We start from the raw sequence: 106,322 nt of genomic DNA, 5'->3' as shown, positions 1-106,322 counted from the left end.
GTTCCTGGAAAAAGTCCTTTCACAAACTCTAAATTATGGAATGTAAGTCAACTCCAACTGCTGAGTCCAAGAACCAAACAGGATGTTTCCAAAAGTAGTAGTCATCAAAATACTTTTATGTACACTGAAACCTGTTTAAAAAATGTGTTCAATTAAAATGACAAATAAAAGCTTGTTTATGCAGACTTTTTTTGTGAGGGCTCGTGAAATTTAAAAAGTTGACCATGGCACGATTGTACCAAATGACCTGTAGAAATTGCTTTGTTGTACTCTCCTTTTGCCTCCCCATAATCTGCTGTAAAATAGTCCATATCCTTACAGACCAGATCACTGGGTTATTGTTTCTAATTTGTATTCATTTTCATAGACACATTTGGTATGTAAGCCCAGGTTATGAATAATTGAGTTTTTCCAGTTATGTGCTCATGAGACACTGTTTCACAGTACTAAACAAACCATATTAATTTCAACCTTTCCATATGCCTTTTCCTAATTAGTTGTCCCTCACTGTTCATATCAAAGTTCTTTTCCTTTACAAAAATGGAAGGACTGTTTGGACTTGATGTTTTTTATTTAGTACTTTTGAGTGCTGCTCTGCATGTTGCTTATTTATATTTTTTATTTTGAATTTGTCTTCCATAGAACTGACTACTTGTTTGCTGAGGGGCATGGGTGGCTAAAATCTCTTGCTGGAGCAGACCTGTTGGATAGGCTAAGAAGTCCTAGTAAAGTAGCAGCAATGTTGGATTCCATAGTATCTAGCACGCTGCTGGTAACAGTCTCCCTTCATTCTTGACACCTTGTGCCGTAACCTACAGGGCTACGGACCAAGTGCTGGAAAGTGGGATTGATCTGGATTGCTCTCTTTTAGCCAGCACGGACACAGTGGGCCAAATGGCCTCCTTCTGTGCTGTAACTTTCTGCGATACTTAACTGCACCAAATAGCAGGGCAGCTTTGGCTTGGAATCAGATTAACTGTCCAGTGGCTCTTTTCCTACAGATGCACCATTTGAAGGCTGTTGCCATGGAAGCCTCACAATGTGAGTTATTGTACTCTAATCACTTCAAAATAAAAGCTCATCTTACCGGAACCTATCTTTCACCTAAAGTGTAGCATTATGGATACACCCATAGTTATATAGTAAGTGGATACTATGGTATGGGGGGGGAAGCTACAAAGTAAACACCAGGCACATTTAGTATACACTCAACTGTCAGTCAGTCACCATCTTTGCCTATGTCCTCTCTCCCTGTGCTGTAGGTATAAAAGCAGCAGTGGGTTCATGTAATGGGAAAGGGTGCAAATACAACAGGCAAAAGACAACTTATGGGAGCAAAGTTGACATGAAGTTTCTTGCCTTAAGGGATTCAATTGAAGTGAGTGCCAGTTTCCTACACATTACCCTATTCTTACTAGTCATTTTCTGGTGCAGGCAGTTTAAATTCTTTGTTCTCCAGCCATAATAACATTGCCTGTGAGGTATAGGTACTTCTGGATAACAATTTATACAATAGATGCAAACATTTGGATGATTCATATTGTAAACCAACTTCCCCCCCCCCCCCCCCCCCCCCAAACAAAGCAAATACAACTATGTTCTGCCAGCATCTGTGGGCTATACATGACCACAGTTTAGCTTGTAGTCTTAAGTGAGTTACCATGTTCAAATGCTGTAAGCAGACAATAGAGGGTAAGTGTCAGGTGTTGACCCTGGTTATTGGGCACATTAAAATCTCTCTGATCATTATTGACCACATGCCTACTTGGTGAATGGAAGACTTTAGAATTGACATAACCCATCCAATTAACTAAAGTGATGTAGGTTACCAAACTGTTGGAAGAAGTCAATAAGGGCATAAAATTATTACTGTCAGATGGGTTTATCCACACCCCTATGGAAATGGCTACGGCCCTTCCAAAAGCATGCATCAGTCACCTTTTCACTGCAAGTGGACATAAGACTTGGGTGGGGGGGGAAGAGAGCGGTAGATAAAGTTCCACAGGGGTTCGCCTACTTATCTGCCATAACTTGAAGAGCCTCAGAAAAATTGTTTACGCAGTTTTTCCAGGGTTTCTGTGGCTTTCATTGAAGTCACAGCAGTGAACCTGTAAAAATTCACCACCTTAATGTCTAAATTACATGATTGGAATGACCCTGCTGTAGGAAAATAAAGTTAAAGATACTTCTGACTTTCACAAGTATAGACAAAGGGGTTTTGTAGCAGAGAACCTAAATCATCTACCCTTGCATAAACTAAGAGTTGCTTGGTCACCATAATATGCATCCCACACAATCCTGAGTGACTTCTGGTGCTGCATGCATGCCACATTGTTAATATGTAGCTTGGCTATAATTAACTAATTCTACAATCAATTACTACATTAGCAGGAAATCATTGCCATTTTAACTTTTTTTAGAGGTAAAATGTTACCCTGCTTGTGACTTACACATTGTCAATTGACAATGTGTAAGTAGGCTGGTGTCCAAATTACTGAATGAAAAATACAGAAATTTTCCCCATATCTAATTTATTTTTCAAAACAAGATTTAATTGTACTTTGTCATGAATTGGAAGCTTTAAATAACTTTATAAAGAAAACATACTGCACCTTGAAAGATAAAAGTTTAATTGAACAAGGCAGGAAAAAGACTACACGTCAAAATCCTAAGTATGCATACTTAGTAAAGAAATTGCATTTATGTAGCAGCTTATCTCAGGTTGTCTCAAAGCACATACCCACTTAAACAGCACATTTTGTCAATTAAGATAATATTGCCTAGATTGTTCAAACATAACACCACTATTAACCTATTTAAAATTAAAGGATTAATGTTAGGCTTGGAGTACCTAAGCCAGTACATCTAAACTTTCAATTGTTTTGACACTAATTTTAACCATTACTTGAAGAAAACTCTCAGCCAAAATGCATTTAACGCCATTTTATTGCACATCTTGAGGATCAGTTTCCAGAGGTGTTCTCCTGATCGTCCGCTGTAACTTCGACAGAAGAGCTGTAGAAATGTCCCAAAAAATAGCATAAGCACTGTTTATGCTATTTTTCCAAAGTTTCTTCAGCTGAAGTTATGGCAGACGATCAGGAAAACCCCTGCAGAAATTCCACCCTTCCCTGTCCCCTTGAACTTTTATGTAGAGCAGACTGAAGCAGCAGATTATTAACCATTCCTACACTAGCACTGTTTGTGCAGTTTGGCACCAATTGGAGAAGCTTTAAGAATTAAAGTTAAATAAAAACTCAGGAGGCTTAAGTACTCTCCTCAGTTCTGATGGTAGAACAAAGTCACCAATTTGGTCAGCCATCTGTCATTACAAATATTGCTAGTTGGAGGCTAGTAAACATACTTAAAAATCCCTGTTCAACTTCACGTAGGAAGTTTTGGCTTCTTCCATTTAACAGCAAACTGAGCAGACAGTATAATTGCAGCTCTCCATTCACATCACTTATAATCAGGGTACAGCTTGGTGAGTTGTGACTGAAGAATAACAGCAATTCTACTTTGTGAAAAGAGAGAGCTACTAAATTTAAACCATTAATCATAGTAACTTCATAGTGAACTCACTGCAGTTTCAGTAAATCTAGCAGCATAGGATGGATTTTCGTCTTTACCGCCTGGGCTGTAATCTCTGGGCATGGATTGACCGACCGTTATAGAATGTGTCTGATTTTCATTCTATTCAAATCAGTGGAATGAAAATTGTGTGGGTGAGTGGCTCCAATAGGTGAAAATCACACTTATATTACTAGACAAAACAATGTATTTGGACCCTTCTGGAATAGAAACCCCTGTTTTTCTCCTCTCTTCAAAAACAAGGGTCCAAGTGCACTTTTACATTATTTTGGGTCCAGTACACCATCTGCAACCAACACAATGTCTTGACTCAGGTTGGAAGACTGGCAACAGGAATGAGATTGCTGTGTTAGGACAAGTGAGCTACACATTGTTCTAATTTTGGACACACTCAACAGTGCATCATACATAAAATGCTGATGAATCTGCACTTTACTTAAATATTCACCTGGAGAGGATAGTATTAATGAGTTTGAGAAATTACACTCATTTAGAGATGAATTTTGGAAGTTGTTCTTAGGAATAGATTGCCCAAAAAAACAGCAATTTTTAATTGAAATCTAGTTTTTGTTTCCTTTAAACAGTCTAGTAGGCTAGCATATTTATAACCTGTTTTGCACTTCAGGGGCAGGATACAGGATTGCAATCTATGTTGCTTGTCATGGACACTTTTGCAGTAGTGAGAAGGAAAGGTTGGTGGGTTAGTCACTTCAATAGCCAACTGCAAAGTGCTTGGGAGGAGGTAGTTCTTTATCAAAAACCCCATTGACAGAAGAAAATGGGATGCAAAAAATCATTGTAACAAGTTTAACACTGAAGCAATTCAAGGGAAAATCTTTGCAAAACAATCAATGATGCTTCCAAAAACCTAAAGGTTATCTACTAATTTGGGTTTAATGAATCTTAGTAATACATAAATAAGTTCTAATCATGGGTGAACTTTTAGCTTGACTATAACAGTAAGGCTAGTAAAAGAAACATGCAAGACTGATCTGTGCTGTATTATAGCTTTAAACAGTTTAGTGCAATGTCAAAATACTGAATGTAATAATTCACTCAAAAGCTGTGTGAACTCAGTATATGATACTGTCCACTTTTTAAAAAAATACAAACATTAAGGTAATTCCAACTTGGAGCCCACTTTTATAGTCCTGGAAGAATGTTAGACCTGTAATTTACATGTTGTGGTATTCATCTGAAAGTTACATGGATCTACATACAAGCAACAAAGTGGAACAGAAATAATTATGGAGGTAATGTGTATTGTAAGGGTGGTGACACTTCGAGCATATTAGAATTATAAGAGTTTAAAAAATAAGGCAAATGTGCTGCATAACAGTGGATGTTTGCTGCAGATAAATCTGTGCTCACAATTTTTTTTTATTTTCCTGCAGTACATTCAAAGTTGACATAGTCATTGTTTGGGTTCAGAGTTTGATTGAGGCAGAGGAATATTTGTGCCTGGTATAATGTGTTCTCCTTTCCCATCAATAAAAGGGTCCCACTGGTCAAAATCTTTCTCAAGACCTGGAAAGTAAAATTTGGTATTCAGATTAATCCTGAAACAATTGCAAATCAAGAATCAACCAAAATTACTTCAAGTAGCTCTGAAGCTTTCTTCCCATCTCAGTGGAGCAATGTTGGTCCTGCACCTATAACTACAGGTTCACTTCTGGAATGCTTTTTGCCATTTAGAGTGGGGAAACTGCCCTTTCCAAAAGGTGTTTCTCCTCTTAAGTTCTGAGATATAATATATTTATTACAATGTGTATAAAGTGTCATTGAACTTTATGGCACTGATTTAAAAGGTGTATTGTCATTAAGCTTTTCACATCTTTTAGCAAAACTATTGCTGATGTAAATACCAGTGTGTTTAATAATACTTTTTAAGGGTTTTAAAAGTGCAATTTCATACAAGATCGATCCATGATGACTACACTTGTGAAACTCCAATGCACTGCAAAAATCAGAAAACCCACATTTCCCTAGTGTTCTTGGATTGCATCAATCTGACCATTATAATTATGTTGCCTCCCCACTATCTCTCAATGATGGCCCAGCATTTCTGGTACCTGGAATTAGAAAATTGTTAACCATGATTCATATCAGTGGTTATATATTCCAATAATAAATGTATTTTATTTACTTACCCAAGTGTCTTTGCATGAATGCTAAAGAAGCTTTGTTGCTAATATCAATAGCTATCTGGGGATTTATCGTTCCTTTCAATCCAAATATCTTTCCAAGGAAAGAGCCAGTCAAAAATGTGAAATCAGGGAAGCTCTGATGTACCGTTCCCCTACAAAGAACCAAGTAAAAGAAAAAACCTTAAGGCAGTTCTATATTCAATTATTCTTTCTGGGGTCTGTATACAAACTAAGGTACCTTTGAGAAAATAGCTAAGTCTGCAAATGATTTTATTATGATTACCAGATTTATTATGGAGTTCAAAATATACAAATGCAAACAAGTTTAGCTAATGTTTATCAATGGCTGCCTTACACATTCAACTAATACCATCTCAAATCACATGTGCAACCATATTTGATTTTTAAATACTTAAACATTGGACAGTAGTGTACTGTGATGTAATGCTAAAATTGTGTCCACCTGCTGCGCAGCTTTCTAGCGTGAAACCCGGAAGCACAGATAAGTGCCTCCAATTAGCCTGCGATTGCGTGCGGAGCACACTGATTTCACCAGGCGCATTCCCCAAGCGCCCAGTTGACCCCCCCCCCCCCCCCCCCGCTGCGAACCCGCCGCCCTCCTAATATCGGCCCCATTCTTTGGGTTATTAAATATTAAAAATAAAACCATCTATCATAAGTTTGTGCAGAAAACAAATAAACCTGCCCTCCAGGTCGTTATACCATAGTCAGATTTTGTCATGGGCAAATTCTGCTCACAGGATAACACGCAAAATTGAGATGGAGGTAAATAAGGAGATGAGGGCTGAAAGGTTTGAGACAGTAAAACAATTGTTCTAATGTGCTTTACCAAGATTTTCAGTAGTTTTAATATGTATTCTTATACTATGAGGAATATTTACAATATATATGATGGATTTACCACTTGACCATTATTCATTACATGTAGCTATTGTGGGAAAAAACAATCAAAATTAATCCTAAAATGATCTACAGTAATTTTAAAATTTGTTCTTGGGGTGTGGGTGATGCTGGCAAGGCCAGTTATTGCCTATCTTTTTTTTATTCGTTCACGGGATGTGGGCGTTGCTGGCGAGGCCAACATTTATTGCCCTTGAGAAGATGGTGGTGAGCTGCCTTCTTGAACCGCTGCAGTGTGGTGAAGGTTCTCCCACAGTGCTGTTAGGAAGAGAGTTCCAGGATTTTGACCCAGCGACTATGAAGGAACGGCGATATATTTCCAAGTCGGGATGGTGTGTGATTTGGAGGGTAACGTGCAGGTGTTGTTCCCATGTACCTGCTGCTCTTGTCCTTCTAGGTGGAAGAAGTCGCGGGTTTGGGAGGTGCTGTCGAAGAAGCCTTGGCGAGTTGCTGCAGTGCATCCTGTGGATGGTACACACTGCAGCCACAGTGCACCGGTGGTGAAGGGAGTGAATGTTTAGGGTGGTGGATGGGGAGCCAATCAAGTGGGCTGCTTTGTCCTGGATAGTGTCGAGCTTCGAGTGTTGTTGGAGCTGCACTCATCCAAGCAAGTGGAGAGTAGTCCATCACACTCCTGACTTGTGCCTTGTAGATGGTGGAAAGGCTTTGGGGAGTCAGGAGGTGAGTCACTTACTGCAGACTACCCAACCTCTGACCTACTCTTGTAGCCACAGTATTTATATGGCTGCTCCAGTTAAGTTTCTGGTCAGTTGGTGACCCCCAGGATGTTGATTGTGCCATAAGGTGGTGGTGGTGGTGGGCCTTGTCCTTGAACCATTGTAGTCCTTATGGTGATGGAGTAATCCAAGATGTTAAACTCAAAATTTATTTAGAATTAAAATAAACTTAAAATGTATAAAATTAACAAACTTCAAGCAACATAGTTATGGGCAGGTGAATTGGACTTTTAGCCAAAGAAGTCAATGCTATGTTAATAAAGACTTTTTTTTAAAAAAAGAGCTAGGTGAACACCTAATTCAGAACAGGACTGACTAGTGTTAGGATTAGTAGACAGAATCAATTCTTGAGCAACTCAGACCATGGGAGATGTCACACCAAAGAATAGAAGAGGTCAAAGATGTCAGATTGATAAATAATCTGGAGTTCTGCTTGATTTAATGTTCAGGGGTGAAGGCCACATGATGATTCACTGCAAGACCTTTCTTCAGGACATTAAATGGATTGATTCCACGATGAAGCACATTTTACGTGGTCTATGGAGCAAATGGGCCTGAACTGCCCAATGATCCTTTCTCATTTCACATTTTATGTTTAACTAAAGCTATAGTTGTTTGACACTTCAGTGGTAGAACTGTTACATTAAAGCCACAGACATTTCACTCTAAGTTTGTTGAGTACATATTTGAATAAATAAAAATTATAAGGTAGAAATGTTTGCTTGTATTTTTATAAATAATATCAGCGATAGCATTGCCTGGATTCATCATATTCTATATGGGCCTCCAGGAAAAAAAAAGTAATACAAGTGTATAGAAACTTTATTGAACAAATGACTTGAGATATATTTGGTGAGGCAAAAACACAGGCTGAAAATTAATATGTGCTACCGTGCCCACAGCATCCAGCTGTTCAGATACCTAGAATGCTAGAGTCACTTGTCCATTGCTGTTTGCCTTGGAGTCTCTCCTCATAATTGAAGAACTGGTAATCGCTAGTGGCTAATTCATTCATTTTATATTTTTCTTTAATGTGTGTCTGTTACTGAGTAGTTTCTTATTGCACTGTCAGAACATTCTGTGCTTAACTAAAGTGAATCGGATTGTCATTAACACTTTTTTTCTTCTAAGAATTACAACAGTTTCCCTCTTCCTCAGAAGAAAATGTCCAAAATAAAACAATTCCACAGAAATTAGGATAGGATCTTCTAGCTTAAAATCTTATCCCGACTGTCAGAATAAGACCATATTTTAAGTTGCATGATCCTGTTAGACACCAAGTCCTGATTACCCATCACCCCTGTCCTCACTGATCTAAACTGGCTCAATGCCTCAAATTTAAAATTCTTATTCTTGTATTTAAATTCCTCAAAGGGCCTCACTCTCCCTATCTCTGTAACCCCCTACAATCTCCGTCCCTTTCTCCAGCTTCTTGTGCTCTTCGTTTGCCCCATCATTGGCGACCGTGCCTTCAGCCACTTTAGCCCCTTGCTCTCAAATTCACCCCCCACCCCCAAACGCCTCGGCTTCTCTTTTAAGACTCTTCTTAAAACCCACCTCTTTTGACCAAGGTTTTGGTCACCCCTCTAAACTCTCCTTCTTTGGCTCGGTGTCCATTTGTTCCTTACACAATAAAGCATTGCGAGACATTTTTCTATGGTAAAGGTGCTATATATATATGTACAAGTTATTGTATAATTTCCTATATCTGCTCCATTATTGAGTAAGACAAGTGTATCTGTGTGAGTGAGATGCAAGATCTTAACTATTAGTTTCATTGTGATATTGATCCAACCAGCTTCACAGTTAGAAGATCTTAATTTAAGGTTATTCAGAGTACCGGAGATGCACCATTACTCAATACATTTTCCACAGGTGCTTTTTAAATCTTCTGAATTAGAGTTCTGTTGTAAGTTCTTTCCTTAAAGAAAGAATTTGCATTTCTATAGTGCCTTTCAGCAGGACATCCCAAAGCGCTTCACAGCCAATTAATTGCTTTTGAAGTGTATTCACTATTGTTTTACAGGAAAATGTGTTAGCCAATTTACACACAGCAATGAGGTAAATGACCAGTTAGACAAGTTAACCTGATTTTAGAGGTGTTGGTTGAGGGTTAAATTTTGGTCAGGGCACTGGGAAAACTCCCCTGCTCTTCGAATAGCGCCGTGGGAACTTTTATGCCCATCTGTGTAGTTGGTTTAACATTTCATCGAAAAAGACAGCACACCTCTGGCAATGCAGCACTCCTTCAGTACTGCACTGAAGAGTCAGCTCTGATTATGTGTTCAAGTTCCTGGAGTGGGGCCTGAATCCATGACCTTCTGGCTCAGAAATAAGAGTGATACCACTGAGCCAGGCTGACACTTTTACTGTCACATCAGAATCGGTGGTTTGCGGTGGGGTGGGGGAATAAACATGGCTATGGAAACCAGGGAACTGGGAATTCTTTTTATCTGTTTGGGATTAACTTCATTTCTCTTGGCTCAATGTGATAATCAGAATGATCATTTGCATAACAAAGGTGCAGACAGCAGAAAAAGGCCCATTTACTTTGAGGTTTTAAAATTTTCACAATAATGAAGGGGGGTTAAATTAGAATGTCAGGGAGGAAATATCTGTATTAGCAAACTGCACCACAATTTAACCAAACCCACTCCCACCAATATTTTTACCAACATCTTCACAGATTTCTACTTGTTATAGATAGCAAAACTCGCTTATGAAAGCCAGAAAGGACATTTAGTGTTCAAAAAGTTAGAGAATTTTGCACTATTACTTTTACCAATCTAAACATTCTAAAAACAATTAAACATTGTTCTTGATTTAGCAGATGACAAACTACTGGATAGCATGATTCAAATTTGCTGGGTTTACCTTTACTTACACGTTCTACTCACATGATTGTAATAGTCTTTCTCTGTGTTATGTTTGAATCAAGTTTTTTCATTTTCAGGATATTTGTAACCCACTGGAATTTTTCTGAGTTGATGAACAGTATTGGCTTCTGTACCTTTGCATATATTTCATCCTCCAGTGGAAACATCCATGCATCCAATGCCACTCCACATCTATGAAGTGTAGGAATAAAATGTAGTGCAACTTAGTTAATGAACACTGCAACTAATGTCATGCACATATTCAGGCCCTTTCCTAGCATAATGCAAATGAATAGATCTCGGTTTGGCATTGGGTTTGGCAGCTATGAAGTTGCCTTTACAGATTAATTAAAAGCATTTTAATCTTTAAAAAATCAGGGATGTGTGGGAAAAGGCTAAAGCTCATCCTCTAATACAGTTATTACAACATCTAATTGTATTTTGAATGTTTTCACCTCTTATCTAGCTTGGTAGATTATTTCAGACATTTATCACCCTTTAAATAAAGACTTTTTCCCCCCCCCAATACCTGTGTAAAATTTATTTTTCATTAACTTCTATTTATGACCTTTGGTCCGCCTTCCTTTCTTTATAGTACTAATCTGGATTTAACCTGACCATTTTTCTGAACTGTAAAGTTTTTCTCTAATGTTTCCTCACAGCTTCTTGTCTTTACCGTGGAATCAGTCGTCACCCTTTTTGCTACCCTTTCTAATGCAAGTATAGCCGAGAAATGGCTGTCGGTGTAAAGTTTTATGCCAGTGACAATTGGGGCTGCTGTAGAGCACTCCATCACTGCCCGTTTTCCAACAATGATGAAATTGTTTAATTAAATTTGCAGTGTGAGCTAATCAATTCAATTTGTGCATTAGGGTGATTAAGACAGCACATTGGAGACCTAAGAGGCAAGTGCTCCATATTACAGCAGTAACACATTACTCTTTTTATCCATTCAACTTGCCCAAATGGAACAGATATTACCAGGGAGCTTGCAGTGAGAAAGTGGGAGTCTTCATTTAAAGGTAAGCCACTGCTAACTTTCCCCCCCTCCCCCCCACATTTCAGGTTTTTGTGCACTATGTGGATTGCATTCAGTGCTGTACTGATACTGCATTTGGCAGAGAAGGACCAGCAAAAGCAGAAAGAGGGCTGCCCACAAGGTCTGATAACAACATGTGGTATATCGTCAAGTATCAACTCTCCGTTACACAGCGGGTTTCCTGTACACTGCCTGATTATGATAGTGAAGAGGCTGAAGTATAGCAAGGAGGCATTGACAGCTGTACCACCTCCTTCAGAAAGACTTTCACCCAACATGTAACATCTAAATGGCACTGCCAGTGGCTGGCAAAGTCAACGTGATCCTCAATTTTTAACCTGTCAGGGACCTTTCAGGTTAATACTAAGGACGGATGTAGCATTACTTAATTTGTCAAGAATGGCAGCAATGCATTATTTAGTAGGGCCAATAATATCAACACTTTCTCCATTGATCAACGGCACCAAGTTGAAAGAACACAATACTACAGAACTGCTGGATTTCGCAGAGTCCAGAGGCTCACTCACTCTGGCCAAGTTGCATTCGGGCTGCTGTGTACAATACTGTGACCTGAAAGGAATTCTTAAAAAATTTAAATGTGGACATAGTGTTCGACAACCAGCATAGAAATATGCAAGTCAACATTTGCTTCCTCAGAAGCTCTCTCAATGCCTTCCCTTTAAGGCAGTCATCCTTAGTTGAAGGGAAATGAAGAGTGGAAGGACAGCAGCAGGGACAACCAAGGGTATTCTATGTAACCATGGCTCCTCCCACATATGCACTAACCACAGCAGTGCAGATGCAACAAAGCTTATGCTACAAATCAGATCATCAATCATAGCATTGGTATCTTGAATTAGCACTTCACATGTCTGGACTGATCGGAGGCAGCCTTACAGAACATTCTCCCCACTCCAGGGTTTACAGAATAATCACTATCTGCTGCATGACTTAACCCTTGAAAGAGGCTTGGCCTGCAGGTCAAGGTTAATGACCATAGAATCATAGAAAAGTTACAGTACGGAAGGAGGCCATTCGGCCCATCGAGTCCGCGTCGGTTCTATGCAAGAGCAATCCAGCTAGTCACACTCCCCCACCCTATCCCTGTAGCCCTGCAATTTTTTTACTTTCAAGTACTTACCCAGTTCCCTTTTGAAGGCCATGATTGAATCTGCCTCCACCACCCCCTCAGGCAGTGCATTCCAGAACCTAACCACTTGCTGTGTAAAAAAGTTTTTCCTCATGTCACCTTTGCTTCTTTTGCCAATCACCGTAAATCTATGCCCTCTGGTTCTTGACCCACCAATGGGAACAGTTTCTCTCTCTCTACTCTGTCTAGGCCCTTCATGATTTTGAACACCTCTTATCAAATTTCCTCTCAACCGTCTCTGTTCCCAGGAGAACAACCTCAGCTTCTCCAGTCAATCCACGTAACTAAAGTCCCTCATCCCTGGAATCATTCTAGTAAATCTCTTCTGCACCCTTTCTAAGGCCTTCACATCTTTCCTAAAGTGCAGTGCCCTTTGGACCAGAATGGCAAAGGCATGATAAAGTAAAAGGGTTCAACAGCAGTACCAGGGCCACAACATTTCTTAGAGGCAAACCACATATGTCAATTAACCTTGACCAGACCATCTTGTCCTACTCATTTATGCTCAATTCTTCAAACATCTATCGCCATGTTATGTTGAGCTCCTGCTATATTGTAACCAATGATAAATACTCAACACAATCTTGAAATCAAGTGCAGGACATTAATTTGCTTTATTATGTAGTGTGAATGAAAGAAGCCTGAGTGGGCACGGTGCTACTTCTTTGTGCTTTGTTCAGAGGTGTGACAGCTAACCTCTCTCTCACCCTTAAGTGATTCCCATTAAGTGATTCCCACATGGGAATCACTTAAGTGTGTTGGCTGGTGGCAGGGTTTTACTGATAGTCTTTTGGGATTCTGGTGGCCCTAGGTCTCTTTAGGCTGTGCCATGTGAGGGTCCTACAAGTCAGTCATATTTGAGACTATGATGGCTGTCTGATAATTTCCGTTTCTTTCCATTTCTTCCCGTGCTTTGTACACCAGGCACTTCTGTTTGAGGGGGGGGGGCATAATTTCAATGAGTTGTGAGCTTCCTCTCCCAGCCTCCTTGAAATAGGACTTGCAGCTCTAGGCCTGTAAAACTGGCTTTCTACACTCCATAACATCCAATTCTACGGCAATTTTGCACTCCCAGAGTTATTTGAAGTGCCTAACTTCCTCCTAATTGCAGTTCACAACTAACAAAGGATTAGTGTTTCTCCTTTTTTGTTGACTGGCCTGGTGTTCAGGAGTTATAACCACATTTTAGCCCACAGACTGAAAATAGCCAAATTGTGCTTCAACCAGTAAAATAACTTAAGAAATAGGAGCAGGAGTAGGCCATTCAGCCCCTCGAGTCTGCTTTGCCATTTGAAAAGATCATGGCTGATCTGATTGGGACCTCAACCCTACTTTCCCATCTACCTACTATAACCCTTGACTCCCTTGTTAATCAGGAATTTATCTAACTCAGCCTTAAAAATATTCAATGACCCTGCCTTCACTGCTCTCTGGGGAAGGGAGTTCCACAAACTCATGACCCTCAGAGAAAAACTTTCTCCTCATCTCTGGAGACCTCTTATTTTTAAACTGTGGCCCCTAGTTCTAGTCTCTCCCACAAGGGGAAACACCCTCTCAGCATCTACCCCTTCTAGTCCCCTCAGGATCTTAAACATTTCAATAAAATCACCTCTCATTCTTCTAAACTCCAGTGTATACAGGCCCAACTTGTCCAACCTTTCCTCATAAGATAACCCCCTCATCCCAGAAATCAGTCGAGTGAACCTTCTCGGAACTGCCTCCAAAGCAGTTATGTCCTTTCTTAAATAAAGAGAACAAAACTGTACACAGTATTCTAGATGTGGTCTTACCAATGCCCTGTACAACTGTAGCAAAACGTCTTTACTTTTATATTCCATTCCCCTTGCAATAAATGACAGCATTCCATTTGCCTTCCTAATCACTTGCTGAACCTGCATTCTAACTTTTGTGATTCATGGACTAGGACACCCAGATCCTTCTGTACCTCAGAGTTCTGCAATCTCTCTCCATTTAAATAATATACTGCTTTTCTATTCCTCCTGCCAAAGTGGACAAGTTCACATTTTCCCACATTATACTCCATCTGCCAAATTTTTGCCCATTCACTTAATGTATCTATATCCCTTTGCAGACTCCTTATGTCCTCTTCACAACTTACTTTCCTACCTACCTTTGTGTCATCAGCAAATTTAGCAACCATACATTCAGTCTCTTCATCCAAGTCATTGATATAGATTGTAAATAGTTGAGGCCCAAGCACTGATCCCTGTGGCACTCCACTCGTTACATCTTGCCAACCTGAAAATGACCCATTTATGCCTACTCTCTGTTTCCTGTTAGCTAACCAATCCTTTATCCATGCTAATATGTTACCCGCTACATCATGAGCTCTTATTTTGTGTAGTAGCCTTTGATGTGGCACCTTGTCAAAAGCCTTCTGGAAATCCAAGTACACCACATCCACAGGATCCCCTTTATCCACGTTGCTTGTTACTTCCTCAAAGAACTCTAATAAATTAGTCAAACACGATTTCCCTTTCACAAAGCCATGTTGACTCTGCCTGATTGCATTGAGATTTTCTAAGTGTCTTGCTATAACCTCCTTAATAATAGATTCTAGCATTTTCCCTATGACAGATGTTAAGTTAACTGGCCCTTAGCTTCCTGCTTTCTGTCTTCCTCCTTTCTTGAATAGAGGAGTTACATTTGCTATTTTCCAATCTGATGGGACCCTTCCAGAATCTAGGGAATTTTGGAAAATTAACACCAATGCATCTACTATCTCTGTAGCCACTTCTTTTAAGACCCTAGGCTGAAGTCCGTCAGGACCTGGGGACTTGTCAGCTTTTAGTTTTGATATTTTTTTCAGAACCCTTTCTCCGGTGATTGTAAATGTTTTAAGTTCCTCCCTCCCGTTCACCTCTTGATTCACAATTATTTCTGACATGGTATTTGTATCCTCTACAGTGAAGCCGGACGCAAAATATCCGTTCAATTCATCCGTCATTTCCTTATTCTCCATTATTAATTCCCAAGACTTACTCTCTAGAGGACCAACGCTCACTTTACTTACTCTTTTTTCCTTTGTAAATCCCTGTAGAAACTCTTATTATCTGTTTTTTATATTTCTAGCCAGCTTTCTCTCGTACTCTAATTTCTCCCTCCTTATTATTCTTTTAGTCATTCTTTGCTGTTTTTAATATTCTGTCCAATCTTCTGACCTGCCACTAATCTTCGCGGAATTGTATGCTTTTTCTTTCAATTTGATACTGGCTCATGGCTGATCTTCGACCTCAACTCCACTTTCCTGCCTGATCCCCATATCCCTTGATTCCCCTAGAGTCCAAAAATCTATCTATCTCAGCCTTGAATATACTCAATGACTGAGCATCTACAGCCCTCTGGGGTAGAGAATTCCAAAGAATCACAACCCTCTGAGTGAAGAAATTCCTCCTCATCTCAGTCTGAAAAGGCCAACCCCTTATCCTGAGATCATGCCTCCTAGTTCTAGAGTCTCCAGCCAGGGGAAACAACCTCTCAGCATCTACCCTGTCAAGCCCCCTCAAAATCTTATATGTTTCAATGAGATCGCCACTCATTCTTCTAAACTCCAGAGAGTATAGGCCCATTCTACTCAATCTCTCGTCCTAGGACAACCCTCTCATCCCAGGAATCAATCTAGTGAACCTTCGTTGCACCGCCTCTAAGGCAAGTATATCCTTCCTTAGATAAGGAGACCAAAACTGTACACAGTACTCCAGGTGAGGTCTCACCAAAGCCCTGTACAACTGTAGTAAGACTTCCTTACTCATGTACTCCAACCCCCTTGCAATAAAGGCCAACATGCCATTTGTCTTCCTAATTGCTTGCTGTACCTGCATGGTAACTTTTTGCGTTTCTTGTACAAAGACACACATATCTCCCTGAATACCAACATTTAATAGCTTCTCACCATTTAAAAAATATTCAGTTTTTCCATTCTTCCTACCAAAGTGAATAAACTCGCATTTCCCCACATTATACTCCATCTGTCACCTTCTCACCCGTTCACTTAACCCGTCTATATCTCTTTGCAGTCTGTGTCCTCCTCACAGCTTACTTGCCCACCTAGCTTTTTATTGTCAGCAAACTTTTATACACTACAGTCGGTCCCTTCATCCAAGTCATTAATATAGATTGTAAATAGCTGAGACCCAAGCAGTGATCCTTGCGGCACCCCACCAGTTACAGCCTGCCAACCTGAAAATGACCCGTTTATCCCTATTCTCTGTTTTCTGTCCGTTAACCAATCCTCTATCCGTGCTAATATATTACCCCCAATTCCATGAGCCCTTATCTTGCGTAACAACCTTTTATGTGGCACCTTATCAAATGCCTTTTGAAAATCTAAATATACTACATCCATTGGTTCCCCTTTATCTACCCTGCTTAATTACTCCCAAAAACTTTTACTGTTAACTCCTGAATAGCGGATCAACGGCAATTTCTGGTTAGGATCTTTTAAAAAAAATTGTATGGTGACTAAAACTGAACCAAGTTTCTAATTGTGGTCCGATTAATGCATTGTAATTATTTTACCATAACTTCCCTACATTTGTATTTCACCGTTCTGGCTATAGATCCTAGTATAATATTAGCTTTTTAAAAACTGGTTCACCCCATTACCTGGACATTGAAAGTGGCATGTCTGTTATAACTCACAGGTACCTTTCTAAGTCACTCTTTATTTATTCAATTTAATTCATTGTATATTTATGTCAGACATTTGTTCAACTAATGTATGACAATTTACATTCAAGAGTGCATAATTTATGTCCTGCTTAACTGCATAACTGACTAAATCTTCCTGTAAATTTTTTGTTGCATCCCATTTCTACTGCTTTCCTTATTTTATGCTGTCAGGAATATGACCAAATTACAGTTTGCTTTGCTATCCAGTTAATTTACGTGGATGACAAACAAGACCCCAAGCACCGACTCTTGTGGAGATTCACTGAACATTCTGACATTACTCGTCTCTCAAGTAGTCTGTTTCCTACAATCGTTCTGCATAATTGCAGATCAAGATGAGCAGATGGTAATAGCATGAAGAGCCTACCGAAAAAAAGGAAGTAGACGGCTCAGGAACAGAAGAATTTGTTAAAACTGGTTAGAAGTGCAGAGAGGACCCTGGAGCTGAGTATAATTCAAAAAATTTAAGCACAATACTAAAAAGTTCTTCTAATATCTATTAGATATTAAAAATGTTGACTAGATGGCAACATTTTGTTTCAAAGTGCATTGAAAACTCCATTTTAAAAGTGCCAACATTTTAATACCGTACCAGGTATGACTTTAGGTGGTGTAAGTAGCTGTTTTTGATTATAAATGTCACAGTGACGTTAGCTTGAACAGGTGTGCTGTGTTTAGTAATTTTACTGAATTATCCTGAATTTCCAGACACTTCCCACCAGATGTCTCTAACAGCAGAGTAACCTTCCCTATACCAACGTAAGTAAGCTCAGCTGAACATTCTGGCTTCCCTCCCCTATTCATGCAAGCTTGTCTTCCTTGGCAACCCGATTCTGTTAGGTCCATTTCCAAATTCCATCCGTTGAAACTTTCCTCTGGTTTTTAAAATCCTATTTTTTTGGTGCCCTCAAGGTATTCCTGTAGCAGCACCTTTGAACCTGGTGCTACTGAACATGTTGCCATTCTGTTTACAAAATCCGTTCCTCCCTTTCCCTCTTCGCCCTTCCATCTCTCCTTCCTTTGCTCCCCACCTGGATGCAATTAACTCTCCGCTCTAACCCTGCTTGACCTAAATACTACACTTGGTCTCGACTCCCCACGTAAAGCGTCAGGGGAGATCGGCTACCATATTAAAAAGAGAGAGCAGTTAGGAAGTTAGAATGTTGAAAGATAAAAGTGACAGTGGAGTTCAAGATAAAACAGTTAAAATATTAAATGAATATATTTTTTGAAAGTATTCACTAACTTACCAAATACTTCTGCTATATTGACTTAAATCCTCTAGGGTATACTTCATATATTGGATAGTAAGTTGATGTTATCCTCTCTCGTAATTAACTACCCATGACAAGGCTAAGTTAAGGTCCACGGCTTAGGAAGGGAAGGGGACTCAAGAATGATGTCCTACAGGTGGAGAATGTTCCCAAATTAGTTCAGTTTAGAAAGAGGGAGGACCTCTCCAACCAAACAGAATGGCTCTGCCAAATTACAGCTTGCTAGTTGCAATTACATTCAAACAGTGATGTTTAGTAAAAACTTCTTGTTGAGGCCAATTTATAGATAACTTGGAATAATCCCTTTGAAGATAACTCATGTGTCTGCAGTTCCCATTAGTGTCACCGGAGTGATCTCTTCTCTGACAGATGGTTGCAAGAATGGATACATTATACCACCTACTTGACCATCCTTTGTTGTACATTGTGAAACAATTGGGAAGATTATGACGAAAGGTTATCGACCTGAAATGTTGACTATACCTCCTTCTCGCCACAGATGCTACCTGACCGGCTGAGTGTTTCCAGCGTGTTCTGCTTTTATTTCAGATATCCAGCATCTGCAGTATTTTGCTTTTTAGAAGTTTTTTTTAGTTTAATCTACATAGTGCTCGAGAGGACTGCATATATCAAAAGTAGAACCTTGATTTTTTTTCTTAAATGGTGAAATGATCATTTCCCTGTGCTCAAAAGGTATATCACAAAAGTGTTCTGAATAGTTATTCTTTGGCCACAAAAACTTAAAAGCTACTCAATTTAATTTTTTTTAAGCATTTGGGTGGTAGAAATATATTATGCAAGTACTATGATAGAATAAACATTGCCACTTGTGAGAAATGAGATTGGGAAAGATTGTAATTTTTTTTTAAAGCATTCATGTGGTATGAATCGAATATGTCTCACACATGAGTTCATGAGCTAGTTGGTCAATCTTGCTTACAGATATTTATATCAGACAGCTGACCATGACATATTCTCCACTTGCTAAACTTCAACCAGTTTTACAAGTCTATAATAGAATTAATATTGCTTGGTTTAGCATTTGGCAATAATGTTATTTTATTTGAACTAGACATATAATGAAATATAGCTTAAAAAAACCCACAAATTAAAGACTAAATTGTCTACTAACATGCAGACGACCATGTCACCATGGGTTACTTAAGATCTTTTCTACCAATAAAATTTGCTGTATATTGTCCCAGATTTATTAAGACTTACCCAAACCGAAGCTCTTTGCTGAGTGAATCAATAACTGTAGCTCCACCAAATGAGTGGCCCATAATAGCTACTTTACACAGATCTAGACAGTCCTACAAAAAAGTGGTTAAATTAAAAACTTTTAAAGCATAAGAAATTTTAGGTTTTACTGTTTTGAAATGTGCAGTAACATTTTTATGAAGAATCTATTTTGAATCTGGTTGCTTAAAAATCTACAGTCAGTACATTTCATTTAAAGTAACTCCCCAGCTGTTTATAGGTGAAACAAATACTTAAGAGACCTGGGGGTAAATTTTAACACCACGAACAGGTGGGTTGGAGGTGGGTAGGAAAAATCGTAAAAAAGTAAAACCAGAACTCCAACCCGCCCACTTCTCATAGAGTCATAGAGTTATACAGCACGGATAGAGGCCCTTCGGCCCATCGTGTCCGCGCCGGCCATCAAGCCTGGTTTTAATGGATGCGGATCGACGGGCGGGCGACCAACCCGCCCTCAGGAGGCGGGTCAGTCATTGAAAGCTTTTAAGGAGGCTCCATTTTAATAGGTTTTTTATTTTTAACTCTTGTGGGGTCGGGATTCTTGGGCCTTCTGCTTCACGCCACGCAAGAGGAGAGAAGGCCCGGCTCAGCAGGTAAGTGCTTTTATTGCACTGCTTTTAGGCCAGGAGGGGCAGGAGTGTTTTCTCCAGGCCCAACAAGCTTACCTGCCACGATCCACACACGCGATCGGCCAGCCCAACCCCCCCCCCCCCCCCCCCGCAATGATCTCCGACCCCCCCCATCCAAACGATCTCCGACCCCCCCACGACTGAGCCCCGGATGACCCCCCCCCCCCATGACCGCCGACCCCGATGACTTTCCCCAATGACCGACCCTTCCTCTCCCCCGCAACCCCCTGATCTAAGTCTTAACTGCTGGCATCTGCTCCCTGGCTGCTCTCCAATCCGACTGACAGCCAGCCTGTCAATCTGGCAGGGAAACCTACAGAAAAAAAAATGAAAGACGCCCTTACGTCAAAATCGTACGGACGTCTGGGAAACTAGTACTTCCAGGTTGGGTTTCCCGTGAGGAATTCCGCCCCCCCCGGCTAAAATCTACCCACCGATGTTTTTACACAACACCCAACTGAAAGCTGGTTTCCCAGCCAGCCCAAACTCATGGCCCATATTGTTTTCAATGCAGCTGATCCTTGGAATCATTCTCCATCAGTGACATCACAGAGTGGCGTAGCAGAGAGGGCTTCTAGGACCTGACGGTTTTTTATGCTGCTCAGAGAATTCAAATCAAACAAACTTCTGGTGTCTTTTTTACCCTAATACAAGGGAGTACTTTGAACACAAAATACCTTCCCTAGACTTTGCTTCCCCTTTAACAGTTATTGTTCAACTAATCTCTGGACATGTAGTAGATGAATATAGTCTAGTACTATAACAATGTATATACAGCAATCTTACAAAGTATGTGAGATTTCTGATACTGGTTTATTGCCACTATGAATTGCAAAATAAAGCACTGCTACTCCTGAGGCATATGAAGACTGACATCATTCAGTAGTCTATTGATGATCATTGAAAGTTTTTCATAGAAGATAACCAACTTTTAATGCTCATATAATGCTGGTTCTTGAATGCTTCTTCTGTTTACAAAAGTGGTTTGTGAATGCAAAAAAGACAGTGAGCTTCTGGATTATTAATCCAGACCAAAATGTGTCCATACCTTCATTTTGGTGAAATCAAAGTCTAGTGGCAATACGTTGTGAACAGGTTTTCCCATGTTTATATCAGTAAGCAGATTTAAGGCCCTGATACACTCTTCTGATCTCTGATGTACCTGAAAATCACAAGCAACAAACTAGTTAATGAGAACTTCAGCAATTTTTAAACGGTTTTCAGAAAATTAAACAATATTATCAAGTGATACACTTCCTAATATAGAAAAACCTGACTAGACATTGTGCAACGATTAACCTATTTATTCAACAGTATTATTCACTGAGTGTAATTAATGACTTAAGAGGAATTGATTAATTCAAATTATTAATGCGATTCAGGTTTTGACTGTGCAAGGATTAAGCTCTCCAGGGCCCTATTAAAATTTCCAATCTTTCAGTATAATGATCTGATTGATACTTCACTAATGTTAATTTTTGACACTCTATGCACAATGGCTAATAAAAATACAAAAAATCAATTAGAATAATAAAAAGCACCTTGTTCCATTATCAATCCTGCTCAGTGTCCTAAAATGATGCATTCTGAGAACATTCTGAACACTAGTGTAAGACTTTGGGGCCCCCAGAAAATAGCAACCCAAGGTTTCTGAACACACTTTGGAATGTTCAAAACAGAGTTTACAGCTATTAAAACTGAATTTGTGGGGAAAGTCACTGGATCAAATTTTCAGAGAACTATTTATGGCAATGGATCTACTGATAATTTTTCCCCTTCAGTTCCATTAATCCCAGTGGAAATCCCCCACCTCAGCTTTCTGGAGAAAGATGTGGAAAGCCAGGGAAGGGATACCAGATAGATCATACTGCACCAGATGTGTTCTGTGCCCATATATCTACAACTACAGCAGAAATGCAAATACCTTGCTTTGGCAGAAGATTGGTGTATGCAGAAACTCCAATTCTTAAGATAGGATTGGACAACAGGTCCAGTGTCACAAATAGGATAGGGGTGATTACCTGACTAACTATACTGCTGGATAGTTCTGCGGAAACACTCCAATCACAGTATGTCATGCTTTGGTAATCTTGAATGAAAGAGGGTATACCAGGGTGATCAACAACCAGCGCAGCCTAATTAGTTGATGACATTTTGGCAGGCATGCCCATATCTGTAAGCATGGCTCACCTACCTGGCAAACATGGGGAACGGTCTTTACAGGTTCTAGGTGAACAAGAAAACCAGGTTCAGAACTGTGCAATCTGCTGCAAGGACACTTACAGCTAACATGCACCATAGGGCCTCCCTCCAGGCATGCTGTAATGCTGAGCTATAAGGACTATGCCACGGAATAGCAAATGGGGCCAGCCTCCTTGCAACCATCTTCAGCAGTTTACCTTTCACTTCATTTTTGTCTATTACTTCATAGCCTGCTTCCCCCTTCAGCATGTAAATGGGTTGAAATGACTTTTGAACCTCTAAAAGGTGTAAGGATTTTTTGTCCCCCCAATCCGGCACTTCCCTTTGATTGTCTGTATCCCTTTATATTTCACCTAAACCAATTTTTTTTCAATCTCACCAGTAGTGTGCTCCCGCACCATTATTACGATAATGAACTGACCTTGGAAAACAGCACACCACTTAAGGTGAGCTTTCTACCAACGTCTAACCATTCAGGAATAAACTGTACCTATATTGGAAACTTTACCCTCTTATATCCTGTAACGGCTAACAAATTGTGTGACTGGAGTTTTTGATCGTTTGAAATTTGATACCACAGCAAAAGTTATACAGCGCCTTTAATGTAGTAAAACATCCCAAGGCGCTTCACAGGAGCATTATCAAACAAAATTTGATACTGAACCACATAAGGAGATATTAGGACAGGTGACCAAAAGCTTGTTCAAAGAGGTAGGTTTTAAGGAGCGTCTTAAAGGAGGAGAGAGGCGGAGGGGCTTAGGGAGTGAATTTCAGAGCTTCGGGGCTAGGCAGCTGAAGGCATGCCCGTCAATGGTGGAGCGATTAAAATCGGGGATGCGCACGAGGCAAGAATTGGAGGAGCGCAAAGATCTCTGAGGGTTGTAGGGCTGGAGGAGATTATAGAGATAGGGAGGGGCGAGGCCATGGAGGGAGGGATTTGAAAATGGATGAGAATTTTAAAATTGAGGCATTCCCGGACCGGGAGCCAATGTAGGTGATGGGAGAACAGGACTTGGTGCGAGTTGGATACAGGCAGCAAAGTTTTGGATGAGCTCAAGTTTATGGAGGGTGGAAGATGGGAGGCCGGCCAGGAGAGCATTGGAATAGTCGAGTTTAGAGGTAACAAAGACATGGATTCAGTTTGATGTCAGACAGAAATGGGGTTTCTGATTGTTGTCACTTGTTAACATTGCCTGCTTCTTTGAGTGAAAGCCATTGGTGTTCGACTCTGAGACGACAACATTTCATCTCTGTATTTTGAGAATGCGAAGATTATCAATATGTCAATTTTTCTTGATTAAATAATTTTTCTCTTTAAAGGAGTTAAAAATCGACCTATTTATGGTTCTTTGGTTCTTGTTGGATTTCTGTTGGGTATTGAGACTAAAGAGATAAACGAACATTTGGCTTTCAAATTTCACATGAAACTCCACACCTGAAGGATATGACAAAATACTGTTTCATTCCAAGAGACTGTAAGAAGGAACTGGATAGCAGTGAGTGTGTGACTCTGATGTGTGCATTTTGAAATACTATTTTATAGTATATCCTTCTGTACATTATTTAAATGTAAATAAATCAAATTAGTTAGCCCTAAACTAGATTATCTCTCAAAGGGCAGAAAGCTAACAGAACAGATTTTAAGGGATGATCATCAGGCTGTTTGAATGAGAAAACAATGATTCAAAAGTCTGAATTTCAAACACCCATGAATTGTTAACCTGTATTTTCATTTTAAAATACTAAATTGTATTTATCTGGATCTGGACCATGTGTTTACTATCTCCACAACAAAAGTCATTAGGTTTAGTAAGCAACAACAAATTCCTGTTGCTTTACCTGGACATTCCGGAATGGGAATTCCTGTTCTCCCTGTTTATGTGGCTTGTAATAAAGCCATTTACGCTCCAACTGATCTAAATTAGGTGTTGAGTTGGTGGATGAGGTAGATTCCCGTACTTCACTGACTGTTTTAGTTTTCTCTTCAATGTAATAGGTTGCTGAAGCTGATCCATCCCTGAAAATGAACAGAGATGATAGTCTTTCAGCAATTTCATTAAAAGGTAGATTTTATGCATTCAAATTGACTTTTAGATATCCCAAGCCATCTTTATGTCCTACTAACTTTACTGGAAAGTTGAGATGTCGTTAAATTGAGTCACCCCTACTCCAAAGTAAAAATAAACAGTCGTGCACTCAGTCACAATCTCACAGCTTAGTCACATATGTACATACTGACTGAAATCCCTATTCATATAATGGGGCATTAAAAAAATTTGAATGCACAAACCCTATGTACTCTTCATTAATGTGCATTTTGCCAAGGTGCACCGTGCACATCTACTAATTTATTGAACACTGCATGGAGCAAAGGTTTATCACTTCAGTAACAATTTAAAGCATTGTAGAAGATACACAGAACACATTAGTTTCCATTCTGTTTTCAGCTCTTACATGGAGATTACATGGCTGCAGGGGTGGGAGGGAGGGGGAAGAAAGAAGTGTTCAGCCATGATGGTCCAGCCATCATGGTGTGGGGCAGGCTTGATGGACCAGCTGGTCTTTTCCTGCCCATCAATTTGGTATGTTCGTAATGACCTGGTGAATATCAAACTGACACTTCTCTCTTTGCTAATGACTGCTCCCTCAGGTGGGGAGTTACCATTACTGTAAAGGCAACAATCACCAAATCACTGCAAGTAGATATAAATAGATATCGGACACCGGTCCAGAAAATGGTGTGTCGGGTTGAGTAGACCAAATCAAATAAGACCATCAAGAAAAATTAAGGTGATATCGCCCACTCAACTCTGCTGTATAATATTTGCAGACTCTTCAGTTATAAACATTCAGCATTTTGGCTAGTTAATCATATAAAATTCACCATGGGGCAAACAAGTGAGAGTGTCTGCAGAAGTTGGGAGAAAGGTAGTTGAGCCCAGTTATTACTATCAGCAATACAAGTACTCAACAAAGCCTACATCCACCCAGTAATGGAATATTGTAGCTTCTTTTTGGCAGCACGTGGAAAAAAAAAAATCATCTTTTTCTCCTGGTCTCAGTATAGACAAATAGAGTTGACAAGAGCGGCCTACTCAACACTACAGAGATGTCAAATGATCTACAAGATTGTGGCCAAAGTAACAGACCAATTTATAATGCTTAAGTCAAACATCCAAGTTTATATAAGGAACACTGAGTTGCTGCAGCTGCACCTCAATGTTGTGCATCAATTCTAAAATACATACAATGTTAGGGGCAGAGTTTTACACACTGCTTATCCTGCCTTTAGATCCATCCCCTCACCTCCAACTGTTGTTGCCTGGAACTGTACAGAAGTCCAAATGCATCCTGCTGACGCAGGGTTGCTGAAAAATGCAGTAGCTTTTCAGAAATTGGTTATTATTGCTTGCTGTTGTTAGTGACACTTTTACACATACTTCTGTGCTTTTAGCAAACACCAGGATCAAATCTGAGATGTGTCCTCGTTACAATAGTAGTGTCTGGTTGCAACTTGTTGTTATCCCATCAGCAGGGGGTGCTGTAGGCTGTAACATCAAGGGGTCAGGTTACATTGTAAACTAGAAGGATTTTAAATGTGATATATGGTCAGTTTTCTTCAATCCTCAAAAGAGAGGTTTCAAACTGTAGAAAGAACTGGACATTTTTTCACTGTACTACCAAAGAAGTCACTATCTTGTACACATTATAATTATGTTAAAGAACATACAGACAGATAGCATAGTAATAAACTTTTAATTATGGGAAGCGTATGCCCATAATGGGATGTCAATCTCATGGTAAAATGACAGCATTTGCTGACACTTTCTATCTGAGATCAGGATTGAAGAGAGAGAAAAAAATTGTTGCACAATTGATAACATTAATATTTAGAATTGAAGGATCAACAGTTGAGATATTAAATAAACAGTAAAATATTGTTTTGTAAGAACAATTTGAAAAATTCAGTAAACAGAATTCAGCTCCGCCTGAAATTTCTGCAGGGGTTCGTTCTCCAGATCCACTGCTGTAATTTCGGCGGAATTCCTGAAGAGATGGAGCAAATGACAAAAACCACCACTTACGCTGTTTCTCCAGGGTTTCCGTTGATGTTATAGCAGTGGCTTGGGAGAAGTCTGTGGAAAATCCCCCTCCCTTTTGCGAAGCCATCGCAATGCTGAACAAGATAAATATGGAGTTTTTTTAATTCGTTCATGCAAGGCCAGCATTTATTGCCCATCCCTAATTGCCCTTGAGAAGGTGGTGGTGAGCCGCCTTCTTGAACTGCTGCAGTCCGTGTGGTGAAGGTTCTCCCACAGTGCTGTTAAGAAGGGAGTTCCAGGATTTTGACCCAGCAATGATGAAGGAACGGCAATATATTTCCAAGTTGGGATGGTGTGTGACTTGGAGGGGAACATGGAGGTGGTGTTGTTCCCATGTACCTGCTGCTCTCGTCCTTCTAGGTGGTAGAGGCCTTTATAGCACAGCTTGTGAGCCCGGAGAAGTAGGAACGCTTCCCCCAGGCCCAACAAGCCTACCTGCCGCGACCCCCCCTCACGATCTCCGACCCCGATCCCCCGGTGACTCCCCCCCCATCTAACACCTGATCACTTCCTCTCTTCCTATCCGACTGAGAGCCAGCCTGTCAATCAGTTGGGCGTGAAACCAGCAAAACAAAACGTCCTTCTGTCAAAACTGTAAGGACATCTGGGAAACCCGTACTTCCGGATTTTGCGTCAGAAATTCCACCCCCCGCCCCCTTCCCGGCTCTGGGCTAAAATCATGCCCTAGTTCTTGTTTAAGTGATACCTGAGTTCTGGCAAACAAAAGTAAATTCCACTCGGATCTGAAACTACTTTTATGTTGGTGCAGTGTTAATTTGTATTCTGGGAGGCTAGCATCTAGGAGCTGGTTTCTAGTGTTTATCTGCTAAATCTGGCCCTCTTATCCCGGTGGCAGACTTATAGGGGTCGATTTTAGGATGGCCGAGCGGGTGCGTTAGGGGCAGGGGGCTCCTAAAATCGGGGAATCCCGGAGCGGGTCCGGATCCCGGCTCCAACCCGCTGACTTCTGGGTTCCCCAGTGACGGGTTTGGGTGCGTGCGCAGCTCCCACATGCGGGACTCCCACCGGCAATTAAAGCCGGCGGGGTGATAATTTAAATACTTACTTACCTAGTTGAGGTACTTGACAGACCTCATTGACAGAAGATTTTGGCAGGGGTGCAATTTTCATGGATCCTCAGCGTATTTCCCGTGCTGTGGGAAACACTCCCTGTTTAAGCAGACGTGTTTCAGCCAGCAGCCAGTGGAAGATGCAAAGGATTATTTGACAGGTGGGGGGAATACCTCATTTATTGCAGCAGGGCACTCTGTCACTTCAGACAAAGTTTTGTCTGCAACACCTTTGTCTTTCCACTCAAAATTATTAATTTATACCCTAAACTCTGCTGTGCAAACACATTTACCTACTTTGCGGACCCCCTCAAATTCACACCGTCAGGATGGAGGGTGCCATAGCTGCATTCATCATTTCATCCGAGGACGAGCAATATCACCAGCCTCGCCAGGCACGCCGTCCACCTTCACCACATGGAGCTCCACATCACAGTGCTGCGCCACAGGCACCTGCACAAAATAATTGTGCAACTACACATACACCCACTGTAGGGTGACCCAATGGGTGGCATCAAGTGTGGGTGTTCATGGAGAACCTCACGAAAGGGACTTATTGCACAAGTCAGTCAAGAATGCCCAAGACGTGGCAACAGTGGTGATGATGATATAGTATTTAATGTGAGTCAAACCAAAATCAAATATAAATAAAAACATGACAAACCATCAAACACCCTTGTGCATCGTCTTTGTGCTCACAAAACCTTTGCCTTACGCTTCCTACTACTCATACGTGATGCATCCCCTGTGGCTGCAGCAGAGGTAGTGGCAGGTTGGGTGAGGGTGACCGTGAAAGAGATGCAGCAGAGGGTGAGTATGAGACAGAGTCATGAGATTGTATGAGGATTGGGTTGAGTGGTAGTGGTGGGATGAGTACTGGGGAGGTGAGTAAGTGCAGGTAAGTTGAGGATGAGATGTGAGTGGGTGTGAGGAGTGATGTGATAGAGCAGTGTTGGCAGTGCAGAAGGAGGTGTGGGGTTGGGGGCGGTGATGTGGAAGACGGAGAGTAGGGGAATGAGTAAGTGTACTCACTTTGGCTGACCTAGTTAGGTCATTGAAGCACTTCCTGCACTGTATCCAGGTGCAGGATATGTTGCTGATGCTGGTGACCTCCTCTGCCACCTCGGGCCAGGCCTTCTTGGTGGCAGAGGCAGGCCACTTCCTCCCGTCCACTGGGTAGGAAATCTCCCTCCTCCTCCTCACCCCATCCAGTAAGACCTGGAGTGAGGCATCATTAAACCTGGGAGCAGCCCTTTCCCTGGGCTGCTCCATGCTGTAATTTTGGCTGTTTGCTGCAGGAGCAGCTTTGGAGGTCTGCCCCTTTAAACAGGGCTGCTCCAGCTGACAGCCTGTGATACGGGTGCGCAGTCCACCCACTGCACAGGTTTCCAACGGGAAACCCGGAAGCCAGGGTAAGTGGCTTCAATTTACCCGCGATCGCATGGGGAACCCACCGATTTTACTGGGCGAGTTACCTACATGCCCAGTCGACCCCCCGCTGCCAACCCGCCTCCCTGGTAATATCAGGGCCATAGTCCCACAAAAACTGGTTCTAGAATTTGCCACTGGGATAAGAAAACTGGATTTAGCAGCCGAACTGCTGGAACATGTCTCGGCCAAAAACGGAGTTAAAACACCAATATAAAAGCAGCTAGAAAGCACCATGGTGAATCCTGAGAAAGCGAGTGGTAATTGAACTGCCGTGTGAATTGTTACAGCAAAGCAGTGTAAAAGTAAAACAACATCACTAGAAACAGCTTAAAAAAAGTAATTGGGCCCGATATTAGCACCCGCTATCGGGTGCATTCCTGGCGGGGGTGGCTCCGAAAATCGGGGAATCCCGGAGCGGGTCGGGAGCCCGGCTCCAACCCGCCCACTTCCGGGTTCCCCACAGACGCGCTGACGTGCGCGCGCAGCCCCCGCATGTGGGACTCCCGCAGGCAATTAAAGCCAGCGGGGTGCCACTTGACAATATTTATTGCGCTATTTCAGGTCGTTAACAGACCTGATTAAGGGAATATGTCAGGAGGGGTGGGATTTTAGAAACAACTGGGACTGTTTCCCGTACTAGGGGAAACACTCCCAGTTGAAATGGACGTGTTGCAGCTATCAGCCTGTGGCAGCTGCAAAGGTCCATTTGACAGGTGGGGGAGTGGGGGGAGACCCTCACTCATTGCAGGAGGCCACTCTGTCACTTTGGACAAAGTTTGGCCTCCACCACCCTCCTCCTAACGATAAAATTCACAAACTTGCACACTTACCCGGGGTCCAGACACATGTACCTACCTTGTGGACCCCCTCAGATGTACATCTTCCGGATGGGGGCCGCCGTAGCTGCAGTCATGACCGCCTCGGAGGGCGAACAGCATCACCAGCCTTGCCGGCCACGCCGGCCACCTCTGACACGTGGAGCTCCACAACAGTGCTGTGACACATCCACCTGCACAGCAGGAGGGAGGGCAACCGCAGAGAGAGATGCGTCGCAGAGGGCACTACCCTCGCCACAGGGTCCACAGACCGAGGCTCAGCTTCCTGGACCTCTCTGAGCAGCAGTGCTCACGGAGGCTCAGAGTCACTCGACATGTAGTCGTGGACATCTGCAGCCTCCTTCATGTCGAGCTGCTCCCGGCTGGCCCGGGCACCATCTTCTTACCTGTCGCTGTCAAAGTCACCACTGCCCTCAACAACTTCTCCTCCGCATCCTTCCAGGGTGCCACCGGGGACATCGCCGACGTCTCTCAGTCGTCTGCACAAAAGAGCCCTGCAAATACACCTACACCCACTCTGCAGTGACACAATGGGTGGCATCAGGTGTGGGTCTTCATAGTGATCCTCAGGAAAGGGCATTATTGCACAAACCAGACAAGATTCGCAAAGACGTGGCAGTAGTGGTGACAATATAATATATGATGAGTTGGTCAGAAATTAAATGCAAGTAAAAACCGTGACAAACCCTCAAACACCCTTGTGCATCCCCTTCATGCTCACGACACGTTTGCCTTATGCTTCCTACTGCACATATGTGATGCATGCCCTGTGGCTGCAGCACAGATAGTAGCAGGTTGAGTGAGGCTGACTGTGAAAGAGATACATGAGAGGGTGAGTATGAGATAGAGCCATGAGATTGTATGAGGATTGGGTTGAGTGGTAGTGGTGGGATGAGTACTGGCGAGGTGAGTAAGTGCAGGTAAGATGAGGATGAGGTTTGAGTGGGTGTGAGGGGTGATGTGACAGAGTAGTGTTGGCAGTGCAGAAGGAGATGTGGGGTGGGGGCAGTGATGTGGCAGACGGAGTGTAGGGGAATGAGTAAGTGTACTCACTTTGGCTGACCTACTTAGGTCATTGCAGCGCCTCCTGCACTGTATGCAGGTGGGCGATATGTTGGTGGTGCAGGTGACCTCCTCTGCCACCTCGAGCCAGGCCTTCCTGGTGGCAGAGGCAGGCCGCTTCCTCCCCTCCACCGGGGGGGAGATCTCTGTCCTCCCCCTCCTCTTCACCCCATCCAATGATACCTGGAGTGACGCATCATTAACCTGGGAGCAGCCTTCCCCCTGGGCTGCTCCATGCTGTAATTTTTCCTATTTCTTGCAGCATCAGTCAGTGGAGGACTGCCCCTTTAAATAGAGCTCCTCCAGCTGACAGATCTTACTGCGCACGCGCAGCCCGCCCGACGCGCAGCTCAGCAGCGGGGAACCCGGAAGACCAGGTAAGTGGATCCAATTAGGCTGCGATCGCGCGCGGGGCAGACTGATTTCACTGGGCACGTTACCCACGCGCCCAATAGCCCCCCCGCCGTGAACCCACCGCCCTCCTAATATCGAGCCCATTGTTTTCAGATTACATTATACTGCATTGTGAATGAACTCAAACTGGGGTGAGACAGCCTCCTGAGGGTGTTTCACATCTCATTGCTTAAGTGTGCTCAGTAGCCTCTCGAGTAATACTGCCATTCTTCCACTGATGCACAATTAAAACTGCTCTAAATCAGAGGCAACAGCGCTTTAAACTGAGCCAAACTAGCAAATGACTTGCATTCTGAGGATGCATTTCAACAGGTTTTAAATCTAATACAATCATTAAAAACAGAGTTTAGTCATAACAGAAGTTACACACTAGGAAAATCATTGTTTTTTGACTTTATTATTTAATTGTTTGACACATAAATGAGAAACAAAGTTCAGCACTTTGCTTATCAAAGGACTATCTTATCAAGGTTTCAGATCCTGAAATGAGGCATAAATTCATCAGCTGCATAAACCTCTATGACAAAAGTTTCATATTAATTTGTTTGAGGCATAATGAAAAATAACAATGCACTACAAATGTAAGCATCAACATGCACAATACAGAATTGTCAACTAATATTGCAAAATAGTGAATTTAAATGTTTCTTGTACAAAGTGATTTGAGTTTGTTATACTGTGAATGATGACCTTTTAGCAAAATAAATTACATATATGTGATAGACGCTAGCAACTCAAACAGTTTAGCTGATGTCAAATTGCAAGAGCAAACTCAAGCAATTTCTGAAAATTAGCAGAACTAAAAGATCAAATCGCTGCCTTGTAACTATTATCAGGCATTTGCATCTTTATACATTGGTACTTTTTTAAAAAAAAGAAAAATGAGACTCTGAATTTTATTTAAAGTGCATGCATAAGCAAGATAGGTATCATGATTCAAATTAAAAGATAATGGGGGCAGAAATTGCTTGGAGCAGTGAACCTATTGTGCTTGCCGCTCCACAGATTTATACTAACCCAGTAACTTAGCGCGGTCTTTACTGGGAGCAATTCCTCTAAGAGGGAGCAGAAAAGAGCCCAGTGTTAGCTCTAGTGAAGCTAGGACCCTGGGAGAAGTGAGAGGATCACTCTCTTCGACCAGATTGCAGCATTTTTGATACGCCGCAAATCGGTTTCTGCAAGCTGGAACATGAAATCCAGGAAGTGAAAGGTACAACATTAAAATTGTTGTAAAAACAGTTATAGACAGCAAAAGAAAGAGAGGGTAAGAAATAATCAATTTAAATTAAAAAGAGGCAGAATGGAAAAGTAAAAAAAAATTTTAAAATTTTTTTTTTCAAATGACCAAAACTATTAAAATAAGGAATAATGAGACTCTACATTTTTAAAAGTTAATTTTTAGTTGTTTGGCAGTTATTAAGACTTACTGCGCTGTTAAAATTTAGTTTAGGCCTGATATTTTTAAGCATCTGTTGTGGTGATATTAGTTACTTTCCAGCTGGGCAGATGAGCAAGTTGGCCCTGGTTCAATGATTTCACTCATTGCAGCGGGCAATATCCCTTTAATTCAAAGCTGTTATATCGCCAGCGAATCAGTCGGATAAAGTTCCGGATTTCCGCATTTCACTGCGCATGTGCGAATGCCGGAACTTGCTCCATGATTTCACCACTAACAACGGTGAGCGCTGTTAAGCTCACCATTATTTTCTGTGTGATTTCTGCCCCAATAAGATTTATTAGTATTGTGGAACCTGAAGGTAGTCTTATCAGCTTTATTATTTACTGTGGATCATCAGGAAACGTGGGCCCAGAAACTACTGAAAAATAATGGCGAATTAATGGCGCCTGCCATTATTATTGCAAAAAATCCAGCAATTTATGGTGAAGAGGAGATACGACACAAGTTCTGATTCTCCACAAATTGTCGAACAATTTGTACCGCTCTGCCATTAGCCTCGACAAAACCAACAAAAATTGCAACCTCACCATGAGCCACCCCATTAACATTAATTGAGTGTCATGAAATTGCTGGATTTACACCATAAATGCGAATTAATCTCGCTGCAGCCATTTAGGGCTGGTAATTCATGTCGTAAGGACCCTGTTAATGACATGATTTATGGTCCTGACATGAAACTCAACCGTGGAGGCTCAGAAGGGGAACAAATAAAGTGGTGGAGTCTCACTCCAGCAGGTAATGAATTGTTTCTAGAGGTTTTTAAAACTTTTTTAAAAATCTGTCTTGGCAATATTTTTGTGCCAGTCTTGTCATTCACACTCCTGTTAGTGTCAGAAAGCAATCATTTTCAGGATGCAAAGCTATTTTGACATTCAGAAATACAAATTAGATAGATTTCTTTCAGAAAATAATTTTAGGATACAGTATACGAGTAAGAATGTTTGCACATTTCGCACACCTACCCTGCCATTCACTCATTATTAACTTCTCACGACCAACAGGGTTAGATGAAGTAGGGAAGGAGGAGGCTCGTGTGGAACATAAACATCAGCATAGACCAGTTGGGCCAAATGGCCCGTTTCTGTGCTGTACATTCTATGTAATTCTATGCTTTACAACAATTCCCAAACACAACTGGATTACAATGTCCTCTTCTTCTGCTTGTAAGTAATTTTTTTTCTTACTTTTCCTATCTTTTTTCTCCCTCTCTTAATCCACTCTTTCTTTCGCTCTCTTTATTTCTCTTTCTATATCTAATTTGACTCTAATTCACCCTATTTCCATCTACAGCGTTCGCTCTATCTTTATCGATTTCCTTCATTGGTTAAGGAGATAGAACATTGGGCAGGATATTCATGAGGTCCCAGATGCGATGTTGACATCGCTGCACCATTATCAATTCGCATTTCCTGCAATTTGCAGCACAAATATAGTGCAATCTGAAGCTCAAATGTTTTTTTGTCCACAGAGTTACTGGAAGTACGAGTGTGGCGAGGACAACAGGGCATCTGGGACCTTGGTGAACAACAGGACCAACAGTCTATCTCCTTAACTAATAAGATTTAAAGGATTGAGAAATAGACTGAGGAAGGACTGAGAAAGAAAGCAAATTAGAGTGGGTGAATTCCATATCAAATCAGGTACAGAAAGAGAAATAAAGAGTGGGAAAGAAAGATTGGATTAAGAGAGAGAAAAAAAAAGACAGAAAGGAAAAGTAAGACAACGTAAAAATTTGAATTTGACATTTTTAAAATCTCCAACAACAATTCACTACCTGAAGGAATGAGACTCCACATTTTTAATTGTTCACTTTCTGGGCTAGAGAGGTTGATTGGCAGTCATTAACAATTATCACATCGTTAAAAGGGTACTTACCTTATTAATTACTAAACTTATCTTTCTGTGGTGAGTTTAATGGGCAATTAATGTGCAAATGCAGCAAGTTCATGAAACTCACGGGAGGTCGAGGGAGAGATGCCGTTTTTGCAAGGATAACGGCTGAGTGGCGCAAATCATCCAGCAACTTGTGGTGATTCACAATTCACAGGATATTGCTCCCTCGCCACAAGTTGCTGGCCAATTTGAATATTAATAATGGCGTGCATCATTGTCACGCTATTATTTTCTTAGCACATTCCGGCCCATTGCGTATATACAGTAATAAAATATGAAATACGCATGATCCATTTCGGAGAGGGAACCATTTATAAGGTCAGCTAACATGGAAGGGAAGTTTGAGACTCCAATTTGTGATTACCGTGGCTCCAACACACTTTCACACCCCTTTAACAGTTACTACAAACGCACATGTAACAAATATTTAGTATGGATGATGACGTTTATTATATGAAGAGTTAACTGTAGCCTTTATATTTTTCCAGTGAGGAGTACTTGGACAACCCACTTGTGAGTTTGGCACTTGGATTATGAGGTCAGCTTCACTAGCAAAATAGAATACATATTTTTTTAACTGGCATTTATTCTGTTTTAAGGAGGCAATTTATTAATGAACTATGAAACCCCTTGGAAGTGTCAGACTGAATTTACATGATCCCGAGAGAAAACAGGAGTTTACAACAGGATTTTTTTTTACAGTTGGAAGCACAAAATACTGCCTCTACGCTCCGTGGACTTCTATAATAATCTACTCCACACTTCTGCTTGGACCACTTAGGTGCAGTAAAAATCTTTAAACATTCAATAAAAATAATTTATATTTTTGCATACAAAATACAACCTTAATAAAGATGGATCAAAAATGTTAATCAGATCATTTTGTTTTCAAAAATAAAAAGTAACGAGTAACCACTGAAGAGCACACATTCACAGTGGTTTGCAACAGGAAACCATTCTATGCTGGTCTGCCAATTACCGTGCGACAGGTTTCTTTGTCACGGTATTCCACTGCACGCAACAATAGCTGAGGAGACCTAATGCGCCTGAGGAATATAATCCACTGTTACAGACTAGAAACAGATGGCACTCAGTAGGAGCTCTGGGACACAGCCTGCATTCCACTTGGCAGAAGTTTCAACAAGTCATGAGTGACACTGTTCATACCTCACTATTGACTTGCGTTCAAACAAGATGTTTTATGCAGTAATAGTTAAATGTTAACTATATTAGACAAGTAATGGAAGGTCGGGTTTCTTATCAAACAAGTCTGCCTGTCTGCATGTGTTGCAGGATAAAATATACATTGGTTTCTCTTCTTAATAATACAGATTTCTAAATTTTAAGATTTATCTTTAAACAGAAGGAAAGAATTGCGATAGTTTGACTCGAACAGCTAACATTAGTGAGTTTCCAATTTCCATAATAAAAAGATAATTTTGTTTCAGTTCACAACTCTAAGGACACCTCTAACCCCTGACCTTTCAGCAGTATTATCTTTTAAAATAAGAAAAAGTTTCACAATTTAATTTCCCAACAATATAAAACTTAACACCAAAATCTGAAGGCCCAGGTACTACTGGATCAAAACTAAGGTGTCAGCCTTAGCTCAGTGGTGGCACTTGTGCCTGAGTCAGAAGGTCATGGGTTCAAGTCCACATTCTAAAAATTTCAGCACATAATCTAGTACTGCCCTGTCAGAGGTGCCATCTTTTGGATGAGATGTTAAACCAAGGCCCTGTCTGCTCTCTCAAGTGGACATTAAAGATCCCACAGTATTATTCAAAGAAGAGCAGGGGAGTTTTCTCGGTGTCCTGGCCAACATTTATCTCTCAATCAACACCAAAATCAGATGATCTGGTCATTTATTTAATTGCTGTTGTAGGACCTTGCTGTGTGGAAATTGGCTGCCACGTTTCCTATCTTACAACAGTGACTACACTTCAAGAGTACTTCATTTGTTGTAAAGCACTTTGGTTGTGGTTGTGATAGGCGCAAAATAAATACAAGTTTTTTTTCTGAAGATGTGAGCTTCCCCCAATCAGTCAGCAGGTACACGTACTGCACAGTGTAGAGCTGAACCAAACAGGCCAGGACGCCTCAGTTCGATGCCTTGTCCATAAATGAGTTAGCAGGTCAGGGATAGAGGTGGGTACAACATTTGGCCACAATTTTACATTATGATTACATAGACTGTAAAAAAAAAATGAAATGACGATTAAAGTCAAGAATCATACAGATACATCCATTGTGTCAGGGCTTAGAAAATGTCCATGAACAACTCATAGAAGTCATGATGTGGAGATGCCGGTGATGGACTGGGGTTGACAATTGTAAACAATTTTACAACACCAAGTTATAGTCCAGCAATTTTATTTTAAATTCACAAGCTTTCGGAGATTTTCTCCTTCCTGAGGAAGGAGAAAATCTCCGAAAGCTTGTGAATTTAAAATAAAATTGCTGGACTATAACTTGGTGTTGTAAAATTGTTTACAACTCATAGAAGAGTAGCTCTTACTGCAAAGTGCTATACATTCCAGTCAGAAGATAGACACTGTTTTAACTATTGTGTTCCATTCCACCACTGCCTCAAATTGATGACCTTGCAATTCTACTATTGTCTATATCTACTTGCTATCCATTATTCCAGAACTGACAGCGTATACAAGACAACTAGCTGAAGCACTGTTGAGATTTAATGCCCTTTTCTAATTAGTTTATCAGTGACCCGTGAAATTTGGTCTGTTCCCTTAACAATAGCACACATCAACATCAGCAAAATATTCCTGCTGAGAGGCATGAACCACAGAATTAATTACTTTTTTCTAGTTTGTTTTTTGTAAAAAAAATCTTGAGCACACTTTGCAAATAACCTAGAGGTTAGTCAAACAGTTACATGTTGAGAATGCATCTCTCACAACACGGAGGTGTCCTGCCCAGACCTAGTCTATGAATATTAGAAATAAAGATAACTGACAGACTCGACTATATAATTGGAACTTTCATGGTTCTCTTCCCAGCAGATGACAGAATTTTTTTATATATTAAAAGAAAAGTGCTGACAGCAGCAGGTGCACCTATGGAAAGGGGCTTACTTTTAGTAAAAAAGCTTTTGGCAAACCTTTGTTGTGTAGGGAAGGAGGAAGAGACAGAGAGCGGGTATCATTTTGTCATGATTGCATTGTGTGCAAGTGATAGTTACATTTTAACACAAATTCCCTTCCACCAATTGAGGTGGTTCCTGCAAATCCTGGAGGATTAGTGCGATGATGGAAGGCACAAAAGGCAGGTGTCGTGGACATCTATTCCAGCAAGAGTCTCTGACATGCCACACAAATTTTGAAGCCAGGAGATGGCACTGCTCAGCGGCTGCAGAAACAGAATGCTGAAGTTAAATCAGTCTGTAGGGCCGAGTGGGCCTAAATCTTAATAACATTGCTCGATTGTTTCAGATGTCTACGTGAAAATGAATACAACTATCCCTCAAATACAAATGTCTACAACATTAACAGGAAGACTGCCGGGGCGAGAAGAAGATCTAGTAAATATTGAGCACCTTTTCTCAGGTGTGGAAGAACAAGACACACTTGTTGCTGGTGACAATGGGAAAAGAACAGAGTCCACTTCAAAATAAGCCTGCTTCAAAAAATTCACTAAAATATTGCTAAGTAATTTCTCCCCCCATGGGATGGAAGAAATTTTTGCCTGTATGTGAAGAATGAATGAATGAGGAAGAATGGTTATTCTTTTTGGGCTTTTGAGTGCAGTTGTCTCCTTTGGTAAATATTCATAATATACACTCCTGATTTCTCCCCTCACACAGCAGTCACGACCCCCTCTCTACATAAACACGTGCACACACGACACCCCCCCACCTCACTCGCAACATATTCAGGACACCAATATTATTTTGCAATATGCTCAGATATTTGCTGAAAAACACTCTTGATAGCCTTCTTTTCAAAACTATTTAACCCTTAAATCTGGTTTCCATCCTGCCACAGTACTGAGACTGCACTGGTCAAAGTCACAAATGACATCCTGTGAGACTGTGATTGTGGCTCACGGCTTTTCTTCATCTTTGACCCCTCCATTGATTTCAACACAGTCGATCAGTCCGTCCTCCTCCTCTATTGTCCATGGTACTTCTCTTATTTCCACTCATACCTGTTGCAGCACAGACATTACATCTTCTCAAATGGCTTCTATTCCTGAGCCTGATGATCACCACCTGCGTACCACAGGGCTCTATCCTTTGCTACAAGCTCCAACCAGATAGAAGTTCTGGTGAGGCAACATTTCCCTCAGCTAAATCTCAGAAAAACTGAAGCCATCCTCTTTGGCTATCACCAGCAGTTACATGCCTCTGGTGTTGACTATCAAACTCTCTGGCTCTCATCTTAGGCTAAGTATCACTCACCAATCTCCTTGCCGTTCGACATTGCCTTCTGGTTTCCCAACCCCTCCAATTTAAAATTCTCATCCTTGTGTTTAAATCTTTTCATGGTATCGCCCTCCCTATATCTCCTCCAGCCTTACAACCCCACAAACTTTCCGTTGCTCTGACTAGCTTCTTGTACATCCCCCCTCCATTGGTGGCCGTGCCTTTATATATCAAGGTCCTACAGTGTGGGATTCCTTCTCTAAACCCAGCTCGCTCTCCTCCTTTAAGACTCCCCTTAAAACATACCTCTTTGACCAAGCTTTTGGTCATCTTTCCTAATATCATCTTCTTTGGCTAAGCATCCATTCTTGTCTGATTACGCCTCTGTGAAACGCATTGGGACGTTTTGCTATGTTAAAATTGCTACATAAATGCAAGCTGTTGTACTAGGTTCACTCCTGTACATGTCCCAGTGAATTGATTTAAATATGTTCCTCCTCACATTCAAATCCCTCCATGCCCTCACCTCACATTAACCTGTGTGATCTTCTCTAAGCATATGCGCCCCATGATGCTTTAGCAGTGGCTTACTACTCACTCCTTGCCCCTCCACCATTGGCAACTACTCTTTCAGTTACTAAGAATCTGGCTTAGTTGGTAACACACTTACTTTTGACCCATAAGATTGTGACAAAATCAGGTGCAACAGGGAACAATAGCTGCAAAGTTTATAGAAGTATTAATCTGGGCCACTAGTATTTAAAGTGTGAAGGGAAGGAGCAGAGACTGTCATGTGCATTAGCTACCAGACTCCTATAGGAATGGGCAGGGAGAAACAGATGCTAAAGGGAGGGGGGAGAAGGCAAGGTGAGGGCAAAGATGGGAGCAGAATGCAAGGTAAGAGGCACAATGCATGGCGGGAGGGGGGAGGCGGAAATGGCTGGAGGGGGAGGGGAGGGAAGGGAAGGGAGAAAAGGGGAATGGAAGAGGGAGTGGATGGGATGTGGTGCCTTTGTGAACTGGGCCTGGGTGAAGTAGAACCCTTTTTGACTCAGCTGGTGGGAAGTTGGATGTGGAGAGAGATTGTTGAAAAGGATTAAAAATTTACTTGGTGGTCCTGTGCCACAATTAGAATCATAGAAAGTTACGGCACAGAAGAAGCTCATTCGGCCCATTGTGTCCGTGCTGGCTGTAAAAGAGCTAACCACCTTAATCCCACTTTCCAGCTCTTGGTCCGTAGCCCTGTAGGTTAGGGCACTTCAGGTACATATCCAAGTACCTTTTAAATGAGTTGAGGGTTTCTGCCTCTACCACCCTTTCAGGAAGTGAGTTCCAGACACCCACCATCCTCTGGCTGGAAAAAAATTCTCCTCAGCTCTCCTCTAATCATTTTACCAATTACTTTAAACCTATGCCCCCTGGTCACTGACCCCTCTGCTAATGGAAATAGATCCTTCCTATCCACTCTATCTAGGCCCCTCATAATTTTGTACACCTCAATTAAATCTCCCCTCAGCCTCCTCTGTTCTAAAGAAAACAACCCCAGCCTATCCAATCTTTCCTCATAGCTAAAATTCTCCAGTTCTGGTAACATTCTCTGTACCCTCTCTAGTGCAATCACATATTTAATTGGTTAATAATTAATTAATTGGTTAACTCTTACTTTTTTACCTCCTTAACTCAAAGTGCAAAGAGATGTTTTCCTGCACTTGATGACTATAGAATTACAAGTTGTTACATTTGTTACATCAATGCTTTTTGCATTAAAATGTTATTTTGTATCTGTTTCAATGGCCTTGATATTAACAGCTCCCACGAATGGCGGGAGAGGGCCGGGGGCGGGGACGGAGAGATTAAAAATGTAAAATCGACGAACGTGTCCCCAACCTGCCATGTACGTGCTCGTTGCCATTTTTACGGAAATGGGTTTTGTGGTGTCCCAGTGTCCCACTGTTGAGAAGCGAAATACTTCAGTAATGTACTTAAATCGGGCTCCCATAGTGCAATTGGGAGCCCGATTTAAACTTTACAGTCGCTGCACGGATTTCCCAGGGGTCGGGAAACCCGGCAGTGAATAGGAGGTGGAGGTTGCCGGATCCACAAGGTAAATGCCTTTTCCAGCACTCCCTGTGGGCCAGGAGCAGCAGGAATACTTCTCCCGGCCCCTCAAGGAAGCCTTCAGCCTCCCCTCTGCCGATCACCGCCTCTCTCTCCCCCCCTGCTGTGATCGGCAACCTCTTCCCCTCCAGCCCCAATGGCCTCTCGCTCTGTCCGGCCCGATCGTGGCCAACCCCTGATGTCACTCTCTACATGCCGCGATCACGGCCGACCTCCCCCCTCCTGATTGCCGGGGACCGTGCCCAAGGGTCCCCGGCTGTGGCCTCTTGCCGCTGGTTTTCCCACCTGGAAGCTGGTGAGGTTGTCAATTTGGCCGGCTGCCGGGCGGAAAATGGAAGAAAAAACACGATAATGAGGTCCTGCCGATATCAGTGTCCCGTTCCTCAGCCGTTTCTGGCCTTCCCCCACACCCCCCCTCACAATTATCGGGCCCAATGTGTAAGTATGGTGTAAGTAAGTCGACAGACCATTATTATTTCATTAAGCTATCACACCTACAGACATGTAGGTCTGCTGTATTACACTCACAGAGTATTACCTTATGCTGATGCAAAAATCAAGTCAATGGTGACTCATATACTATATACAAAAAAAAAATTCCAAGAGCACTAATCAGGAAGTTGTGGGCATGCGTTCCCTTCAACTTCCAACAATTTTGTAAAGATCAGCCCTGAAATCCTCCCTCTCATTAGGAAGCGAGGCCCGGAAGCTAAATACAGAAGCATCATCCTACGTCATTCTCAAACAATCTTTCTGTACAGCTCATTTTCACAGTCAACCTTTTTTTTGTATTTTGTGATGCCCCAGCTACAAAATCTGGCAAACTCCTTACATATGCTGACAAGCAAGATGTATCATTAATCACTGCTGGGACTTGAATACATTAACGCTGATTTGTCTCGATTAACTGAACAAAATCCCTCAGGCTGAACATCATGCATTCTTGTCTTGTGTTTTCTAGCAATATTTCTAGTCTAGTTAAGATGCATGACTCTGATATTGTTCAGACATCATTTATTAGTAAAGGGGTTTCACTTGACCGGAATTCAAGTTTTATTTCTTACCTGTGTTCCACGGCAGCAACTACAAATCCCTGTGAAGCCACTTCAATGCAGATAGCTGAATACAGAGTCCTAAAATAAGAGAAGAAACTTTGCTTAAATTCTTCGGTGTTGAAAGTTAAAGAATTTAACTAGATTATCCGTTCTCCTGACAGCTCCCATCTGTAATATATACAGACCCAGCAATCTCTGCCCTAGCCCTGGGACCAGCGCCGAGAGGGCAGACCAACTGGTAGATTAGCAGTTGGACTTCGGCAGAAGTAGCATTGGGGGCCTGCTTTGCACTGATATTTCACAGCAAATACTGGCACACGGACTAGACATCCATAATGCTGTAGAAAGCACCTTGTCATGCCTCTCAAGAAGCACCCGAAAATGCTTAAAATACAATGAATTACTTTGAATTCGAGTAAATCTAGTTAATTTTTTAAAAAAATCGTTCATGGGATGTGGGCATCGCTGGCAATGCCAGCATTTATTGCCCATCCCTAATTGCCCTTGAGAAGGTGGTGGTGAGCCGCCTTCTTGAACCGCTGCAATCCGTGTGGTGAAGGTTCTCCCACAGTGCTATTAGGAAGGGAGTTCCAGGATTTTGACCTAGCGATGATGAAGGAACGGCGATATATTTCCAAGTCGGGATGGTGTGTGACATGGAGGGGAATATGCAGGTGGTGTTGTTCCCATGTGTCTGCTGCCCTTGTCCTTCTAGGTGGTAGAGGTCGTGGGTTTGGGAAGTGCTGTCGAAGAAGCCTTGACGAGTTGCTGCAGTGCATCCTGTAGATGGTATACACTGCAGCCATGGTGTGCCGGTGGTGAAGGGAGTGAATGTTTAGGATGGTGGATGGGCTGCCAATCAAGCAGGCTGCTTTGTCCTGGATGTAAATCTGATCTCCACATTTCAAGTGGGGTGTACACTAATTGGAAACGATGTAGAGAAAAGCTTCTGGAGTGTTGTTGGAGCTGCACTCATCCAGGCAAGTGGAGAGTATTCCATCACACTCCTGACTTGTGCCTTGTAGATGGTGGAAAGGCTTTGGGGAGTCAGGAGATGAGTCACTTGCCACAGAACACCCAGCTGCTGACCTACTCTTGTAGCCACAGTATTTATGAAATCTCATCCCTCTAGTAGTTCAGCTCATTCAGCCAAATATTCAACTGATCTTGAATTCCCTTAATGCCAAATTTTTCTAAGTTGTCTTAAATTTACTTTTTGCAAATTTAAGTTTATTTCCTCTTGTTCTACCAGTCTAACTAACCTTAAAGTAATACTCTTGATTACCTTATCAATACTATTTAATACTTTATATACCTCACTAAGATCACCCTTTAACGACCTTCTCTCTAGACAAGAGTTTAAGCTCCTGGAGTTTAAGCTTCTATAATCGTATGCATAGCTCATCCCCATTACATTTGGGATCATGCGTGTTGCTTTTCTCTACATCCTTTCCAATTAATGTATGCCCCACTTGAAATGTGGAGATCAGATTTACATATAGTATGCCAAGAAAGGTCTGACTGGTTCTTTAAAAGCCTCAGCATAACTTCTGTTATGACCACATATCTCAATCTATTTGTTTTTTTAATTACTTCTCCATGTTGTCTTGACATTCAGAGTCACACTAATTTTATAGTTATGTTGCTCATTCTTTCTTCCAATATGTAATGCTTTGCAATTGTATCAAGTTTAATTTGCCATTTAGCTGCTCAATTGTATAACAAACCTAAAACCGTCTGCAAAATTTTAACTGCATCCTCCTTTCCTGCTGCACTTTCTATTTTAGTGTCAGCTTCAAATTTAACAAGTTTACAATAGATTTCTGCATCCAGGTCATTTATGAAGATGAGAAACAAGGGTCCAAAGCAGTGACACTGCGGTACTCCACTCAACACTTCCCCCTCCCCCCACCCACCCCCAAATCTGATACAATGCTGCTTACAAGTAATCGGTTTCCTATTTTTATTCAGTTTCTTATCCATGACACATTCTAATCTGGATTCCCATGAATTGTAATTTAATTAGTAATCTTTCATGTGGGACTTTGTCAAAGGTTTCTGGAAGTTCAAACAAACCACATTTTAGGATATTTTATTTATAACATCCTCAAAGAGGAGGTTTGCAAGCAGGACCAAGCCCTCTTAAATCTATGCTGACATTTACTTATTAAGCTATTAGTACACAGCTACTTCTTCAACCTATTCTATAGTATAGATTTCATTATTCATCCTATATTGGCGTTACTTTGTTCAAATACAGACACTATGTTTGCTTGCTAACAATCCCTTGGAACCTCTCCAGTAGCCAATGAATTGCTCACTCCATAACCCCTGCCCCACAAATTTTCTCATGGGATCTGCCCAGGCAATTTGTTAATCTTCATTACGTTTAAACCATCGTGCTAACTTCCTGGACATCCTTATTCTGTATACACTACTGCTCCTCCCCGTCCTCCCTTTCTATCTTTACTGAACAACATATCCCTGAATATTGAATTTATACACATCTCCTCTAGTGAACCACATTTCCACTACGATATCAAATTTTTCTTCTGCTGCAGTTACTTCCAATTCTACAGTTTTATTCCTAATGGTTCTAGCATTCAGGCAAAAGCATTTAATTGTGCACCTTACTTTTGTCTTAAGTTTTTTTAACCTCTTTCATTACGTTACTATTCCTAAATTTATTTCCTGATGCATCTTATCTTTCCTTCTCCCATAACCTCCCTCCAAATTCTGCTTATTCATAGTGACAGTCTGACCTCCTCCCCTTTTGACAAATGGCTATAGTTAATAACAACTGTTTTTCTCCAGTGGAAAAGCTTGCATCAAAATTTCTTCCTTATATGGTTCTAATAAATTAATAGTGAGTAACCTGTTAGCATTTCTAAAAAAAAATATTTAATTTTGTTATGATCAATTAACTATAAATACCCTGCTGTAGCACAAAATATCATACTGCTCAGCTCACTTGCTTGATCATTGTTTTCAGTGTGCACTGTGAAGTTCATGTTACAGTATGGCCATTCCCTCACTGGACTATACACAGATGGCATTATCACTGCTCCACCTTGTTGGTAGCAAGGGGGACGTGTGGTCCTGCAGATAGAACAAACTGCTGGAGATCAAAGTTGCATTTGCTGAACAACAAAATGCGAGTAAATTGCTACACACCCACATCAGTCCATTGCGGTGATGTGAACGTGCCTGGTTCAGCAGCAGGCAATGTGAATCTCTTCTCCTCTCCTCCCATTTCCTGCCATGATATGGGAAGAATTACAACATACCCAGGTTGTGGAACAATAAGTGCAATGGAATCTCAAGTGTGGGAGGTTATAATAAACAAAGATTTTACTTACAGCCAGATTTAGATTAGGCAAGCACTGACTAAATTTAGCAACAAGATGAATGCTTACATATTGTACATGCTGACTGGTTTGTCTTTGCCAGCTATTATTTCAGCTGAAGGGAGTATTATCTGGGGTGCTGGTGTGTGAGGAACGAGATTAGAAACACTGGCAATAAAAGATTTGTACAGCTGTCAATCACCAACAAACTTAGCTCCTTAAATATCACTGGGATGTCTAGATGATCCTATACATTCCTATGCAAAGAATATTGCTTTAATGAATGCTAAATTATTGCTAGTGGATCTTCTGTGACGTTATGCATGGTGAGTCAAGGGGCACACTATTCTATAATGACAGGAGCACTTTATAAATAAAGACAATTTATGCAGCCACTGCGGTACAGTCGTGTGTGCACAGTAAAGCACAAAGTTAAAGGCAAATTGTGTTTAACCAACCTGATAGAGTTTATTGATGAGGTAAGAGAGAGGATAGATGACGGCAATGCAGTTGATATGGTGTATATGGACTTCAAAAGATGTTTGATAAAGTGCCGCATGGTAGGCTTATCATCGAGATTGCGGCCAATGGAATAAAGGGGGCAGTAGCAACATGGATACAGAATTGGCTAAGGGACAGGAAACAGAGTAGTGGGGATCGGTTGTTTTTCGGACTGGAGGGATGTGTATAGTGGTGTTCCCCAGGGGTCGGTGCTGGGACCACTGCTTTTTTTGATATATATTAATGACTTGGACATGGGTGTACAGGGCACAATTTCAAAATCTGCAGATGACACAAAACTTGGAAGGGTAGTAAACAGTGAGGAGGATAGTGATAGACTTCAAGACGATATAGACAGGCTGGTGGCATGGGCGAACAAGTGGCAGATGAAATTTAACGCAGAAAAATGCGAAGTGATACATTTCAGTAGGAAGAACAAGGAGAGGCAATATAAACTAAACTAGAGGGCACAACTCTAAAAGGGGCACAAGAAGAGAGAGATCTGGGGGTCTATGTGCACAAATCGTTGAAGGTAGCAGGTCAGGTTGAGAAAGCGGTTAAAAAAGCATACGGGATCCTGGGCTTTATAAATAGAGGCATAGAGTACAAAAGTATGGAAGTCATGATGAACCTTTATAAAACACTGGTTCGACTACAACTGGAGTATTGTGTCCAGTTCTGGGCACCACATTTTAGAAAAGATGTGAAGGCCTTAGAGAGGTTGCAGAAGAGATTTACTAGAATGATTCTAGGGATGAGGGGCTTTAGTTACGTGGATAGACTGGAGAAGCTGGAGTTGTTGTCCTTGGAACAGAGACGGTTGCGAGGAGATTTGATAGAGGTATTCAAAATCATGAAGGGTCTAGACAGAGTAGATAGAGAGAAACTGTTCCCATTGGTGGAAGGGTCAAGAACCAGAGACATAGATTTAAGGCGATTTGCAAAAGAACCAAAGGTGACATGAGAGAAAGCTTTTTTACACAGCGAGTGGTTAGGATCTGGAATGCATTGTCCGAGGGTGTGATGGAGGCAGACTCCATTGTGGCCTTCAAAAGGGAACTGAATAAGTACTTGAAAGGAAAAAATTTGCAGGGCTATGGGGAAAGGGCGGGGGAGTATGACTAGTTGGATTGCTTTTGCATTGAGCCGGCACAGACTCGATGGGCTGAATGGCCTCCTTCTATGCTGTAACTTTTTTATGATTCTATGATACCAGTGCAGCTGTGTGACATGAAGAAAAAGATATGTGGTCACAGATGGAAGTTTTACGTTTTCACTTTTTTTTGCTCCCGGAAGTGGGTGGCAGAAGGAGGGTTCCAGATATAAAACAGTAAAAATATAAAAAAGTTATTTTATTACCCTACTTCTCTCATTTCCAGGATAACCGGGATCTTCTACAATTATCTCTACAGTCATTAGGAATAATGGGCTATGATGTAAACTGGTGTATGAAAAGTGTATAGCAATTAGAAACCAAATGCAGCATCACAAGTATTCACAATGTGTTGTAGCCAAATTTAGTAATGGCGCTCCCCTAAATTGTTTTGCATTATTTATAATTTTCTTTATAATACACAAAATCTCTTGCAAGTTTCAGCTCTGGCTCTCTATGTTTGAAGTTGGCTGCAGAATCAAGCTAGGCACAGCAGGGGAGCACTGGTTTGGCATTCATTCTTAGAATTCTGACAGTAGTTGGGCAACATCCTGATAAACAGCAGATATTAAAAGCAGAGCAAAAGTTGCTCAAGTTCAATGGGGAGCTGCGACTGCAGAATTTAGCTTGGCAGGGAATAATGATAGCAGTGTCGGGTGCAATGGGGAATAACAACTGCAAAGTTGAATTGGGTGGGTTTGGGTGTAGCAGCTCCAGAGTCAGGTTAGATTGAGCATGGAGAAGTGAGGACAGAATAAGGTGCAATTAGAACTGCACAACCTCTTTCTGCATACACTGCGGTGGAGGGCAAATCGCACAGTAGATCCTGAGCCTTATAGTTCACGCATTTGGCAAATTTCCTAGAGCCTCAGAACGGCTTCTTTGAAACATTCTATGGCAGTCTGTGTGGGTTTGAAACGGAGAAGTGTGGCTGGAATTAATATGAACCCAGTGGTTTTGCATGAGGAAGGTGCTGAAGTGAATAAGAGACATAATTATTTTTTTCCCCCACAATTATTCAAATTTTTCCTCATTTATTATGTTATAAATTTATTTTTTGTGGCATGTATTAGAGGGTCAGCAACCAGCATGGCTGCAAAACAAATTTGAAAAAAAATTCTGAATATAAATTTTTGACCCTTTTGATAAATGAAATTTGAGCTAATCAGGTTGCTTTGTGCCGGTTGCCTTGAAATGGAGTGAATTAGGAAAGTGCCCTATGAACAATTTTCCCACTCCCTACACTCAGTGAATACAAAATTATATATACACTAGTGGATGTTCTTCAGCACTGTACACAGTGAGTTAGGGAATATAGAGTAGTTCACTAAAAGCTATACATTGAAAAGGGTTCCAAGAGGCAAATGTGACAGATTTTTAGTGACTGGTGCTAAGTGTAAGACTTATATTAAAGCTATATAAGTGGACAGATGTAAAAATAATGGCAAAGCAAATAAAATTAGCACGGGTTAAAGTTCAAAAGTTACAGAAATTAATCATGAGCATTTTAAAATCACACAAAAGTATTTCAAAAGAGCTAAACAGAATAACATTTTTTTAATATTAGTAAAGGTGAACCACTGAATAAATATTTTGCCACTACTGTTACATGTAGTTTGGAATGGTGGTTAAGGGTCACTATTTGAAATTACATGTTGTAATTACTGGGCACAAGATTCTTTTGCTCCCTACTGAAGAATGGATAAAGCTCCCTAAAGAAGAAACGCTGCGATTGTTAATAATCTTAAAATGCAATAGTTTTACCTGAAAGCTCCAAGGCCATGGGAGAAAACAACTAGGGGATATTTTCCATCAGATTTAAATGGGGCATTCCACTCTGCAGGAACTCTGTACGACCCTGGCAAGAAAACAAATGTTTCAACTCTACTGCCAAGGTAAAGCTGGTGCTGGAATGTTCTGATAAGTTTCCTTGTTATGTTTAATGTAATTGAAAGCAAAATCATTCACTGAGAGGAATAACGTTGGTTTTAAAGCCCTGTGCTCTAACTTAGCATATTCAAAAGTTTTGTCGTCTTATTTTCCACATGAGCAAACTATAATAACGTGTTAAAAAAAAAACTTACCAAAAAGAACAAAATACAAGTAACCTGGTGATGGATGCATGTATAGTGAAACTATACATAGCCCACTTTTCAAATAATTTCAAAATTTCCAAACCATTTAAGAACATAAGTCTGAATCCAGGATCTGGCTAGCCAGAGGTTGGTGTATGGTTGCCCTTGTCTCAAGGTTGCTTTTTTCTTCATTCTACCCACAGTGATTGTACTGCCCTGTTGTGGTGGTGGTGGGCTGTCATAATAGGAGGGAGAGCGTGAGGTAAAAATCAGTTCAGCCATGATCTCATTAAATGGCGGAGCAGGCTCACCACCACCTTCTCAAGGGCAATTAGGGATGGGCAATAAATGCCGGCCTCGACAGTGACGCCCACATCCCATGAACGAATAAAAAAAAAGGCTCGAAGGGCCAAATGGCCTACTCCTGCTCTTACCTTTTATGGTCTTATGGGTCAATGGAATGTTTAGTGCTGTGTGCAGTGAGCAGCAAAAAGGAGAAAACTTCACAATGATCTCCAGGCTCTAGGTGCAGAAGCTCAGTCCTGACTGCAGAAATGTGGTGGCTGGGGAGCTCATTGATGAGCTGGGGAGTAGACTATTGGGGGTTGCCTATGACAGCCAAAAAAAAAAATCTGACTGGGGAGTTCAGCACAGAAGAAAATGATCAAAAGAAAAATCCATCCAAGATGTGTGGGTGACAGCAGATTGAAAAATAAACAGAATCATAATTTGGAGCCCTTCAAAAAAGCAGCTGCACATATGATAACATCTGCCCCAACACCAATATCACGGGATTTGCTAGAGGAGTGGATGTGTCAGCTTCATCAAGCGTTGAAAAAGTCCGTGCCAATGAGCAAGCTGGAGGTCCCCAGATGCGTACCAGCTTGCTTCTTATACAATTAGGCACAGTTGAAGGAGTAGGTTGATTCTCTACCTGAACTGCTCGCAGCACTGAAGTAACAAACGCATATGTCACTGATGAAACAGCTTTCTTTTATCACTATTAAAGTTACAAGTATTTTTCTAACAGTGAACAGAAGTACTGCAGCACTGCTAATATTTCATAGAAAAAGTACCAGTGAATGTTATGCAAGATTGTACTGAGAGTATCTGCAATGATGTGTGCATAGAATTTATAGGACAAATGAAAATTTATATTACCTGTAATATTTACCTGGCCCTTGAAGAAGAGGTTTACTTTTCTCACTTTTGTCTCCCCTGTCTTCATCATCTCCTTCCATTCCAGTTTTTCAATTCATTCAATTATTGGTGTTTTCAGTTCACTGGTGTTAAATATTTATAGTGGGCTAAATCTACATCAAATTATACAAACTGGCCTCACCACCAGTCTAAGCCCCTATTTTCTGAATGGCGATAGGTTAACTAAGAAATTACTAACATTCGGAATATTCCCCAGACGACCGCTCCTGGAGGCTTCAAGTCCAGATGTTGGTAAAAACCTCAAGCCTTGGTGAAATAGCTCATACTTGTGAACAATCATTTTTCAGGCACAGTTACTATACCAATGTAGTCATTTTCCTGACATGATTTGATGAGAAATTAAATGTTGTGAACATTCAACAAAAAGTGGTATCCCAAAAAAAAAGTTGTGAAGACAATGGTTGATTTTAGCCAATCCAGACCAAACACAGCTCAGCCCAAAACTATGCCCATAATTTATGTTCATTTCACATGAAATTGTTGGTAATCCCATCCACATGTAAAGTTTTATATGCAAGAACATTTTATCTTTTTTAAAAAATGGATGCTAAAACAAGAAGCAGTGGAGAAAATTTCTCACCATACAAATGGTTTAAAACACGATCAACAAGTTTTCTGTTGTATTTAAGAAAATCAGCAAGTCCATAGTAATATTCATGTCTGGGAATCCACAGTGGCTGCTGATGGTTCCCACCTCGTTCACAAGGGTAAAATAGGCGTAAAAAACTCCCCTGTTGGAAAAGATTGCGTATGTCAGAAAAATATATAGGCTGCGAAGTCTGAAAGTAAACTAAATAAATTAAGCATAATTTAAATATTTTCAGTAGCACTTTAAAAGTAACATCTCTATGTGACATATTAGCAAAAGAGAAAAAATATAAAGATGGCAGCCAAAAGACATTGGGCTCGAATTTAGCAGGCCTGCGGGTTCCCAGCGGGTGGTCCTCCTGGAGCGTCGAAAACGCGAACGGCGAAATTAGTGGGTTGCCCACGCGATCGTAGCAGGCAATCCACTAATAGGAGGACACAGATCTTCCCCCCGGCGGGCGGGAGGAAGCGGCCTGCCTCTGCCACCAAGAAGGCCTGGCTCGAGGTGGCAGAGGGGGTCACCTGCGCCACCAACATATCGCCCACCTGCATACAGTGCAGGAGGCGCTGCAATGACCGCAGTAGGTCAGCCGCAGTGAGAACACGAAGTCTTTCCCCTACACTCCGTCTGCCACAACACTGCCCCCTTCCCCAAATCTCCTTCGGCACCGCCAACACTATTCTGTCACATCACCCTTCATGCCCACTCACACCCCATCCTCATCTTACCTCCACCTACTCACCTCGCCAGTACTCATCCTGCCACTAACACGCGACCCAATCCTCATACAATCTCATGGCTCCATCCCATACTCACCCTCTCGTGCATCTCCCTCACGGCCAGCCTCACTCAACCTGCCACCACCTGTGCTGCAGCCACAGGGCATGCATCACATATGTGCAGTAGGCAGGGTAAGGCAAACGTCTCGTCAGCATGAAGGGGGTGCACAAGGGTGTCTGAGGGTTTGTCATGGGTGTTACCCATATTGAATTTCAGAGCCACAAACAGCACACATTATATTGACACCACCACTGCCATGTCTCCGCGAATCCTGTCCATTGTGTCCAATAATGCCCGCTCCTGGGTATCACTATGAGGACCCACCACTGATGCCACCCATCGTGTTACTGCAGAGTAGGTGCAGGTGTATTTGCAGGGCTCGTCCGCGCAGACAACTGAGAGACATCGGCGGTGTTGCCGGCTGCACCCTGGAAGGATGCGGAGGAGAAGGTGTGGAGGACAGTGGTGACTTTGCCAGCGACAGGTAAGCAGTTGGTGCTGGGGCCAGCCAGGAGCAGCTCGGCATGAAAGAGGCTGCAGATCTCCACGACTACATGTCGAGCGAATCTGCGCCTCCCTGTGCACTGCTGCTCGGAGAGGTCCGGGGAGCTGCGCCTCGGTCTGTGGACCCTGTGGCGAGGGTAGTGCCCTCTGCGATGCGTCTCTCTCTGCGGTAGCCCTCCCTCCTGCTGTGCAGGTGGGCGTGCAACCACACCGTGTTGGGGGGATCCACGTCTCTGCGGCGGACGGCGTGGACTGCGAGGCTGCTGGTGGTGGTCATGCTCTTCGTCCTCCGAGGGTGTCCACACACCACCCAACTGGCAGGTGTTGATCTGAGGGGTTGTGCAGGGTAGGTGTGTGGGTCCTCGGACTGGGGCTGCGGTTTCGTGTCGGTCTGTCCTCTGGCTTGGCCGGGGGGTGGTGGGGGGCAGGGGTTGCCCTATGTGACGCGGTGGCCTCCTGCGTGGGTGAGGGCGCTCCCCCGTGGAGTACACCTTGGCACCTGCCACAGGCTGCTGGCTGCAACACGCCTGGTTTGAAGGGTCCTGTTTCCCCCAGTGTGGGAAACTGACTGCTTTGAACGTAAAATCCCACACTTCCTCTTTTGACAGCTGCTTCAGCTCATTAACTGACCACAACGAGCAAGTTAAGTGCTCTCAAGTGGAACCCCGCTGGCTTTAATTGCCTGCGGGATTCCCACCAGTGGGGCTTGCGCGCGCAGCCCCGCACGTCAGCGCGGTACCCGGAAGTGGCCGGGATTTCGTCCGAATCCGGTCACGTGATCGGAGATCGGGATTTTCGGGGCCCCCCCGCTGGAAACCCGCAGGTAACCCGACCCTAAAATCGAGCCCATTATAACAGGCCCATAAATGCATTATGCAGTATCAAACTGACTTTTATTTAAGGGCAACACTTTTTAATTCTCATGCATCAATGTGGCCTTAGGCTGACCCCCCTCTACCAAACTGGCATTCAATTTTCTCTATTTCCCTTTGTGTATCCCTTAACCATTTAGTGCTTCCCTGAGCTTTAAGTGTAACATTGGGTAATCAGTAATGTGGGTGAAAATTAAAGGCTCCACTTGTAAATGACATCATGGTTATACAGATAGTATCGCCGTATCCCATTACTAGCAGTGACATTAAAAAAGGAATCGGTTATGTGTTACCCTTCTCAACTTTTATTATACGGTATTTCCAGTTGGATTGCATTCCATAAATCTTGACCTACGCACTTATCTCACCACTCTGTGACTTCGAAAAAAAATCATTCAGAACACACTGGCAAACACAAAAAAGAGTTTAGTGAAGTATGTGAAGACGTTTCTGCAGATGTGGACTATAAATTAGTTATCATAGATCTTCTGAACTGGTTTCAATCACCTGAGGGGGTCAGAATGGAATTTTCCAGTGCATTTTTTTCCCTTATTGGCCCTAGGTTTTTTCTCTTTTAAAAAAAAATCTCTTCCAGGAGATTACATGGCTGCTGGGGGAAGGGGCAGGGGAGGAAATGTTTAGTCATAATACTCCGCCCATTAGTGTGGGGCAGGCTTGATAGACCAGCTGGTCTTTTCCTGCCCGAGAATTTCTTGTGTTCATGTGATTATAAAATGCAAGGCTTCTTGAGCAATTGTAGATCTAAAAGTAGTTTCTCTTTGATCCAGGATTAAGGATAAAGCTAAATGATTGCTTAGCCTCCCCAAATGCAATACTTGATGTTGGACTGGGCCATGTAGAATGGAAATCTCTCAGGTTTGATCCCTGTCTTGTGCTGAGTTAACTAATCTCAGCCAGGATAACAGTAGAGGCATTAAAATTGGTTACTGTGCCCTGGTCTAGGGAAGTGGAGGGAAATAAATGACAGCCAGAGGTTCCCATTCCTGATTGCTATCCAGTGACTCGATTGTGGACATTGGATTAGGTCACATTTGGGCTCAGCTGTGATACCACTCATAGTTGAATAGCCTGCCAACACTCATCATTAAGGCTCACATACAATAATGACAATTTCAGTGGGGCACCGGAGAGTGTTCAGAAATTCACCTCATGAAATGCTTACAAATGCTTCAGCTAAGATCGGTAGCAAATGAATATTGCATTTTGAACTATTCGCCAACACAGCAGATGTAATGTACATAAACTCTAGGAAAGCCTTTGAAGAGGTACCACATGGGAGATTACTACAGAAGATTAAAGGGTATGGAATTGGGGGGGGAAGGATAAAAAAAACTGAATTAAAAATTGGTTAGAAGGGAGAAAACAGAGTATGAATTAAGAGCAGTTTTTCAGAGTGTTTGGAAGTGTGTAATGGCATTCCACAGGGTTCAGTCCTGGGGCCACTTCTGTTCTTTATGTACATCAATGGGCATAGGCCGAGAGGGGGTGGTTTTGCAATTTGCAGATGATACCAAAATAGGATGATACCAAAATAGTTGATTCAGTCTCGGGGGTTCCCTGCACTGTCCACATCTCCTTTTCCTACCCAAAAAGGATGGTCACACCCCACCCCCCAATTCCTCACGTGGTCACTGCTGATAGTTGAAGCATTGAGGAGTTTCCACATCATGCAGGTATTGCACATCACTGGCTTCAGCTGTTCTCCCCATACTAAACTAAATTATTTTTAACCTAGTGCTTTAACCCCTTAAGTATAATTTCAGGCTAACTGCACCAAAAGCCTCAACTCCACATTCTCCTGATCTCTCATACTCCATTGGTCTCTCATTGCTCAAGAGTAATCTCAAATTTATACTGTCTTAACTTGCACAATAATCTGTCATGGGGAAAAAAAACAGACAATCACACTACTTAGGCAACCAACCTATTACCAGCTCAAACGAAGCCACAGTTAAGGCACCAAATAAACAAATTAGCCCCGATTTTAACCTCACAGTTCGGGTCAGATGACTGATTTACACCTCACCCGATTTTACGCTCCATTGAACCCCCCCACACACACCCCCGAAACTGCCCCCTTTTCATCGGGTGCGTTCAGTTAAAATCGGGGCAGTTTAAAAAGTTTCAAATATTGAAAAGCCATAATTAAATAAATCAAATCAAACTACATTAAAGTCAAAATAAAATTTAAAATGTTTAATACTTCTTGATCTAAACTTGTTCACAATTATTATTAATTTTATGCACATTACAGATTTTGTCTTCAGCAATTGAGAAAGCTTGTATACTTTCGGCTTCGGTATATTATAAATATCACAATTGTTATCTGCTTATTTGGATTTTGCATGTTGCCTGCTATGCATACCACATAGGACCTTACCTGAATTGTGCGATCAGTCATCAAATCAATACATCCAACCAAATTTGGTCCCGTCCCAGCAGGGATCCCAAAAAAATGACTTCCACTGTTCCCCATATTCTACACGAGTTTTTATCTGTAAAAAAATATTGTTTTTAAATTGGATTTACTGGTTATGCCACAAATACTTTACTGCACTGCCAACATTGTGAAGCAATACTTCTTTTGTCTGATCTCTTTTGCACAACACTATGTTGGATTTAGTTTGTTGAGATTCACCAGTTTCATCATTACGCTGCGTAATCATTAAAGTGCAATTATCCCAAGAAAGTCTCTTATCTCCCATTCATAAGGCTAAATTGCTCTAATCAAGTATGACATTGTTGAAATTTAGTTTTTCTACATAGAGGCTAAACAGTTTAAATCAGTTGCTGTTGACCTGAGAAATTAATGTAAACAAAAAACTAAAAACTGCAGATGCTGGAAATTACATTGAATTTACAGCACAGAAACAGGCTATTCGGCTCAACTGGTCTATGCCAGTGTTTATGCTCTTCACAAGCCTCCTGCCACCCCTCTTCATCTAACCCTATCAACATATCCTTCTATTCCTTTCTCTCTCATGTGTTTATCTAGCTTCCCCTTAAATCCATCAATTCCATTCGCCTCAACTACTCCCTGTGGTAGCGAGTTCCACATTATAACCATAATCATTTATATAGTGCCTTTAACGTAGTAAAACATCCCAAGGCGCTTCACAGGAGTGATTATCAAATAAAATTTGACAACGAGCCACATAAAGAGATATTAGGACAGGTGATCAGGAGCTTCTTAAAGGAGGAGAGAGAGGTAGAGAGGCGGAGAGGTTTAGGGAGGGAATTCCAGTGCTTAGGGCCCAGGCAGCTGAAGCATGGCAGCCAATGGTGGAGTGATTAAAATCGGGGATGCGCAAGAAGCAAGAATTGGAGGAGCGCAGAGATCTCGGAGGGTTGTAGGGCTGGAGGAGGTTACAGAGATAGGAAGGGGTGAGCCATGAAGGGGTTTGAAAACAAGGGTGAGAATTTTAAAATCGAGGTGTTCCCAGACCAGGAGCCAATGTAGGTCAGCAAGCACAAGGGTAATGGGAGAAAGGGACTCCATGCGAGTTACGATACAGACAGCAAAGTTTTGGATGAGCTCAAGTTTATGGAGGGTGGAAGATGGGAGGCTGGCCAGGAGAGCATTGAAATAGTCAAGTCTAGAAGTAACAAAGTAATGGATGAGGGTTTCAGCAGCAGATGAGCTGAGGCAGTGGCAGAGACGGGCAATGTTATGGAGGTGGAAGTAGACGGTCTTGGTGATGGAGCAGATATGTGGTTGGAAGCTCATCTCAGGGTCAAATAGGACACCAAGGTTGCGAACGGTTTGGTTCAGTCTCAACAGTGGCCAGGGAGAGGGATAGAATCGGTGGCTAGGGAACGGAGATTTTGGCGGGGAAGGAAGACAATGGCTTCAGTCTTCCCAATATTTAGTTGAGGAAATTTTTGCTCATCCAGCACTGGATCATAGAATCATAGAAATTTACGGCACAGAAGGAGGCCATTCAGCCCACTGTGTCTGTGCCAGCTGAAAAAGAGCTATCCAGCTTAATCCCACTTTGCAGTTCTTGGTCCATAGCCTTGTAGATTACGGCAACTCAAGTGCATATCCAAGTACTTTTTAAATGCGATGAGTGTTTCTACCTCTACCACCCTTTCAGGCAGTGAGTTCCAGACCCCCACCACCCGCTGGGTGAAAAAAATTCTCAGCTCCCCTCTAACCGTTTTACCAATTACTTTAAAATCTGTGCCCCCTGGTTATTGACCTCCCTACTAAGGGAAATAGATTCTTCCTATCCACTCTAGCCAGGTCCCTCATAATTTTGTACACCTCAATTAAATCTCCCCTCAGCCTCCTCTGTTCCAAAGAAAACAACCCCAGCCTATCCAATCTTTCCTTATAGCTAAAATTTTCCAGTCCTGACAACATCCTCATAAATCTCCTCTGTACCCTCTCTCATGCAATCACATCTTTCCTGTAATGTGGTGATCAGAACTGTATGCAGTACTCAAGCTGTGGCCTAACTAGTTTTTTATATAGTTCCAGCATAACCTCCCTGCTCTTATATTCTATGCCTCGGCCAATAAAGGAAAGTATCTTGTATGCCTTCTTAACCACCTTATCTACCTGTCATGCTACCTTCAGGGATCTGTAGATGTTGGACAAGCAGTGTGACAAATCAGAGGCAGTGGAGGGGTTAAGATGATAATACCTACGAGGTGCCCCTCTAATGAAAATGCATATGTAGTAAGCTTTCAGTAGTTCAGTAAGATACCTCCATAGCAAAATGGCAGTGTGGTAAACCAGGGGTTAACTAGGTTTTGCTAGCTAGAATTAGAACAATGAGCTTTTCAATTAGCTTTTCTTTGATCATTCGTTTATGTTATTAATTTTCTTTATGAAAATGTATGCTTTATGATTAATCAAGTGAAGAGATATGATAGAGCTGAATTCTGGGGTAGGGAGGCATAGGGAGTGTTGTTTTGCAGCTGCCTAATGAATGGATCCTTATTCGGACAAGGTCGAAAAACATCCCAGGCCAGAGATAAGCAAGACTCCCTTTCCTTTGACCTACGCATGAACAGGTATCACCTGTGAGTGGTCAGTCATTATGTCAGTTAGTATGGCTTGCCTAGACTCAGCTTATGATTGGTTTTAACCCCTTGCTAATCATGTCCCTCCCCACTCTGAAAATGTATAACTGTGTGAACTCTGCCTATGTAATTTTGCCTGTTCTATGAGATTGACCAGACTCTGTCAAGAGTTGAAATCAATTCTTTAGATAAGGTCAGCTGCAGCTAATAAAATTGTGTTAAACTTTCAAGTGTATTCGCTTCAGTTTTTGCTGAACCAGACTAAGGTTAAAAGAAATCCGGTATCGTCAGTGAGGTAGAGCTGGGTGTCATCAGTGAAAATGTGGAACCTGACATTGTGTTTGTGGATGATATCACCGAGGGGCAGCATGTAGATGGGAAATAGGAGGGGGCCAAGGATAGATCCTTGGGGGACTCCAGAGGTTATGGTGAGGGAACGGGAAGAGAAGCCATTGCAGGTGATTCTCTGGCTATGACTGGATAGATAAGAATGGAACCAGGCGAGCGCAGTCCCACTCAGCTGGACAACAGAGGAGAGGCGTTGGAGGATGGTGTGGTCAACTGTGCCAAAGGCTACAGACAGGTTGAGAAAGGTGAGGAGGGGTAATTTACCACAGTCACAGTCACATAGGATGTCGTTTGTGACTTTGATAAGGCCGTTTCAGTACTGTGGCTGGGATAAAGAAGTTTCTCCTGAGTTCACTATTGAATTTATTAGTGACGGTCTTATATTTATGGCCCTAGTTTCAGTCTCCCCCACAAATCTGAAACAAAACCAAAAAATGCTGTAAACACTTAGCATAGAATAGTAATCACCATCTCGAAGAGAAAGCCCTATAATCTGCTCTTGACCTTTAGCAGCACTATTACTGCTGAGTACCCAACCATCACAGGAACATAGGAATTGCTCGACAAAAAAAGACCAAGGTCCATCTAGTTTGCCTTCTATTATCCTGGTAGTCACATGATACAATGATAATGGAGTTGTTAACTAATCATAACCTCTTTTAATTAGGCTATAACAGACCCAGACATGACAAGAAAAAACCCCAGTGGTGGAGAGCATTGGGAACCAAGGCCCAGAAATTCGGGCACGCCCATTCCATGCACCTGACATGTGAGGCCCAAGTCTCCCCTGATATTGGGCCTTAGGCCTCATTTCATGATAAGAGCACGCCGGCGAATTGGAATGCAAGATTGGGCCGCTGCTAGTGTCACAGCGGCCCTCAGGTAAGAGGGTCCGGGGATCGGAATATATTTCAAAGCCAGAAAACAACTTCTTTGTCACTAAGATTGAGACCATCTATTCAGCTGCCACATCCCTCCCTTCCCCTAGCCCACCAAGCAAAATTTCCCCTAAGGTTCCCCCCTGTCCTAGCCCCGAACCCGCGTCTTTCTCTAGTTTCTTTCTTATCACCCTTCATGCCCTCTCCGAGCTCATCTTGTCCACGAGACCCACCTTCTGCTCTCTCGACCTTATTCGCACTAAACTACTGACCACCCAACTTCCCTTCCTGGCCCCCATGATAGCTGATATTGTAAGCGGTTTCCTCTCCTTAGGTACTGTCCCTCCCTCCCCATTAAAATCTGCAGTCATCCTCCTTAAAAAAACACGCTTAACCCTCTGTCCTTGCAAATTACTGCCTTATCTCCAACCTCCTTGAACATGTTGTCACCTCCCAAATCCATGTCCATCTTTCCCACAACTCCATGTTGGAACCTCTCCAATCAGATTTCCCCCACCTGCCATAGCACTGAAACATAAATTACATCCTATGTGACTGTTACAGTTATTATTAAGAAGGATTAACAACCCTTGTTAGCATTAATACTAAGTACCTTTCCCATTTTAAGGTCTCCTGGTAGTGCCTTATATACTTCGGGGGTGACATATTTTATCCTTTCCTTGTTATCATATTCGTGTAAACCGGAGGTTTGCTCGATCATAGCCAGGCTGGTACCAGGATCCTCTTGGACCTTTATTATCAGGATGTCATGCACCATCTCTTAACTGCTGGCTATCGTATGGGATGGTCATTTCCCCTATGGGCTCCCCTGTCCCACTTAGCTTAAGTGCCTTTATCGGCATCATACTAGCCTTGGGACATCGGCCAGTTTCTCCCTCGTCCAGTGGCTCCCTCTCTCTTTCTTTCCCCTGCCTGTTCTCATACCGTGAAACCTCTCACTCATCTGACGAAGGAGGTAAGCTCCAAAAGCTTGTGATTTTCAAATAAAACTGTTGGACTATAACCTGGTGTTGTAAGATTCCTTACATTTGTTCTCATACCCATAGGCTGCTTCAGCCAAATCCTTATAGTGTATCTCCTCCCAGGGGGACCTATTCCCACTATTATCGGTACTAATTTGCATTTTGGTTACTGCAAACATTATACCCTTATGTTGTTTCAATTGCTCTTTTAATTCACTAATCTCTTTTTGACATTGCTCGTGATTGCCCTGTTGGTCAGCCTTACGCTGATCATCTTGATTCTGACTAAGCACCCCTCACAGTGCAGACCCTAATTCCTCCACTTTTACCTTGAGTTTCTCCGCTAGCTCCATTTTTCCCTCTAGGGCTGCCTGGTATTCTCCCAATTTTTCGTGCCTTATAGCTAATATCTGTCTGCAACCAGGATACGGACACCATGAGAGTTTCGCAACATGATGTTTTGTCGGCTAGTAATTTCTGACTTTTTTCCGCTTCTACTTCATGTTTTCTTGATTCTGATTTTAACTTGTTTATCTGTAGAGTTTGCCACAATAAGAGTACAGCTTTCCAACTACCTTTCTTAAGTTTCCTTTCCTTAGTGAGGGTTCGTACCAGGACCTCTAAGTCTTCTATACTATCAATATCTTTTACCAGGGTTCTACGTAACCCTAATTTACCGTCGACATATTTCTGAAGTGTTGACACCAAACCATTTTGCATCTTTGCCATGATTTCCGTAAAGACAGATATATACATCTCTCTACCGAGGAATCGGTCACCACTTTTTGGTTCCAACCATACAATCCTCCAGAAGAATTGGCTACAACCGTACACTCCTCTCAGTCGTCTTATAATAAATCTCACATACTACAATCACTTAAAACTCAGACCCACCCAGGGACGCCAGAAGTGTTGGAAATATGTTATTATTAATGCTACCAAGGGTTGTTAATCTTTCTTAATAATAACTTCCGCAATGATCGGGCCTGAGTGTGACCGAACATGTAAGCTTTATTATAAATACAAGGACAACGTTCTAATGCGGTTATACCAAACAACAAGTATTTATATAACGTTTTAATACAGTAACATCAAATAAACAAGGATGGTACAACCTGTCCCTAGGAAATTTCAAGCTGATCAGGCCTGGTTCGTAATGTGTGTGGACCTCCATCCGTCCCAGGAAGCTGCTTCTAACTTTAGTGGGACAGTGACCCAGTTTATTTATCTTTCTGAAGCATAGTTGCTTCTGGTAGCTTAATGACATTAGTCCCATGATGTCATCTGTCCCGGACATCTTCCCCCACTAGGGTGCCCATTGTTCCAGACATCTTTATCTATTCTATGGCGTTAACTGTTGTTCATTCTATCTAACTTATGGGGAGGGACATGCCCTTGTCTTTCTGCGTATTTTGATTGTTCAGATGCAGACATTTAAGATGTCTCATCCTGTATATGCCAATCACGAAGATTACCGAATTAACTGAATAAAGCTCCTGCAATTAACGCAACAGGATTAGTCTGTGTCCAGGTCCTGAGTCTTTGATAATGCCTTGGGACGTTTTGTTATCCGTTTCTGACAATTGGTCTTCAATGTGTCCGTTTCACACTTCTATCGTCTCTGCAATATTCCCAATCACTTTGCCTGATGGCCCAATGTCAGGCATATTACTTCCTGTGGAATGCTGGCTCCTTTTGTATTCTCACAGACGCAAGGCCTGTGCTTCACATTTTAGCCAAATGTCTGAAGCTTTGCAGGATGGGATACATAATTACGATGTGGTCTAGAAATCGTATTTCTTACAGTGACTATGGTAAACAATCCCTCCTCATCCTTCTCAAAGAGAAGTCTGCAGACTTTGACATGGTTAACCACACCATCCTTCTCTAACGCTTCTCCTCCGTTGTCCAGCTGAGTGGGATGGGCCTCGTCTGGTTCCATTCTTATCTATCCAGTCATAGCCAGAGAATCACCTGCAATGGCTCCTCTTCCCACTCCCACACCGTTACCTCTGGAGTCCCCCAAGGATCTATCGTCGGTCCCCTCCTTTTTCTCATCTACATGCTGCCCCTCTGTGAAATCATCTGTAAACATGTCAGGTTCCACAGGTAGGCTGACAACACCCTGCTTTACGTCACCTTCAACTCTTTTGACCCTACCACTGCCTCTGTGTTGTCAGACTGCTTGTCCAAGAGTCCTGGATGAAGTGAAATTTCCTCAATTAAATATTGGAAAGCCCCAGCCACAAACTCCGTTCCCTAGACAACGATTCCATCCCCCTCCCTGGCCAACGTCCGAGCTGTCCTCTGTGACCCTGAGCTGAGCTTCCGACCACATCACCAAGACCGCTTACTTTCGCCTCCGTAACATCACCTGTCTCCACCCCTGCCTCAGCTCATCTGCTGCTGAAACCCTCATCCATACCTTTGTTACTTCTAGACTCGACTTTCCTAATGCTCTCCTGGCCGGCCTCCCACCTTGCATCCTCCATAAACTAGAGCTCATCCAAAATTCTGCTCCCTGAATTCTAACTCGCACCGAGCCCCGTTCACCCATCACCCCTGTGCTCGCTGACCTACTCATGGTCCCCAAATGCCTCGATTTTAAAATTCTCATCCTCATATTCCAATCCCTCCAATCCCATCTCTGTAACCTCCTCTAGCCCTATAACCCTCTGAGAACTCTGTTCCTCCAACTCTGGCCTCTTATCCATCCTCCACCCCACCATTAGCCACCGTGCCTTCAGATGTCTAGGCCCTAACCTCTGGAATTCCCTCCCTAAACATCTCTACCCCTCCATCTCACCTCTCTCTCATCCTTTTTAACCCTCCTTAAAACCTACCCCTTTGACCGAGCTTTTGGTCACCTGTCCTAATGTCGTCTTCTTTGGCTCGGTGTTAATTTTTGTCTGAAAACGTTCCTGTGAAGTGCCTTGGGACTATTTACTACGTTAAAGGCACTATATAAATGCAAGTTGTTGTCGTTAAATCACTGTGCTTTGGCTTTCTCCAGTTCACATCTGGAATTGTTTTAGTTTTATAATACCAGGATGCACTGTCCTGTTTATTTTATGAAGTAGCTGGAAGGAAACATTAAAAACAAATTAAATAAACCCTTCCTGTATCACTATTGTTTCTTTCTTGCTAAACTATGCACAAAAATAATAGAACACTAAATTCTCAGGAGATTTGAAACTCTCACCCTCTTCTACACAAATTCTTCGGCAGAATTGAGATACAGGGCCCCGATATTAGCGTGGAGGCAGGATGGCAGTGGGGGGGGGGGGGGGGGGGGGAGGGGGCAGGTGATTGGGCAGGTTACCCACCCGCCCAATGAAAATCGTCCGTTTCCCATGCGATCACGCGTCAATTGGTGCCACTTAACGTGGCTTCCAGGTTTGGCGTCCGAAAGCTGCGCAGTGGCCGGGCTGCGCACCCGCATTACAGGCTGTCAGGTGGAGGAGCTCTATTTAAAGGGGCAGTCCTCCAATGGCTTTTCCTGGAGCAAACACCCATACACCACAATGGAGCAGCACAGGGGAAAGGCTGCTCCTAGATTCAACGATGCCTCACTCCAGGTCCTACTGGATGGGGTGAGGAGGAGGAAATGGCTTGCCTCAGCCATCAAGAAGACCTGGCTCGAGGTGGCAGAGGAGGTCACCAGCAGCAGCAACATATCCGGCACCTGGATCCAGTGCAGGAAGCGCTTCAATGACCCAACTAGGTCAGCCAAAGTGAGTACACTTACTGATTCTCCTACACTCCGTCTTCCACATCACCGCCCCCACCCCCCAACTCATTCTGCACTGCCAAGACTTCTCTATCACACCACTCCCCACATCCACTTGAGGCTCATCCTCAACTTACCTGCACTTCATCTCCCCATTATTCATCCCACCACTACCACTCAACCCAATCCTCATACAATGTGATGGTTCTGTCTCATACTCACCCTCTGTTGCATCTCTTTCGCGGTCAGCCGCACACAAACCAATGCATTCATCGGTTGGACACTTCATCATCACTCACGTGTCTGTACTTTCTCCCCTTATAGAAGAGAGCTCAGAATGCACGCGAGAGGGTGAGGATCGGAGGGGGGCCGCAACAAATCGTCGTCCTCACAGACGCCGAGCAGGAGGCGCTGGAGCTCAGCCGAACCCTTGAGTGCCTGTCCGTCGGGGACGCTGAGACTGGCACCCGACAAACGTTTGGTGACACAACTTTAACGTTCAGCACACACAATATGAATTGATGTTAACATGTCTTGCCATCTTCAGCACCTCAGTATGCTCATCACAACATGACACATCTGTGATCATGCTTGCTATTGCCTTCTGTTCTCTTACAGGGCCTTCAGCGACTGCTGTGATGGCAGAGGGTGATTCCTCAGAGGACCTGCCGGCCTCTGAGGGTGCACCGTCACATCTTAGCGAGCCGTCCACCAGCGCAGATGCTCACACCTCGGTGGGTCCTAGTCCTCAATTAGTTGGGTTGGCACCTGGTGAGTTACCACAGACTTGAGCACAAGCAGACACTGGTGGCAGGGGCAGCTGCGGAGAGTCCACGTCGGCGGGAGCACTCCTCTCCAGCCTCTGCTCAGCTGGATGCAGATGCTGAACCCTGTGGGCCATCCTTTAAAAAGAGAATGACCGAGGGACAGCAGCACATTAGCGAGGTGCTGGAACAGGTGCCACGCGCACTCTCCACAATAGCGCAGAGGATGGAGGAGTCCAACTCCTGCATGAGTGGGATGGTGGCACAGGTATGGGAAGGAGTCTCTGAGATTGTGTCATAAGGACGTGAGCAACTCTCCAGACAGTGCGGGAATGTCTGCGATGCAGAGAAGGTTAGCCTCCATTGAGCTTCAAGCACGGCTCACAAATGAGTCCATTCAGGCCCTGACAACGGCCGTTCGGACTCAGTGTACAATATTCTGCTGCCTTAAACAGGCAGGCAGATATACTAGCACTGGCCTTACTATGCTTCACACATGTCCTCCAAATCATTGTCCAGCAGAGTGGTAGAAGTGATGTGGGCCTGGCCCAGGGGAGGGATGATGGCAAAAGTGGACATGGAAGAGAGGACACCACTCAAAGCGCACCCACCTCACAACCAGTACACGCAATGCTGCCTCCTCTCCAGGTGGCCGAATCTTCCCCTGCACAGGTGCAGGTGGAGCAGTCTTTGGAGGGGCCCCCACGGGCTCCAAAACCCAGAGGGCGTAGGCCCAAAGCATCTAATCGGTCAGGGCATGAACAAAAGCAACCTGCCACTACATCTGCTCCAGCCGCAGGGGATGCACTACGTAGAAGTAGTCGGAGCGAAAGGTGAAGGTTTTGTAAGCACTAAGGGAATGCACAAAAGTGTTTGACGGTTGATCATGTTTATTTATATTAGCTTTTTGTTAAACTCATTAAATATTGTCACCACTACTGCCACGTTTTGGCCATTCTTGACTGGCTTCTGTAATAGGGCCCTTTCATGAGGTGCACCATGAACAGAGACACTTGATGCCACCCACTGGGTCACTTTACAGTTGCATATTTTGTGCAGGGAGGGGTGGGGGGGCTGGTGTGGGTGCTGCTCTATCCAGGTGGTGCGAGGACTGGACTCTTCACACTGTCTGATGTTAGGAGAACCGTTCACATATCAGTGATTCCCTGGCCTCACGAACTGCCAGGTGAGCCGCTGCTCTGCCCGTGGGTTGCTCCTGCTCCTCCTCCTCCTCAATGTGGGTGGCAGATGTGGATGGGGCCTCCTCAAGTGGCATCCCTCTCTGTTATGCCATGTTGTGCAGGGCATAACGCACGACTATAACGCGTCCCACTCTGTCTGGTGCGTATTGATGCGCTCCCCCAGAACAATCAATGCACCTAAATCGCATCTTGAGCAGCCCTATAGAATGCTCAATTGTAGACCTGATGGCGATGTGGCTATCGTTATATCGATGCTGTTGCTCGGTGATGGGGTTCCTCAGAGGTGTCATGAGCCATGTGTGCAGGGGGTATCCCTTGTCCCCAAAGAGCCAGCCCTTAAGGGTGTTCGGTGCATGGAAGAGGAGCGGGATGTTGGATTCCCGGAGGATGAAGGAATCGTCGCAGCTGCCCGGGAATCTAGCGCACACGTGAAGGAATCTTTTGCGGTGGTCACAAATGAGCTGAATGTTGATGGAGTGATACCCCTTCCTGTTGTTGAACAGTCTTGGCTTGTGTGGAGGTGCTCGTATTGCTATATGGGTGCAATCAATTGCACCCTGCACCCGTGGGAAGCCAGCCACAGCGTGGAATCCCACTGCTCTTTCCATCTGGCTGAGATCGTCCATGGGGAAGTTGACGTACTGCGAGGCCCTGCGTAACAAGCAGTCGATGACCTGCCTTACGCACTTGTGCGCAGATGACCGAGTGTCCCCGGTGGCACCCTGGAATGATCCGGAGGCAAAGAAGTTGAGGCCAGTGGTGACTTTGACAGCGACAGGTAAGGAGGTGCTGCTCGGTGTGAAGGAGGCTGCAGATGTCTGCGATTACCTGGCTACTGACTCTGAGCCTCCGTATGCACTGCTCCTCAGAGAGGTCCAGGAAGCTGAGCCTTGGTCTGTAGACCCTGTGGCAAGGGTGGCGCCTCCTCTGACGTCGCTCTCTGTTGTTGCCCTCTGTGCTCTTGTGCAGGTGCCTGTGGTGCAGCACTGTGTTGTGGAGCTCCATGTAGAGGAGGTGGACGGTGTGCCTGGCGAGGCTGGTGATTTTGCTCGTCCTCGGATGAAGTGGTGAATGCAGCCATGGTGCCACTCATCCTGATGGTGTGAGTTTGAGGGGTCCGCAAAAGTAGTTAAATATGTTTGAACAGTTGAATTTTGAATGGAAAGTAAGAATTTTCAGTGAAAACACAAAGATCTCGCAGCCAAAACTTTGTCTGAAAGAACTGAGTGCCCTCCTGCAATAAGTGACCTTTTCTCCCCATCTGTCAAATAAAGCATTTGAATGCGCAACTGGCTGCTGGCTGAAACATGTCTGTTGCAACATGGAGCGTTTCCCACAGCACGGGAAACACGCTGAGGATGCTTCAAAATCGCACCTCTGCCAAAACGTGGAGAAAATTAAGTAGTTCAACTACTTAAACTATCTCAACAACTGTGTAAATGATCATCCCGCCGGCTTTAATTGCCGGTGGGACTTCCGCATTCGGGAGGCACGTGCACACCCAGACGCGTCAGTGGGGAACCCGGAAGTCTGCGGATTGGAGCCGGACTCTGAACCGGAACGGGATTTCCCCAATTTTTGGAGTCCCCCCCCACCCCCAACGGACCCGTCAGTTCCTGGGAAAATCACGCTCATGGTGTACACGTCTCAGGCCTCAGACAAAGAGCAACAAATCTCCTGCTGTTTTCTGTAGGGCTTTGTTTTAAACAGACGTTTCCCCACATCCTCTGCGACATCCCAACTACACAGCAAATCTCAATTTTTCATTAAATGCTGGGTAGTTCAAAAACAATGGCATTCTTTCCAACAGATGTATTTAGTCAGTGAGAAAAAAACAACTAATGGTAAAGTTTAAATATTTCCTTGAAACAAATATGCCCATAGACATATAATAAAGCTTTCTATTCGGATCCAAATGATTTAAATCAGGCTCAGAGCCGGAACCACATCTCTATTTGATCTCTAGTGCATGTTGGCAAAGAGAGTAGATTCCAGTGAATGCTGTCAAACTGGCTTTATGTTTGTGATAGTAACGATTCAACCCATTCATTCTGTCTACTCCACTTTTTAAAAAAAATTCATTCACGGAATGTGGGCGTAACTGGCAAGGCCAGCATTTATTGCCCATCCCTAATTGCCCTTGAGAAGGTGGTGGTGAGCCGCCTTCTTGAACCGCTGCAGTCCGTGAGGTGAAGGTTCTCCCACAGTGCTAATAGGTAGGGAGTTCCAGGATTTTGACCCAGCGACGATGAAGGAATGGCGATATATTTCCAAGTCGGGAGGGTATGTGACTTGGAGGGGAAAGTGCAGGCGGTTATTCCCATGTGCCTGCTGCCCTTGTCCTTCTAGGTGGTAGAAGTCGCGGGTTTGGGAGATGCTGTCGAAGAAGCCTTGGCGAGTTGCTGGAGTGCATCTTGTAGATGGTACACATTGCAGCCATGGTGCGCCGGTGATACAGGGAGTAAATGTTTACGGTGGTTGATGGGGTGCCTATCGAGCGGGCTGCTTTGTTCTGGATGGTGTCGAGTTTCTTGAGTGTTGCTGGAGCTACACACATCCAGGCAAGTGAAGAGTATTCCATCATACTCCTGACTTGTGCTTTGTGGATAGTGGAAAGGCTTTGGGGAGTCAAGAGATGAGTCACTCGCCACAGAATACCCAGCCTCTGACCTGCTCTTGTAGCCACAGTATTTACGTGGTTAGTCCAGTTAAGTTTCTGGTTAATAGTGACCCCCAGGATGTTGATGGTGAAGGATTCGGCCATGGTAATGCCTTTGAATGTCAAAGGGAAGTGGTTAGACTCTCTCTTGTTGGAGATGGTCATTGCCTGATACTTGTCTGGAGCGAATGTTACTTGCCACTTATCAGCCCAAGCCTGGATGTTGTCCAGGTCTTGCTGCATGCGGGCACAAACTGCTTCATTATCTGAGGGGTTGCGAATGGAATTGAACACTGTGCAATCACCAGCGAACATCCCCATTTCTGACCTCATGATGGAGGGAAGGTCATTGATGAAGCAGCTGAAGATGGTTGGGCCTAGGACACTGCCCTGAGGAACTCTTGCAGCAATGCCCTGGGGCTGAGATGATTGGCCTCCAACAACCACTACCATCTTCCTTTGTGCGAGGTATGACTCCAGCCACTGGAGGGTTTTCCCCGATTCCCATAGACTTCAATTTTACTAGGGCTCCTTGATGCTGCACTCGGTCAAATGCTGCCTTGATGTCAAGGGCAGTCACTCTCATCTCACCTCTGGAATTCAGCTCTTTTATCCATGTTTGCACCAAGGCTGTAATGAGGTCTGGAGCCGAGTGGTCCTGGCGGAACCCAAACTGAACATTGGTGAGCAGGTTATTGGTGAGTAAGCGCTGCTCGATAGCACTGTCGACGACACCTTCCATCACTTTGCTGATGATTGAGAGTAAACTGATGGGGTGGTAATTGGCCGGATTCGATTTGTCCTGCTTTTTGTGGACTGAACATACCTGGGCAATTTTCCACATTGTCGGGTAGATGCCAGTGTTGTAGCTGTACTGGAACAGCTTGGCTAGAGGTGCCACTAATTCTAGAGCACAAGTCTTCAGCACTACAACCAGGATGTTGTCGGGCCCATAGCCTTTGCTGTATCCAGTGTACTCAGCTGTTTCTTGATATCACGTGGAGTGAATCGAATTGGCTGAAGACTGGCTTCTGTGATGGTGGGGAAGTCGGGAGGAGGCCGAGATGGATCATCCACTCGGCACTTCCGGCTGAAGATGGTTGCAAATGCTTCAGCCTTGTCTTTTGCACTCACGTGCTGGACTCTGCCATCATTGAGGATGGGGATGTTTACAGAGCCTCCTCCTCCCGTTAGTTGTCTAATTGTCCACCACCATTCATGACTGGATGTGGCAGGACTGCAGAGCTTTGATCTGATCCGTTGGTTGTGGAATCGCTTAGCTCTGTCTATAGCATGCTGCTTCTGCTATTTAGCATGCATGTAGTCCTGTGTTGTAGCTTCACTGGGTTAGCACCTCATTTTTAGGTACGCCTGGTGCCGCTCCTGGCATGCTCTTCTATACTCCTCATTGAGCCAGGGTTGATTCCCTGGTTTGTTGGTAATGGTAGAGTGAGGGATATGCCGGGCCATGTGGTTACAGATTGTGGTGGAATATAATTCTGCTGCTGTTGATGGCCCACAGCGCCTCATGGACGCCCAGTTTTGAGCTGCTAGATCTGTTCTGAATCTATCCCATTTAGCACGGTGGTAGTGCCACACAACACAATGGACGGTGTCCTCAGTGTGAGGACGGGACTTCGCCTCCACAAGGATTGTGCAGTGGTCACTCCTACTAATACAGTCGTGGACAGATGCACCTGCGACAGGTAAATTGGTGGGGACGAGGTCAAGTAGGTTTTTGCCTTGTGTTGGTTCGCTCGCCACCTGCCGCAGGCCCAGTCTGGCTGCTATGTCCTTCAGGACTCGGCCAGCTCGGTCAGTAGTGGTGCTACTGAGCCATTCTTGGTAATGGACATTGAAGTCCCCCACCCAGAGTACATTCTGTGCCCATGCTACCCTCAATGCTTCCTCCAACTGGTGCTCAACATGGAAGAGGACTGATTCATCAGCTGAGGGAGGGCGGTAGGTGGTAATCAGCAGGAGGTTTCCTTGCCCATGTTTGAACTAATGCCATGAGACTTCATGGGGTCCGGGGTCAACATTGAGAACTCTCAGGGCCACTCCCTCCTGACTGTATACCCACTGTGTCTGGGACATTAACTGAAAGGTATGATTCTGGCTATATCAGCCTGTTGCTTGACTAGTCTGTGGGACAGCTCTCCGAATTTTGGCACAAGTCCCCAGATGTTAGTGAGGAGGACTTTGCAGGGTCGACTGGACTTGGTTTGTCTTTGTCGTGTCCAGTGCCTAATGGTCCAATGTCGGGTGGTCCATCCGGTTTTATTCTTATTATGTCTTTTTGTAGCGGGATTTTACAACTGAGTGGCTTGCTAGGCCATTTCAGAGGGCAGTTAAGAATCAATCACATTGCTGTGGGTCTGGAGTCACATATAGGCCAGACCGGGTAAGGACGGCAGGTTTCCTTCCCTAAAGGGCATTAATGAACCAGATGGGTTTTTACGATAGTCCAGTAGTTTCATTGTCACCATTACGGATACTGATACTGGCTTTATTAATTCCAGACTTTTTAAAATTTTAATTAACTGAACTTAAATTCCCCAGCTGCCGTGGCAGGATTTGAACTCATGACTCTGGATTATTAGTCCATGCCTCTGGATTACTAGTCCAGTAACATAACCATTATACAATGACTACTCCCAGCACACACTAAAATTCATAACAGGCTATACTTACTTCATCTAGAAGAGTGATGAAGACCTGTGGCATTATACTCTCCACTCTCCCAGTTCTCATACCTGACTGCCCATAGTTACTCTTTCATTCAAGTTCTCCTGTGCACAGTCCACCATCTCAGCTTTGGCCTTTTACCAAATCCTTTCCCAGCTGATATGTATTCTATCATTTTTTGAAAATGCCATTATAATTCAATCGCTCTAAGCATTTGTTGCATATGCTCATATCACACTGAAATTGGTTCTAAATAACAATGGAAGCCAGTCGAGCTTGGCAAAGGCAGGAGAGGTGCAGATGCGGACCTTGGTGCGAGTGAGAACAGAGGCCATGGTATTTTGGGTGACTTTTGTTTGCAGTTTGCAGGTGACTAAAATAGGGAGGCTGGCCAGCGTTGAAATCCACAGCAAGGATAAGTGTGGATTAGGGTGGCGTAAGTAGAAGTTAGAGGTATGTAGGAACATAGGAGCAGGAGTAGGCCATTCAGCCCCTTGAGCCTGTTGCATCATTGAATACAAACGTTCGCAGCAAACTACCTAGCTTTCAAGAGAACAGCGTCCACGACGCCACACAACCCTGCCACGGTAACCTCTGCAAGACATGCCAGATCATCGACACAGATACCACCATCACACGAGATGACACCACCCACCAGGTGCATGGTTCATACTCCTGTGACTCAGCCAACGTTGTCTACCTCATACGTTGCAGGAAAGGATGCCCCAGAGCATGGTACATTGGCGAGACCATGCAGACGCTGCGACAACGGATGAACGGACACCGCGCAACAATCGCCAAACAGGAGGGTTCCCTCCCAGTCGGGGAACACTTCAGCAGTCATGGACATTCATCCACCGACCTTCGGGTAAGCGTACTCCAAGGCGGCCTTCGAGACACACGACAACGCAAAATCGTCGAGCAGAAATTGATAGCCAAGTTCCGCACCCATGAGGACGGCCTCAACCGGGATCTTGGGTTCATGTCACGCTACACGTTACCCCACCAGCGAACAAATGTTATCTGTTTTTAATATAATGGGTCATTTGCTGGCTCTCTCTGCCTTCCGGATGTTTCTGCCTCTCTCTGTGTTTTTTTTTCTCTGTTTTTTTTCCCTGTTTGTTTTTTTATTGAATGTGTATTCGGAGGTTCTGCAGGTAACACCTCTCTGTCTGAACACGGTGATTGCCTTGGCAACGGGCAGTTGCAGGGGCAGTCTGTAAACACCATGTATTATTGTTCAATATGTATAAATGCGTAGGCTTCAAGGAGATCTTGAAACATTTGCCTGAGGAAGGAGAAAATCTCCGAAAGCTTGTGAATTTAAAATAAAATTGCTGGACTATAACTTGGTGTTGTAAAATTGTTTACAATTGTCAACCCCAGTCCATCACCGGCATCTCCACATCATCATTGAATTAGATTATGGCTGATCGTACTTCAACTCCATTTACCTGCCTTTGTTCCATATCCCTTGATACCCTTACCTAACAAAAATCTATTTATCTCAGTCTTGAAAATTTCAATTGACCCAGCATCCACAACTTTTTGGAATAATGGGTTCCAGATTTCCACTACCCTTTATGTGAAAAAGTGCTTCCTACTTACACTCCTAAAAGCTCTTAAAAATACGTCACACATTGAAAACCTTATTTCCAACTTTTCAAAATGACAAACCCACTGATGACTACTGCATTGTTTCAATAAAGGACAGATTACCAATCTTCAGTAGAATCTTCAGGTGGGGAGGGGGCCGAATTTTCAACTGGTATCGGTCTTTAGAGATGCGGTGCCACTTGGTCCCAAAGTTAGCACTATGCCCATGTAGGTAGGTGCCAACAACATTGTTTGTTGTTGTTTTCATATCTTCACACTCTTCCCCGCTGGAGAACAGTGTGAAGTAGTGTAAGGATTAACAATTTGACAGGCCACGATGTGAACGCTCCTTCTATGGCTGTAACGATCTTTATACCATCCGATGGGGTGGTTAGTCCTATACAGTGGTAGGGTTTTATGGGCTCCCACAATCTATAAGATGGGGGGGCACCCATGCCCACGGGAATCCCATTGGATATCAACCCACAATTTGGAGCCGGAGCTCCGTTCTCCACTCATCAGGACTGTCTGAAATTGGGTTCAAATACTTGCACCCTCTGACTCCGAGGCGGGAATGCTACCACAAAGCCAAAGACTCACTCCGACAACAGCGGGAAGCCCTCTACTGCCCACTGAGGGGATTCCCACTAATGCCGGCGAGTTCAGCACTGGAAGGGGGTAGGAGTAGGAAATGTGGATGGCCACTGGTGTGGAGGCTCGAGGTCAATACCACACGAGGTGGAACTAACATGAGCTGGGGACTCGCCGATACTGACATGGGGGACCCTGCTGTTTTAGAGGGCATATAAGGAATGCAAGCTTGACTTAGAGACGTCGATGCTGACTGAGCTGGTTATTTCCCCAGTATGTCATTGCCACTTAAATTAAAGATGAGAGATTCAATTGACAAGTGAATCTTCAGTTTTGTGAGGTAGTCAATACTTCTTTGACAGGAAATAATTTAGCATGGTTTACGTGGAGAAGGAATCTGCAAGGTATGTTCAGATAAACATGCCCAAGGATAAATCAAGGCTTTCAGCTTGCAACTCTGGCACTGCAGTGGAGTCCAATGGACCTGAGACACTCTATCAACGTCTACAAACTCCTGAGTAAACATGGAATGCAGGCGATGTGCAAACCAAATATTATAAATCTTGTACTTTGCCATATCATGTTTAGCCTTGAGGAATTTTAAACATTTATCATGCCCATTTGCTGACATGAAGGCACATGAGCACTTAACGCAGTTTTTAAAGCTGTTCTGTGTCATTTTGACTAAAGGTTCAAAACAATTGTTAACTTTTTGTTTTCTAAAAAGAATAGATTGATTGCACCACAACACTGGACTGACAAACATAATAAATTTCAAAGGTATTTTTTTCCCCCCGAAGGATGATATCTGATAGGTGGAACATTCTATGTACTTTCACTGGAGGCGGGGAAAAAGTGAACGGAAGCCTCAGTGGTGAGGCGGGGGGAGGATTCATGATGTTTCAATCCCAAGACATCACAAAGCTTTTAAAGGGGAGATTATCCCTCATTGATCTTTCCCCCCCCCCCTTCTAGGAATGTAACCTGACGTAAGCTCACCCTAGTGGGGTATGGAGAATGCATGCTGAAAAAGAAAATGTATTTTTGTTTCTATTATTCATCAGAATGGTAACAGGTTACATGTAGAAGATACAGGATAAACACTTAGTAATATTAATATCTTTGTTGGTTTAATGTGGTTGCACGTTAATTATTTCAGGAATTCATAGAACATTTAATTATTGCTGTGCATTTCTAACTACTGTAAATTTATGGTTAAAAGTGGAATTTACTGAAAATCTATCTTTCACTTCAAGGTACATTAACAGTTCGACTGCATCACATTTTAAAGGTAAACCTATGTTTCTCTGACTGACATGACTGAACCTATGTTTCTCTGGAAGACAAAATGCACCATAAAGAATTTTAGAGAGCTGGGTGGGTGGGGGGGGGGGGGTGCGGTGGGGGGGATGCGGTGAAGATATATTTGCTCCTGAAGAAATACAGGCCCAGAATTTCCTGGAACGTTTCAGCATGAATACGGCACAAGATTAGCGTTGTGCCATTATATTCCAAGGAAATTCGTACGCGACTGATTTACACTAATTTTACGTTGCAACTTCGCTACTTGTGAATTTTCTCAATCATATATCCAAGTTTGTAGATGACACTAAGTTAGGAGGCATAATATGTTGTGTAGATGGAAGCAGGAAGTTACAAAGTATCACAGACAGACTAAGTAAGTGTGCAATACTATGGCAGATGGAATCCAATGTGATGAAGTGTGAGGTCTTTCACTTTGGATCCAAGAAAGACAAATCAGAATACTTTCTTTATGGTAAGAGACTAGATGCTGTGGAGGAGCAAATCGATTTAGATGCCTCTGTACACAAATCACAGATGCAAAAAGCAATCAAAAAAAACTAAGGGAATGTTGGCCTTTAGCTCAAGGGTTTGGAATAAATTTGAGGAAGTTATGCTTTACAGAGCTTTGTTCAGACCCCATCCGGAGTACGGTGTACACTTTTGGTTACCAATCTCAAGAAAGATATATTGGCCTTGGAGGGGGTACAGTGCAGATTCACCAGAATGATACCAAGGCTCAATGGTTTAAATTATGAGGACAGATTCCATTAACGTGGTTTGTTTTCCCTTGAGTTTAGAAGGTTGAGGGGTGATCGAATTAAGATTTTAAAATGATAAAGGGATTCGATAAGGTAGATAAGGAAATTATTTTCTCTGGTGGTGGAATCCAGAAAAAGCAGGCATAGCCTTAAAATTAGAGATAGGCCATATAGGAATGAAACCAGGAAGCACTTTTTCACTCAGAGTAGTGGAAATCTGGAACTCTCTTCCCCCAAAAGGCTGTAGATGCTGGGTCAATTGAAATTTTCATGACTGAAATTGATAGAATTTTGTTAGGTAAGGATATCAAGGGATATGGGTCAAAGGCAGGTCAATGGAGTTGAGGTACAAATCAAACATGATCTATTTGAATCGCGGAACAGGCTTGAGGGGCTCAATGGCTAACTCCTGTTCCTATCTTCGTGTGCCTCCAGTATACGTCCGCTGAAACCCACTGCTGCTTTTTCACATAGCTGCGCCCACGCCCCCACCCCGCGCAAAAGACCAGCTCACACAAGTTTCCTCGATCTACACGAATAATGCCCAGGTGTCGATCTATGCCCAAAATATTAGGTGCAGCATGGACCGAAGTCATCTGATAATTGATGCAACTGAGATTTCTGGAGTTTGATAGCAATTTTCTTCGTCATTTTTTTTTGAATTTGTCTTACTGAGACCTGCACTATACTTAACCAAAATGCTGTCAGTCTCAGTGCACCTAAAATTTTTTGTACCCCCATCACCCCTCTCCCCACACTTTCAGGAGAACTAAGCAGCTGAAATGGCCTTCCAAATGGACATACCCCTGTTCTGGATAATAATGGATAAGGAAGATGAGCAGCAGAGGCAAGAAGCTCTGAGAAAGACACATCATGGCAGAAACCTATTACCCTTATTCGTCACACTGCATTTGCGCTTGTTTTATGCTGATACATAGTGTAGACGAATGAGCTCTGCAGGAAATTTGGATGCAAGCTCCCGTCGACAAGATCAGTGCAGAAGCAGTGTAAATTTCAGCAAAATTTCTATCACAGAAATTTTGCTGAAATTCCGGGCCTATAGTGTTCAGTTACCAAGGTTCCAGTTTGATATTTATAGTTGAAATCAGATATATTCATAGAAAATGAACCCCTTCACCACTCCAAGGAAAATACCTGGACTAGATTGGAACCACAGTAAGTCCTGGCGGAACCACAACCCCTCCCCCACTTAAAAAAATCTTCAGTGTGCCAAAGATTTGGTGTGTACATCATCTATTGAGAAATCATCACATCTCTGTTGCATTAATCATTCCTCTGCAGTACAACACATCCGAATCACCTCTATCCTTAAAGCTTTAAAGCTCTATAAAAATTAACAGAAAAATGTTTTTACTTCTTTCTAATCACAAAATTGAAATATCAACCTCTCATTTGCGATTAAGCAGTTTTTGCAAAAATGTTTCCTGTTTAACATTTGTTCAGTTAGCGAACATTATAGAGCAGTGAATAGATAGTGAATACTGAGAACTAAAAGAAGAGTTAATTGTATCAAGTAAATGTTGTGTGAAGATTTCTTCCTGAAAAGAACTGTTCATTTTTTTTTTTAAAAACACATTATTGTAACCAATCCCATTGAAAATATTAAAGACATAGGAAGGAGCTGCGTTTAAAAAGAACTATATATATTTTCAATTGTAAATTTAATGTACCCTCACTCTTCAAATGTATACTTTTTGTTTCTAAAACTTTAAATTAAGGATAAAGTTGCTCCTCCAGTTGATTCCAACTCCATCTATCTTGCCAGTCAGTCAACCAAAGGAAGTGGGCACACTGGGGAACCTACTATTTCATGCTGTACAATGCATTGCTCAGGATATTGGTTCAAGTTGCCATTGGGTGGGGAGTGTGCTGCTACTTTTACTTAGCTTGCCTTCTTGCAAAATGGAGACACATGGATACTAGTCTGCTTTAATTTGGCCCAGAATTAGTTGCCAAAATAATGACTTGTTTAATGGCGCTTGTTGTTATTAATGTGTAAATCATTCAGCAACTTATGGTAAGGAATTGCGAATCACCACAAGTTGCTGGATGATTTGTGCCGCTCCGTCGTTAGCCTCATGAGAATGGCAGCTCACCCTCAACCTCCCCGTGAGTTTCATGAAGTTGCTGCATTTGCGCATTAACTGCCAATGAAACTCCCTATGGAAAGTCAGTGTTGGTGCTTGACAGCGTAAATATCTTTTTAATGAGGAGATTTATGTCCTTGCAATGCTAATCAACCTCTCCGGCCCAGAAAGGGAACAATTTGAACTGTGGAATTTCATTCCTAATAAGGTAGTAAAATGTTAGAGATTTTTAAAAATTTTACATTTTTTCTTCTTACTTTTCCTTTCTGTCTCTTTTTTCTCTCTCTTAATCCAATCTTTTTTCCCTCTGTTTATTTCTCTTTCTGTACCTGATTTGATTCCAGTTCACCCTAGTTCCTTCTCCGTCATTCCTCTGTTTCTTTCTCAATCCTTAAATCTCATTATGTGGAGATGCCGGTGATGGACTGGGGTGGACAAATGTAAGGAATCTTACAACACCAGATTATAGTCCTGGTATAACTATAACCTGGTGTTGTAAGATTCCTTACTTAAATCTCATTGATTAAGGAGATAGACTGATGGTCCCGTCGTTCACCAATGTCCCAGATGCCCCGTTGCCCTTGCTGCGCTGTTATCAGTTCACACTTCCAGTAACTTACAGGGAAAAAAATTTGCAAGTTGAAGGGTGAGGGAAAAAGTCTAAGTAACAGGGCACACCATGAGATGCCCTGCTCCAGCAAAATCTGGGCCTTTATTTCTTTAAAAGTGTTCAATTATATATTTGGCAGACTGTTGGCGGTAAAATCACAAATATTAGCAATTCTACCCACAGACAACACCAGTTAAGATGCATAACTCATTTAATAATAAAATGTAAAGAAACCTAAGTCACCCAGTGACTCAGTGAATAAGCATAGCACTTGGGTGTTGCACTGAGTCACACAATGCATGCTCTCGATTGCAATCCAGTGACCCTGCTGGAAGTCATTACAACAACAGGTACAAGTGAACAAATGATCCACTTCAATGTGGTTGAAGCAATCACATTCTGTGTGTTTGTTTAAACAATGGTAAAGCTCCCTTTTGTGAAGACAGTGCCCCTCCCCCTTTAAAAGAAACCTAACTTCACAAAAAAGGAATTAGATTTTTATTAAATCAAAACAAACTACACTAGAATTGAGAGAAAACAATTATTTGATTCTAAGAATGACTTCTTACTTTCCTTCTCATAGTTACAGAAGTGAACATTGGCTGGGGTAGATATTATTAGCAGAATTACTGTTTCTTGATTTACACTTACAGAAGCCAAATAGATAAGGACCAGTTTTTAAAGCTGGGTTTTAATTCCCAATTTATAAACCCAGGCTTTTTTTGGGGAGGTCTTCACATTTTATCTTTAGTGTGGAAACCAGGGAAAATCTGTCGGAAAAAATTGTCCCCCCACAAAAACTCAGGTAAATTTGGAGAAAATGACTAAAGGAAGTTTTGATTTTGAACATTACTAAAACTCAAGAAAAAAAAATCAAGGGTATTAAAAAAAGACACTAGCCCAATCATTTACATAGTTCATAGACACCACTTTTATGGGGTTCACATCAGTGAACCAAGGAATAATTCTTTTAGAAAATTAAAGGGAAAATTGAAGAAACTATGTTTACTGATGTGGCTCCACCCACTTATCTCCCAATATGATAGTGGGATATTAAAAATTATTGGTGATTATGCACAGGGAACAGTTGCGATTTTGCTTTTAGTAAGCGTCAGCCATTGATTGGTGACTTCATTCTTCAGGGAACTATCAACATGGTAACTGTGTCAGTGCACTGCTCCCCTTGCTCATAACTTGCGCATTTAGACACAGACATCAAGTTTTTACAGAGCTGCAAGAAAGCAGACAAGATCCCGAAAGGACTCCAGATCACGAACCCACTCAAGTCCACATACAACTCGGATTACGCTGAGAGACTCTGCCGCCGTACCTCTCGCACACTCCGCAACCATCTCATACACCAACTCTACAGCAGACGCCACAACCTCGAAACCAAGATAGAGTCCATACTCTCAACCTGTACTCAGGACACAGCAGACCAGCTACGTTATACCGCCAAACAGACGAGGCAACGGAACTACGCTGCCTACATGAAAACCAAGAGCAGGAAGCTTGAGAAACTCGGCATCACCACCAGCAACGACCAAGCTTCCCCTGGTACCACGGTTGCAACCACAGGGAAGTCTATTGTCAATTTATCCGACCACACCCTTCAACCAGACGAAATCGAAGTTCTCAGCCGAGGGCTCAATTTCTGCCCCACTACCAAAATGGACCCCACTAGTCTCGCGGCGGACACAGAGGAATTCATCAGGAGAATGAGGCTCCGGGAATTCTACCACAAACCCCAAGATTTCAGCAGCGAACCCAATGAGACAATCGACGATCCGGAACAGCAGACAGAGGGATCCGCGGTACAGCAACCGAAGAGGAAAGAGTCAAACTGGACTCCTCCGGAGGGTCGCTGCCCTCAGCTGGACATGTATGCTCAAGCTGTCAGGAAATGCGTCAATGCCAGATTCATCAGCCGCACTCAGAAGACAGTCCAGAATGTCACCCGAGCACAACGCAACGCCATCAACGCTCTCAAGACCAACCGCAACATCGTCATCAAACCAGCGGACAAAGGAGGAGCCATAGTCATACAGAACAGAACAGACTATTGCAAAGAAGCATACCGACAACTGGACAACCAGGAACACTACAGACAGTTACCCACAGATCCGACCAAAGAACACACCCATCAGCTCAACAAACTGATCAAGACCTTCGATCCAGACCTTCAAAGCATCCTACGCAATCTCATCCCACGTAATCCCCGCGTGGGAGACTTCTACTGCCTCCCAAAGATACACAAAGCCAACACACCCGGACGTCCCATCGTATCAGGCAACGGAACCCTGTGTGAGAACCTCTCTGGATACATCGAGGGCATCCTGAAACCCATCATACAGGGAACCCCCAGCTTCTGTCGCGACACTACAGACTTCCTACAAAAACTCAGTACCCACGGACCAGTTGAACCAGGAACACTTCTCACCACGATGGACGTCTCGGCACTATACACCAGTATCCCCCACGATGACGGCATCGCTGCGACAGCATCAATACTCAACACCAACAACAGCCAATCTCCGGAAGCCATCCTACAACTCATCCGCTTCATCCTGGATCACAATGTCTTCACCTTCGATAACCAGTTCTTTATCCAAACACACGGAACAGCCATGGGGACCAAATTCGCACCCCAATACGCCAACATTTTCATGCACAAGTTCGAGCAGGACTTCTTCACTGCACAAGACCTCCAACCAACACTATACACCAGATACATCGACGACATTTTCTTTCTATGGACCCACGGCAAGGAATCACTAAAGAGACTACACGATAACATCAACAAGTTCCATCCCACCATCAAGCTCACCATGGACTACTCCTCAGAATCAGTTTCTTTCTTGGACACACGAATCTCCATCAAAGACGGGCACCTCAGCACCTCACTCTACCGCAAGCCCACGGACAACCTCACGATGCTCCACTTTTCCAGCTTCCACCCTAACCACGTCAAAGAGGCCATCCCCTATGGACAGGCCCTGCGAATACACAGGGTCTGCTCAGACGAGGAGGAACGCGATGGACACCTACAGACGCTGAAAGACGCCCTAGTAAGAACGGGATATGACGCTCGACTCATCGATCGACAGTTCCGACGGGCCACAGCGAAAAATCGCATAGACCTCCTCAGGAGACTAACACGGGACACAACCAACAGAGTACCCTTTGTCGTCCAGTACTTCCCCGGAGCGGAGAAACTACGCCATGTTCTCCGCAGCCTTCAACATGTCATCAATGAGGACAAACACCTCGCTATGGCCATCCCCACACCTCCACTACTCGCCTTTAAACAGCCACCCAACCTCAAACAGACCATCGTTCGCAGCAAATTACCTAGCTTTCAAGAGAACAGCGTCCACGACGCCACACAACCCTGCCACGGTAACCTCTGCAAGACATGCCAGATCATCGACACAGATACCACCATCACACGAGAGGACACCACCCACCAGGTGCATGGTTCATACTCCTGTGACTCGGCCAACGTTGTCTACCTCATACGTTGCAGGAAAGGATGCCCCAGAGCATGGTACATTGGCGAGACCATGCAGACGCTGCGACAACGGATGAACGGACACCGCGCAACAATCGCCAAACAGGAGGGTTCCCTCCCAGTCGGGGAACACTTCAGCAGTCATGGACATTCATCCACCGACCTTCGGGTAAGCATACTCCAAGGCGGCCTTCGAGACACACGACAACGCAAAATCGTCGAGCAGAAATTGATAGCCAAGTTCCGCACCCATGAGGACGGCCTCAACTGGGATCTTGGGTTCATGTCACGCTACACGTTACCCCACCAGCGAACAAATGTTATCTGTTTTTAATATAATGGGTCATTTGCTGGCTCTCTCTGCCTTCCGGATGTTTCTGCCTCTCTCTGTTTTTTTTTCCCTGTTTTTTTTTCCCTGTTTTTTTTTCCCTGTTTTTTTTTCCCTGTTTGTTTTTTTGTTGAATGTGTATTCGGGGGTTCTGCAGGTGACACCTCTCTGTCTGAACACGGTGATTGCCTTGGCAACGGGCAGTTGCAGGGGCAGTCTGTAAACACCATGTATTGTTCTATATGTATAAATGCGTAGGCTTCAAGGAGCTCCTGAAACATTTACCTGAGGAAGGAGGAAGTCTCCGAAAGCTTGTGAATTTAAAATAAAATTGCTGGACTATAACTTGGTGTTGTAAAATTGTTTACAATTGTCAACCCCAGTCCATCACCGGCATCTCCACATCATAACTAGGAAGGAAAGACAGACATTTGTTGTATATAGAATACTATCCTCACAGCAGTAAAGAAGATCTAGGCTCCAGCTCCCCTTCAAAAAATCCAAATTGAACAGTCTTCATTCATGTTCCTGCCACAAATCAGGTCCAAAGTGTGTTCACATCAAATCTACAACACACAACATGCATTTCAGCATAATGATTATCATGCTACCAAATCTTCGGATGAGTTTTGGTAAGAAAACAATGGAGGGAATAATTTTTTAAAAATCGATTCATCACCCAAAATAAAAACTGAAATTTGGTGGAAATAGGTAAACGCTGATTTTAAAGGTCTCTATGAATACATGGTTCTTCTGCATGCAATAATAAAAACTGAAATGTGAACAGCTGATGGAGACTTCAGGCAGCTTCAATCAGCTGTTCGCATTGTTAACAACTGTCGGGAGGCAGTCGGAAAGTGGAGACTTTGGGCAGCTTCAATCAGCTGATATATTTATGGTGAGATCAGGTCAACCTTTGCTACAATATCTTGGTTCATTCAGATGGATTTACTGTCCACTGCGTATAGTGGACATATCACATTGGCCAGAATTTGCTGTAGCCGATCAACGAACGGTGCCCGCAGTTAGTTAGACTTGCCCGGGCCGTTTAATTTCCATGAGATTTTGCACTGCAAGTTGCTGGAAATGCAAGATGGAAATCTTGTCCTCTGGGCACCTAGGATCTGTGTGAACAGGGCAAGCAACTGTATCTCTTTAACCAATCAGATTGAAGGACTGTTAAATGAACAACACAGAGTCTGATTAAGGAAGTTAGAATAGTGAATTCAATGTCAAATCAGGTACAGAAAGAGAAATAAAGAGAGGGAAAGAAAGATTGGATTGAAAGAGAGATAAAAGAGACAGAAAGAAAAAGATTTTAAAAATGCATTTACATTTTTTTAAATCTCCAACAATAATTAAAAGCTGAAGGAATAAGACTTATAAAAGTTAATCCAAGTGCCAGAGAGGTTGTTTGGCAGTAATTAAGACTTACCATGCTGTTAAAAGGATACTTAGACTGGAATGGACAAGCATTAACGTTTTGTGGTGAGTTTAGTCCATATCTACATCAGTACAGGAACTTTACGCCATTCAATACATTTGTCGCTGTTCGATTTGTGCATAAATAACAGCGAGTGCCATTAGCCTCACCGTTATTTTGACAGCAAATTTTGGGCCGTTAGCACAAACTTGCCCGCTATGTGCGGTGGAGACTGTACTACGAAGTACATTACTTTGTTGCAGTTGTGTGTCTCCTTGGTGTTACTCATAGTAAGTCAGATGATATGCTTTTTTATATTGAAAGGAGCCTTTTAACGTGGAATGAATATTATTCTGCTTCAAAGGTGGAACTATATTTAAGCTGGTCTGTACCTTTAAAGCTACAAAATCCAATTACTGTAAGTAAACAATGCCCAAAATTAATTTGTTTAATTGCTGTTTGATGAGAGAAAACAGTAGATCATAAGATGCTTGTAAATTTCCAGACCAGTTCACAAAAAAAACATGAAATGACCGCCTTTCTTATTTTTCAAAAAATACTTTTGACATTTAAATGATGTCTGAAACATGACAGATGCTCAAAATTTTTATATATAAAACAAAATTTATCCATTATTTAATACTTAGATAATTTTAATAAAAGTATAAAATTATTAATTTTTTGATACGACAAAATCACGACAAAATCACAACCTGACAATGTAGACTGTTGGCCATGGCTCAGAGGTAGCAATCTTGTCTCTGAGTCAGAAGTTGTGGGTTCAGGTTCCACTCCAGGGACTTGAGCACATAATCCAGGCTGACACTTGGGAGTACTGCACTGGCAGAGGTGCCGTCTTTCAGATAAGATGCTAAACCAATACCCCGTCTGCCATTTCAGGTGGACGTTAAAGATCCCATGGCACTATTCGAAAAAGAGCAGGGGAGTTCTCCCCGGTGTCCCAGCCAATATTTATCCCTCAACCAACATCCAAAACAAATTATCTGGTCATGTGTTTCACTGTTGTTTGTGGGACCTTGCTGTGCGCAAATTGGCTGCCACTCTTCCTACATTACAACAGTGACTGCACTTCAAAAGTACTTCATTGGTTGTGAAGTCCTGAAGTTGTGAAAGGCACTATATAAATGCAAGTCTTTCTTTCTTTAAATCAATACTACTGCATTTCAGGACATTGGCCCTGTTACAGGGTCAGTATCACAGCAAGGCAATAGAACAAGCTAAGTAAATGCAAAGCCTCTAACCATAATAAGGGTCATTCAAAAGATAAACTGAACACTTGCAACCTTGTATCTTATCCACATCACAATATGCAATTCCATTCAGTGCTGAGTGGGCATCCAAGGAGCCTGTTTTAAAAAAGTTAGACCGCAGGTACCAGCTTCATTCTCTCATCATTTTTGCACCAATATCAGTAGTTAGTGCAAAGTTACAAAGTTACATCGCCCATTCACACCACTCTTGTATGAGGGAAGGTAGGGTTCTACAAGAGTGTACTTGAATGCCTGAACATAGCTCTGCTCACTTGCCTTCAAATGCCAGTGGAAGTTAGAAAAGTGCCAATAGGATGGTGGTCAATTTGTTCTATTATTAAAAATTTAAAAGAAGTTTAATGTTAAAAGCAGTTCAATGAATTGACTGAAAAGTTTCAAAATTCAGCATTGCACCAGTTGCAGTATAACTGTAAAGCTAAAACAATGTGAGATTAGTTCTTCCAGGTGGTCACATATGGCTATAAAAATACTAAAATCAAAATAACATTGGCACAATTATGCCACTCATTTTGCATCAATGCCAGACACAAATCCCTTCACCCAGATAAGGAGCACAGTATAATTGTCCTGTTACAGCTTGTGACAATTGTACTTTTCATTGATCGGATTCTTATTCAGACAGATTATTGCTTCATTTTGAAAGCCAATTCTCATTGTACCTATAAGATTGACCTGGGACATTTTCCAGCCAGAAACATGAACATTAACTTGCATAGCAGAACACGACAGAATATGCAAACCAGCTGCTAGGACATGGTCATTTTGTACTCACACCTAAAGATCACAAGAATCATAGCACCCAAGGATAAGATAGATACAAATAAAGAAAGCTATTTAGCACACCTATCCAGAAAAAAATGTAGAGTTCTCCCCAACCCCCTCCCAATCACAGTATTCAACTGTTTTTCAAATGATCCCAAGGTTTTTGCTTTCACTATCCTACCCAGAAGTCCATTCCATGTATTGATCACTCTACTGAAGAACTTCCTAACATCAGTCCTAAATTTGCCTTTTGTCAGTTTAAACCTGTTTCTATTGTCATGGTTTAAGTTGAAGTAGTGTCTCAGATTTACCCTTTCTATACTGTTTACTCGCTTATATATATATATATATATCATCTTAAGTTGCCTCCGAGTCACCTCCTTTCAAGGCTGACTCTAGTGATTAGGATTTATGGCCCTTCCTTGCACTCCTTCAGCACTTTCACCGAAACTGGGAACAGCACTCAAGGTACAATCTGACACGATTACTATAGAGCAGGACATGCTCTGATTTGTACTCTGCTGATTTGGCCAGATAACTGTAACTTGACTATATTAAGTAAGTGCCGAGTCTACTAACACTCCCAGATCTATTTCAACTTCACCTTCCCATATTTTGACAACATTCACAAAGTATTTATGTCACCCATTTCCCCCCCGCCCCCCATGTTGCAGTTCTTCATACATGACTATTTTGAATTTTGTCTACCACTGGTATGCCCATGCCTATTTTATCTAACTCGTTTTGTAAGTCCTTGGCTGTATCAAATTTGACAAGTTTGCATTGAGCTTCTAAATCCAGGTTGTTAATGAAAAAAAATGAAAACGTTGGGATCCGAACACAGATCCCCAGGGAGACTCCTCTCAGTGCTTTTGTGGACATCATCCCCTTTAAGTCTTTGCGACTCCCCTCCAGAAGATTACTCTTGGTTATAAGTATCTCCCACCTTTCAGCCAAGTTATTATCCATTCTCGGGTTTGACCTTGAATTTTCCGCGCATTACCCCTTCCAGTTTAACTTTGTGGCAGCTAATTCGCCCCAAACCCCATCTCCGTGTCTCTGCATCAAACCGGGCAGAGTCACAACCAGAGGGGAATATTTACACATTGCAGCTCCAAGCAGAAGCTGCCTTCCAACCGACCACAATATAACACGTAAAGCCAAGAAGTGGGTTAATTTTTGCAGGCTCGGACTTTGCCCGAGGTGGTGTCTGCCACATGCTATTATCGTTACTTTTTCCCCCTATTCTTTCATTTCGTGTCTTAAACGCAAGGCGAATATTATTCCTTTGTTTCATTTTTTTTAAAAAACGAAAAGCCTTTACGGTAAAGGGCGTTTTCTTATCGTGTTCTCCGCCCGGGTCTGCAATGTACTCTCAATAAATTAACATTTCTTACCGCTTTAAGCACCGAGGTCTGATCCGGACCTGACGTGTCGGGCTTCCCGATTAACTTGTCGGCAATGCTCAAAAAGCTAACCCTCCCTCTCTTCCTTTTCCGAGGCTCGGTGAGTCAGTGTGTAATCGCATTTCACGCTGATTGCTTGATGTGACACGTTTGTTGACACCTCATGGTATTTCTTTCTGCTCCGCTGGATCCCAATCGCCACGGGAGGAGCTTCCTGTTTGAGTTCAATGTGAATAGTGTGACACAACGCCGTACTTTGACTTATGGCACAGGACTGAGTCCATAAGGAGGCACTGAGTTGCTTTCAGTGTCACTGAACAAAAACCAAACAAAAGTGCCCCTCTTTTAAAGGGGCACAAGTAGTAAAGAAGCAAACCACAAAACAAAGGGCATTTATAACTTAAATAATATTATTACTGCCCTTGTCTAGTACACACTCCACTCCTGCAGTGCCCACCGGTCGCCAAAGGCTTCTGACCTAATAGAGGTCTTTAAAATTATGACCGGGTTTGATAGAGAAGATGTTTCCACTTGTGGGGGAATCCAAAACTAGGGGCCATAAATATAAGATAGTCACTAATAAATTCAATAAGGAATTCAGGAGAAACTTCTTTACCCAGAGAGTGGTTAGAATGTGGAACTTGCTACCACATGGAGTAGTTGAGGCAAATCTCATGTGGAGCATAAATACCAGCAAGGGCCAAATGACCTGTTTCTGTGTTGTAAATTCTATGTAATTGGAGTTTCAATGAATGACCTTTACCACCAGCAAATACAAAAAGCAGCTAATCCCCCGTGGGACCAATGTGGTATCTTCCACATGCATGTGTACACACTACTTATTTACATTCGGATCATCGGTTTGTGTGCAGGCCAGCTCTATTATATATTGTTCGTTGTAAGCATTGTGATTGTTAAAGAGCCATTCTCCTTTGTCACTTTTAGGTTTGGAAACAAAGGTGTGTGTGCAATGAAGTTGCCAGTGATACAGTTATGTGGTCATGTTACCCACCTCAGTTCAGTCAAGTTTTAAAAAGAACTTAAAAATAATACTTTGTGGTTAAGGAGACATAGCTTCTGCTGAATTGCAGGCTTAACTTGGTGGCCAAAAACGTAAGAATCATTAAAATAGCTTTTACCAATTTCCACAATAAATTCCCACATTTTTCCAGGTAAGTGGATTGGTAAAATCGATTCTCTCCTGATCTTTGATAAAAAAAAATTATTGCTGTAATTCTCCCTTCTTTGCAATGAAAATGAGGTCCCAACGCAGGCACCACACTCATGGTGTCGTCACACACATTGGAGAATTGTTTTATGGTGAGTTCAGAGTCCAAGTAGTGACTGTTCTCTTTTGCAACTCAGTCATTCTACCATCTTTACTAGTATTCCCAAAACTCTAGTTTCTTTTTTATATGGGCATTGGGTACTTAGGTCCCCAGGCAAGCAATCAAGTTGAAATATTAATTTAACAAAAAGCAATCTGAATGTTTTTGCAATCTGTACTTCTTTTGTAAAACCCATATTTACATTGTTCTATTTTATTTTTACAAATGCAAGTTATTATAGGTCAAAAACCTGTGCTATCTAATCCAAAAGTCTATCAAATCTATTATTTTTATAACCACCTTTTTAAAAATTAATTCTTGATTGGGCTGTGGGCATTGCTGGCAAAGCTGTCATTTATTGCCCATTTCTAGTTGTCTTTGAGAAAGTGGTGTGGGGCTCTCTTCTTGAACCGCTGCAGTCCACGTGGTGAAAGTACTCCCACAGTGCTGTTAGGTAGAGAGTTCCAGGATTTTGACCTAGTGACGATGAAGGAACGGTGATTTATTTCCAAATCAGATTGGTGTGTGATTTGGAGGGGAACTTGGAGGTGATGGTGTTCCCATGCATCTGCTGCCCTTGTCCTCCTAGGCGGCGGAGGTTGTGGGTTTGGGAGGTACTTCCAAAGAAGTTTTGGTGACTTGCTGCAGTACATCCTGTAAATAGTACACACTGCAGCCACAGTAGGCTGGAGGGAGTGGATGTTTAAACTAGTGGATGAGGTGCTGATGACCTGATGATCCAAGACACCATCCGCTTTGTCCTGGATGGCTTTGAGCTTCTTCAGTGTTCTTGCAGCTGCACCCACCAGGAAAGCGGAGAGTATTCCATCACACTCCTGACTTGTGCCTTGTAGGAGGTGGAGAGCACTTCATGGGTGGTAATTTCAAGATTATTTCTCCAGTCATGTGCTAGGGAGATCAATGCATGGCTAAAAGCGTGGTGTCAGGAAGAGGAATTCTACTTTGTTCGGCATTGATATCAGTTCTGGGATGGATGGGAGCTATTCCGCAAGGATGGGCCACAACTGAACCAGGGAGGGTGCTAATGTACTGGTAAAGAAATTAAATAGAAAAGTGATGAGATATTTAAACTAGGAAGAGGGTGGTGGGAAAATAAAATCAACCAGGCTCAAGTAATAGAGAAAGGAGAAATAGATAGGGATAATATTTATGCAGAAAACAATTTAGCAAGATGAATATGGAGTAGTAAAATAAAATCTAATAGCCTAATTATAAATGGGAAAAAGACTGCAGTAAAGGTGGGAGTAGCTTCGACAGAAAGAAGGACTTAATGGCATTAACAGAAACTGCAAATTGGACAAGAATGGAAAATAAACATATCGGCGTATAGTGGCCCAGATTTTCCTGCAACGGCATGATTGGTGATGTACACCGTATCATCTAGAGCTCCGATCTCGCTTTTGCTAACTTGCTTCAAATTTTGCTGGTTTTCTAATTAGAATATGCCACAATGAGCATAGCGGTGAATCAGGCATTTCCCTTTCGAAATCCGTGCTGACTATTCTTATTATATTTTTTGTTTGTAGATGTTTTTCTATTACATCTTTCAGTAAAGATTCCATTATCTTCCCTATCACTGACATTAAGCTAAGTGGTCTACAGTTTGCTGGACTTGTTCTATCTCCCTTTTTAAATATAGGAATCATATTAGATGTCCGCCAGTCCTCTGGCAATATTCCCTTTTCTAATGAATTTTTATATATATGTAGTAGTGCCTCTGCTATCTCTTCCTTAACTTATTTTAATATGCATGGATGCAATCCATCCAGACCAGGGGTTTTAACCTAAGTCTGATTCGTTTATCAATTATCTCCCCCCATTCTATTTTAAATGTCTTTATATCTTTTTTGATCTATTGTTCTAATGTCATGCCCACCTTGTAGACTATAGGGTGTGCACTCAAAACCCTTCAGAAATTGATTCTTGTGATCCCCTCCTTGGCAGGGAATGAAATGTTGTTAAAAGTATAGACAATGTGCGCCCAATCAAGATTATAACCGATCTCATGCTCAAGATTTGCACATTAACCCACAGTTCCCGCCAAAAATAACACGACAAACAAGTTGTGCTTTTTAAAAATGGACCGCCATAACCAAGTAATGTTAAAAAACAGTATCAATTGTTATCAGCTAATCTGCAAGAAACTACAATATTCAACTGCTACTTATGACTGGAAATTAATTGAATCAATTTGTTGTATTAAAACAAAGGAAAAGTTAAGAAAAAAGTAATGAATTTGCACACAATTGATATATCAAGGCATTGTACAGTGTCTCTTCTTCTGTATTTGTTGTGTATATTATAACAACCATGCAAAATATGTGTTTGTATTTAATCTTCAGTTACTGTTAGAACTGAAATTTAATCATGTTGACAAAATTTGGTCTTATCTTGAAATCAAATCAAAGAAAATACTTGTATGCAAATTTCAAGTTTTACGTTTATTTTCCACTGTTCAATAAGATATATATAACTTACAATAGACAACAAAACAAAATAAACAAACAAGAAATGCATGAGGGTGCCAGCTTTGAGAAAATGTCCTCATCCTCACATTCTACAATGTCTTCATAAGTAGCAGCTGGTAGACCTACATTGTCACAGTTCTTGCATGTGTACAGTTCTGTACAGGGAATACCCAAAGGCACACAGCATTTGTCGTCTGCCATGTCTGCTTTGCACTTGGACTTTTTGCATGTGCAGTGCGCAAGTTCAAGAATGCTTTGTTGAGCTGGTTGCATATCCATCCAGTCAATTTTTAGGGTATCATTGATCAACTTCCACCCATATCCAACAGGAGATGGAATATCTGGGTGCTGTTCTAAGCTGTGCTTGTTGATGGCTGCCTGGAAGTTAGCACATTGAATGTGTTTATGCAAGGCATCACAATTAGGTGGCATGACATTCTCTGCTCTTGCAGCCAGTGAAAACATGGCATATCAGACGCCATTGACATGGCTGTAATCTTGCTGGCCCTAGAGTTTGCACAGAAAGGGCTCTAGAGCAGTTACCATATCATCTGTTACTGTGGAAGATTCTCCTAGTGACTGAAATGTAGCACAGAATGTTGGGTTTTGCACAAGTTTAATTGCCTTCGTCTTGCCTTTGCCATAAAATCCACTTACTGAATTACAGCCAGTGAAGGCTGATGAATGCACTGGTGATGTCATCTCCAAGGTGCTGCTTTATAGCCTGTAGGTGGATGGTGCGAATAGACCTGGGAGCTGCCAAGACTTGAAGTTAAAGTGATGTCGATAACAAACACTTCAGTGTCGGGACTCTTGATGACTATGTTGTTGTCACCAGATTTGGCGATGTAGCTAGCATGCAAAAACGTCTGGTGTCAGCTTCTTCATGCGCACAGTGCAGCTCAGTGATGTCCTGTACAGCAACTGTTCCATTGCGTGGTAGCATGACAGAATTCACCATGAGCCATAGTTACTGTCACCCCTTTCAAGCTCTCTGCATCACACTTACTCCATGTCTTGCAGAAGAATTTCACCAACTGATCTTTGTTGTAGCTGTGTGCTAGGTACTTTTTCCACTATTTTGGAATTGGCTGATCAAGTTTGGAGATCTTGATCTTCTGATAGCCATTTGCTGCTCTTTGTTTCCTCTTTGCATTTTTGATGCTGTCCCTGTCTATCATGAAGTGTACAGGGTTCGATCCATGACTGCATGCCAAGTTCACCAAAAATTGTAGGATCTTATCAGCAAGTTGACCCATATTAAGCAGCATGTGCTTTGGGCTCATTTGTTGCAACATGGCCATCCCATCAACGATCCACACATTTCTCCTTGGTATCTCAACCTCGGGCGATGCTTCAGGGGCAGACTCTAGGTAGTGCAACAGCCTCGCCTTGTTTGTTTTTACCAAGTATCCTTCTTGTGCAGCTATCATTGGTGGAAATGGGCCTAGGCAGTAAGACAGCATGTCTTGCGATACATTTAGAATTCGCTGACTTTCTATATCACTTACTTTGACAAATGCATTTCCTTCTGGGTCATCAGATACACCAACAACCCAAGCCAGGATGTTGAATAACTTTGATGGGATCATTTTGCATGCAGCATCTAGGGTCAGGTCAGATGATGTTGGAGGCCACGGTAGAATGTTGGATGGATTCAGCGCTATCGCTTGCTTTAAGTCTAGCGCTGATATATAGCGATATACATCCTGTGACGGCTTCTATATGTCTTGTCTTGTCACTCATTTTGATGGAGGGTATTCTTTTGTAGGATGGTCACTGTCAGTTGTTTTCGTATCTGTATCCATGTACGTCTCAGACCCGACTGCCGACTCATTCAGTATGGTGGTTTCTTCTACGAGTGATTCTGTTGACAAGTTGTCCACATAAACAATCGCGCTCTCGTACTGCTTATTTGGCTTTAGAAAACACAACTGAGGGTATTTTCTCTTCAACCTCTGCTTTAGATTCCACGATTTATACCTTATGTTCAATATCATGAACAGTTTTGTTGAATATCTTCTTCAGCTTGGTTAAGCGCAGGATCTCTTTGTCTCTAATTATCGTACCATCAATTGCATAAATGAAGAACTGGTCAAATGCTTTAGAATATAATGGTTCCAATCGCTCTCCTGTCGGTTCTTGTCTTGTGAGGAAGCGCTTGTAAGACCTATGGCAGCTGGCATGATGGCGAACTTCTATTGCCACACAATCTTGGTTCTTGATGTTTGGCAGCATGTTCTGGTCTTGCTTGAGACGGGCAGCTTCAAGTAATTGCCCACCGTCGACCAACTCGCATTGCACCAGAACTTCAGGACATCTCTACAGTTAAAGTCGGTGGTATACTTTGAGCCGAGGCAGATGATGCAGATTTTGGCTAGAATGTGAGAAGATCAAACTGCTTGGTCAAGTCCAAAATGAGAACGCAGTGCCCTTGTTTCCTTCTTGGCAGGCTCTGAAGGCTCGCCACTCTCTGTGCATGTTCTTGTATCGGCTGCTGAAAATAAAGAGAGAGAAAGGGAAAACTCATTGAGAACATTGAATATAAAGAACAAGTCATTGAGCACTAAAATATTATATAAACCAAGAGACGAACAAAGGGAAAATGAGACTTCATTTTTAAAACTGCAAGAAATTGTAAGCTTGTTCATTCTCCTGAGTTTGTTTGACTATTGTTCAGTTTTCATAATAAAAATAATATCAGATAAGCTTAAACATTATGCCTACCTGCAACGGACACAGCTTCATGCTTCTTCTAGGCAACTAAACCCTGTTTCTGCTATGATGAATTGGTGAAATACTAGTAGCATTTTCGATGGCAACCAGCACAAAGCACTTTGCTATTTCAGCCTGATTTCCGGCCAAATCTGCCCAAATCTCTACACTACGTAAAAATGTTGTTCATGTTGATTCCGTGTATGGTCTGATATCTCCAACAACATTAGAAATGTGGGCATAACACCTTCTAATCGAAGAATTTGTCGCCACCAAATCGGCCATAATATTAAGGAATGCTTTTTTGAATTTGTGAAGGATCACTTATAAATTCTGAAAGCTTATTCATAGACAGCAGATCTGTTTATAGGTTCGTTTGTACTACGTGACACGTTTCTTTTTCTTTCTTTGTCATGTGCCGAAACTCTCTAAAACAGCACTTCTCATTGGTTGATACGATTCTGATTTACCGAGTACGAGATTTGATTGAACGAACATTAATTTTAGTAACCTAAAACAATTTCTTCCACTGAGAATTACGCAAAAATGTGCAAACCAGATACGCAGGATCGGTCGGAAGGATAAATCTTACAATATTATCATGATTTTCAAGGGGTTTTCAAGTTCTGCCACGGAGAGGACCACAAGACTAACAGCTACGATCGGACACCCAACCATCTGTTGTTGGTCTCCCTGGCAAATACTGAGACAAAGTAATTATTCAATATTTCTGCCATTTCGCTGTCATTGCCTGTGAATTTATCTTATGCATCCCTTAGTGGCCCTATCCCCATCCTGATTTTTCTTTTGTTATTTATGTGTCTGTAGTATACTTTCCTATTTAAAAAAATATCCCTTGATAGTTTAATTTCTTAGTTCCTCTTTGCTTTCCTAATTGATTTTTTGACTTCTTTCCTAACCTCTTCGTATTCCCCTTTGTCATGCTCTCCTTTATTATCTATCTACTTAGTGTATGCCTTACTCCATAATTTATTTTTCTTTTGTATCATTCACGGGTCCCTACGATGTCCCTACAAAGGTGCAAGTCCTCAGGAAAATATGTGCCATTATATCTGTGAGGAATAGAAAAGATTTAGAGGTGGAGTAGCAATATTGATAAACGGGGGAATACATGCTGTGGAGAGGCTTAATGTAGATAAGGAAGGGGTGCAGACAGGGTCAATATGGTTGTAACTCAAAGATAAAAAAAGGGCTTGTTACATTAGTTGGGTATATTACAGTTCTCCAAATGTGGGAAGGAAATGGAAGAGGAAATCTACGGTCAGATTAGAGAGGTGAGTAGGAATAACAAAATTATTGTTCTGGGAGATTTTAATTATCCACTTATCAATTGGAACAGAGAGAGTGAATGGAGAAAAGGGAATGGAATTCCTAACATATATACGGGACCCCTTCCTCAAGCAGCATGTTAGTCGGCCTACAATGGCAGAGGGGTTAATAGATCTGGTTATGAGTAATGAAATAGATCAGGTAGATGTGATAGATGTGGGTGTGGTCACCACAATATGATGTATAATATCCAACCTGAAAGGGGAAAAGTCAGTACAAAAATGAGAATACCAGATTGGATTACATTTTAGAAAGATGAGGAGTGAGTTAGCTGAGGTGGAGGGAGTAATTGGCACACAGGACTGTAGAGCAACAGCGGGATGTTTCTCTCGGTGTTTGGTAAGATAGTTGCTATCTTACACATACGTTCACCCTATTGAAGTCCTTCATAATTTTAAGGAGCTCTATCAAGTCTCCTGTTAGTCTTCTTTTGTCCAGAGAAAAGTGTGCCAGCCTGCTCAAATTTTCCTAATAGTTGCATCCACTCAATTCTGGTAACATTCTTGCAAATCTTTTCTACACTTTCTCCAGTGCTTCCACTATCCCTTTTGTAGTATATCCACCAGAAATGCACACAGTACTCTGAGTTATAGACACCCAAAGAGGAAAATAATGATCATGCTCCTATTGCCTATTCTTTCTAGGTAGAGGTAGGAATACCCCTACCAATAACAAAAGAGTCACTACAAATGTGTCTGTGATGCCTGCTGGATTATGCAAACACTTATTTCTCCAGGCCAATGGGAAATTATGGAATGCTGATTCTGTCAACAAAATCAATCCCTTGCTCATGAGAGTCATCATTAGTCTGTTATCTTTGTGGTGTTACTGTATGAAATTTGGAAACTGAAATATTGCAATACTCCAAGTGTGGTGTAACCAAGGTTCTATATAAATGTAACATTAACACCCTGCTTTTGTATTTTATTCCTCTAGAAATGAACCCCAGTACTTTGTTTGCACTCTTTATGGACTTATCAACTTGGGTTGCTACTTTTTAACGATTTATGTATCTGTATTACTAGATCTCTTTGTCCTCAACCCCATTTAGTTTCTTACCGTCCAAGGAATAAGTGGCCTTCTTATTCCTCCTACCAAAGTGAATGAGGGGTCATAGATATAAGATTAAACATAAGAGATTTAGAACAGAGAGCAAGATAAACTTCTTTACACAGAGAGCTGTAAGGCTATGGAAATCACTTCCAGGGTTAGTGGTTGAAGCAGAAGCTATGTCAACATTCAAGATTAAATTGAACAGGTAGATGAAGGAAAAGATGATAAAGGGATATGTGAACAGGGTGGATAAATGTGATTAGGACTATTTGCTTGCATGCATGATAAATGCCAATGTGGACTGATTGGGCCAAATGGCATGTTTCTGTGTTATAACTTCTGTGAAAATATTATAATATTAGTACAAACAGAACAGACAGGAAAAAAGCAAAGTGTTAGGCAAGTAAACTTGTTGGGGACAACTTATATGTGTAAGTAGTGATGCGATTGTGTAGTTGTACTGCCACTTTTACTTCGCTGCAAAGCAGTTTCTGCTGAGCAGTAAAAGTGTCAGTTTAGCTCCAGACTTGGGTTCCAACCGGAGCAGTGTGAGACTTTTGGGGAAGGCAATTTTATGTTGCTTGGGCTGGACACCTCATGGAGCATGACTCCAGAGCAAAACGGGTTTTCAAAATGTTCAGGACCTTCTGGACACTTTATGTACTTACCCAGTGCTTATTTAAATGAATTGAGAATGCAGCACTCATGTCCTTACTCTCGAAACATTTAACATTTAATAGCTAGCTTCTTGGATTTTACAGTAAGAACTGCAGCTATGCAGTATAAAGAAGGCACTGCAGTTGAGAATGGACACTTCGGGGCAAAATTTCCACAATAGTTCTCCCGATCGTCAACCCTAACTTCAGTGGAAGAGCTGCGGAAACTCCGGGGAAATGGCATAGAAGACCTTTTCCCGGATTTTCCACAGCTCTTCTGCCAAAGTTATGCAGATGATCTGGAGAACCCCGTGCAAATTCATCCCCTTTTATATATAATTTATCTTTAGGGTGCAGTTTGATTGATCTGAGATTGGTAGTTCAATATAACTGCACGCAAGATAAATTAAACATAAATATATAATTTTGTGCCTATATAGTAGAAAGACTTGCATTTATATAGTGCCTTTCGCATTTCCTCGAGACATCTCAAAGCACTTCACATCCATTGAATTACTTTTGAAGTGTACTCATTGTTGCTTTGTAGACAAATGTGACAGCCAATTTGCACACATTAAGGCCCCACAAACAACAATGAGATGAATGTTAATCCATTCTGGTGGCGTTGGTTAAGGAATGAATGTTGATCCAGGGCATTGAGAAAACTCCCTAACTCTTCTTCCAAAATGTGCCATGGGATTTGTTTTACTTCCTTTTTTGTGTATTTCAGCTTTTTCCTGTAATACAAGTGATGGATATATTGGGTAAACCTGCAGCTTAAGTTACAAACTCATGTCCCTCTGCACTCTCAGCGTAACCTCTTATTTTCACATCATCGGCAAAGCCTTTTAGGTTTCAGTTTTCACAGAAAATTGGTCCGAATTGTGAAATATGTGCCCAAAACAATAATGAATATGCCAGAATCCTATGTAAAAAACAGAATTGAACTTATTCTGTCGTTCATAGGTCATGGGCTTTTTTGGAGCTGTTCATCAGCTTTTGTGAGTTTTCTAGGTTGACATGTATGATTCTACAATGTTCCAATTATGCATGTAGCTGTTTCTTAAATGAGTCTATTATCTTGGTCTCAACCACTCTTTCCGACTTCTTCCAGCTATTGGTCACTCTCTATTACTGACATCTATCTTAAACTTGCCTTTTTAAACTATGCCCTCTTATTCCTGGTTCCTTGGTGAATCTGAAGGTATTTCTTGGGTCTCCTTTCTCTATCTCCCATTAAGTTTGTATATGGGTGTGAATAATATGCACTTAGTCTGCAACGTACATGTCTGGCAGGAAGGGTGGTCAACTTTGGCTCCCTCTAGTGGTTGTATTTCTAGAACTACTCAGTTTCATTGTTTTTCACCTGCACTTTTCTCCATGCACTCTCATTCAACAACGAGCAGCAGTAGATCATGGTGACAATGCATAAGTAAGGGTCATGGAGATGTTGATACAGTGCTGTTGCTCGATCAAAGCATTATAGGTAAGCTCAGCAGTGCAGTTTGGGTTGCTTTTGAGTAGCTGATAATTTCTGTTACATACAGATCTGACATTGTGGACTTACATAGCATTTCAAACATTAAAACTTTTTATTAAACTTATAACAAATACTTACAAGCATGAATAAATATAGACTAAATAAAGTGTATATGTAACTCATTAAATATACCTCAAACACCAGCAGAGAATGCCACCATATCAAATCATAAATTTTAACCTCCTAGAAAAAACATTATTCACCACCAATGGATCTTAACAGTTTCCCAGTGCTATTATGGCAATATCAGGAAAGAACTGTAGATATGTTAAATTTTATGTAATCATAATTGCCATATGTTTATTTGGATTCTTTAATTTAAAATGTAGTTAGCAATCATATTTTGAAGTAATGCTGAGCATATACCAAATGCTCTTGGTTCGTTCACATAGGTGATATTTGCCAACCAACATGCATATGTATCATCACTGTAACATAAATGTAACTGCAACATTACAAGATACATATGCTGTATGAAGCTTGAAAGTGGACTGGGATGCAAGAAAGATAGATGTATGGCCCAGTGCAGGAAATCTCACAGAGGATTCACAATACTGTGACTAAAATGGAAAAGGGACATAACTTTCCATGTGACCTGGATAAATATCTAGAGAGTGGTGAAACCTTTAGTATGTTACAAACCTTCAACCATTCACTAATGCACATGAACATGTATTTGTGTCTATATTAAAACAACAACCTGCATTTATATAGCACTTTTAACGTAGTAAAACATCCAAATGCGATTCACAGAAGCGTAATCAGAGGGATGACTAAAATCTTGGACAAAGCGGTAGGTTTTAAGGAGGGTCTCAAAGAAAGAAAGAGAGGTGGAGGAGGTTTATGGAGGGAATTCCAGAGCTTAGGGCTTAGTCAGCTGAAGGTACAGCCACCAGTAGTGGGACGAAGGGAGTGGGGGATGCACAAGAGGTCAGAGTTGGAGGAACACAGAGTTCTTGGAGGGTTGTCATGCTGGAGGAGGATACAGAGATAGGGTGGGGCGAGGCCTTGAAGGCATTTGAGGATGATCATTTTAAATTGGAGGGGGGGGAACAAACATCAATGTAGGTCAGCGAGCACAGGGGTGATGGGTGAACGGGACTTGATGTGGATTAGGATTCAGGGAGCAAAGTTTTGGATGAGCTCAAGTTTATGGAGGTGCAACGCCTGCCTGGAGAACACTGGAATAGTTGAGGCTGGAGGAACAAAAGCATGGATAAGAGTTTCTGTAGTAGATGGGCTGAGATGGGGTGGAGACGAGCGATGTTACAGAGGTGGAAGCAGGTCTTTGTGATGGGATCAGAAGCTCAGCTCAGGGGCAAATAGGACGCCGAGGTTGCCAACAGTCTGGTTCAGCCTAAAGAGGATAGAATCGGTGGCTAGGGAACAGAATTTGTAGCAGGGGCCGAGGTCAATGGCTTTGGTCTTCCCAATGTTCAATTGGAGGAAATTGTGGCTTGTTCAAGACTAGATGTCGGACAAGCAGCCTGACAACACAGAGGCTGTGGAGATATCGAGAAGTGGTGGAGATGTTGAGCTGCATGTAATCAGTATACATGTGCAACCTGATGTCAGGTCTTCGGATGATGTCGCCAAGGGGCAACATGTAGAAGAGCAATGGGAGGGGCCAAGGATAAATCCTCGGGGGACTCCAGAGGTAACGGTGCAGGGGCTTTAAAATGTTCAAAGTACTATTTCCTTTTTGTCCATGCTCGTATCGGGGTTTGAATCACCCCTGCAGCCGCTATCCCTGGTTCCAAAAGCAACATTGTTGACAGCGCACGCCAGAAAATGTGCACGCACCAAACCCCATGCAGAGCCAGAAGATGCGCACGCACCTGACCCCACGCGGTACGGTTGTACGTCGTCTGAGAGTGTTATTAGGTACAGATAGTACTGTACAGGTACTGTACTTGCAACATCAGTTTTGTTGTTATATCTGCTTCCAAACTTAAGTTCTTAGCATTGTTGCAGGTGATTAATTGCTGATCATAATCTCAGCTGGTTCTTCAAAATTGTTGGGAATTTTTTTTTTACAGTACATACAATGACCATTTTGAAAATAAGGAAACCTGTAAAAAAAAAGGACTGCTGATGCCAGTCCCTTAGGTGTCCGTAATTTACAGGTTTCACTGTATTTAGAGAGTTTAGCTTCAACTACAATACCCTAAGTGAAATGAAGCACCTTTTCAAAGCAGTATCAGTGAGGCTCTGGACTGCACCGAACGACCATCTACATGGATCAAGAGTACTCAATGGGGTGCCTCGTATTCAGGACTTTGGTTGTGGAGCTGCAAGTAATTGTGAACCTTTTCCACGTGGCTTAGTCCCGATTAGGGTTAGAAATATTGAATTTGATATAATTATATCAGTCCTAATATATAATTTGAGGTAGTTTGACCTGCATGCATCAAACTCCAAAGAATAATCATCAATAACAATAAAAAAAAAATACATTTAGGAACGAGAAGGACAGAAGCATCTCGAGTTGACCAGGTCTGGGTCAGTGTTCCAATGACAGCTGATTGACATGAGCCCGAGAGCGGCGCCACCGCGCTCCCCCGACACCCGCCCCCGTGATTTTCGGTTCACGTTAACCGCAGTTCACTTCCACCAATGACTCGAGACCTTTTTCTTTTACTCACTCCGTTCATTTACTTTTATTCCACCCGCCTCTCGACCCCCTGCTCTTCCCTCCGGCCCCCGCCTCTCACGGTCCACAAACGCTGCGTGCTCCCGCTGGCGCAGGACTGGGCCTGGGGTGTTTGGGCCGGTTGCCGTGGTAACGGCCGTTGGTGCTCGGCGGGTGAGGGGTGACGGAGCTGCACCAGGCGGCGGGTGAGGGGTGACGGAGCTGCACCAGGCGGCGGGTGAGGGGTGACGGAGCTGCACCAGGCGGCGGGTGAGGGATGACGGAGCTGCACCAGGCGGCGGCCGCCGGCGACCGCGACCAGGTGGAGGAGATCCTGAAGAAAGGGTCGTGCAACCCCAACATGAAGGACCTGGACTGGAACCAGCGCTCCCCGCTCCACTGGGCGGCGGCCAAAGGTGAGGCTCTTCCCCCCCTCCCCCCCCCTCCCCCCCTCCCCCCCCCCTCCCCCCCCTCCCCCCCCCCTCCCCCCCCTCCCCCCCCTCCCCCCCTCCCCCTCCTCTCTCTCTCTCTTCCCCCCCCCCTCTCTTCCCCCCCCTCTCTTCCCCCCCCTCTCTTCCCCCCCCCCTCTCTCTCTTCCCCCCCCCCCTCTCTCTCTTCCCCCCCCCCCTCTCTCTCTTCCCCCCCCCCTCTCTCTCTTCCCCCCCCCCCCTCTCTCTCTTTCCCCCCCCCCCTCTCTCTCTTTCCCCCCCCCCTCTCTCTCTTCCCCCCCCCCCCTCTCTCTCTTCCCCCCCCCTCTCTCTCTTCCCCCCCCCCCCTCTCTCTCTTTCCCCCCCCCCCTCTCTCTCTTCCCCCCCCCCCTCTCTCTCTTCCCCCCCCTCTCTCTCTTCCCCCCCCCTCTCTCTCTCCCCCCCCCCCTCTCTTCTCCCCCCCCCCTCTCTTCTCCCCCCCCCCCTCTCTTCTCCCCCCCTCTCTCTCTTCTCCCCCCCTCTCTCTCTTCCCCCCCCTCTCTCTCTTCCCCCCCCTCTCTTCTCTCTCTTCCCCCCCCCCCCCTCTTCCCCCCCCCCTCTTCTTCCCCCCCCCCTCTTCTTCCCCCCCCCCCTCTTCTTCCCCCCCCCCCTCTTCTTCCCCCCCCCCTCTTCTTCCCCCCCCCCCTCTTCTTCCCCCCCCCCCTCTTCTTCCCCCCCCCCTCTTCTTCCCCCCCCCTCTTCTTCCCCCCCCCCCTCTTCTTCCCCCCCCCCTCTTCTTCCCCCCCCCCTCTTCTTCCCCCCCCCCCCTCTTCTTCCCCCCCCCCCCTCTTCTTCCCCCCCCCCCCCTCTTCTTCCCCCCCCCCCTCTTCTTCCCCCCCCCCCCTCTTCTTCCCCCCCCCCCTCTTCTTCCCCCCCCCCCTCTTCTTCCCCCCCCCCCTCTTCTTCCCCCCCCCCCCCTCTTCTTCCCCCCCCCCCCTCTTCTTCCCCCCCCCCCCTCTTCTTCCCCCCCCCCCCCCTCTTCTTCCCCCCCCCCCCCTCTTCTTCCCCCCCCCCCCCTCCTCTATCAGGTTACCCCTCAGCCGTCTCTTTTTTTATTCGGAAAAGAGGCCCTGTCTGCTTTGTCTTTCCTGATAAATATGTCCTTTCCATTCTGGTTTCTGGAATGTTTTTCACCTTCCCCAGTGCCTCTATATCCTTTTTGTAATATGGAGACCAGGACTGTGCACAGTACTTCAGGTGTGGCCTAACCAAGGTTCTGCACAAGTTAACAACTTCTCTGCTTTTAAATTCTATCCCTCTAGAAATGAACCCCAGTACTCGGTTTGCCTTTTTTATGGCCTTATTAACCTGCGACTCCTTTTAGTGTGTATTTGTACCCTGAGATCCCTTTGCTTCTCTATCCCGTTTCTACTCTTATTTTCCAAGCCATATATGGCCTCCTTATTCTTACCAAAATGCAACACCTCATATCTATATTGAAATTCATTTGTCAACTGTATGCCCATTCTGCAAGTTTATTAATGTTCTCTTGCAGTTTAATGCATTCTTCCTTTGTATTAACCACATCTGCAAATTTTGGTGAAATTGTACTTATGATTCCTGAATCCACAATTTACATCAATGATTTGAACAGTGGCCCCGGAACTGATCCCTGTGGAACACCACTTCCCACCTTTTGCCAGTCTGAGTAGCTACCCTTAACCCCTACTCTCTCTTCTGTTTTGTAGCCAGCTTGCTATCCAGTCTGCTACCTGTCCCCTAACTCTACATGCTCTGATCTTAGTCATGAGTCTACAATGTGGTACTTTATCGAAGGCCTTTTAAAAATCCAAATATATTACATCTACTGCATTACCTTTGTCTACTCTTGCTGTTACTACTTCAAAGAATTCAATAAGGGGTCATCTAGAGTACTACATTCAGTTTTGGGCACTGCATCTCAGGAAGGATATATTGGCCTTGGAAAGGGTGTAGCGCAGATTCACCAGAATGATACCAGGGCTAACGGTTAAATTATGAGGACAGGTTGCATAGACTAAGCTTGTATTCCCTTGAGTATACAAGATTAAAGCATGATCTAATTGAGGTGTTTAAGATCATTGAAGAATTTGATAGGGTAGATAGAGAAATTATTTCCTTTGGCGGGAACAAGGGGGCATAACCTTAAAATTAGAGCTAGGCTGTTCAGGGGTGATGTCAGGAAGCATTTCTTCGCACAAAGGGTAGTGGAAATCTGGAAATATCTTTCCCCAAAAAGATGTTCAGGCTAGGTTAGTTGAAAATCTCAAAACTGAGATTAATAGATCTTTGTTAGGCAAGGGGCATTAAGGGTTACGGAACCAAGGTGGGTAGATGGTTAAGATACAGGTCAGATGGGACTCACTCCCTGCACCGTAACTCTTTGTCCCTCACTTATTTCTCTTGTTCCTTGATGGCCAGAACAGATTCAAGGTACAACTGGAACAAAACATTAGCATGAATAGTACGTATTGCTTTACTCTTTTCTAGGGGTCGGGTGCCTTGCACTGGTCTGCAGCTCCACTTGGCTTTTCAACTGAAATTAGGAATTGCAGGACAAACCACATTAGTATAGCAGCCACTAGGGTGCTGTCTTGTTATTAATTTGTCTGCTTTGAAGATTTGAGGATATGATCTCTTTTCTAACTACTTTCCTTGTTTCTGCACTTCCAGTTTAACTATGATAGCCAATTCGCTTTCTTTTGCTCACTGGCTGACTTGCATGATGTAAGACTGACTCACTGCTTCTGCACATGTGACTGTTTGTTTATATAGTGCAGAACCTTATTGTAAATGTTTTTTAGGGTTGCAAAAAGTATGGCTTTTTGGTTCTTCTGCCTGTATTCAAAAAAAAAGCAAACACTTCAAGATTATCTTTTTGAAATAAAAAAAAATGTTGGAATCTATTATTCTGAAAATTATTTTGCCAGGAATCTACAAGGATACTTTACTTTGCCCAACCCAATTAAATTAAACTGAGCTACTTTTCAGTTTTAAAATTTCAAATAGATCTGAGTCTGTCTGGAGAATTTGGAGCAGGTTTTGAGATGAACACATTTAGTTTAGAATTAACCTTTAATGTGGTTATCTTATTTTGTTTTACTGACAGGGCAAGCAGACATGGTTAAACTCCTCATAGTAAATGGGTCTCGATCTTGCTTGAGAACGGACACTGGATGGACTCCAGCACATTTTGCTGCAGAATCTGGAAAATTATCCATCCTTCGCATGCTGCATTCACTACATGCTCCTGTTGATAAAGCTGACCTCTATGGGGACACCCCCAAAAGAATCGCAGAAATATACGGGCAGCGAGACTGTGTTAAATTTCTTGAAATGTAAGTGGTAGCATAGATTGTAAATAGATCTTACTATGTTTGTAATAATAGATGTCACACCATTCTTCAACCTTCTGTCATAAGATTGTATTAACCATTGACTGTCTGGATAATGGGAATGTGGTTTTGATGATGGCAGATGGAAAAAAAAATGTAGAAAACATTTTGAGTAATTTTCTATGGACCCCATGGCCAGATTGGGCAATCACAGTAGTGACTTTGCAGAAGACAAATTCAATATGAATGTGGACATAGGAATTTATAATGGTGGGGGAAAAAGTTGACCTAGTGTGACACAAACCTTGACAATAGAATGTAATGTTGTGCAAACAGGAACTGCATGCAGACATAAAGGGCATGATTTTATCAGGGAGCTGGGAAGGGGGCAGGGGGTGGGCGAAGTTCCTGACTGGAAACCCAGAAGTATGGGTTTCCCGGACGTCCATACGATTTTGATGTGAAGCCATCTTTTTTTGACGGGTTCCCGCCCGGCAGGCCAGCCTGTCAGTCCGAAGGAAGAGGATGCAAGCAAGTTTGTTTTAGATGGGGGGGTTGGGGGTCATCAGAGGTGGTCGAGTATCCAGTCATCATGGGGTCAGAGTTTGTGGTGGGGGAGGTTGCTGCAGGTAGGCTTGTTGGGCCTAGGGGAAGCGCTGCTGCTTCTCTGGGCCCACAAGCTGTGCTATCAAGGCATTTACCTGTTTCGGGCCTTCTCGCCCCCTCCAATGTGGCGTGAAGTACATGGCCCTGGAATCCCTGAGAAACGAAAAATCTTTTAAAGTTGAGGTCTGCAGCCTCCTTGAAAGCTTTCAGTAACCAACCCACCTCCCAAGAACGGGTTGGTTACTCGTCCTGTCTCTGTTGAAACTGGAAATGGGCGGGTTTTAGATTTAAAACATTTTTACTACCCCCCCCAACCCACCCATTTTTCTGAGTTAAAATCATGCCCAAGGTTTTTAGTAAGATATAGATTGAAGTAAACTACAGAGTAAAAGACCATAAAACTGAACTTCTCCTTAAATGGTAAATTTAGTAAAGTTTTGGAATAATACTTTTTAAAATAGATTGTAAAATTCCCAAAATGATAGCAATTCAGCACTAATTTCTTATCCATGTTATTTTTTATTTTCAGAGCAGAGCGAGAGTGTTCTGATTACAGGAGAGTTGCTGAGATGAAAGGTATTTTATTAGATGACACCGATGAAGAGTGGGAAAGCCAGAAGGAGGGAGATATGGCTGAAAGGAGGCAAACTGCCAAGAATGAGAGTACCAATGCATGGGGTGTTCACCAAAGCCACAAAAACTCAATAGTGAGACCTAATACAGTGACTCAGAAAGGAAAATTATCAAATATTAAGTGTAAAAAAAAGGAAAATTAAAATCTAGCTCCAGGTCT

The 106,322-nt window shown here is 42.9% G+C and overlaps 2 protein-coding genes across 2 annotated transcripts in view; one reads left to right on the top strand and one right to left on the bottom strand.

Annotated features, from left to right (window-relative positions):
- Positions 1-2,613: 2,613 nt before the first annotated feature.
- Positions 2,614-87,621, bottom strand: pla2g7 (phospholipase A2, group VII (platelet-activating factor acetylhydrolase, plasma)). Its single transcript, XM_067984309.1, has 11 exons — positions 87,371-87,621; positions 55,787-55,901; positions 51,221-51,371; positions 49,109-49,202; positions 42,353-42,421; positions 24,358-24,535; positions 21,365-21,478; positions 19,649-19,740; positions 10,294-10,464; positions 5,742-5,890; positions 2,614-5,118 (listed from the first exon to the last, which is right to left on the bottom strand). Exons 2-11 carry the CDS (start codon positions 55,880-55,882, stop codon positions 5,006-5,008), a joined length of 1,227 nt encoding a protein of 408 aa, XP_067840410.1. The 5' UTR covers positions 55,883-55,901; positions 87,371-87,621; the 3' UTR covers positions 2,614-5,005.
- Positions 87,622-101,030: 13,409 nt separating this feature from the next.
- The window catches only part of LOC137321727 (ankyrin repeat domain-containing protein 66), a 7,311-nt gene continuing 2,019 nt past the window's right edge, over positions 101,031-106,322 (top strand). Inside the window, exons 1-3 of the mRNA XM_067984308.1 lie at positions 101,031-101,558; positions 104,698-104,926; positions 106,059-106,322. The exon at positions 106,059-106,322 is cut by the window's right edge and continues 2,019 nt beyond it. Coding sequence (XP_067840409.1) covers positions 101,420-101,558; positions 104,698-104,926; positions 106,059-106,305 — 615 coding nt within the window. The 5' untranslated portion in view covers positions 101,031-101,419 and the 3' untranslated portion in view covers positions 106,306-106,322. The remainder of the gene's footprint in view (positions 101,559-104,697; positions 104,927-106,058) is intronic.

This window comes from Heptranchias perlo, chromosome 5 (assembly GCF_035084215.1).
Source record: "Heptranchias perlo isolate sHepPer1 chromosome 5, sHepPer1.hap1, whole genome shotgun sequence".
NCBI lineage: Eukaryota > Metazoa > Chordata > Chondrichthyes > Hexanchiformes > Hexanchidae > Heptranchias > Heptranchias perlo.
Note: the sequence above shows the minus strand (reverse complement) of the source record. Positions and strands in the feature narration are given on the sequence as shown.

Excerpts from the sequence above, each read along its gene's own strand:
- pla2g7 (XM_067984309.1), bottom strand. The coding sequence starts at position 55,882 with ATGGGGAACAGTGGAAGTCATTTTTTTGGGATCCCTGCTGGGACGGGA. Across the intron at positions 10,465-19,648 it reads AGCAAAGAGCTTCGGTTTGG|ATGTGGAGTGGCATTGGATG; the intron begins GTAAGTCTTAAT and ends TACACTTCATAG. Across the intron at positions 5,891-10,293 it reads AGAAAGACTATTACAATCAT|GGGAACGGTACATCAGAGCT; the intron begins GTGAGTAGAACG and ends GGTTCTTTGTAG.